Source organism: Rhinolophus ferrumequinum, chromosome 15 (assembly GCF_004115265.2).
Source record: "Rhinolophus ferrumequinum isolate MPI-CBG mRhiFer1 chromosome 15, mRhiFer1_v1.p, whole genome shotgun sequence".
Taxonomy (NCBI): Eukaryota; Metazoa; Chordata; class Mammalia; order Chiroptera; family Rhinolophidae; genus Rhinolophus; species Rhinolophus ferrumequinum.
Window position 1 is genome coordinate 41061763 of NC_046298.1, and position 132601 is coordinate 41194363.

General features: G+C 42.3%; 4 protein-coding genes and 1 non-coding gene across 7 annotated transcripts; all 5 read right to left on the reverse strand.

Moving 5' to 3' along the window:
• Positions 1–316: 316 nt before the first annotated feature.
• Positions 317–32619, reverse strand: ZNF112 (zinc finger protein 112). The gene is made up of 5 exons (XM_033129437.1): positions 32529–32619; positions 18418–18462; positions 15683–15809; positions 13519–13626; positions 317–3649 (listed from the first exon to the last, which is right to left on the reverse strand). The coding sequence occupies exons 2-5, from the start codon at positions 18430–18432 to the stop codon at positions 1173–1175; spliced, it is 2727 nt and encodes a 908-aa protein (XP_032985328.1). The 5' UTR covers positions 18433–18462; positions 32529–32619; the 3' UTR covers positions 317–1172.
• A 13321-nt stretch (positions 32620–45940) lies between these two features.
• On the reverse strand, positions 45941–57288 carry ZNF285 (zinc finger protein 285). The gene is given in 4 exon segments (XM_033129256.1): positions 45941–46873; positions 46875–47610; positions 49823–49941; positions 57100–57288. Coding segments are annotated over 4 exon segments (1977 nt in total).
• An 18418-nt stretch (positions 57289–75706) lies between these two features.
• Positions 75707–97815, reverse strand: ZNF180 (zinc finger protein 180). The gene is made up of 5 exons (XM_033129101.1): positions 97578–97815; positions 94571–94660; positions 83880–83954; positions 80034–80160; positions 75707–78925 (listed from the first exon to the last, which is right to left on the reverse strand). Exons 2-5 carry the CDS (start codon positions 94619–94621, stop codon positions 77187–77189), a joined length of 1992 nt encoding a protein of 663 aa, XP_032984992.1. The 5' UTR covers positions 94622–94660; positions 97578–97815; the 3' UTR covers positions 75707–77186.
• Positions 86497–86601, reverse strand: LOC117035659 (U6 spliceosomal RNA). Its single transcript, XR_004425231.1, has one exon. It is a non-coding gene; the product is annotated as a U6 spliceosomal RNA (small nuclear RNA).
• A 1500-nt stretch (positions 97816–99315) lies between the features above and the next one.
• CEACAM20 (CEA cell adhesion molecule 20) lies at positions 99316–111919 on the reverse strand. Of its 3 annotated transcripts, XM_033128317.1 has the most exons (9): positions 111428–111919; positions 110679–110960; positions 109125–109403; positions 106065–106343; positions 104009–104123; positions 103712–103797; positions 102872–102933; positions 102464–102499; positions 99316–99872 (listed from the first exon to the last, which is right to left on the reverse strand). In XM_033128317.1, the coding sequence occupies exons 1-9, from the start codon at positions 111828–111830 to the stop codon at positions 99819–99821; spliced, it is 1596 nt and encodes a 531-aa protein (XP_032984208.1). In that variant the 5' UTR covers positions 111831–111919; the 3' UTR covers positions 99316–99818. The 3 variants fall into 3 exon arrangements, with proteins under 3 accessions (XP_032984208.1, XP_032984209.1, XP_032984207.1); XM_033128318.1 differs by lacking the exon at positions 102464–102499; XM_033128316.1 differs by lacking the exons at positions 102464–102499; positions 102872–102933.
• Positions 111920–132601: the final 20682 nt, after the last annotated feature.

Genomic DNA, 132601 nt, shown 5'->3' on the forward strand with positions numbered 1-132601 from the left:
ATGTTTCATAAAATATTTAAAAAAAATTCACTATTTTTCCTTTCCTCGTGTGAGTGGGAGAAGTATGGGGACAGAGAACTTGACAAAATTAAAGTCCTCCAAACTCGTCACAGGTCCTGCCTAAGGAGGTTTGAAGTGGACAAAGGTTATAACTCTTAGAAATCAGTCAGAGTAAAAGGACTTTGATGGAAACAGAGAGACTAAAAACCAAGTATTTTAATTTTGACATTTATTAAGAAAGTATTTTTCATTAGTAACCATTTCTGACACTTTCCAAATATTACAGTAAAACTCTGCCTTAACACACAGGGCAGGAGTAAAAATTCAACTATGTAATGTAAAATGCAGTGTTCCATTTTTGCAAAGGTTAACCAGAAACATTGCTTATCAGTTTGCACTGTCATTTCAAGTGCACACACACACACACACACACACACACACACACACCTAAACTTAAACTGTATACAGAAAGAGACCAAATAATAAGAAATTCAGTTCATCCCTGCTTAAGATGAGACAAAGGATAGAAACCAATCCCAACAAGGTTACAACCAAATTCATGTAATTTCAGATTGCAATATTGCTTGATGTTCTATATTTCAAATATTTATCTACTTGAAATGATTATATTAACGGTTACTTGTAGGATTCCTCTTCCAAATACATTTTTAATGGTATTTTTTTTTGGGGGGGGTGAGCTCAACACAAATTTCAAACATGATACCTTTACACACTTACAGTCACTTAGCAAAAAGTACTGAGCACCGACATTGAGTTATGCAATGTCATAGATTTATAAACTTAGCAATGAATGAAGCGCCTTCTCTCATTAAGCTTACATTCTAGAGGACATGGATTTAGGCAAGCCCATCACTGTACTTTTGTTAAATTTCTGACCATACTCTTTATTTTTTTATAAGCCTTAGTCCAATTAGTTCAAGTCATGTGCAATGACTGATGTTACAGTTCTGACAAAAATCCCTTATGGAATGCCTCTCGTTAAGATGTCTCTGCTGTGTGGTCTCCTGACTACTGTAATGTTGAGGTTGGGTAGAAATGTTACATTTTCATTGAGGAAATTCTTTTTCTACTATAAGAATTCCAGTGAATGGAAAAATTCAGCTCCCATTTGAGGACTTCAAAACAAAACAAAAACAAAAGAGAACACTATATTACAGAACTTCATTTCTGTATGGACTCTCTGATGAAAGATAGTCCTTACCATACTCATTTTTATAGAATTTATCACCACTGTGGACTCTTTGATGAATCAGAAGACCTGAGCTCCAACGGAAACCCTTACCACATGCATCACATTTGTATGGTTTCTCTCCTGTGTGGACTCTCTGATGAGCCTGAAGGTTTGATCTCTGACTGAAGCCCTTTCCACAAACCTCACATTTATATGGTTTTTCCCCAGTATGGACTCTGTGATGGGCCTGGAGACTTGAAAACCCACTGAAGCCCTTACCACATTGTTCGCATTTATAGGGCCTCCCTTCTGTGTGGACCCGCTGATGTGCTTGAAGGCGTGAACTCTCACTGAAGCCCTTTGTGCACACCTCACATTTGTACGGTTTCCCTCCTGTGTGGACCCTCCGATGTGCTTCAAGGCGTGAACTCTGACTAAAGCCCTTCCCACACATCTCACATTGATATGGTTTCACTCTAGTGTGGACCCTCTGATGACCTTGAAGATATGCTCTCTGACTGAAGCCCTTCCCACATACCTCACAGATGTATGGTCTCTCTCCAGTGTGGACACTCTGATGGCTTTGAAGGTACGATCTCTGACTGAAGCTCTTACCGCATTCATCACATTGGTATGGCTTCTCTCCCGTGTGAACTCTCTGATGGGCCAGAAGAGTTGATGCCTTACTGAAGCCCTTCCCACATTCTCCACATTTATAGGGTTTCTCTCCTGTGTGAACCCTCTGATGAATTTGAAGGTTAAAGCTCCAACTGAATCCCTTCCCACACGCCTCACATTTGAATGGTTTCTCTCCCGTGTGGACTCTCTGATGGCCTTGAAGGTGTGAACTCCGACTGAAGCCCTTCCCACACTCCTCACACTTGTATGGTTTCTCTCCAGTGTGAACTCTCTGATGGCCCTGGAGGTATGAATTGCGACTGAATCCCTTCCCACACTCCTCACATTTGTACGGTTTTTCTCCAGTGTGGACTCTCTGGTGGGCTTGAAGGTATGAGCTCCGACTGAATCCTTTATCACACTCCTCACATTTGTAAGGCTTCTCTCCTGTGTGCACTCTCTGATGGACATTAAGAACTGACCTATGACTGAAGCCTTTACCACAAGCATTGCATTTGTACCGCTTCTCTTCTGTGTGGACTCTCTGATGATCTTTAAGTTTTGAACTCCAATTGAAGCCATTCCCACACTCCTTATAAGGTTTCTCTCCCATGCGCATTTTCTGATGGCCTTGAAGGTATGAATTTTGGTTGAAGCTGTCACCACATACATGTTTATATGGTTGTTCCCTAGTGTGGACTATCGGAAGGTTCTGAAAGTGTGAGGCCAGACGGAAGCCATTACCACCGTCCTCAGAATTATAGGGAATCTCTCCCATGTGAACTCTATGCTGACCGTTAAGATTTGAGCTGCAGCTGAAACCCTTCTCACACTCCACATCTGTGTATAGTTTCTCTTTTGTGTGGATTTTCTGATGGACTTGAAGACAAGAACTCGGGTTAAAGACATTCCTATTCTCCTCATATTCATGGGGTTCCTCCCCAGGACAAACCCTAAAAATACTATTAAGATCTAAGGCTTTCTCATATATGCTGCATCTATAGGGCATCTCTCCTGTGTGAATAAGTTCGTAAGTGTGGCGAGAGGAGCACCGATGAAAGTTCTCACCGTGCTCACATTTACATGGCTCCTCCTCTGTACGTCCTCTCTGATGAGACTGCAGATGTGAACTCTCCAAAACACAATCCTCTCCCCCATGAGCACTTTGATGAATTTGAACTGAATTGTAACTACAGTCCTTTCCAAGCGGACTGTATGTACGGGGCTCCGCTTCTAAGTGCAACTGCTGATAAACTTCAGAGCTAAAGTCATCACTGAAGGCTTTTCTGAACTTATTACAGGGGTAGGGCTTTTGCCCTCTTTGCATTAAGTCTTCATTAAGCAATGAAATCTTTATGATGTCTTCTCCACAGTCATGGCAGCTGTAGTTTTTTTCTGTTTTGTGTATTCCCAGATTATGATTGTGATGTAAGCTCCAACTGACACTGTCGCACTTACAGAAATTATTTTTCATGGAAATTTGCTGACATCTACACTGATGATTATGTGACTCTATCAGATACATTTTCCTCCAAGAATTCTGGGCTCGCCAAGGTGAAAATTCTTGATTTTTTGTGTAACTGGAACCATCCCTCATGTGAGTCAATATATAGTTCCCATCTTCAGAAATCTGAATTGGTATTCCTGTCCAAACCTGGCTTGGGGAATCACCTTGTTTTTGCAACTTAGAAATAGTATTCCCTTGAAAATTTTTCATGGAATCTTGACACCTGGTTAACGTGCCTTGTTGACAGGTCTGCCAGGAGGAAAGCTCTTCGGGGGAAGGGTAGTTCAATCCCACTTCTTGAGTCCTCTCCGTATTATGTTGATTCTTGGTTCCTATAAGGATAGAGATCATTTAGACATGTGCACAAGTGAATGCTTTTATTTAGCGATTTCAAGATGTTGCACTTAGGTCATGACATGAAACGTCAATGAACTAAAGGAAAATTCATGTTACTACCTCTAAGAATACTTAGAAATAGCTCTTCTTTGGCTACATCAGGAATATAAGTGGAATTCATACAGTTGAGGTTATCTATATGCTTCAAAATCAGGGCTTTGCAAAAATGTGGACAGCAAACATGGTGGTCCCATTCAAACAGCCTAGTAAAACCACACACATATTATCATGGGTTTATGGCGAGTTGCCTGGAGATCCCAAAGAGAAAATAGAAGGGGACAGTCTCAAATTGGAAAGAACATATTTTCAAGTGAACAAATGCTTTTTGTTCTGATAAGTTTTTCTTTTTTATCTGGCATATGGGCATCGTAATGTTTTTGTTTGTTTGTAAAGAGATTGTGTGTTAAATGCTGGGCAGATGAAGGTAAACATAGACTTTTAATTGATGCTTAAGGCATCATATGGTCTATCTCTAATGAGCTATTTATCTTCATGAGACTAATAAGCTCTTCTAAGTCACTGGAAGCTGTTATCAATTTTAACTCTTTTCACAATTACCAAGGGCCTTGGACAGGTCAGAATGTGAAACACTGTGACAGAACTCAATTCCAAAGACATCAGAAAGAAATGGAGGCTGAGGGAGGGAAGCAGCGCCAAGTTTCACGGCAGCTGTAGGTGTCCTTTGAGGCAACTCATCAAAGATACAAAACTCAATGAACACAGACTTTGGCTTGAATTATTTTACATAAAAATTACTTTAATGTTTATGGAATTTGAGTCACCAGAAGAGTTGAAGACACACGTTTGGGTGGAAATGGCTTGTCATTTGGTTATTAAAGCTCACATTATAAGCAGACAGCAGATCTCCATAACCTGGTGAGAAGCATCCTTCCTGAGGACAACTGGTTCAACAGGGTTGAAGTAATGTGTGCTCTTCTAACACTTGGCAGTACATTAATTCTCTGTAGCATCCAGAAAGGAAAGCAGTACCAGAGGATTTTTTTCCATAACATATTATCTTCAAACATAATAATTCTTCCTTATCTGTGTGTGTCTGTCTCTCCACATTGGAACGCACTCTCCATAAGGACAAGCACTTTGTTTTGTGCACTGCCTTACCCTCACAGCCTACAACCCTCATAGCGAATAGTAGTTGCTCAATAAGCATAGATCACAGTCATTCTCACTCACAGAACTAAACAGGCATGTTTATGTAAGTTATTTTTCATGGGAAAGGAACTGGTGATGGCAATTTTGTTGCAAAGTTCAAAGGCTGCATGAAGGGTCGGGATACACTCAGGGTATCTATCACCTGCTGATGACAACAGCAAAGGTCCCAGGAATCTCTTGTGGATTGAATCTTTTTAATTTTTAAAATAACCTTTAAATTGGTGTGTTTTTTCTTGTACAAAATCTTACCTGTAGTCCCACCCTATCCCCAATTTAAAAAAAAAATAATAAAAAAATAGGAGACTTGGCTCTATAAGCCCATGGGAATGGGTCTCTGAAACCCTTTTCACGAACATGGTGCTGAAAGCAAAGAAAGCCCTTGCCCCTCCCAAAGCCAAAGCCAAGGCTTTGAAGGTAAAGAAAGCAGTGCTGAAAGGCATCCATGGCCACAAAAAAAAAAAAAAAAAAAAAAAACATCTGCATGTCACCTACCTTCCAAAGGGCCAAGACACTGTGGCTCAAGGCAGCCCCAATACCCTTGGAAGAGCACCCCCAGGAGAAACAAGCTTGACCACTGTGCCATCATCACACGGCACATGACTGTAGCAAGTCAGCCATGAAGAAGACGGAAGACAACAATACACTTGTGTTCACTGTGGACGTCAAAGCCAACACCAGATCAGAAAGGCCGTGCAGAAGCTCAATGACACTGACGTGGTGAAGGTCAACACCCTGATCGGGCCTGATGGAGACAGGAAGGCATATGTTTGACTGGCTCCTGACTATGATGCTTTGGATGTTGCCAACAAGATTGGGATCCTCTAAACTGAGTCCAGCTGGCTAATTCTAAATAGAAAAAAATTTTCACTGTGAAAAAAAAAGTAAAAACTAAAAAGTCACACTGATGATTGTGTGACACTGTACTGTGGGGCAGTGCACTGGCCGCAGGGAAATCCACAAGTACTCGTCTCAGTACCTTGAAGAAATACTTAATGATGTCTCTGGCTTCTCAAAAGCAAATCTTTCAGTTATTACATTAACATTTTATCACCTAAAGATGGAATAAAGGGACATACTATAGAAGTCATGTCAGATACAGTAAATAGCTTATATGTGAGAAGTTTTGAGCTTTCAGCTAGAGTTAATCATAATGCTTATAGTTTTGTTTTGATATCATCAAAAACACTCATAAAGATATGGTGGCTTGAGAACATGAAAGGAGCTTACTGGTCAAGCCCAATTTCTTACAAAACAATTGTTTCAATGCAAATTTGTACCAAATTTATAACATAAGAATCTCTCAAATATGTAAAAGAGATTAAAGTTTCTTTCTGACCAGTGGTTTTAATATTAAAGGGATAGAGAAGAAAAAAAGGTCCTTTCACTTAGTTTTAGCCTCTTATGGAAAAGATCACACATTTAAAAAACATTAACTTTAATTTCCTTTAGTCAATGGTGCATAATGAAACACCTGTCATTTCCTTTCCATAGCTCAACATTTAAGTTCTGTTTTAATATCCGTGGTAGTGCTGATGAGAAATTGTGTCAAGTCAAATTTATAAATTGTGTCAAGTCAAATTTATAAACTTATTTGATGGAGAAAATATGCACTGCAAAAAAGCACTGAAAGACCTCACTTGAAGTAACAAGGAGAACTTACTTTATCTTCTTAGTAATCCTGCTTTAGCGTTTGAAAAAGTCAATCATTCCAGCAGCCTATATCAATTCATTCAGTAACAAAGATTTTATATTTATCATAAATCCTAAATCATTCCTTTAAATTTAATAGTTAGCCATCATGAATTAAGAGAAAAAAATCATATTTTCCCTTTTTCCTTCTCCTTTAATAGACAATAGTCAAGAATATCAACTCAAGCAACTCAGGCTGATAGTACCCTGTGTTCTTACTGTGTTTTTAGATAGTAAGAGAAACCAAAACATTTTCTGGACAGTAGAAGATACAGTAACAACATTTTGATTACAGACTAATACTTAAGCTGTTGTGTCGGCTACTCTCTTACTCTCTTAAACATACCTGAGTCTTACTTCTCTTTACCAGAGTATAGTTAGTCTGTTTCTACTTCTTTTCCTCACAATGGAATATGTTCTGTCTTTCTGTTTTGGAAGGTTATAAATTATTGATTCAATTTCTTTAATAGATATAGGCCTATTCACATTGTCCATTTCTTCTTGCGTGACTTTTGGCATACTATGTTTTACGTGGAATTGGTCCATTTCATCTAGGTTATCAAATTTGTGGCCAGAGTTTGTTCATAGTATTTCTTTATTATCCTTTTAATGCCCATAGGTTCTGTAGTAGTGTCCACTCTTTCATTTCTGATATTGTAATTTGTGTCCATTATCGTTCTCTCTCTCTCTCTCTCTCTCTCTCTCTCTCTCTCTCTCTCTCTCTCTCATTAGCCTGGCAGAAGCTGATCAATTTTATTTATCTTTTCAAAGAACCACCTTTTGGTTTCATTGATTATTGATTTCCTATTTTCAATGTCATTGATTTCTGCTCCAATTCTTATTCTTTTCTTCTCCTTACTTTGGATTTAATTTGATATTCATTTTCTAGTTTTCTACGGAAGAAGCTTAGATGACTGATTTTAGATCTTTCTTCTTTTCTAATATATGCATTGAATGCTATGAATTTTCCTCTAAGAACTGCTTTTGCTGCATCCCACAAATTTTGATACGTTGTATTTTCATTTTCACCTGTTCAAATTATTACTTTTTCAAAACTTTTATTTATTTTAAGTGTGTTTTTCCAGGACCGATAGCTCCAAATCAAGTAGTTGTTTCAATCTAGTTGTTGAGGGCACAGCTCACAGTGGCCCATGTGGGGATTGAACCGGCAACCTTGGTGTTATGAGCACTATGCTCTAACCAACTGAGGTAACCAGCCACCCCGAAATTATTTTTTAATTTCTCTGGAGATTTCTTCTTTGACCCATGTGTTATTTAGAAGATGCTGTTTAATCTCCAAGTATTTTGGGATTTTTCCGGTTATTTAATTTATTGATTTCTAGTTTAATTTCATTGTGGTCTAAGAGCAGATGTTTATGATTTTTATTTTCTTAAATGTGTTAAGGTGTATTTTATGGCCAGAATGTGGTCTATCTTGGTGACAATTTCATGTGAGCTTGAGAAAGAGAGCTCTATCTTTCAAATCATCTACAGTAACAATGGCTCCAACATCTAACTCCATGTCACAAAGCTATCATTTTAAAATTAGTTTTAACTCAGTCCACAGGAAAAATATATAATGTTACAAGAACAAGGTTATGTGGGGTGGGGGCAGGAGTGAAATGTAGAAAACAAAGACTAATCTTTGTATTACAACATAAAATTGGCCAGCCTATCACACCCTGAGATCCGATGTCAGAACCACTATTAATGATTAAAAAATCATTTAAACATTATAAGAAAAAAGTGATTAAAAATATAAGTAATTTAAAAAACAGATTTGTTATATTTTTTTATGAGCAACATGACATTTTAGCCATGTGTTCTTAATGTCTGCAGTTATTTAACATAAATATAGTTAAGTCTATTGAAAAGGAAGTTTTGGCAAGGAATTGTAATTCTAAATCAACATCTGATTTGTACATATAAGATATCAACATCACAAAATATCCATGAAAGTTTGTGTTAAAACTTAAGGTTTACGAAGTGTGAAAAAAAAAATATGGCGAATATTTAAATTAAAAAAAAATTTATTACAGTAAAAGACACATTGCCATTAATTCCCTTTAAAATACTCCCCCTCACTTCGAACATACTTATTTCATCTTGCCACGTTCTGAAGCAGTTCTGGAAGTCCTCTTTCTGAGTGTCTTTAGTTGTGCTGTCGTGGCTACTTCGATATCCTGAATCGATTCAAAATATTTACATGTCATGGTCATTTTGACTTTGGGGGAAGAGCCAGAAGTTGCATGGTGCCAGATCCGGTGAATAAGGTAGGTGAGGACACACCATAATGTTTTTATTTGACAGAAATTGCTGTACCAGAAGTGATGTGTGGCAGAGCATTGTCATGATGGAGGATGAAGTAAAGACACTCATGAAAGAAGACTTCCAGAACTGCTTCAGAAAGTGGCAAAAATGTTGGGATAAGTGTGTTCAAAGAGAGGGGGAGTATTTTGAGGGGGATTAATGGGAAGGTGTCTTTTACTGTAATACATTTTTTAAAATTTAAACATTCACCATATTTTTTTTATCATACCGCGTAGTTAAGGTTAACATATAAAGTTAAGTTATAATTGCAGCAACTATTAACACTGTGATGTTTGATATTCTAATTAAGCCACAAAGAAATTAAAATTATCAAAGGAAATAGTTGAGAACAGCTGTCTTAGACCTATTGATAGGGATGGTTAAGATTTTTTGTTTAGTGCCAGATAATTTTACCCTAAAGGAAGCAGAATTAGAGAGGAGAAATGTTTAGGGACTGTCTTGGAAAACATCTATCTCAGCAACTCCTCCTTTTCACTGTGGGGAGTGACATTCAACTTGGGATGGAGGAAGAGACCAGAGTAATAGAAACAGTATCTGTGAGAGACTGTTTAAAGATAATGTTGGAGAAATCTAACTCACCAGTAGACTCATAGCATTAAAAAAACTAGATTAGTGCTATGAAGCTAGGGAATCCTCAATACTGAAAGAGCTTAATACATGTTCTGGAAATACTTTGGTCTTAATTGAGGGAACGTTCCTTTTGAGTTTTCCTAGAGGTGCCCAAATAGTGCTACCACTCTCAGGGGCCCTCAGGACAGTCATTAGCATCAGATGAACAGTGCCACTTTAGGAGGTGTGTGTACGCGTATACGTGTGCGCACACACTCATGCCCAAGTTGCTCCTGGTAATAAGCGTGCGGATGTTTCTCTCCAGTCGTTAAGAAATGTAAAATTCTTACAACAAGCCTCCTGTTGGATCTGATGACTTTGCCGTCTGCGTTGGAGTTTGTCATTCTGTCCCCAGACTTTCTAAGAGCCTAGACAGTGGATAGGAATACAAACTGGGGAGGATTGGGATCTGTTTGGCCATAAGGATTTGCTAACTAGAACATGAAAGTATACCTCTGGTGAGAAGGAGCACCCCTCTTTGTGGATTTGGTGTGCCATACTGCCAAAGCTCATATTGTGTGCTCAATGAGGCAGAGAGTTACTGCTTTCTAGTCTCTTTCCATGGAGGAAATAACAATTGCCAAATACTTTCCTGAAAAATTTCATGAATTCAGATCTAGCTGGAACCAGCACATTACCAAAGGGACATACAAGAAAGACCAAAATAATTGGTATATTATTACTTGAAAGCTGGTGATTACTACAAGTAAGGATCTCCTAGCTAAAGAAGTGGATGGTTTTGGTATAATTAGAGATACCTTTGGAAAATAAAAACAGAAACAGTTTGTTATGGGAAAAAAGAAAAGCCCAGAAGCCCTTGGTCTGTAGACCAATGATGTTTTCACTAGTGTAGAGATGCCTACCTGGCCCTACAGACCAGAAACTTCTTCCACCCCTATTGAGTCTGTGATTGCATCAGCACTGACCACCAGTGTTAAGGTGCAGTGCTGGTAAAGGACCATCTTTCAGGCCCCTGGAGACCGTGATGCCTCATCTCAGCAACAGCTGCAGGCGGTTCTGTCACCTGCTGACTCTGCACCTCTGACAGAACTAACAAGGCAATGCCACGAAAACAGATTTTGTTTGCTTATGCCGATTGACAAGTTGACTTTATGTAGACGTGGATGACAAATCATCTGTTTTACTATAAGTAAAATTATTTTTCTCATCACTTTCCAAGTAGAAGACAAAATTTAATGGCTGCCAGGGAAGGGTGCACTTTTGAAAATAGATTATGGGATATTATTGGATATAGAAATTTGGAACATGTGGCCTCTAACAGCATGGAAACATGAATGACAGGAAACTCTTAGTGAAGCTTGCAATCAATATAGTATATTGTGACACACAATTTTTAAAAAAGGACGGAAAATATCAGAGGTACACAGCATGTGAGGGTTATCACTGCATGAAATGTTTGTTTCAGATGTGCAGATGTGTACCTTACATAGGTCTGTACTGGGTTACATTACATAGTGAGGGTCATGACCATAAAGTATGAAAACCACTGGTATAAATAGTTAAGGAAAGTATCAGGATGGCCAGGTGGCTCAGTTGAGCTCTGAACAGCAGGGTTGCTGGTTCGATTCCCACATGGGCCAGTGAGCTGTGCCCTCCACAACTAGATTAAAGACAACAAGCTGCTGCTGAGCTTCCAGAGGGGTGGCCAGATGGCTCAGTTGGTGAGTGCAAGCTCTTAACAACAAGGTTGCTGGTTCAATTCCCACATGGGATGGTGGGCTGTGCCCTCTGCAACTAAGATTGAAAACGGCAACTGGACTTGGAGCTGAGCTGCGCCCTCCCCAACGAGATTGAAGGACGACGACTTGGAGCTGATGGGCCCTGGAGAAACACACTGTTCCCCAATATTCCTCAATAAAATTTTTAAAAAAAATAGTTAAGGAAAGTATAAAACTCATAATTAAACAATTACAAGGCTTAAATGCAAAGTTCAAATGTGGAAACTTAGAAACATTTCAATAGGTAGGTTTGTACCTCTTAGTTTCATGCCTACATGAACTGAAGTTTCAAAATATAAGAAACAAATTAGCACTTGAAAGAAAGAGTGCTACTGTTTACAATTCATGTTTCTTTCACATTGAATCTTCCTTGCCTAACACAGGAAAAGGGAACCTAGGGAATCTAATGTGGATGCTGACTCCCAAAGAGATGGATGGGCTGCAACTAGGAAATCTTTGCAAGGAAATAAAAATAGAAGTTATTATTTGTTGACATCTTTTTCTTTCCTAGTGTGAATGGAAACGGAGGTGTTTCTTCTATAGGGGACCAGCCAAGAGAGTAGTTATAAGAATCCTCATTAAAAAAAAATTTTTTTTCCCCACTAAGTCAACTAAGTTGGCTCCCATAAGCTGCAGAAAAGCCAATGGGAGATAATTATGTGTCTTTTGGTCTCCAAAGATAAAGCTCAGCAAGGAATGGTTTTTTCCTATGAATCTCTGACTCACCAGGTAATTTATTCCATAGAAATAAAATCATTAATAGCCCAGGATGTTAGGATTGAGGATTTTGTCGCTGTATTTTCTGTATTAGTTTTTTTTAAAAAGGAAAAGAAATAAGCTAATGTTCATCAATTGCAAATGGAAAATGGCTGAAGGATGCATGTTAGAGCCACATATTGGACTATTATGCAGCCATGACAAAAATAAATAAAAGAGTTACAATCTTAGACGGGGATGGACTTCTCCAAGGTATCATGAAAGAGAAAAATTAGTATCTTAAAAATAAGAATGTATATTATCAAATTTCTGCATTACTATAAGCTATAGAAATGTTAGTATACGTAAAAAATTAAATAAGAGATTTTAAAATGACATTATGTTTCTACGGATGTGACATTATGTTCCTTCAGGCAGGCGGGCGTGGCACACTACGTCCCTAGGTCTGTTTTTATATAGCCCAGGAGTTAAGAATAATTTTTATAGTTTTTTAAATGATGTAAGGAAAAAACAAAGAAAAATATGCGACAGATACCCTCTGTGGCTGGTAAAGCCTCAAATATTTACTATCTGGACCTTTAGAGAGAAAGTTTGCTGACCCCTGCTCTCGAGAGTGCACTGCCTCATGTCTGACCCTGAATCTTAACTGAGATGGCAACAAAAAATTATAGAAGTGAAGCAATTTCTTTAGAAATAGTCTATTGAGTCTTTTTCTACCAGGAGCATCCTAAGCTACGGTTGTGACAGTGGCTTTTGATGTTGGAGTCTTGAGAACTGAAGAAACATTACTAGAACTGGGTTCACATAAATGTCCACTTGAAGATTCTACTTGGAAACTGTAGCTAGGTCAAGAGACTATTTAGGTGTCAGAGGATGGGAGGATGAGAGGAGAGGGCAGAAAGGATAAAGAGCTGGGCATATGAATAAGGAAGTTACCAGCAATGCAAAAGTGTCTCACTTGAAATGGCTGCATGGAGAGGGTCAATTATAATGTTGGCACTGATAATTTTTGATACCTATTCTAGCTGATTAGCGATTCTCAATCTTTTAGAAATAGTGGCGACCTGTCTATGACTCCTCAAGGACACCTCAACAATTAGAATGAGGACAGGCATGCACCGGATGACAAACAACGTTCTGGAGTATCCTCTGATGACACTGATTTATTCTAGGCCTACTAGCTATGTCAGGGAGGACAGGTGACAGTGAAGACCATGCATCTATTCACCAATTCATTCGTTCAAGGCTGAGAGAAAAGCAAGTCAAGGAACTTGAAGCAGAAGCATAATTGCAGGTCTGGTGGGCAGCACTGGGGCAGTGTGGCTGGGACAGAGCGAGTGAGCAAACATAAACAACAGGAGGGGAATATGGAAAGCGAGGGGGGTTGGAAGGACGGACACCGTAGGATCTAACAGGCCACTTTGTGTACTTTAGATTTGACTCTGTGTGAAATGGGAAGCCACTGGAGATTGTCAACAGAGAAGTGACGTGTTCGGACTGGAGTTTGAGGTGGGGCTCTGTGGCTGCTGGGTTTGCTGGACAGTTCTCACCTGAACACCCATCTCTCTGGGTTTCTGTCTCCGTCGTCAAAAGTCTTTTCTCCGTCTTTTCTTCTCTCTCTAGCTGGGATATAAGGTCTGGTTTGAAGGGCTGATTCCCTGTATAAAGGCAAGGAGAGCAAACATCTTAAATATTTGAGTAAGTCCAATTTATCATTCTTTTTTTCTTTTCTGAATCATGCTTCTGGTGTCCTATCTAAGAACTCTTTGCCTAACCCAAGTTCGTGAAGATTTTCTCCTACGTTTCCTTCTAGAAGTTGCATACTTTTAGATTTATAGTAGGTCTCTTATCCATTTGGAGTTAATTTTTTTGTGAGGTGTGAGGCACGCATAGAAATGTATGCAGATGTTCACCAAAGGTTTCCACACCATCTGCTGAAAAGACTATCCCTTCTCCATTGAATTGCCTTGGCACCTGCAATACATCTAAAATAGTCTCAGAATTGCTTCTTCTATATATCACTACAATAAACGAACCCACTGGAAAGTGTTCAGGATATTGCAATTCATTCTCGCTTCCCCGCCCACTGTACCTAAAACTAAGGGTCTATAGTCATATATTATATTCCTGAGCTACTTTCGTGAGTTCTTTCTTTTCTCTCTTCAGTGTGGTTATGGTATGGATTTCAAATACAACTGAGTTCATTTGTTTCATTTTTCTTTTAGATTATTATCGCTTTGCATTCTGATTTAATTTTTATAATATGCTGAACTATTAATAACGTATTTTCAAAAGTCCAAACTAGACAAAAAGGTATAGACAGGTGTGGCTCTCTCCCACATTCCTTCCACACTGTTACCTCCACCTACTGTAAGAAAAACTAACTTGGTGATTTTTAATCCTTCTTGTGTTTCTTCTTACACAGATAAGCAGAGATGTATATACTTACTTATTTCTCCTTTCTTACAGAAATTGTAGTATGCTATTAATGCTCTTTCACACTTTGGTATCTTTAGGGAAAATTCCTAGAACTGAATTGCTGGGAAAGGATAAATATATAATCTTGTTGGCTATGTCAAATTCCTCTCCTTAAGGGTTGTATCATTTTGCATTCCTACTATTAATGTATGAAAGTGCTTCATTTCCCACAGCTTTGCCCAAAAAAGGATTGTGTTAAGTTTAAAAATTTTTGCCAATCTCATGGGTGAGAAATGGTATTTCAGTGTAATTTTAATTGACATTTTTCTTATTTTAAATGAAACTGAATGTCTACTCATATGTATATATTTACATGTCTTTGTATATGTGTATGTATATGAATACATGTATGTGTGTCACACACACACACACACACACACACACACACACACCCCTACCTCCTAGTTCTAACCCCTGAGACCAAGAAACAAAAACACTGGCAATGACAATACCTAACATCTAGACTTTGGTGTTAAATACCATTGTCCAATAAATAAAAGAAATGGATGGTTCCAGAACTGGGGCAAAGTAAAAGATGAGCATAAAGGAAGAGTTAAAAAAAAAATGTTGGGGCATATCAGAAGGGCCAAATTTGGGACAATTTTAGCACCCAAATAGTTACAGCAATAAATTATAAGCCATTTTAAAAAGAATTCATAAGCCCCTACAAATAACAAACAAACAAATAACAAACAAACAAACTGGCTGAAAGGCGGGGGGGTATATTTATATATATATAAATTATATGGAGAGAGAAAGAACACGAGCATAAATGATAAAGCAAAGGGGTAAAATGATATCACAGGTGAATCTAGGTAAAAGCTATATGGGTGTGCTTGTTCTATATTTTTACTTTTGTAAATGTTAACTTTGAAGTTACTTACAGATACATTGTTAAAGCAAAAAACCAAAATACCTCTGGAAAAAAATCAAGTGAATAAACAGTTATGGGCACCCTGAGAAAAGCTAGAGCAACTCACTAAGCTGATTTCATGACAAACCAATGGGGCAGGACCACAATATATATATAATTCAAGGACATTTATAGTTCAAAGGACAGACTTTTGCCAGCACAATAACATCAGAAACATCATGTCTTTGTTACACAGGGATTATTCGGACTCTCAGGTGCCCAAGCTCAGAGAATGATTTCAGGAATCCCAGAGCTTCAAACAACTGAGCACACAAACGCACCCCAGAAGGCTGACATTGAGTTGAGAGGACACCCATCCTCACCCACTGACAACAGGTTCCTGAAGTTCTCCAGCATCACGTCTCGGTACAGCTTCCTCTGGGTGGAGTCCAGCAGCCCCAGCTCCTCCTCCGTGAAGACCACAGCCACGTCCCTGAACGTCACCGCCTCCTACAACACGAAACACAGAGACTGTGTTTATGGAAGAGGAGCAACACTGAGAAAGTGTAAAGGATGGGAAACTGTTCTGCCTTCTGAGGAGCCTGAGTCACATTTAAGTAGCTGCCTTCTGCTTGCCTCCCACACTGCTAATTCCATCCCGCAAAAGGGCTGCAAGGCATCCTTGCACTTTACATTGCCACCTTTTGGTAGCACGCTTATAGGTAAGTCCCTGGAACTCTGTTGCATCATTGGCTGCTAATATTTTAAATTTTATTAATAATGCCACTTGCTACAGAAAAGGTTTAGTTGTGACTGTGTGTGAGGGAGTCTGTTTTCCCTCTTTTACACACACACACCACTTATTTAATCTGCCAAACTCACAGTCAGTCACCCTTACTGTGCAAGTGAGGAGCCCGCCCTCTGAGGCCCACCTGGAGTGTCTGCATGAATGGGACTGTGGTACCGGCCCAGCGCTGGAGCCTGACTGCCTGTGTTTCCGTTGCAATGCTACGTGACCTTGGAGAAGTTCCTCATCCGCTCCTGATTTGCATACTGCTACCTACACCTTAGGGTGCTGGTAATAAAATGAGTGACTCTCAGTAAAACACTTAGGAGCTGTCCTTGGCACGTAGTAAACACCCAATAAATATTAGCTATTATTGTGATTATTATCATCAGTCATCCCATTTCGGGGCTGCACAGCAATTCAAGGAGTTGATGATCTAGAAGATAATAAAACTGATCCAAATAATGCTGCTCACTTAGTTTTAGATTATCTATTATAAACAATGCGGCAAAAAAATCCTTTCACAGAGAACTTAGTGCCTGGAATTCTGTTGCTTAACTCCTTAAAGTAAATTCCAAAAAGTAGAAATAGTAACACTGAAGAAGAACCTTTGAAGTTTTGAAATCATAATGGTAGGTGTTTCCTCCAAAAATATCAAAAATATGTTTCCAACTTATTCTTCATCCAGGAAAGTGTAAATCCCTAAACCTCTATACCGTGGTCAACACTGGACATGAATACTTAAAAAAAAAAAAAAATCTTTGATAATATCAGAAGTAAATTTGGAAATTAAAAACCAGTAATTTTGAAATTTTTTCACAAAGTTGATTAGTAATGAAGAACATTCTCATTTTATATATTTGGTCAGCTCTAGTTCTTGTTTTGTAGTAATATTCATTTTGGGGACAGTAAGTCCTTTTCTTCCATATATGTTGTGAATATTTTTTATACTACTTTGCTATTTGTCTTGTAACTTTTTGCTGTAGGGAAATTAAAATTTTTCACAGAAAGACCTGTTCAACATATGCTGTTCAACATAGCATTTGTTCTGGCTGGAACTCCAAACATCACAATCTCAACTCTTGGTCTCTGAATGAGAACTCTGGTTTGGTTTTAGGATTTTCTGCTTCTCTTTCCACCCAATCGGTAGGCCTGATACTCTTGACCCAGACGGCAAAGGCTTTGGAGTTGGTCGGACACTTGTCTTCTGGAGGAATGTGAACAGAACTTGACCTTACATGAACCTCTAATCTTCACGTTTATAGTGCAGAAGATTCTAAGTCCCCCTCAGAGCAGTGAACAAAGTGACAGATGGAAAGTGCCTGCACATCCTATAGTCTGATTAAAAATTTTAAACCAAGTACCTTGATTACTCTAATAAAATAATACACGAATGGTGAAACACACAAAGGCACACAAACATACACAGACACACACATAGAAAGCTTCAGGTTCTGGGAAGAAAGAATTTAACTCTTTTTGTATGAAAACACCTTTTTCTGATTTCAGCTTCAGTCTGCTCATGTTACACAAAACCATCTTCTAGGTATTCTTTTCACAAGTACCTGAGACACCACTTAGGGAAAACAAAACTTTTTTAGTTTTGAGCCCCTGAAACATTAAGGATAAATTATATTAGAATTCTCTCAGAATTGCGTTTTTAGTAAAGATTATACGTCAGAAAACTGATACTGTTGTGTAAAACTATAAGAATCCTTGAGAACTTAAAAGTTTGTAAATGGGGAATAGTTAAAATGTGGGGGGAGGTAGGGTGGCCGGTTAGCTCACTTGGTTAGAGGGTGGTGCTAATAACACCAAGCTTGCCAGTTCAATCCCCGCATGGGCCACTGTGAGCTGCGCCCTCCTTAAATAAATAATAAATAATAAAATGGTTACTTAAAAAAAAAAAGTGTGTGTGTGTGTGTGTGTGTGTAGGTTACCACAGTTCACTGAAATATTAGATGACAAAAATTAAGTGCTATTATTTCAAGTGAAAATAAAAACTGAAAAGTGTATCAATTATTGCAAGGATGGTTAGGAGTACACATAAAAAAGGACCATTGGAAAAGATAGGGGATTTGTGAGCAGGTAATAGCATGTGGGTTTTTTCATTTTTTAAATTGCTATTCTCTTTTACACTTATTATTTGTGAAATACGATAAAAAAATAAAAACTAAAAGGAAATGTTAAAAATGAAACAAAAAACATCTCATATAAATGGTATTAAATGTCTGCTGTCATTCTTTATACTTGCCAAGGAAGAGAAAAAATGGTCCACTTGCTGAGAAATGACATTGTATGTTGAGGGACAGAAAAAAAAATCCAACTCACCTGGAACTTGGTCATTTTCTCCTTTTCCTAGGGAAAGGCAGGGACCTGAGAAGGCAGAACAAGGTAATAAGAAAGAAGCTATGAGAGAAAGGGAATATCTTTGTGCAAACTGGAAAAAGTTGTCCCTTCCCCCATGCAGACATCTTAGCAGGTAAGAGTGTGGGCTGGGTTCCAGCTACCACTAGGCTATGCAAGAAGGATGCCCACGTGCATGGGCCAGCCTCCACGCTGTACCCAGCAATCCTCCCACTCCTCGTGGCTCCTAAGGTGTTCATTTGCATCCTGGGAAAGGAGAGGCAGTGAATGTGCTGGTTAAAAGTGGACTCTGGTGACACTTTGCTTCAAAACCTGACATTGCTACGTATTTCCTATACATTTGCTATATATTGGCACTGCTATTATATATGTTTAACCATGGTGACGTTAATTAACCCCTCTAGGCTTCATTTCCGTGATCCACTATTAGGATAATAGTACCAACATTGTAAGATTGTTGCTAGGATTATATGAGTAGTGGAAAACTGCTGTAGCTACAGGAATGTCTTCTATTATATTGTATCTTGCAAATGCTTCTTACAAGACATCTCGGTGGGGTGGCGGGGACTCTTGCTACTTACTTATAATTTGTGCCTGGGTCATGACATGTTTAGACATTGAGACCACTCTTCTGAAAGGTTTAATGATTGGTGAATATTCTTCCTGAAGCCAGAGGAGTCTCAAATGGTACATCCCTCTTCCCACATGGACGTAATAATGAAAGGTTAAAGAAGCCCGTGATGCTACTGTATTTCTCATCTGTGTCAAGCCCTGGCTAGCACACTACCTTTGACAGGATTTGGAGACCAGGAGTTCAATTTCTTAGGTTCTTCCTCAAGGTTGTTCACTGTTCTCAACATTTACCATTATTTATTTACTGTTCCCAAGCAACTTCAAAGTCACCTGTGGAAGAGAAAGAACTCAAGAAAGGGCTAATCCTGGGCTATGCATGAGGCAGAGTCTTTTAGCACCATGGTAGGGAGGTTTTCTGCTTCTCCAGTAGCGTACCCACCCCTTCCCACGTCCCTGCACACAAGGCCACCACTGTGGAGTCCGCAGAATGTATCATAACCACGGAGAACAAGTAGTAACTTGGCTGCATAATTAAAAGTGAGTTTTCTTTCACTTACCCAACATTAATGGAACACCTCTAAAAGGGATTAAAAAAATATGGTGAATGTTTACAATTTTTTAATGTATTACAGAAAAACACATATTGCCATTAATCCTCCTCGCTTCAAACACACTTATCCCATCGCTCTTGCCACTTTCTGAAGCAGTTCCGGAAGTCCTCTTTCGTGAGTGTCTCTAGTTGCACTGTCGTGGCCGCCTCAATGTCCTGAATCATTCTGACTTTGGGGAAGAGCCAGAAGTCACATGGTGCCAGATATGGTGAATAAGGTGGAGGAGGGCACACCGTAATGTTTTTATTTGACAGAAATTGCTGTACCAGAAGCGATGTGTGACATAGAGCCTTTCTGTTGTGATCAAAACATATGGTGAATGCTGCTGCCGAGTGCCATCCAATGGAAAGGCAGGGATCTTCAATATGGGAAGTGGCATGTTGAACCTTAGTAACAGTGTGTGTGTGACAAGTTTCAACTTGTTTGATACAGTCAGTCAGATGCGAGCTATGATTGAGAAAAGATGTGTTGTAAAGTGTGCCGTAAACCACCCTCCATCATAACGCCCCGTGTCACACATCGCTTCTGGTAAGACAATTTCAATCAAATAAAAATATTATGATGTGTCCTCATCCACCTTATTCACCAGATCTGGCACCGAGCGACTTCTGGCTCTTCCCCAAAGTCAAAACGATTCAGGTCATTGAGGCAGCCACAACAGCGCAACTAAAGACACTCATGAAAGAGGACTTCCAGAACTGCTTCAGAAAGTGACAAGAACGATGGGATAAGTGTTTTCAAAGTGAGGGGGAGTATTTTGAGGAGGATTAATGGCCAGGTATCTTTTATTGTAATACATATTTTTTAATTAAACATTCACTGTATTGTTTGATTACACCTCATACTTCCCAGATCTCTGTCTGCTCAGAGCCCCGTGTGGGAGGTCAATTAGGGAATCAGCAATTATACTAAACACTAATTGAAGCCAGAGTAGAGTGTAAGCAGGGTCTTTTGGGAGAACATGGAAGGGAGCCCCCAAATAAGGGAGGCAGCTGGATGGGCTCAGTGGAGAAAATGAGGCCTGCTCTTAGCTCTGGAGGTTGACAGAGCTGTACTGGCCACTCCGAGCTAATCAGGGTGCTCCAACAGAATGACAGTCAGAGGGAACCTGGGGCAAATAAGAAACAGAAAGGTGGTGAGAAGTCATGTGCCAAATCCCATAATTTAGAGGAACTGCCCCATTTAATCCTCACAACAACCTGAGAGGTCGGGACAAATTTTATAGCTGAGAATATTCAAGCATCGAGATTGTAAGTGTTTGTTCATGATTATCCATTTAGTCCAGAGCAGCCAAGGTTATTCGCCCAGAGTCCGGGTTCTTCATTACTAGGACAGTGGCTTTCCATCTGCTCGCTCCCTGGTATCATTGGGGGGTTTAAAAAAAATAATGCTATGATTGGATAAAGAAGATGTGGTACATCTATACAATGGAATACTATTCCACCATGAAAAAGATGAATACTGTTATTTGCAGTAACATGGCTGGATCTTGAGATTATTGCAATAAGTGAAATAAGAAAGATGGAAAAGGACAGGAACCATATGATTTCACTCACACATAGGATATAAAACAGAAAGCAACAAATGAACAAACAAAACAAACTCACAGATGCACACACAACAGAAGGTGGTACCAGACGGTGGGAGGAGGATGAAGAGGGTAAAGGGGGTCAAATACAAGGTGGCAGAAGAAGCCAGACTTCGTGTGGTGAGCACACAGTGGAGTATACAGATGTCGTATTATAAAGCTGTACACCTGAAATTTATAGAATATTATTAACAAATGTTACCCCAATAAACTAAAACAATAGTAATACCAACACCCAGGCCCCAGTCCAGGGTCTATAAATGAGGATCAGTGGAGGAAGAGTTTTTATGGAAACTCTCCCAGATGACTATAGCGTACAGAGAAGGTCGCAAACCACAGACTGTAAGATGAATAGAGGCAGTTTGCAAAGCTGAGTCCATGCGATTAATCACTAGGCCATTCAGCCTCTCAGTGAGTAAAGGAAATGACTGGAGAACATACAAGCCAGGAGCAGAGCAGGGCCTGGGGCTCAGGCCTTCTTGGGCAGCCATGCACGTTTTCTTGCAAAAACATGTGCATGGCTGCCCAATGCCTTGAGGATTGATGTATTTAGGCCCTTAGACGTATTTAGGTCCCACTGCTCCCCGCTACATGGTGGCACTGTGAGCTGTGGATCTTTGTAGACTCAGCATGAAGACAGGTTTCCAGTTTAAACCTGCCTGATCAGCTTTATCAAGCAATAGGGGTCGCTAATCATCCAAGGGATTTTGAGAATTCAGAATATAAGGCAATTCATATTAAACAGGCATTTAAAACAGTGGTCATCCTACAGAGTGTTGTTTCTTCATATGTTTGATAAAGTCTGACTACGTTCCTTTCTTGGTCAAAAACATGTGCACGGCTGCCCAATGCCTTGAGGATAAAATCTAGATTCTTAGCAAGCCATACATAGAGGAATCTTCCTGTCTGTTTGCTCATTTTCTTCCCCCCAAACCCTCTCTTCCCTGTAATCTCCAGCTGTGTAAGTCACTTGATCTCACCAAGAAGTTTGCATGTGCTGGTTCTCTATCCTCCTTCCCTATTCACCGAGATCAGGGGTTAGCAAACTTTTTCTTAAAGGGACAGAGTAAATATTTTAAGCTTCGCCTGCCACAGACTGCCTCTGTTGAATATTGTTCTTTTATTTTTCTTTCTACAACCCTTTAAATGTAAAAACCATTCTTGGCTGGGGAGGAAGAGGGGATTTACAAAAACAAGCCATAGGCAGTAGTCTGCTTACCTGCATCCCAGATCCTCTTAGCTTTTAACACTTGGCTTATAAAACAAACAAAAAGCCACTCAGTTTATACGTGCCCTGCTCCAGGATACCTCTTAACAGGTTTTGCTGCAGTCTCATTAACTCCTAAAACCCACGTTGCCAGTCTAATGAAAGCAAAGTGTTTTGGCCAAGAGCCCAGGCTACAGAATCGGGCTGCCAAGCTTCAATCCTGATTCTGCCACTTACTGGCAGGGTAAACTTACGCAAGTTAATTAACCTTTTGATACCTCTGTGTCCTCATCTGTAAACTGGAGATGAAAGTGGGGTTATTGTGAGGAATAGATGAGTTAACGCATCAAAGGATTGGAAAGTCAGTGTGGTGCGTAATGAGCACCCAATAAAGGTTAACTATTATTAGTATAATAGTTGTCATCATTAAATAAATATGCCACACAGTAGCCCGGTTTTGTTTCTAAGTATATTTAGTTTAGGTAGTAACTAGCAAAAGGTGTATACCATCCTTTGAGTATTCTGAAAAAGCTGGTGGCTTCAGCATCATCAAAACTGATTGGAGTAAAGGACAGGGAATATTTATATTGTTTATTTCTCCCACCTGCATTTCCGGAAAATCTGAATACAATCTCACTGAACTGAAGGTCCCTATTCCCTGCTGCCTGTGGGAAAACACCACCAACCACAAACAGGTACTGAATATCTCTTCTCTGCCTATTCCTATACGTGGCGATAAGCACAGGAAAACTTGACATGACCCCTAATGCATAGACACCTCCAACTGAGTGGGAGAGACAGATCAGCAACAAGGAGGAGAAACACCAGTGAACTCAGAGACAGATCAAAAGAAATGATCAAACCTGAAGCTCATGAAAATAATATGCATTCTGTTGGTTTTTGACGGCATGTTCCAGAACTGTCAGTGAGGGGGAGTGGGTTAATTGTATCGTTCAGGTCTTTTTTTCAGGCTGTCTGTTCTGATTCCTAAGAGTGTTGAAATCTCCATATACTGTATAATTGTGGATTTCTGTATTTCTCCTTCCAGTTCAGGTTTTCTTCGTGTCGTTTGAAGGTCTGTTGTTTCCGAAATACACACTTAGGATTGTTACGTCGACTTGGTAAACTGACCCTTGGTGTGGCGATCCTCAGGCCTGGTAATAGCCGCTGGTCTGAAGTTTACTTTGTCTGGTATTAATATAGCCAGTCCAGCTTTCTTTTGATTGGTGTTTGCATGGTACATTTTTTTATTCTTTTAATTTATCTATATCCTTACCGAAAGTGGGGTTCTTTTAGATAGCATATACTCGGTTCTTATTCTTTATCCAATCTTATAATCTCTTATGATTGATGTATTTAGGCCCTTAGAGTTTCATGTAATTTTTAATATGGTTGGATTTTAGTGTAACATTTTATTATTTTTTTTTCCTGTTTTTCCTCCCTGGTTTTCCTTCCTCTCTCACCCCTTTTTTTGCCTTCTTTTGGGTCATTTGAATTTTTTTATTTTTTATTTTTTTAGTATTTTAATTTATCCATTAGCTTCATTTTAATTTATCTATTAGCTTTTGGCTACATCTCCTGGTTTTTTTTTTTCCCTTCTAGGGTTGCAATATACATATCTAACCTTTCACAGTGTACTTAGTGATATTGTTTTACCACTTCCAGTAAAACGCAGAAAAGAAGCCTTACCATAAAGTTTCCTTAACCACCTCCTTTATGCATTAGTTGTACATATTATTCTATATACAATACTTTAGCCAAAAAAGTTATAATTTTTACTTTAAACAGTTTAAAATATGTTTACTTTAAATATTTTTACTAGGAGAAAAAAGGATATTTATATTTACCAAAAACCTTACTATTTCTGTTGCTCTTTCATTTCTGAAGTTCCTGGTTTCCATTTGGTACGATTTCTATTCAGCCTAAAGAACTTCCTTTAGAACTCCTTTATAGCACAGGAATGACATTTTTCCTTCTTCATTCCTGAAGGAAATTTTCACTAGATATATAATTTTGAATTCATAATTCCTTTAAGCACCTTAAAGATGTTGTTCCAATGTTTTCTGGCCTCCATGGTTTCCAATGAGAAATCTGCTGATTTCTGAATCATGTTCTACAACATACAATGTATCATTTTCTTCAGGTATATTCAAGAATTTTTATGTTTAGTTTTCAGAAATTCGATTATGATGTATCCAGAAGTGATTTTCTTTGAGCTTATTGTTTTTGGTATTCACCAAGCTTCTTGAATTTGTAAATGTATGTCTCCCACCAAATTTGGGGAGTTTTCAGCTAGTACTTCCACACAAATATTCCTCTCCTCCTGAGACTCCAATGACATGAATGCTACACTGTTGTCACACCACAGCCTAGCAGACTGCCCCCTCTCCCCCCCCCCATGTCTTTTCTTAAGGAAAGAATATTCTGTGAGACTGTGCATCTCTGGGACTGTATATTTCTCTCTGTTTAGTCTCCAAAAGAGGGTTTGCGGCCAATGACGAGTAAGATTCCCCACGGGGGGGCGGGGGGAGAGAGGGGGACAACTCAAGCCAGGCGGAACCCCATGGAGACCCCCATGAGCTGTCTTAAAAAGATCTGGGAAGGGGCCTTGTCTCCCCTTCCCCCTGCCTGGGAAAAGCGGCTGCTGGCTCTGACTTTTCCCTCTCACCTAATTGAGAAAAAAGTCTTGAGAGTGGTAAGATTAAGCTCTCTGCTCAGCTCTGTGAAACAATTTCAACGTACGATATATGTCCCTTAAAAGAGTTGTATACCTCACCTCAAGGACTTTTTGTTTCGGCTGTTTGAAGAGCAACATAATTGGATTGGGTTGTTTCTATAACGTGATAAGTGAGTCTCACAGACCGTGCCAGAAAAACACTGCTACTCCCTTGTATACTTATCAATAAAAACCTCCAGCCGGCTTTATTCTGGGCTCCAATTTTTCATGATTGTGAGACCCCTGGCCTTCTGAGATTTAACTGCATTAAGTCTCTGTATGTTTCTTTCTTAAAACTTAACCCAAAGCCGCCCCTTCTCGTACCCTTACTGCCCGTGTTGTGCTGGACGCAACACTAGACTTCTGAAATTGTCCCACAAATTCCTAAGGGTCTGCTCATTTTTTCATTGTGTTTTTCTCTCTTGCGCAGATTGCAGTAGTTATACATCTGTCTTCAGGTTCACTGATTCCTTCCTTTGTCACCTCCAGTCTGTTATTGAGCCCATCAAATAAATTCATTTCAGATATTACATTTTCATAAAACATTAATTTTATAAGAATTTCAAATCCTATAAAGTGTTTTCTCTAACAACAATAGAAGTACACGAGAAATAAACAAAAAGGTATCTGGACAATCTCCAAACATTTAGAAATTAAACAGCAACCAATGGACCAAAGTTACAAAAAAAATTATAGCATATTCTGAATGGAATCAAAACGAAGATGTAACATATCAAAATGTATATGATGCAGGTAAAGCAGATATTATGGAGAAATGTACTCAGTGATACATACATTAGCAAAGGAGGGTCTTAAGTCAATTATCTAAGGTAAGAACAAGGAAAGAAAGGGCAAATAAATTAAACCTAAAGTAAACAGATAGAAAGGAAATAAGAAACATAAGACAGAAATCAATAAATCCAAAATAAATATAAAACATAAATCAGTGCAGTTGAAAACACGAAGACACTACACAAAATCAGAGGCTGGCAAAATACGGCCATTACAGGCCCACTGCTTGTTTTGGTATAGGCTGCGAGCTAACACTGGTTTTTACCATTCTTAATAATGGACTAACACTAATTTTTTTTAATGGTGAGAAAATTTTTTTTTAAAGATTAATACTTTATGACACATGAAAGTTATGTGAAATTCAAATTTCAGCGTCCATGGAGTTTTACTGGCACATCACCTTGCTCATTTGCTTATGTATTGCCTATGGTTGCTTACCTACACAGCAACAGAGTTGTGTAGTTGCAACACAGACCGTATGTGCCACTTTCATTTCTTTGTACTGCGGCTCAGCACAATACGAGTCACAGTGACCAGTCATAACTCAATAGCAATTCAAGTACCACAAGTATTGCTGCACCAAAACACTTTAATTTTTTTATTACGAGTTACATAGTCATCATGTCAAAACAAGAAGGGAAACAGACTTTAAATGTCACACTTGTAAGGCACATTGGAATTGAAATATTTGTAACTGAATTAGATGGCAAAGTCTTTTGCTTGGTATGCGGTGACAACATAGCTATGCTAAAAGAATACAATATGTGTCAACATTAGCAGACTATCCACTTGTCACAAACATCCTCAATTCACAGTAAAGCAATGGTCAGAAAAATTAGAAAAATTGAAAGGAAATGTCTCATTAGAGCAGAATGTCTTAACAAAACTAAATGATGAAAATGAGGTTGGAACCAAAGTAAGTTTTGAATATCCAGATAGTCAGCTTCTATCTCTGACCCAAGCAAACAATTTACCAATGATGAGTTAATTAAATCATGCTTGATTATAGCAGCCAAAGAAAGGTGTCCACAGAAAATAAACTGTTTAAGATTATTAGATTTTGGGCAAGAACAGCTACTCAAAGAGTTGAACACAATGAGAACAACGTTATAGTCAATTAAAATATAAGGGAAATGATTCTGATCATTTCTGAAGTTTTATTCGGCTCTTGATAATTCAGCATGTCACTGATATAGCTCAGTAGTTGTTAAGGAATCAATGCCAAGTTTAAAGTGACTAATTAACCTCTAGCAGTAGTCTTCAGGGAACAACTACAGGCGAAAGTATTGTCAAAGCAGCTGAAAAGATACTAATTCAGTATCATCTGAAGTGCAATCTGCTAGGATGTGTTCAAACTGATTACAAATTTATAAAGCTTGAAAAAATGTGTTTAAAGCCTAGGGTTGGTTATTCGTTGTATTATTCATCAGCAGACAAACTGCAGAAAATATGTGAATATGTCATGTGCTATTGAACCGGTAGTCTCAACAGTGTGCTTCATTTCCTCTTGGGGGCTTAACCATCACCCGTTTCATGAATTTTGTCAGACACAGAAGCTGAATATCCTGACTTGCCTTACCACACAACAGTTCAATGGCGGAGCAGCAGTAAAGTTTTATTGTGATTTTTTCAAATTAATTAATTAATTTTTTTTTTTTAAGGAGGGCGCAGCTCACAGTGGCCCATGTGGGGATTGAACTGACAGCCTTGGTGTTATTAGCACCACCCTCTAACCAACTGTGCTAACCGGCTGCCCCCTGTGGTTTTTTTGTTTTTGTTTTTTAATCTCACGGTTTCTGAACGAGAAAAACTACCCTTGCCCACTATTATCGAATACTGAATGACTCTGGAAATTTGTTTTAGCTGCAGACTCCATGTTTCTTAATGAATTTAACCTAAAAGTAGTAGGCAAAACAGCACTTATACTGCAGTAACGTCATTTCAAAGACAACCAATTTTCTTACATCACAAGTAATGCCAAAAAAAGAGTCAAAAAAACAAACAAACAAACAAATAATGCTAGGCTACTTTATAAATGTCCAATGCTGACAACAGTTAAAATAAGATCTCCATTCCCACACACTTTGTAGTGTGACGCAATTGTCAAAACTTGTAGAATTGTACACCAAAACACAGCCTACTGCATGGAGGTTAAGCAATAAATGTTTGAAAATCAATGAGGCTGCTTACTAGGCACCTGCCAAACCTTAAAGTGTGTAATAATCACCTAAGGTCCCTGTGAAAATAAAGATCCTTGGTCCTACCCCCTTAAAATTCTAAAAAAAAATTGGTTCGGGACAGGAACCAAAGATCTGCCTTTATAGAGAGCTCCCAGGTGATAAGGCAGCCAGAGAAAAACAATGCATCACCTAGAGGGATACAATGACTTCTCACCAGAAACCATGGGGGCCAGGAGAAAGGGATACAATACTTTTAAAGTAGTGAAAGAAAGGAAGTGTCAGTCAGAATTATATACTCTGGATGTAGTTTAGAAAAATATTCAGGAATGAAAGTGAAATAAAGATATTCTAAGGCAAGCTAAGAGAATTCATAGTGAGCAGACTTGCTCTAAAAGAATTGGCACAGGAATTTCTTCAGAGGAAAAGAAAGGAAGAAATTTGGATCATCAAGAAGGAAGGAAGAGCAACAGAATGGTAACTATCTCAGAAAGTAATAATAGATTATTCTTCTCCTGAGTTCTTTAAAATATGGTTTAATGTTGGAAACAAAAATTATAACATTGATGGGGGTTTCAAAGTATATAATGCACTATATGACAACTAGAGCATAAAGGTAATGCATTATTTTTCTCTGGCTACTTTTAAGTTTCATTCTTTGTGGTTTTCAGCAATTTGATTATGACATGTCTGGGCTTGGACTGCTCTGCATTTATCCTTTTTGGGATTTGCTCAACTTCCTTTTCTTTTTTCGTCTTTTAAAATAATTTTTTAATTAAATTTATTGGCTTGATATTGGTTAGTAAAATTATATAGGTTTCAAGTGTACATATCTATAAAACATCATCTATATTTGGCATCGTGTGTTCACCTTCTTAAAACAAACATGTAATACACTTAAGCTACTAGAAAAAAGAAGCAAAATAAACCCAAAGCAAGCAAAAGAAAGGAAATAATAAACGTAAAAATAGAAACAAACAAAATTTAAAATGGATATGTAATAGCTAAAAATCAATAAGACCAAAAGCAGTTTTTATAATTAAAAACTCTAGCAAGAATGGCTAAGAATAAAAGAGAGATGACAAAAATTACCAATATCAGGAATGAAAGAACAGACATCACTGTAGACCTGGCAGACATTAAAAGAATAAGGGAATACTAAGAACAACTCTACACGCATAAATTTGAAAACTTAGATGAAATGGATCAATTCCTTGAAAATTACAAACTACCAAAATATACCAAGATTAAATAGGTAACATGAATTGTTCTGAAATTGAATTTGCAGTTTAAAACCTTCCCAACATATAATCTCCAAGCCAAATGATTTCACTGGTTAATTCTACCAAACATTTAACAAAGAAATAACATTAATTCTACACAATCTTTTTCTGAAAATAAAAGAAACTGGAACACTTCCCAAATCATTTTATAAGGCTAAAATTACTGATACTAGACCAAAACAGTAAAAAACCCTACAGACCAATAACCCTTATGAACACGACTGCAAAAATCCTCAACAAAACTCCAGCAAACCAAATCTAACAATTTAGAAAAAAAATAGTACACCGCTTACAAGTGAGATTTATCATGGGAATGAAAGTCTGCTTTAATGTTTGCAAATTCTTTCTGTCTGGTCTGGGAAATGACCAAATATCCTTCAACAGGAAAATGGATAAACTATGGTATATCCATAAATATAATATTAACCAGCAATAAAAAACAAATGAAGTATTGATACAACAGCTTAGATGAATGTCAAAGGCATTAAGCTGAAAGAACCCAGCCTCACAAGGTTGTATTTGGTATGAGTCCATCTGTATAACATTCTCAGAAAGATAAAACTATAGGGTTACAACAGTTGCTGGTGGTTATAGGTGCAGTGAGGGGTGATTGTAAAGGGAAAATAGGGAGTTTTTAGGGGTGATGGAACTGTTCTGTTATCTGATGAAAGTGCTGATTATACAAATCTATACCTATTTTAAAATTAATACCCCTAAAAAGAAAATAAGGAGTCAATTTTACTATATGATACTTGTTTTGAAGAAACCGGTTTCCTCATCTGTAAAATGAAGGTAATAACAGGTTTTTTTTTTGAGAAATAAGTTAATATCTATTAACCATTGGAAACACTGCCTCAGTCATCAGACACAATCTATTACTGTTAGCTGTTATCATTTCTACCCGTGTGGTTATTAGGAAATTTGTTTTAGATTATCAGAAAAATTGCTCAACTTTTCAATACTCTGGAATAGGTGGATTCTATAGTTCACCAATATAATGGGAGATTAAGGAATATCTCTATGGGTTATTTCTATTCCATTTTGCCACCTAATTCCAATTTCAGGAATTCTACACTGTAAGCCCTTGCTGCTGGTTGGCTCTTGAGTACCTGCTTTAACTACAAACTCTTGCCAACCTTGTACTGCGTGATGACACACAGAGGAAAATATGATGTGGTCCAAGCAACAGAAGAACTTTCAGTGTTTAGAAAGAGATAAGAAACAAAGAGCTCCAAGACATAGGTAAGTCAAACTGTATAGGAGAAAACAAAATCCATCACCATTCCTCTCCAAAGTGCAAAAACCTTGTGTCTCAGCTTTCTCAAGTAAGTACCATTCTCTAAGCTGTGAAGAATGAACACCTTAGAGTAACGGCTAACATCTTGGTCTTGGATATAAACAATGTATGATAATCCATTTTTGGCAATTATGACAATAAATCAATCACTGTCATACTGACTCAATGTTAAGGATTTGCTTTAAAATAATGAAACAGAAATTTGGAGGGCGGGGTTAATACAAGACTGACAGATGGTAACAAGGGTTGAATTTGGGTGATGGTTCCACAGTAGTTCATTATTTTATTCTTATTACATTTGGCTATGTTTATAAATTTCCATAGGAAAAAGTTAAGGGGAAAATAAAACTTTTGATACCTATTTTGTAGAACTTAAGTAAAAATCCCAACATAAACCTATGGAACAGGAAAATATTAAAATATTACTATTACCTCTGTATCCTGTGGTTATGGGTGATTAAATCTTTTTCTTTGTATATTTTCTTAGTTCTTTACAATATGCACCCAGTACTTTTATAATCAAAATTGGAACTATAAATACTATTTCAAATAAAATACAATTAAATTGCAGATGACTAAAAAAATCTTATCAAAAACCCAGAGCGCACTGACATAGTTTTCACGGCCCTCTACAAAAATCCAAAACATGCCTTTGCAACCTGACACTAAACACGTTAAGAACTAAGGCAACAGACTGAAACTACATAAATTCAAACCCCAGCTCAGCCTCTTACTAGCTATATGACCTAGGATAAACAACTTACGCTCTGTCTCAGTTTCCTCATCTTTAACATGGGAATAACAATACACCTGACCCCCACAGGGCTCTTGTGAGGATTAAATATTTTAATTCATATAAAACTCCTAGAATAACATTTAGCATTCAATGTTTAAACATTGTCGTTATTACTCATGCCCAAGGACTCCCCCATCCCTTTCTGCATTTATTCAACAAATATCAGGGCATCTGCGTAGAAGAATTTGCCGATGAGTGAAGGAAACTGCTTATCCCCTTAGACGATAAGATATAAGAGGAAGAAAATGCTAAGTCCTCCTCAGGTGAGGCTTTGCTGCTAGGAGCCAAAGGGTCATTCCCTGTTCCTTGCAGCCTTTTTCAAGTAGTCAAGGCTGGGAAGGAAAGGAGGCTGAGAGAAATCCGAACTTCATCAGAACTCCCGCACAAACTACAGTGGACATTCCAGACAAAAGTCACGAGTGACTCTCCAGAAATTAAAACTAAAAACATTATTAGCAATCCACGTAGAGCTCCGTCTCCCTCCAGGATTAGAGAAGGGCCAGGGACTGCAGCAAGAGTTCTGACCTTATCCCGCGTTCACAGAAGCTTTCAGGGAACTGAGCGCTTCTCTGGAAATTACCGAGTACGGGTAACAAGAGACGTACTCTGCACCACAAGCCAGGCTCCGTCTTCGACTTCTACATTTTCATTTAACTCTCAAAATACCTCTATTAGGTAGGCACTAACACCAACTTAAAGAGGAAACAGAAGCAGAGACTGGAAGATACTCGCCGAACATTATGTTACATTGCTAAGGAAGCGGCAGCGCGGGCTGGTGGTCGGGGAAAGGGCTGGGAAAGTACAGAACCCAGGAGACCCTCACTCCCCGGGCTGTACGAGCGGCCGGGCCCTAAGCCGGGGACGCACCCACCGCCCGCACAGCCGCAGGCTCATTCAAAGAGAACACAAGCCCCGCCCTTCGCCGCAGGCGGACTCCTTCCCGGAGGTCAAAGGCCACGCGCTACCGGCGCACAGCAGAGCGAAGGAAGGTCAGTGCGGACGCGGGGAGGGGGCCCCGGGGAGGGGAGGGCTCACCTTTCCGAGAGGAATGCAGGCCGCGGCTTCGAGTACCTGGGGCGGAAGTGACTCTGCCTACAGAGACCTCCTGGACTACGCTTCCCAGAAATCCCGACGGGAGCAGGGACACAGCCTAAGACGCCTGTAACGGAAGTTATCCCACTAGTGTCCCCGGACTACACGTACCAGCATTCCGAGGCCACCTGATCGCCTTCCTAGGGCGGAAGTGGCAGCTGCTACACGGAGAGTGTGGATGATATTTCCCCGCGTGCGGGTCCGGAACGAATTCCATAACCCCGCCTTCCTGGAGCCGAAATGCTACCAAACATAGAGAGCGCTATTGTATATTTGTACTATATTCTCTCCAGCCAACCATGTATGAGAGGCGGCTTTTCGGGAGTGTAATTCTCTCACCCTGTGGATTTTCGGGACAACTTCCGAATTTCCTGCGGTGCAGCCCTTTCCGCATGGCTACCCTTTCTTTCTCTTTTGGGTAATTTGGATAGTCGTATTCTCTGTAGGAATAGTCAGTTTGAATTCTATACTGTTAGGAGAGATTGGCCCCCCTCTCCCTTTTTAAGTTTTTTTTTTCTTTCAAACCTGACCAAAACAAAGCAAAAAAAAAAAAAAAAGGTAGGGAGATAAGATGCAACAAGATTAGCAAATTTTGACAGGTTAAAGGTTGGTGATGGTTCTATGGGGATACATTATCCTATTAACGTGTTTCCCCGAAAATAAGACCTAGCTGGATAATCGGCTCTAATGCGTCTTTTGGAGCAAAAGTAATGACCCAGTCTTATTTTAAAATAATACTGGGTCTTATATTAATTTTTGCTCCAAGAGATGCATTAGAGCTGAATGTCCGGCTACGTCTTATTTTGGGGGAAACATGGTAGTGCATTTGGCCATTGTAAATACCCAAAGGAAAAAGAGACCTATGACACCTTTTTTGTAAATGTAGGTAAATAAACAAGAAATCTACTGAAAAGAAAAACTTTAAAATGTTATCTGTACATCTTGGGAATATGAATTCAAAATTTTCTTTATGCTTTAGTCAAAGTAACTGTTACTTGAAATAAAATACAATTAAATAGTTGAAGATGCCTAAAAAGCTTATTAAAAACACAAAACTCATTAATATAGCTTTCATATTCTGTTGTAATCCTTTCCAAATCCGACAACAGATTGAGAAATGAGGTGGGCAACTGAGAATAGCTTGGTTCAATTCCCAGCTCAGTTTAACTAGCTGGATAATCTCAGCTCCCTAACTTCTGTCCTGTCTCAATTTCCTCCTCTTTTAAATGAATAAAGAGCCCACCTCATTAGGCTGTTGTGTGAATTAAATGTGCTGATTTGTATAAAGCCCTTAAAATAGTACTACTTGGCACTAAATGTTTAACTATCACTATTAATCATGCCCAAATATTCCTCCCACCCACTCCTATATTTATTCAAAAAAAACATTTGAACATGTAGCACAATGTGATAATTATTAAAATCTCTTTTCCTCTGATAAGAGCGATGACACAGCTGTAAGTCCTATTCAGGCGAAGTTCTGATGTTAGCAGCCATTCCCTCCTCCTTCCCGCAGCCCTCATCCAGAAGTCAGCTGCTGGGAAAGGAAAGGAGGCTGTGAGAACTCAACTGTGTCTCCCTTCAGCATGAATCACAGAGGACATCCTCATACACTACCCTCCTCAGGTGAGGCTTTGCTGCCAGGAGCCGAAGGGTCATTCCCTCCTCCTTGCAGATACACCCAGTCACGCACACCCATACCCAACTTCTTAAAGAGAAGGATGGAGGAAGAGAGAGAGAGAAAAAATAGAAGAGATAGCAGGAGCGCAGAAGGAAATCAAGAATAGCCTGGATTCCTCCAGGTATTAGACAAAAGGGCCAGAACACTGCAAGTGGAATTGATTCATTCCTGGGCTAATACAAGCTGTGAAGTAACTGGGGGCTTCTCGAGAAATTAAAATAAGTTAATTAAAAGAAAACCATCTTGCCCTATCTCACATCCCCTCGTAAGTGGCAGAGCTATCGAATCAGTCCGGGAGTAGGAACAAAAAGCACAGAACACAGGAGACTCTCAACCCGTGGAACAATTAAGCCCAACCCCAGCCTCTGCCGTTGGCTACAGATTCTTTTCCAGAAGGCCAAGGACGTGTTACAGCTGGCCCCACGCCGAACGAATTAGCATTGCTGCTCCGTGCCTGTCTCATCTTCCCCAGAGCAATGACTGACTGCTACGACCTCACCTCCCTGGAGCGGAAGTGACTCTACCAACAGTTCTTGGATTACACTCCCAGAGTTCCCCAGGAGATATTTGTCACAGCCACACCCCCTTGCAGCGGAAGTTCGCGGAGTACAGAGCTCTTCGACTACACTTCCCAGAACCCTCACGAAGAACTGACAACGTCATTGCCTTCCTAGGGCGGAAATTCAGCTACTGCCCTTAGAATTTGGATTATATTTCACACGATACCAGAGTGGAGCACAAACTTCTTAGCCCCATCCTGTTTGAAAGAAAATGCCTCCAAAAGCACAAGAGTCTAATTTATGCTTAGTTATTTTCCCCAGCAAGACAGTTTCCAGAATCCTCTTTAGCCTTTCCCTTTTTCCTTTTCGATTGCTAGATTCACTCTGAGTCAATTCAATTTCGTTGGTCGAGTTCCTTTTTCTCATTTTTTTTCTTTCATCACGACAAAACAAATACGAACGTCTAAAATAAATCCCTTTAATAGAGAAGAATGGAGCTTGAAAAGCGAAAGGAAACAGTTATAGGTTATAGGTTACAGATATAGGTTATAAAGGGGAAAATATGTGTTGAGTTAAAAATGCAGACATCATTGAAGCTGGGCATCAATGAGCACATTATCTCAACCCTACTATTGCAGAATCCAAGACCGGAAAGAACCCAAGCAGCACTCAGAGTTAGGAGAGTCAGCTTTATTAGGCAGGAGGGCTCAGCGGGATCCTTCCCAAAAGACTGAGCCCCTAGCAAGGTTTTGAGCAGGTTTTTATGGGTTGGGGACTTTCTTGAGTCGGGGAAGGGGTAGGTGTCATCTGGTCATTGGCTCGAGGTGTGGCTTGGAGGGGGTTATGCGGAAGTGGGCTGGGGCTTAGGCTGGGGACCTCTCTCTCCACTCGGGCCACCATTTTAGGTCGGTTCTGCGTGGCAGGGAACCATTTTAAGGTCAGTTTCCCCATCACTACTTTGACTGGATTTTTCTACTTTATTCCATATGTGTTGGATGCATATAGAACTCAGAGTGTTATCTGGTATTAGCTTTGCATTCCAAGACACAAGAACCCACAAGAAAGTGATGCAAGTTTTATTAAGGTACAAAGCAGAAGCAGCAAAAACTTTTGGCTTTTCCTTGACATTTACTGCTCATTATGAAAGGAGCAGCATTGGTGTGGAGATATTATTACAATATGAAGAGATAAATATTATATAAAAATTTGAAATATATTTTTGTTCAGATTCAAGCATCACATAACCTACTTCCATCCTAATGTTGACATTATAAATACAATAAAGAGTGTTAGGAATACGGAAACCAGTGAGACCATGATTTTTCATTAAGGTGACATGGTGACGGTTGGACTCAAATCCAGAAAATCCAACAACAAAAAAATTAAGGTTCATCTTTTCTGGGAGGAATACTTCATAGGTAAGTTAATTTTGCCCTTGTTCAGTAGCACCACTTTTCTTCAGTGAAGACCACAGCACATCTTTGAATTTTATTGCTTCCTACATCAGACACTATACCTCAATCACGCATACAAATGTCCATCAGAAGAAGAGCAAAGTTGAATGAGTTTGAAAGGAAGAGAGGATTTTGAATCAGTTTTTCTCTCTCTTCCAATTACCAATCTTATCCTATTGAGAACTCATCAGTGACTACACAGAGCTTTTAGACTGCACTTCCCAGAACCCTCACAAAGAACTGACCAATGTCTTTGCCTTCTTACGGAGGAAACATTTGAAAAGATGCTCCACATAAGTCACAGGGAAATGCAAATTAAAAGATGAGTTTCTCATATTTTCTAATCAAAATCCCACCAATGAGTAAACAAATTGTGGTACATTACACAATGGAAATACTAGTCCGCAGTGAAAAGAAACAAACTAGTTGTCACATGCAACAAGATGGATGACTCTCACAAGTTATTATGTTAAGTGGGAGAAGCCAGATCAAAAACACTGTACACTTCACAACTCCATGGATACGGCATTCTGCAAAAGAAGAAATTATAGGCACAGAAATTAGAGTCATGGTCACCAAGGGAGTAGTTTGAGGGGACTATGTAGTGGCACTGGGGACCTGTGGGTTGGGCAAAGCTTTGGTTCTAGGCAGGACAACTAGCTCGTTAAAGATTAGTTTCTAAATGATAAAAATGTAACTGAGAAAGCATTGGATGGAATAGTTGGCAGAAGATAAGGACTTAGATTCCATGTTGTGGAAAACAACTTAAGAATGTTCACTTATTTGATAATTAATCATCATATTTCCATGTATTTACTTGCTATACCTATTGCTTCTTCCTTAACTTCATGTCCTTTGCTGTGCTCATATCCGTCTTTCTATTTTTCTTTATCTTATGAATCTCTAAGATTCCTATTAACAATTTTACGCCATTTTCTAACATATATGTTGTCAGTATTTTCAGCCCAGTTTACTGTATATTTTCTACACCTTTATGCATGGTGCCTTTTTAACATCGGGAAATTTCAATTTTTCGTTGACTTACTCCTGGCATATTTACTTCTGGCTGGAGCCTGGTGCACCTATAACAAACAACCATTTCTACCTACCATCACTGTTCTAAGGGTTTTAAAAGTTTTAACTCCATTTAACTCTCACAACCCCATTGGGTAAATATTATAATTATACCCTGGCAATTGATTCACAGAGATTAAGTAACTCAGCCAACATTATACCGCTCTAAAGTGGCAAAGGTGATTGGCGAATCACAGAGAGGGCTGGCGTAGCACAGAACCCAGGAGACCATAAAATCGCCATGCACGACCCTTGCCCGCCTCCAACCTGGGACGTGTGAACCGCCCCAAATGCTAGGAAGCTCTGCTTAGAGGGAAACGAGAACGCCTTATCTTCTGTCCGCCGTCAGTTTTCCTCCTCAAAGCAGAGGGGCTGGGCCACCGTTGGTCCCTAGCCTGGGCTGCGGAGGCCTGGAGTCGCCGCTGGAACTCAAGTTTCACCTCCACGTGGGGAATGATGGCCGAAAACTCCCCTGGAGAGGAAGTTCCCGAGACTCACTTCTCAAAACCGCAGGCCACACAAGAGTGCCACATCCAGCATTCCTGAAGAGGAAGTGTCGACTGCACAAACTTCTGGACTACAGTTCCCAGCATCCGAAAGCGTGTAGAACTATAGCCACCCCTGCCTGGGATGAAAGTACTTCCGACTATACTTCCCAGAATGTTCTTCGTGGTAGTGCTTCCGCCTTCCCGCCACTCTTTCTTTTAAATTCAACTTGAGTTATTTCTCCAGTGCAATTAGCGTTTGGCCTTTTTCTTTCTGTATTTTTTTTTCTCTCAAGAAAAAACTAGCACTTGGGAATTTAAATAAAATATGGATACTTGGGGGAAAAGCGAAGTGTTTCATGTCAACACAAAATAAACCCATTTTAGCAGAAAAGTGCTGTGTATGACAAGACAAGATTCAAAAAGGGACTTGTTCTGTGCTGCACTGGACATTGACCTTAAGGAATATGGGCTCTCAGACTTAGTTAGATGCGATTTCCTCTTTCTACGTGCCTGTCTTCATCTACCTCTGACCATGCTATCTGGCATGAACTATTTATTCCAAGATGCCAAGAATCCACAAGAAGTTCAGAACAGAGATCAGGCCATAAAACAGAAACAGCAATGTTGTTTCTCACCAATGAAAGGAGCTGCACTGGCAAGGAACTGGAGAAAATATTGTAATAGGGAAAAGGACTCTTTCCTTGAAACTTTTTTTAGTTCAAACTCAGGTTTCCCTTGACTACTCCTGTGTTGCTCTTTGACATCATATATTTGCTATGAATATTTCTTCCCTACAAACCAGTTTAAACAAGGTGAGGTCATGATTACTCAGAAGGGGTCACAGGTTGAGTTGGGAGATGGAGTCCAGGTAACTAATGCAAGTGAAACTACAGAAAGTACGTACTTACCACTTTCCTTCTGGGTAGAAAATAATTTTTGAAATGTAACTTGTAAAAAATCATACAAAAGTATTGAGAATAATAACATAAAACACCAAGTGCATATACAGTAGTCCCCTCTTATCAGCAAGGGATATGTTCCAAGACCCCCAGTGGATGCCTGAAACCACGGATAGTCCCAAACCCTATATATACTACATTTTTTCTTTTCTTTTCTTTTTTTTTTACTACATTTTTTCTTAAACATACACATCTATGATAAAGTTTAATTTATAAATTAAGCACAGTAAGAGATTAACAATAATAACTAATAAAAATACAATTATAACAATATACTATAGTAAAAGTTATGTGGATGTGACATTATTAAGTAAAATAAAGGGTAATTGAACTGCAATACCACAATAGGTGATCTGATAACTGACTCCTACTAAGTGACTAGCATGTAGATAGCATATACAGTGTGGAGATGCTGAACAAAGTGATGATTCATGTCCTGGGTGGGACGGAGCAGGACAGTACAAGATTTCATCATACTACTCAGAATGGCACACGATTTAAAACGTAGGAAGTTTACTTCTGTAGTTTTCCATTTAATATTTTCAGATAACAGTTGACCATAGGTAACTGAAACTGTGAAAAGTGAAACCTCAAATAAGGGAAAACTCAAATAAGGTTTGGGGGCGGGGGGGAACAGCTATACCTTAAATTCAACCCTTATTGACATTTTTCCACACTGGCTTCACTTCCCACTTTTTAACTTTGTTATTGAATTTTTTTTTTTTTTTAAAGATTTCATTGGGGAAGGAGAACAGGACTTTATTAGGGGAACAGTGTGTACTTCCAGGATTTTTTCCAAGTCAAGTTGCTGTCCAAATCGTAGTTGTGGAGGGCGCAGTTCAGCTCCAGGTCCAGTTGCCGTTGTTAGTTGCAGGGGGCGCAGCCCACCATTCCTTGAGGGAGTCAAGGAGTCCAACCGGCAACTTTGTGGTTGAGAGGATGCGCTCCAACCAAGTGAGCCATCCAGGAGCTCAGCGTCAGCTCAGCTCAAGATGCCGTGTTCAATCTTAGTTGCAGGGGGCAGAGCCCACCATGTCTTGTGGGAGTTGAGGAATCGAACCGGCAACCTTGTGGTTGAGAGCCCACTGGCCCATGTGGGAATCGAACTGGCAGCCTTTGGCATTAGAAGCACAGAGTTCCAACCACCTGAGCCACTGGGCCAGCCCCTGAAGTATTTTTAAAGTTTTTTTTTCTTATATTGGGGAACAGTGTGTTTCTCCAGGGCCCATCTGCTCCAAGTCGTTATCCTTCAATCTAGTTATGGAGGGCGCAGCTCAGCTCCAAGGCTAGTTGCAGTTTTCAATCTTAGTTGCAGGGGGCACAGCCCACCATCCCATGTGGGAATTGAACTGGCAACCTTGTTGAGAGCTCACGCTCTAACCAACTGAGCCATCCAGCCGCCCATGTTACTAAAGTATTTTAAAGAAACTCCTTGACATTGTCATTTTCCTTCCAAATACTATATATATATCACTTAAAATAACAAAACTTTCTTGCATCACCATAAAACAATTACCTTATGAAACAAAATTTACAATTCTTAGTATTATCTAATCTGTATCCCAATTTGAATTCCTGTTTATTGAAAAAAATGCTCTTTGCAGCTGGCTTATTACAATCAATATTCAAACAGATCAATTCATTGTATTTGATTGTTATCTCATCTGAAGCTCATTTATTCTAGAACTATATCTCACACCACCACCACCACCACCACCACCACCACCATTTTTCATGTCCTTGAACTCTTCAGAAATCAGGATTTCAAATTAGGTGTCCAAATTCTGCATTTGCTTAATGGCTTCCTCACACATTCTCCCCAAATTTTCTAAATTTCCTGTAAACTAGAATTTTTATTTAAAGGTGGGTTAGATACAGGCTTGTTTTGGGGACAAGTATTTCATAGAAGGGACTCGAAATATTTGAACAAGAAACCATATTCCTTCAACTAAAGCCAATCCAAATCCTGGGCAAATTTACTTCTGAACAGAAAAAAAGAAATAACAGCAAATATATAGAAAGAGACAGGGCTTAAAACAAGGAAACCATTATCACAAAGCAGACTATGTGATCTCCTATGTAACACATTCTATCTCTATGAAAGGAAAAAATATTTGATAACCATGGTTTTGAAGATTCACATATGTTAGGATAAGATAAAAGCAAAGATTTTCCAGATGAAAAGAATTTTTAAATGCAATGGGAAGCAGTAAAGAGTTTATTGTAGCCATCCAACCCAGTGTTCACCTAATAAGTAATTTCAAGCCATCTCTTGATGAAAAAATGCACATCTTTCTAAAGGTATAAGAGAATTTAAAATGTAATGAAGACTTGGTGGGAAGACCTAGAATGTGAAGGAAATTCATCAAGGTAATTTAGGCATTTGAGACCACTTTTATCTTCGGGTAATTTGCCAGTTCCTTAAGGTAGAAGCCTGAGAAGCTAATAGTTAGAATACAGAGGGACGGCCGGCCGGGTGGCTCAGGCGGTTAGAGCTCCATGCTCCTAACTCCGAAGGCTGCCGGTTCGATTCCCACATGGGTCAGTGGGCTCTCAACCACAATGTTGCCAGTTTAATTCCTCGAGTCCTGCAAGGGATGGTGGGCAGCGCCCCCTGCAACTAAGATTGAACACAGCACCTTGAGCTGAGCTGCAGCTGAGCTCCCAGATGGCTCAGTTGGTTGGAGCGCGGGCACTTAACCACAAGGTTGCTGGTTCGACTCCTGCAAGGGATGGTGGGCTGCGCCCCCTGCAACTAGCAACGGCAACTGGACCTGGAGCTGAGCTGTGCCCTCCACAACTAAGACTGAAAGGACAGCAACTTGAAGCTGAACGGCACCCTCCACAACTAAGATTGAAAAAAAAAAGACAAACAACTTGACACAACTTGACTTGGAAAAAGAAAGCCCTGGTACACACTGTTCCCCAATAAAATCCTGTTCCCCTTCCCCAATTAAAAAAAAAAAATCTTAAAAAAAAAAAAAGAAAGGTGGGATGACAAAGGTGGGATGGGATGATTCTAGTTAAAAAAAAAAAAAAAAGAGGTGCACTCCTGGGATAAGGGTGAATGGGCAATAGACCTGATCAGGCAGGTCCAAGTCAGCTCAATCCCTGGTTCTGATCTGCTTATAAACGGCAAAAATAAAGAAAATCCTCTATAGAAATTTGAAGCATCAAATTATCCTTTTAAATCTTAAACTTTTTATTTTGAAATAAGAAAATAATAATAATAACAAAGCTGCCAAGATAGTAAAAAGAGGTCCCATGGACCCTGTGCCCTGTTTCCCTCAATGGTTACGTTGTCCATAATTACAGTACATGAAAACCAGGAAATGCCATTGATGCAATGAGTATCTGTGGTTGTATGTTATATTATTACATATGTAGATTTGTGGTATAACTATGTGGTATGTTATACCATTGCACATGTTGATTTGTGGAACCATCACAATCAAGATACAGACCTATTCCATTACCATCATCGTACTGACCTCTCTTTCTACCCCTTTATAGTCCCAACTGTTCCCCGTCTTTACACCACCTTGCATGCCTGACAATCACTAATCTGTTTTCCATCTCTATAATTTGGTCATTTCAAGAATGTTATACAATTGGAATCATACAGTAGATTGGCTTTTCTCACTCAGAATAATAATCTCCAGATCTATCCAAGTTGTTGCTTACATCAGTAGTTTTATTGCTGAGTGGTATTTCATGGTATGGATGTACCAGAGTTTGTTAGGCCATTTACTTACTGAGGAACATTTCGGTTGTTTCCAGTTTTTCGCTATTACGAATAAATCTTCTATCATCATTTGTGTACAGGTTTTTCTGTGTGTGTCTGTGCATTTAAGTTTTCATTTCTTTGTGGGAAATGTCTAGGAGTGAAGTGGCTGGGCAGTATGGTAAATATATGTTTAAGTTTTTTAAGGAACTGCCAAACTATTTTCCAGAGTGGCTGTACCATTTTCTATCTCCAACAGAAATGTGTGAGAGTTCCAATTTCTCTGCATCCTTGCCAGCTTTTGACATTGTCACTACTTTTTTTTCTTTAGAGTGGAATGTTCTGTTATGACAAAAGCTCCTGTGTGAAGAAACGACATTTATTACTAATGTGTAGGTGGAAGTGACACTCTCGGGCTATAAGATGGATAGAAGGAGAAGGGGTGCAGGTGGCATCCCTCATCTGGGGAACAGATGAGCCACAGCCAGTGACCAGGTACAAGGATGTGCAGAGGGAATGGGTGTGTGTATGTGCGTACAAAGCCGGTAGCGTGCAGGGCCCATGTCCAGAGGCCCATGGGAATGTGACCAACAGATTAGGCTGCAAGATCACCAAAGGATCTTTGTGCATTCTAGGGGTGTGGCTAGTGCCACCCATGAGCAGATATCCTTATACCCACACCATGCAGCTGCTACAAACGGCAGGATACCCTTTCCTCCTGCAATCTCCCTCCAGTACCCTCTGCCAAGAAAGCTGAGTATTGTGTTTACCACGAAGAAGAAAAATACTCAACAGGATTTCTTTCCTTATCACAGAGTATGTATTGAAGGGTGAATTTAGAGCTGAAAGGCAGTTAACTGGTAACTGGCACATTACCCCTAGATTTAACTGCTGCAATCATTGGCACCCCCAAAGTCCCAGCTACTGGTCTGCACTTCAGTAAATATTGGGTTACATAGGAAGACATACAGGATAAGGTTAAGCAAGGCAAGGGCTGGTCCAAAATATAGCATGATAGGCACAGAGAACACAAGGAAGGCATCCATTAGAGGAGAGCTGGCTCTCCTACTGGTCCACTTGCAGTAATTACCCATGCAAGGACCTATACCATAGCAGCCACCGAGTGATAGGCCAAGCCCATTGCCTTCCATTTCTGGCAGCCTCTTTCTAAAGCGGAACCTCACAATCTCCCACCATTACTTGCTTTCTCCAAACAACCCACCTTCTCCACCATGAGCTCGACTCACAGCCCATTGTGGAGAAATGTTGTATAAGACTTGATGAGTGCCTGGTGACAAAATTGTTACCTCAAGCATCAGAATATAGAGAAGGGAAAATAATTTTGGGAAAGCATTTCCTACTTCTCATGTGGGTCAAATACTCCAAACAACACTTGAAACAACACTGAGAAGTGAAGTGTAGAGTGGTGGAGGGGGACGGTCCCCAGTGCTGCTCTGCACTCTAAGATTCTTGTACCGTAATGATCTTTTATGACTTGATTTTTCTCTCCAAACAATATGTGGAAATGTTTGTAGGTCTAGATCATTTTTAATGATGCTATTTTATTACATTATAATATAATTTACTCAGTCTCTTATTCATGGATCTTTAGGTTGTTTGCAATTTTTATTATTATAAATATTCTTGGAATGTGATCCCTGCTAAAACCATCTTTTTTCCCCCATTAGTGCAATTAAACTCTAAAGAAAAATTCTGAGAAGTGAGATTATTTGTTCAAAGACAATGCACATTATATGCTTTGATTCATAGAAACAAAATTTTCTCCAGAAATGTTGTACCTGTTGTTTTTTTCTTCACCAACTTATATAAGAATGCTAATTTTTCCACTCCCTAACTGACACTGAGTTTTGTTAGTTTTTTACTATTGCCCACCTGGATCAGTAAGAACGTGACACTTCAGGGATAGTTTTATCTGCAGCTGAATGGCTGTTCTGTATACAACCATAACTACCGTGTTTTCCCGAAAATAAGACCTAGCCAGACAATCAGCTTTAATGAGGCTTTTGGAGCAAAAATTAATATAAGACCCAATCTTATACTATATTATGTCACATAAGACCCAGTATTATATTATATTATATTTATTATATTATATTATATTATATTATATTATATTATATTATACCAGGTTTTATATTAATCTTTGCTCCAAAAGATGCATTAGAACTGATTGTCCAGCTAGGTCTTATTTTCGGGGAAACACGGTAGTAGGAAAATGTAATGTGAGATAAACTAGGAATAAAACATGATCCAAATGAAGAAACCTATAAATTAAATAAGGTACAAAAGAGATATTGTTACTGAAGATGAAGAAAGATATTGTGAAGATATCTCCTCCTCCCAAATCCATCTATATGTTACATAATTCCAAACTAAATCACAATTTTGGAAAGAACTTGACAAAATGAGCATTCTGTAAAAATCTATTATTAAACAAGACTAAAAAAGTCATATGCACACCATTTTAGCTGGCTGTGGCTGCCACAGAAAGCCTTAAAGATTTAAAAGTTTTGAACTCTGAATCATAATATTGCACTCTTAGATGGATTCCAATGACTATGAAATATGGTACTATTAAATCCCTCTGAACTAGTTAGGATAGCCATCTCAGTAGCATAATCAATGTTTATTTCTTACTAAAAAAAAGTCCAATACAGTCAAATAGCCACTTTCCATCAATCCAGTCTGGAACAAACAGCCTTCAAGGTCACCTGTGACAGGAAAGAGAAGCCTGCAGGACATCACAAGATGTGTGTAAGGGCGGGGACTGGAAGTAGCTTGGGTATATAACTTTTAGTCACGCTCCATTGGTTGGAACTCAATCACATGGACCCACTCTTAACTGCAAGGGTTGCTGGGAAATGGAGTCCTCCTATGTGCCCAGGAAACGGAACCAGTGTGATGAGCACACAGCAATGTCTTTGCCACACCCTTAAATTACCACTTCTATAGAGTTTCTCTCCTTGCAGAGAATCTAATAGATTTGAAAACCTGATTATGGATGAATATTCTTACCACACTAATAACATAGGTTTCATTTCTGAGCGCTATCTTGAATGTTCTTTACAGAGAATGTCTTTCTAGTAGGGACACTCTAAAAAATATTTGGTTGGACCGAAGTCCTTATTGTATTCATTCCAATTGGAATTTCCTTCCTGGGCACAGCCATTAATGGAAATTTGACTTCTACCTATCAGCATTGCCACAAACCACCCATTTGTGAAGAATCATTTACGTTGCCACTGCAGCATACAACAGGTGATGGGAGCTTCACAGGCCTTGAGATCCACAGCAGTTTCCTGGAACTTTCTTAAGGACCAACTGCTTCAGTGCTACAGGCTCACATCATAGGTCCTTTGCTCCCCCCAGCCCTCCAATGGCTGAGGAGGCCTCTTTTCTCTGGAATACATAGAGTGGCTTCTGTTTTCCTGGTTGAACCCTGACTTACTACATTTTATAATGCTTCCGTCCTCTTGTGCAGTCTTTGATGAGGAAGCAGGTCTGAGCTATAACTAAAATCTTTGCCATGCTCGTGCCATGGATAGTGCATCTCATCTGTATGTACTCTCTGATGAGAAAGAAGATATGAGTTACGACTGAAGCCCTTACCACATTCTTTGCACTTATAGGGCCTCTCTCTTGTGTGGACTCTGAGATGAAGATCTGAATTCCGACTGAAGCCCTTCCCACACTCACCACATTTATATGGTTTCTCTTTGGTGTGATCTCTTTGATGTAAGTGAAAATATGAGCTGTAACTGAAGCCCTTACTGCACACTTTGCACTTATAAGGGTTTTCTCCTGTGTGAACTCTCTGATGGGTGTGAAGGACAGAACTGTATGCAAACGCCTTTCCACACACCTTGCATTTGTAGGGTTTCTCCCCGGTGTGAACTCTCTGGTGAATGTGAAGGTGAGTGCTTTGGCTGAAGCCCTTTCCACACTCACCACACCTGTAAGGCTTCTCCCCTGTGTGCAAACTCCGGTGGACTTGCAGTACGGAGCTTGAACTGAAGCATCTGCCACACTCCCTGCATTTGTAGGGTTTCTCTCCAGTGTGGACTCTCTGATGGACAAGCAGATTGGAGCTCTGATCAAAGCCCTTCCCACACTCTTCACATTTATAGGACTTTTTCCCTGTGTGTATTCCCTGATGAATACAAAGAAAGGACCTGAACCCGAACCCCTTTCCACACACATCACATTTGTAGGGCATCTTCCCCGTGTGGACTCTATGATGGTTGTGAAGAGAGGAGTTGCGCCTGAAGCCCTTGCCACATTCGAGACATTTGTAGGATTTGTCTCCTGAGGGGCCTTTTTGGTATCTGGGAGGGTCTGAGCTCTGTTTGCAGCCCTGAGCCCACTTTTCACAGTCATAAGGTCTCTCAAGCTGAGTGGGTTTTATAATGAACAATAAGATCTGAGCTCTGACCAAAGTCCTTTCCGCACTGGTCACATTTACAGGATTCTTCTGTGATGTGAACGCTGTGATAAGCATGAAAATCTGCATCCTCTGTGACGTCCATTCCATAGTTACTGCATCTGGAAGGTTGCGGAACTGCATGGGCCATGTTATGTTGTTTAACTGTTGATTTCATAACCAAGCTTTCCACACAGTCCGTGTATCTACAAGGTTCCTCTCCTTTACATTCTTGGGGACCATCCCACTCCCATGAGGTCCGACTGAAGCTGTCATCACACCAAACACATCCATATAGTTTCTCTTCTGTATGACTTTTCTTCCATCTTCCCTGAGAATTCTGGGGTGCAGTCATTCTGTTGGCTTTCCTCCAAGATTCTGGGGTAAGGATATGCGTCAGGCCTTTCCAAGCTGTGCCAGCTGGATTTGCTAAGTTAATGGCACCTATTGCATTGTTTTCATTTTCAGAAATCTGAAGAGACACTCCTGCCCACTCTTCACAGAGAGAAACGTCTTCTAAATATTGGAAACAGTCTCCCTGAAGATTCATGGCACAATCGTGACTCACCGTTGATTCACTGAGCTTTTGTCTCCAAATCTGCCAACAGTAGAGCACTTCTTGTGAGAGGCAACTCAACCCTTTTTCTTGAAGATTTGAAATATTGTTTTTGATCCCATCCCTTATGAGGAGAAAGAGAATTTGGCTAAGGGAACAAATAAATCATCTATCCAAAGGTTTTGAGAAAATGAAGTAGGATGGGGTGGGAACTTGTTACTGGCTTCCATTCATATGTAAAACAAACAGGACCACAAAAATTCTAATTTGTGAGGGGCTGATTAAAAATCAGGTATTGCAGGGAAATCAAAAGAAATCTTGGGAAAAATTTAAATAGGAAGAAATTTACCTCCCTGCTATAAGAATAGTCAATAAAAATAAAAACTTTTAATCATTTTGCTACAAAATATATGGGGAAGCCTCCCATTTCATTCCATATACTGAGGGAGCCAAAAAATTGTATACACATTTTAAGAGATGTTATCTCTGCTCAAGCAGTAGTTCGCCATAATCAAAAGTGTCTGGACGCTGATGGTAACCACTTTGAGCACCTCTTGTAACTGCAAAGTCAAACATAACTTGTATTCATATTTTGTTATCGGTATATATTGAGTATTACAATTAATACAGTTTTTTTCTTTTTTAAAATGTGTATACATTTTTTTGGCACCCTCTGTATATATCACATAATAATGGAATGCTGGACGTGGTGAGAGACACAAAGGATCAAAGGACCTTGCAGAAGCTAGGAGTAAGTCCTGTCTCCTGAAAATGCCCCTTCTTTCACATCACTGCTATATGGGGTAGGACTACATGTATGTTTGTGTGCAACCTGCACAACTGTACAAAGTGGGCCTAAAGCAGCAAGGGAAGTTGAAATGGGGATAATATTGTGAAGTATGGTCCTGGGGTTGGTGGGGGAGGCACAGGTACCTTTGAGACAGGCTTAAAGAGACATCCTTTTTATTTTTCTGGACGTTCTCTGGCCTCCATGAAGAGATAAAGTCCACCCAAACCCTATAATCCATTTTCTTAACTTCTCCTCTTTTAAGTTATTGCAGAATCTCAAACAGCCATGACTGTGAGAAGGGTAATGTGGCACTGTCACCCAGGGAAGCAAGATTGTTCCAAAAGGCCATAACAAAGAGGGGGCTGAGGAAAAAGAGGGTGGTCCTATCTCTGGCAACCTAAAATGGGCTTTTAAATGGCATGAATACCATGGTCAAGACCATGTGGATACTGCTTATGATTCAAGGTAGTTTCTGAGTTATTTTGAGAGTGACTTTGGTTCGTAAGGTGGTGTCAGAGAAAGGGGGACTTTGAAAGACCCAGAACAGGCTTAAAGCAGTGGGTTTCCGATTGTTTTGACTGTACTCATAGCAACAAAAGCATTTACACTGTGACGCAGTATGCACGAGGAGACACAGACTGTTAACCAAAACAGTTTATTCGCTGATACGTACCTTACTAGGTGCCATGTACTCTGGTACATTCTTCTGTGTTCTAGTCCATTGATCTATTTTGCTTTTTAAAAACTGTTGGTTATGACACGGTAACTTGTCATAAGATTCCAGGACTCACCAATGGGGTTGCATCCTGCAGCTTTAGGCCAAGGAGCCCTGTCTATAAGGTATAGACATAGTGGTACTTAGTTTCACTTGATTATTAAAAACACAGGGTCCAGAGCCAGATTGGGAGGGTTCAAATCCTAGTTCTTAAAACCTGTGTGGTCATGGACAGGTTACTTATCCACTCTGTGCCTCAGTTGTTTCCTTTGTAAAAGAAGGGAACAATAGCAACTATCTCATAAACGAAGCTGAGGTAATGCATACCTGTATATGGGCCGCTGAGAAATTGAAATCAGGTTAGATGTTTATCAGCAAGTGAGCAAATAAGCTGACACTTATATTTCACTTACTACATAGCGGATCTTGGTTGGTTCCTTTAACACTAATTTGTCTAAAATGTTTGTGTTTCACCCAGACCCAGGCCCTTGGTAGTGAGTGAACTTTATCAATCTCACTCTGAAAAATAAGAGGAGAGAATGAAAGCTAAACAAGTGAGGGAGTCGGGGTAGGCTCCCTAACTGCATCCCATGCCCACAGGCCAGGGGGTGCAGGAGAGAGGAGAGCTCCCTCAGCAAACCTTCCCAGGCCACCGGCTCACATTTATCTGTTAAAACTCATTAACTGCAGGGTTCTCATGTACATATACATCTCTTAGGAGTTTTCTCCCCAGTGGCCAAAGTTTCCCTTTGTGCTCCAGCTGGAATATTCTATCTGGTTTGAAGCTGATCATTTGAGGAAAAAGGACCAGTGGGCTGATGCTTAGCCATGGGGTCACTGTCCTCACCCAGGGACAGCAGGTTCCTGAAGTTCTCCAGCATCACGTCTCGGTACAGGCTTATCTGGGCGGAGTCCAGTAGCGCCAGCTCTTCCTCAGTGAAGACCACAGCCACGTCCTTGAAGGTCGCAGTTTCCTAACACACCAAGCACACGCCACATCGATCTATCCACACAAATGACCGCTGGAAGAAGAGCAAAGTTAGAAGTTGTGCCAGTCAGTAAGTTCCTGTCTTTCTGCTCCAAACCCTCACTTTGAAACCTCACGTTGTAATGCTGGAGCTGGGACGCTGCAAATCACACGTCTCATTTGACAACTGGCTCTATCTTAGGCTCAGACACTGGGGGGCGCGAGAGGGATTCTGGGGAGGAAACAGGGGTGGAGCTAGTGAGCTGGGAAATGCAAATACCCTCCCGCCCACTTGGCCCCAGACACTGTAGGGACTGGGGTTAGGAGTGGAGGCTCGCCCAGCCTACGCCCTTTCTCCCTTCTTGGCCTCAACATAAAGTCCGGGGAAAACAAAACACCCATTTCGCCGCCCCCCCTTGCAGCTGGGTGGATCCCTCAAAGGGAACAAGGACAGTCCAAAAATATTAACAAACCAAATGTATACGCCAATAGACATGAATACAAAATTTTTAAATCTTTTCCTAAGCACAAGGCACCGTCTCTGAGTAAGAGCTTGAATCTGAACCTAATCAAGCATCTAGTGCTTCCACTAACAGGAAATACTGTGAAAGGAGGACACATTGAATGACACCAAAGAGAAGCTTTTTTTTTTTTTTTGAGATAATCATGGAAATTTGATTTTTGTCTGGGTATTAGATGATACCAAAAAATTATTGATAATCTCATTAGTCCATGTCTTTTTTTTTTTTTAAGAAATACATACTGGACTATATAGGAGTGTGTGGTAAGTTCGCAATCTAAATAGATTGCTACTTAGAGACATTCTCTCATGAGACCCAAGGACCAGAGTGAATTTCCTTACCCCTTGACTTGGGATTTGGCTACATACCTGGTCCCAGTTCTCAGCTTAGGCCTTATGAGGTCTTGCATGTCGCCGCTTGCTCTCTTGCCCTTCTGCCATCAGGGTAACAACACACCTGAGCTAACCAATATAAAAACCGTTACCACAAGCATAGTGCTGCCTATGGCACTGGCTATAATAGTTTCCTTCACTACTAGTTATAATTGAGGAAACTATTACAGGAGCCTGAAGAAACGGTAACCAGGGTGATGTAGTAGTGAAACATTTGGTGAAACTGTTGCTGGCAGTAACTTAGAAGATGGAAAACGTACCTAATGAATTTGTGGACTTGGGCAAGATGGTTTCCAGGTAGAAGGGCGAAAACCATGAGCTCATTTAGCTGCAGATAGTAAAGTACTATCATAAAGCGATAAGATCAGTACAGTATAAAATAACATGCTAGCTACATTATTCTTAAAATTCTTTCAAAATGCTTTGGGAAAGAAAAAAGAAAAGTGAAAAAGAGATAGATGAAGCAAATGTGGCAAAATGTTAATTGTTGAAACTGCATGTCAGGTATTATGCATGGAGAATCATAGTACCATTTTCTCTTTTTATGTATTTTCATAATTAAAACATTTTTCATGACTTAAAAAAATCCTTGCTCCACTCTATGATGGTCTTTTCTTTCTTTTTTTTTTTAAACTTCTATTTACTTTGTGTTTTTCCAGAACCCATCAGCTCCAAGTCAAGTAGTTGCTTCAATCTAGTTGTGGAGGGCGCAGCTCACAGTGCTGGGGGCCTGTTTGGCTAGGACCTATGGCCTGAAGAACTTTCAGTTAGCTAAGATCTGAATTCTTGGCTTCTAAAATTATCTCTTTCCAACACTCATTCTACCCTCTGGAGCCCCATTACTTTTGCAAATATTGATGATATACCTATGCTATATAAGGCACATTTTGTGCTCTGGAAATGCTCACAGTATACTGAGCTAGGAGCTCTCTAGAACTGCAGGTAGACCAAAGCAGGTAGACAGAAACACGGTCAAGTTGCCTCTCCATACACATTCAACTCCCGTCTCTGTCCTGCTGTGACAGTGGATTCCCTTGCCCTCTAGCTTCTGGTTGGGTTTAGTCAATGGGGAAAGCCAGCAGGAGATCCAGAGAAGGGACAAAAGTGAAGTCAGAGCATTTATTGCCCCAGCTCTTTCCCTGGGTGTTCCATTGGACTGGCTATGTTCCGTGTCCCTTGAACAAAGGTCACACACAGCACCTGTCAGTGGTCCTCTTCTTATAGCTCTTTCTCCAGCTTCCGGCAACTGCTCCCTGCCTTAGCCCTTCAGTCGAGGGGCAGTAAGTTACCTTGCTATTACTAGCTCTGGAACATGGCAATACCCTTTGTGGATGCCCACACCCTGCCTACACCTTTGTAAATTGCCCCTTTATTAAGTTCTTTTCAAGTTACCCAGTTTGACAGTGTTGTTTATGTCCTGTTGGGATTCTGTCTGACAAGCCTTGTAAACACAGTGGCCTCTGGCCTTTGAGGAGAAACTTACTGTATAAACTTGATGCTTCGGGCACTGTGGAAACCCCAAAGATTAAAACCATGTCTCTATCCTCTCGGATAGTGCTTCAAACTACCAGTGCTGAAGGCTCAGTTTCATATTATTTGCACTGTTATTTTCAATCTGTCACAGACTGATGTTTTGGTAAAAATACAATAATAAAGGAATTCTAGAAAAAGAAAATAAGAAGGCATACAAATTATGAGTCCAATTTTTTATTATTAGAGCAATCCATCATACAATTGCTAAAATTGCTACATAAATTTTTAAACATTTACACTCAAGTTCTGAAATTATCTGGTCACAGGCCAATAACATTTATTTCTCTACTGTCACCAGTCCACCAGCCACCCTTTGAGTTGCATGCCGAGTAGCTCACAAGGTTATAGATTAAGATTAATAGGATATGAAATGTCTTTTTGAAAAATCATTAGATTCTTTTCCCTCCTTTCATGCCTTTAAGAGAAAGCATGAATCACCTGTGTCCTAGGCTCCAACAAAGGTCTGTTACAAGTTCTTAGTACAGTGCTAACTACAGTTTTACAATACTTAAAACCTGCCGGAAACATTCCTTCTAATCCTGTCAAAAAACTATAAATCCTGAAGAAATAACCGAGCTGTAGTCTTTCATCTGCTGTACCTGGTAGAAAGCCTGCCATTTATCAAGCATTCAATCTTGACATTAAGAAAGGCAGAAACAGAATCAGCTCTGATACATGAGACGCACATGCAAAGACACGGACATGCTAGACTCTCCTGTCCCAGACTCTGTTTTCTCCCAAGAGCAAACAATGGGACAGGCTGAATTACATGCAACATGTATACACACACATATACAGGGGGAGATTGGTTTCCTAGATTTCAGGCCCTCCCTGCCTTTATCAAGTCCAGGGCCCTGGCAGGAACCAGATGGCACATTCATATTTGAGGGGAGTTCAATAAACAAAACTGCTTCCAACGGTGTAGGCTGGATGTGAGGAAACTACAGGGAAGTGACAGCGAGGTGCCATTACTACTCCTGGGCCCAAGGTGCGAGGGGAGGGAACAATTACTGGAGTCTGGGAAAGAGAGGGCTATGTGGAGAGGGCCACCTGACAGGAATTGGAACTTTCTATTGAGGACTGCAGGCAACCTGTGTGTGTGACAACTATGCAGAGAGAGAATGGGAGGATGAGCTACTCCAATTCACTCTTCTCCCTCTCTCCAAACTCTCCTGTTGTGACTTCCCTTTGTCCAAACAAAACCAGGCCAGAGGGCAATGGCGGCCTCCCAAGGCAGATAGCAGGGTTGAAAGATGCAGAGCAGATTTGGGGGTGGGGAAGCAAAGGAATGTGGCACGTGATCCCTGAAGACCTTGTTTGTTCCTCACCTGCCAAAGTCCACACAGCTTTCGTCCACAAATGCCTCTCTCACTCACTCAATCTTATCATCATTCCGATCTGAGTCACTGAAGCAGGGAAGGAGACCAGGTGCCCAAATCAACCTCTTGAGGTGACGAGGACCTAGAGGGAAAGCTGCAGCAGAATTTGGAACTGCAGTTGCTCAGAAATATAAGCCCCACGTTCTCCCCAACCCTGCTTCCACATTCCTGGATCTTTTCCTCAGAGGATCTAAAGGCTGCAGAACTGAGGAGAGAGATTGGCCTGAACTCTCCCAGATATACCTAGCCACCACGTGTAACCTGGAACTAGGATAAAAACCATTTCTTCTGTGTGAATGTCATGTGATCGTGTCGAAGTTGTATGTCTGTGATCCACGAGTATCTGAACCAAAGGACTCTACGAGATCAACTGCAGCCCTAAAGGCCTGTGGCAGAACCACAGACAGAACTGTCCCTAGTCCATGTAATGCCTTTCTACACATTAGAAAAATACATCCCTTCCTCAAGATACTTTTCTTCCACCTGTTGGAAAGTTATAATATTCTGATTTTGTTAGGATAAGGCACTTTTACTACTATCTGCCAAAAAATTGTGTGCATCTCATAATGCACATGGCGCACTTCAGATGTGCTCCTCTTGTGTACAATTGTGCACTGCAGCCCTGCTCTCAGAAAGCCGTTCAAAGCCTAAGATGAGTGAAACATGGTTGTGTGCACATGACAAAGCCTAATAATATTCACCAGTTCAAGTGACTCCAACTATGGGAGGGACTTTCTAATGACTTTCCCACATATCCCACTCATGGGGACCATTCCATCATCAGACCACTGGATCTTGTACCAATATCCGTTGTAACACTTTTCACATTGCACTGCAATTTTTCAGTAGGTGTTGGCTACTATGTACTGGGTGGTATGCTAACTGTTCCAGATAGGAAAGTCAGATTCTGTCCTTGATCTAAAGGGTAAGCAAACTAGGGGATAGAGAGGCGAACAAATTAATTCACTGGAACAGGGAAAGTGCTGCAGCAGATATTCCACAAAACCACACAAAGACACAGGGAACAGGAAGCCAACACACTCCAAAAAGGGTCCAGGAGTTAAGGGAAGGCTCTAGGGAGAGGATGACAATTGAGCTGTAGCTGGTGCCTGAAGAAATAATAGGCATTTGCCAAAAGGAGAAGGGAGGATAAGTTAACATGCAACAATAGCAGCACGAGCAAAAAACAGATGTGGGAAATACTGTGGGCCAATGAAAGGAGAGGAAGCCCTTGCGTATGGACCAGAACACAGAGAATCACAGGGCACAGGGGCTAAGATGATGCTGGAAACATTATCGGAGGCCAAAAACTGAAGACTCTTGTGTGCCACGCTAAAGAGTTTTAACACTGTGTTGCTATTGTTGTTGTTGTTGTTGTTATTTTTTTATTAAAGTTTATTGGGGTGACAATTGTTAGTAAAGTTACATAGATTTCAGGTGTACAATTCTGTAATACATCATCAATAAATCCCATTGTGTGCTCACCACCCAGAGTCAGTTCTCCTTCCATCATCATATATGTGTGTTGTTATTATTATTGTTATTGTCCTTCAGATCTTGGCTCAGATGTTACTTCCTCGATATAGTACATTAAGTACTGTTTTAGTCCGTTCAGGAGGCTGTGACAAAATATCACAGACGAGGTGGCTTATAAACGACAGACATTTATTTTCCACAGTTCTGAAGGCTGAAGTGCAAGATCAGGGTGCCACCATGGTTGGGTGAGGGCCTTCCTCCAGGCCCCAGACTTCTCATTGTATCCTCACGTGGTGGAAGTGGCAAGGGAGCTCTCTTGGGTCCCTTTTATAAGGGCATTAATCTCATTCATGAGGTGTCAGCCTCTTGACCTAATCATCTCCCAAAGCCCTACCTCCGAATACAACCACATTGGGCATGAAGACATCAATATATGAATTTTGGTGGGACACAAACTCTCAGACTTAGCAGGTACCCACTGTGGCTGGCACTTCTACAGCACTATACTGTGTCTGCTTAATTATCTTCCACCTTTGGCTGTAAGCGCAGAGAGGGGACTTTGGCTGTCACTCTCATTAGATGTGAGCAACAAAGGATTTTAAACAGAGGACTGACTTGATCTAACTTAGGTATTAACGGGATTACTCTGGCTACTCTGGCTGCTTTTGAGAATGGACTAACAGTGGCAAGAAGGGGAGCAGGGAGACCAGTCAGGAAGTTATCACAATCATCCCAGCAAGGGATGACGGCGCGGGGTGGATCAGGGCGGTAGAGGTGGGCATAGTGAGAAGTGGTGGGTTCTGCATCTATATATTGAAGAGCGTCACAGGGTCTGCTGATCATTTGCTTGTGGGGTGGGAAAGAAAGAGAGCAGTGGAGGCGTTGGCCTCAGTGACTGGAGAAATGGAGTTGCCACTTATGGAGACAGGGAAGACCATAGCAGGTTTTGTAAAGGAGGATCAGCGGCTCAGTTTGGGACATATTAGGCTTGCGGTGTTAAAAACAGAAGAAGAAATTATCCCATTGACAAGAGACAAAAGCTATGAAATACCTATGAATCAATTTATTAAAGAAGAAAACCACAGAATTTTATTGAAAGGCCTGAAGCTCTGACTGCACCTCTAAGCTCACAGTGACTCCCAGGACCTAGCGACCAAGTGTGAGGGGGGATTCCCAAGGTTTGGCCCCCACATACCAAGTGCAACTAAAAGTGGAATCCAACCTTTCTATGCCTCAGGCACCTCCAAGTTTCAACAGTTAAAATGTGTGTATACTGGCAAACGGCTTCGAAAATACTTTATTATGAAAATTTGAAACATACGGAGAAAGCATAGTGTAATGAACCCCCACCTACCAACCGCGTGGCTTAAACAATTACCAACACGTGATCACTCTTGTTTCCACCACACCTGTACCCATTCCCACGACCTCACGTAAGGTACTATTTTGAAGCAAATCCTCGACATATTATTTCATCCATAAACACTTCATTACAGAGTTCTAAAAGATACAAATACTTTTTAAGACGCTAATATTACACCTAAAATAATTGACGCCAACTCTCTAATTTTATCTAATGTAGAGTCAGTGTTCAAATTTCCAATTTGTTGACTTCAGTCTAGCAATGTCCAGTTCGCCACGTGTGCGTTCCCTGACCCGCAATACGCAAGGTAAGGGCGTGGTGGATAAAGTTGAGCAGTTCTTTTCCAAATGTATTCAGAGACATAACTCCATGGTTGTTACGGCCGAGACGCCCCCCGATTTCCAGAGGCCACAACCTCCGCCCTACAGTTAAGAGTGCCCCGCTGGAGTTAGAGCTATTGAATCCCAAATACGGCGTTCAGAATCCAAGACTCCCAAGAACCTGGGGGTGCTGAGCCAGAATCGATCGCTTCGGCCACACCGAGGAACGAACAGCGCAAGCCGTCTCCCCAGACTCGGAGATGGACTGCTTGAGCCAACCTGTCTCCCTAGTCAGGGGAGCACAGACCAAACCATTATCCCCCGAACCTGAGCCAACGCCCCCTGCCTCCGCCTGCGTCCAGAGATGCATGTCCCGAAACTGACACCAACCCCCAACCACCGGATGCACAGGCAAGCCCGAAACCTGCAGACGCACTGCCTGAGTCAATCCGCCACAAACCCGGGGCTGCCTCCTAAACCGAGCCCAAGCTCTCCCACCCCCTCCCAGTGGGACCGGGCCGGTACCCCTCACCACCTCAACCCGCCGAGGAGGACCCTTCATCGGTCCCTTCATCGGTCAGCAGTCCCTTCTTCCAACTCCTCGTACTCTATTGATAGGACAGAGTTAAGACTGCAAACCCTCCATCCCCATCCCCGGCGACGCCTTCGAAGGGGGCGCGGTCCGGGCTGGACTCACCTCAGCGCCGCCAACATAGTCGCCCCCAAAGCGCTCCCGGGGCCAAGGCGCACGCGCAAGGAAGCCTGTGGACTACAATCCCCAGAACCCCCTGCGGCCGCGCGCAAGGCTGTCGGGCGGTCAGTTGTGCCGCTATGGCCACTCGGACTCCATCCACTTAACTAAAATAATAACTACCACAATAGCGATAATATTAATAATAATTAAAATAAATTACTCTTCACCTGTGATTAAAAGGAGGGAGAATACTAACACCTTACCACCTGGAAATGAGCACTCGTTACCACTTTAGTGAAAATCCTTTTAGGTTCTTACATATTTGAGTTATTGCCTACCTCCCTCTACTAGGATTTAAACTCTACGAAAACAGGAATTTTTGTCCATTGTGCTCATTGTTTTATTTGTTCTTGAGCACTTACTATGTGCTTCGTACCATTCTAAGCATTGGGGATATAGCAGTGAACAAATCAAAATCCCTGCCCTTTTGGAGTTTAATTTGTTGAATGTTTACGGTTTTTTGTTGCTGCTGTTATGAATGGTATCATTTCTCATTTTGTTTCCTAACTCATTATTGTTGGTGTAAGGAAGTTTTTTTTTTCTTTTTTCTTTTTTTATTAGTTTCAGGTGTACAAAACAATGTAATAGTTAGACACTCGCCTCGTGAAGTGATAACCCCCTTCCCCCAATCTACTACCCCTCTGACATGGTACATAGCTGTTGCAAGGAAATCATTGATAATTATATTGTATAGGTCCACTTACTAATCTCCCATATTGTTCTGCACTGTATTTCGTTTGGACAGCTCTGTCCTAGAGTAACACAGTTCATATTGCCAGTTTCTATGTGGTCTGTAGCCTCCCTCAGATGCATGCAGCCCAATTAGCCTTTTTGGAGTCGCTAGCACTTTTGTGAGGAGAAAATGTAGTTACCTCTCGCAAAAGTGTTGTCACAGTGCTGTCACCATCTGGGACCATTGTGTATTTTCCCTGATCCCAGACATTTTAGAATCAGTGTAAAACGTCTACTGATCTTCTGGACTTAGGTTTCTAGAAAAACCAGTCCCACAGAGTACTCAGGTTTGCCAGCATCTGGGAAGCGAATATGTTTAAGATTGTCTTCCAGATATCTTGTTTGGTACAAGTTCTTTGTGAGGCCATTTGACTGTCATCATGTCCTGACGTTTGGCAGTTGAACTTGGCATGCACCGGCTGGATGGAATCCTGAGGTATGTACTTCCCTCGTCTGACAGCCCACGATGCCTCGATCCCAGAAGATCTCAGCTGCCTTTTGTGACATTGCTGGGTCAACCCTGACGGTTGCACATTTTGAGCATGGAAATGAATTTTTAGGTAGTTTCTTTTAAATATGTGAGATTCTTTTTCCAACTGCACAATTAAAAATTTCTGTAGTTACAAATGTGTGTACACAATGAAAAATAGGTCTCCTTTCCATGCCAAGTCCCCAAGTCTACTCTATGTATTTGTGTGTATATAGAGATATGTCTCGACACCTATTTATTCCCCCACACAAATGAGACTATGTTAAATTGTACATCTTGATTCTTTTTAACAACCAGTTAAGGAGATTTGAACTATGTCTTGGGCCCTCGAATCTTTTGATCTGCATGAGACACTCACAGCTCAGGAGCTGAAGCTGGGTGTGTCAAGAAGAAATCTCACTTCTTTGTCCCCTCCTCTCCTAGCCACTGTCAAAGACATGTATTGAGTCCTGGGGTTCACAAGGTGGTATCATCAGTTCACCACTACGGACCTAATGACTTCCTGAGGAATAGCATCTGTCCAGCCAGCAGAGACCACTGTGGCACAACTGGTTAACCCTGCCCCAACCCTGTCACACCCACGTTTAGTTCAGCCTCTAAGATCTTCTTAGACTCCTTTTGGTCAGTGGGTACCTGTAGTCACACAGCAGCCTAGCCAACTGTCCCCCCGTGTCTTTTCCTTAAGGAAAGAAGAGTCTGTGAGACTGTGCCTTTCTGGGACTTTGTTCCATCCTTGTGTTTATACCTTATGTCTCTCTGTCTGGTCCCCAAAAGATGGTTTGCAGCCAAAGACGGGTAAGATATCTCACCGGAGATACAACCTAAGCCAGGCGGAACCGAGTGGGGACCCCTAATGAGCTGCCTTAAAGAAATATGGAAAGGGGCCTTGCCTCCCCCTCCTCCTACCTGGGAAAAGCCATTGCTGGCTCTGGCTTTTCCCTTGCACCTGTTTGTGAGAGAAATCATGAAGACAATAAAGATCAGTTCTCTCCACTTATCTCAACGGAGCTGTTACAATATGAGAGACTTGACCCTGAAAAGGTACATACCTTAGGTAAGACATCATGGGAACTTGTGCTTCGGCTGTTTATAGACAAAGGGTGATTGGAATAAACATTTTTCTGCTATGATGTATGAGTCTCACAGACCTTGTAAGAAATGTTACTTTCTTGTATTTGTATACCTATCAATAAAAACCTTCAGTCGGCCTTATTCTGGGCTCCAGTCCTCTGAGACTGAGAGACCCCTGGCCTTCTGAGAGATTTAACTGCATTAAGTCTCTGTTTGTTTCTTTCTTAAAAACTTAACCCAAACCGCCCCTTCTCGCACCCTCACTGCCCTTGTTGCGCTGGACGCGACAGAATAGGATTAATTTTGTGATCTATTCACTTGCTAAATTCACTTGTAAATTCTAATTTTTTGTAGATTCTTTTACTTTACCTAAGCAAACAACCACGTTTTCTGTGGATAATGACAATTTTTTTCCTCCTTCCAATAATCATGCCTTTCATTTTTATTACATATGAATAGTTGCTTCATAGAAAGAAACTGGAGGTTTTTTCCTTCATTTTAATTGGAACACACAATGGAGTCTGAGTCTATGGGAGGAGCCTTGGGGTCCATGATGGGCAAAAGGACAGGCACAGAGAAAACGAGTGGGCACACCCTGGACATGTTAAACTTGTTAACCCCTCAACCAGACTGAGCCAAAGAAGGAAGAATTGGGAGGGACGTTTGTCCCATGACTACTGAGGAAAGGACCACCAGAGCTTCCAGAAATCCTCCTTTATGCACTTGATATGCAAACACAATAGGCCCATTTGAATCTGAGGTTGTGCTGACTCTGGAGGAGACCATACTCTCAGCAGGAGCTTGTGACAGTCCCATAGGGTTCAGCATGAGAGGGATTCCCAGAGGTCTCTGGACTCACTCTCTGACTCAGCACAAGATCAGTGGACATGAACACAGGCAGGGGCACTCACAAAAGGTATGAAATGAAATGGGGAGCCAGCTTTAGTTCCCCAAATGGCCCACCTGTGATATCATTTACTGATGAGTCCTCCTCTTATAAACCCTACCTCAATTAAAACACTATCTTCATCACACAACACCTTCTTACATTGGGTTGGGTGAATATTTTGAGTTCTTTAGAGTCGCTGAATTTTCCATCTCTTATTCTCCTAGTTGCAAACTATGATAACTAACAAACTTTTGCAATACAGTTAAATACCCAGTCCCATTCCTTTTTTCTCCTCAAATGCTTTATATATTTTTTGGCAAGATTTTTTTTTTCACCCCAAGAATTTTAGAACCTAGGTTTAGTTAAAAACAATTATCTTGGAAATTTTAGTAGGACCCTACCGCACTTATGGATTAATTTTGTGAAAACCAGCTGCTGTGGAAAACTGAGATATGTTATACAAGAACAGAAGTGTATTCAAGTCTTCTTTATACCCCTCAATTGTTTCAAGTTTTATTCACATAAATCAAGTTTATTTCTAGGTATTTTGCCTTTCGTTGCAATTGTAAATTTGGTCTTTACTACCATTATATTCCTAACTGCCTAGTTGTTTTGTCAGAACAAAAGTTTATTTATTTTTTTAATTAGGGAAAATTCTTTAAATTTCATATAATTAAGTTTATGAAAAACTTACTACTAGTTGTTTTTTTCTTGTTTGTTTTAATAGTTGACATACAATGTTATGTTTCTGGTGTACAACATAGTGATTAGACATTTATATACCTTACTAAGTGATCACCAGCATAAGTCTAGCACCCATCAGGTACTATACATAGTTATTACAATATTATTAACTATGTTCCCATGCTGTACTTTACATCCCCATAACTTTTTTATAACTGGCAATTTGTACTCCTTAATCCTTACACCTTTTTCACGCATCCCTCCCCTACCCAATCTGTTTGTTCTCTGTATCTCTGAATTTGTTTCTGTTTTGTCTAACTGCATAGTTTTTCAAGATGAACTTTTATATCAAATTTTAATAAAATTCTTTTAGGCATACTAGTTAACATCAATAAGAGAACTTAGTGTAAAGATTAAGATCACAACCTCTAGAGCAGACTATGTAGCTAGAAATCTGACTTCCCCACTCAGTAGCTGTGTGACACTGGGCAAGTTGATTATCCTCTCTGAACTATTTCCTCATCTGTACACAGGTACACCTCAGAGATATTGAGGGTTCGATTCCACATCACCACAATAAAGTGAATATTGCAATAAAGTGAGTCATGCAAATTTTTTGGTTTTCCAGTGCACATAAAAATTATGATGACACTATACTGTAGTCTATTAAATATACAATGGCATTATGTCTAAAAAATATACATACCTTAATTCAAAAATACTTTGTTGCTAAAAAAAAATACCCTGTTAACCATCATGTGAGCCTTCAGCAAGTCAGAATCTTTTTGCTAGTGGAGGGTCTTTCCTTGATGTTGATGGCTGCTGACTGATCAAGGTGATGGTTGTCGAAGGCTGGGGTGGCTGTGGTGATTTCTTGTAATAAGACAATGAAGTCTACTGCATAAATTGACCTTTCCTTTCACAAATGATTTCTCAAAGATCACTGATCACAGATCACCACAACAAATAAAAAGTTTGAAATGTTGCAATAATTACCAAAATGTGACCAGAGACACAAAGTGACCAAATGCTGTTGACTTGCTCCATGCAGGGTTGCCACATACCTTCAGTTTGTAAAAAATTTAATTATTTGCAAAGTGTAATAAAGCAAAGCACAATAAAATGAGGTATTTTTAAAACATCTTATTTATGCATTCAACCATTGATGAACACTTAGGTTGTTTCCATATCTTGGCTATTGTGAATAATGCTGTAATGAACATAATGTGCATATATTGTTTTGAATTAGTGTTTTCATATTCTTTGGATAAATACCCAGAAGGAAAATTGCTGGGTATTAAATAGGTCTAGTCTTAACTTTTTGAGGAAGCTCCATACTGTTTTCCATAATGGCTGCACCAATTTACAAACTCACCAACCATCTCTTTTCTCCACATCCTCTTCAACACTTGTTATTTCTTGTCTTTTTGATGATAGCCATTCTAACAGGTACGAGGTGATAGCTCATTGGGGTTTTGATTTGCATTCCCTGACAATTAGTGACGTTGAACATCCTTCCATATGCCTGTTGGCCATCTGTATGTCTTCCTTGGAAAAACATCAGTTAAGATCCTCTGCCCATTTTTTAGTCAAGTTTTTGTTTTTGTTTTAGTTGTATGAGTTTTTAAATATATTTTGGATATTAACCCCTTATTAGAAGAAATATCATTTGCAAATATCTTCTCCCATTTAATTGGTTGCCTTTATTTTTGGTCAATGGTTTCCTTTGCTGTGCAGAAGCTTTTTTTTTTTTTTTTTTTTTTAAAGATTTTATTGGGGAAGGGGAACAGGACTTTATTGGAGAACAGTGTGCACTTCCAGGACTTATTCCAAGTCAAGTTGTTGTCCTTTCAATCTTAGTTATGGAGGGCGCAGCTCAGCTCCAGGTCCAGTTGCCGTTGTTATTTGCAGGGGGCGCAGCCCACCAGCCCTTGCAGGAGTCGAACCGGCAACCTTGTGATTGAGAGCCCGCACTCAAACCAACTGAGCCATCCAGGAGTTCAGCAACAGCTCAGCTCAAGGTGCTGTGTTCAATCTTAGTTGCAGGGGGCGGAGCCCACCATCCCTTGCAGGAGTCAAGGAATCGAACTGGCAACCTTGTGGTTGAGAGCCCACTGGCCCATGTGGGAATTGAACCAGCAGCCTTTGGCATTAGGAGCACAGAGCTCCAACCGCCTGAGCCACCGGGCGAGCCCCCCAAAAGCTTTTTAGTGTGATGTAGTCCTGTTTATTTTTTGTTTTCATTTCTTTGTCTTTGGAGTCAAATCCATAAAAACATCACTAAAACTGATGTCCAGAAGCTTAATGCCTATGTTTTCTATGTATTTTATTGTTTCAGATCTTACATGCAAGTCTTAATCCGTTTTGAGTTGATTTTTGCGTATGGTATAGGTTAGTGCAAAAGTAATTGCGGTTTAAAAGGTTAAAAATAATTGCAAAAACCTCAATTACCTTTGCACCAACCGAATAGCTTCATCCTTTTGCATGCGGCTGTGCAGTTTTCCCAGCACCATTTAATGAAGAGACTTTCCTTTCTCCATTATACATTCTAGGTTCCTTTGTTGTAAATTAGTTGTCCGTGTATGTGTGGGTTTTAGATGTAAACACATCTAGGCTCTGAATTCTGTTCCATTGATCTGTGTGTCTTTTTCTGCTAATGCCATATTGTTTTGTTTACTATGGCTTTGTAGTATAGTTTGAAATCAAGGTGTATGATACTTTGATTCTTTTTGTTCTTTTTTCTCAGGATGGTTTTGGTTATTTGGGGTCCTTTTGATTCCATACAAATTTTAGGAATTTTTTTGTTTTATTTCTGTGAAAAATGCCATGGGGATTTTGATAGGGATTGCACTAAATCTGTAGATTGCTTTAGGTAATATGGACATTTTAACAATGTTAATTCCTCCAATCCATGAGCATGGAATATCTTTCCATTTCTTTGTGTCTTCTTCAGTTTCTTTCAATAATGTCGTGTAGTTTTCAATATACAGGTCTTTTACCTCCTTTGTTAAGTTTATTCCTAGGTACTTTATTCCTTTTGTAGCCATTGTAAGCGGGATTATTTTCTTCATTTCTCTTTCCGATAGTTCATTGCTAGTGTATAGAGACACAACAGAGTTTTGTATATTGATTTTGTATCCTGCAACTTTACTGTATTTCTTTATTATTTCTAATTTTTTTTTGGTGGAGTCTTTATAGTGTGTTCTCTATACTCATAAAATCATGTCATCCACAAATAGTGACCATTTTACTTCTTTCTTTCCACTTTGGATACCTTCATTTCTTTCTCTTGTTAATTGCTCTGGCTAGGACTTCCAGAACTATGTTGAATAAAAGTGGTGAAAGTGAGCATCCTTGTCTTGTTCCTGATCTTAGATGAAAAGCTTTCAGTTTTTCACCATTGACTATGCTATGAACTGAGGATTTGTCATATATACCTTTTATTATGTTGAGGTACTTCCCTCCTATAACCATTTGACTGAGGTTTTTTTTTGAAATCATAAATGGATGTTGTATCTTGTCACATACTTTTTCTGCATCTATTGAGATGATCATATGATTTTTACCCATCATTTTGTTAATGTGGTGTATCACGTTGATTGGTTTGATGACGTTAAACCATCATGCATCGCTGGAGAAAAAAACCCATTTGATCATAGTGTGTGATCTTTTCAATGTACTGTTGTATTCGATTTGCTAATATTTTGTTGAGGATTTTTGCATCTATATTCATTGGAGATGTTGGCCTGTAATTTTGTTGTGTGAGTGTTGTCCTTGCCTGGTTTTGGTATCAGGGTAATGTTGACCTCATAAAATGAGTTAGGAAGCATTCCTTTCTCTTCAATTTTTTTGGAAGAGTTTGAGAAGGACACATATTAAATCTTCTTTGAATATTTGGTAGAATTCACCAGAGAAGCCATCTGATCCTGGACTTCTGTTTTTTGAGAAGTTTTTGATTACTGTTTCAATTTTCTTACTAGTGATCAGTCTATTCAGATTTTCTATCTTTTTCATGATTCAGTCTAGGAAGGTTGTATGATTTGAAGAATGTATCCATTTCTGCTAGGTTGTCCAATTTTGTGGTGTTATAGCCTTTTACAGTATGCTCTTATGATCCCCTGTATTTCTGTGATATCCACTGTAACTTCTCTTTCATTCTGATTTTTTTTTGAGTCTTCTTTTTCCCTTAGTGAGCTAGTGAAGGTTTGTTGATATTGTTTATCTTTTCAAAGAACGAGCTTTTAGTTTCACTATTCTATTGTCTCTTTAGTCTCTATTTCATTTATTTTTGCTGTAATTTTTATTATTTCCTCCCTTCTACTGACTTTAGGTTTTACTTGTTCTTCTTCTCCTAGTTCCTTAAAGTGTAAGGTTACATTGTTTATTTGAGATTTTTCTTGTTTCTTAAAGTAGGCCTGTATTGCCATAAACTTCCCTCTTCATACTGCTTTGATGCACCCCAAAGATCTCGGTATGTTGTATTTTCATTTGTTTCTATGTATCTTTTGATTTTTTCTTTTATTTATTCATTGATCCAATAGTTGCTCAGTAGCTCTTCCTTATTCTACTAGCTAGCGTCTCTTATGAAATGTTAAATAGAAGTAGTGAAAGTAGACATCCTTGTCTTGTTCCTAATATTAGGGAGAAAGCATGCAGTATTTATCCATTAAGTATGATTATGGCTGCAAGTGTTTTGTAGAATCCTTTTATCAGGAAGTTTACTTTTATTCCTAGTTTATTAATTTTTTAAAGTTTATTTTTTTGGTGTCAATGATTAGTAAAGTTACATAGGTTTCAGGTGTACAATTCTGTAATACATCATCTATATATCACATTGTGTGTTCACCACCCAGAGTCAGTTTCAAGTGTGTTTTTTGCAACTTTTTAGAAGAGCATGTGTATTTTTTTTAGTTTGCTAATACAGTGAATTACATTAATTATTAAATGTTAAGCCAACCTTGTTATTCCTAGTGTACACACCAGTTGATCTTGACATGTTATCCTTTTTATAAACTGCTGAATTTGATTCACTACAAATAATTTACTTACTACTAAAAATGTACTACAAAGAATTCTTGAATTTTTGTTGATCAGGTGTATTAGTATGTGTATTTAATGTCTTGTTGGATTTTGATGTCAGGTTTAAACTAATAGCATATAAAGTGAGTTGGGATATGTTCTCTTCTATTTACTGGGAAAGTATGTGTAGGATTGGTATTAATTTTCTCTGAATTGTTTGAAAGAATTAATCAGTGAAATTATCTGGACCTGGAGTTTCCTTTGTAAAAACTTCAATTTATTTCATGAATTTAAAGGGCTATTAATGTTATGTATTTCTTCTTCAGTGAGTTTTAGTAGTTTGTATTTTTCAAAGAATTTGTCCATTTCATCTAAATTGTTGAATTTATTGGCATAATATTATTTTTAATTTATGTGAAGTCTATTATGCTGTCTCCTCTTTCATTTCTAACATTGGTAATTTGTACCTTCTTTTTATTCTGGCTAGAGGTTTATCAATTTTATTGAGCTTAAGAACACAGCTTGTGGTTTCATTAATTATCATTTTTGTTTTTTATTTCATTGACTTCTGCTCATTATTGCCTTCTTTGGGCATAATTTGTTCTAGTTTCTTGAAATGGAAGATTTATTTGGGACTTTTCTTCTTTTTGATTGCCAGAATTTAATGCTATGAAATTTTCTTTGTTTATTGCATAAGCTGCATCCCACACATATTGGTATGATGTGTTTTCAGTTTTGTTCAGTCTAAAGTACTTTCTAATTTCTCTTGTGATTTCTTCTTTGACCAATAGGTTATTCCTACATGTGTTGTTGAATTTCTAAATATTTGGATCCATCCTCAAAGACCTGAGAGGACTCTTCTGAGTATCTCTGAAGTCATCTCCTTGGTCTCTCTGCACTGATATCATTCTCAACTGAGGCTGTTGGGCTCTCTTTGGGCACCGCCTGGTCTGTGGTCTGGAAACTGCCTCCACATAGTCAACTGCAGAAATCACAGGGCTCGCCTCATTTGTTTCCTTTCTCATAAGGTTCAGAGGCTCTACCTATTATCTAATGTTTGAAAACTACTGTTCCATATATGTGGTCTGGTTTTATGGTTTAAGATAGGCAGGTAAATCTAGGCCCTGTTACTCCATCATGGGCAAATTTAGAAGGGAGAGTTTGTTTTTATCTGAAAAAAAAGGGGGGGATAAAAATTGCTCCCTGTGTTGTACCACCTCAGTTGAACTTGTTCTAGAATTTGCTAAAATTACATCGCTGCCACCCCTCTAGATAGGACTGGAAATGTTTGGCCACTAAGGCAGAGGCCTGTTGATAGGCTTCACCCACTCTGGTTCTGTCAAGTACAAGGAAGCCCAATGTGTGAATATTACCTTCCCTGCTGAATCCAGCTCCCACTGAAGGTGAATTGCCAATAATCCCAATACAGTAGTACCTCGGTGTTCAAACGCCTCCATTGACGAACATTTTGGTTTACGAACGCCGTAAACCTGGAAGTAAATGCTTCGGTTTTCAAACACGCCTCAGAAATCGAACATGTCATGCGGCTTCCGCTGAGTGCAAGATTCTGAGGCCTACCTGTCGGCTGTTTTCCAACGTTTCAGAACTTGAACAGTCTTTTGTAATGGATTACAGTCAATAACCGAGGTACAATTGTAATTGTGAATTCTAGAGCTGGCCCCGATCATTCAGCGACTGTGTGCCTGTGGGTTTCAAAACAGAGGGGTTTTACACACTCTGTGTAAATGGAGGGATGTGCTAACCACCCTCTCCTTTTTATTAACTCTTTCTGTGAGCAAAGACCTAGAACTCATAGTGAAAGTTACTGAAAATCTTTGCCTTGACAGTAATCTCAAAAGACCTCCCATGACAAATCGCATCTCACTTTTGTTTATTTAAGAAACAATGGGATATATTTCTCCATGAACAGATTGGGAAGAAATATACATAAAAATGAAGCAAATAGGTTTCCTCAAACAGAAAAGACACACAGGGGAGAGCACAGGGCCATTTTTTGGTACCTTTTGGTTAAGAACAATGGCTGTACTTATCTGATGCTTTGAGAAGTAAATTGACTACAGCAGCCATTTTCCTATCTTGTGCATTAGAATTGCTTACTCTCCATAATCAGAGCTGAAAATGTGAGATGTTCACTTTCCCATCCCCCCTTGTGGGTAGGGGTGGCTAAATTACCTAGTTAGCTCAAGTCTTCTGGTGGGATTAAGGAAAAGATCTTTCTCCCCATTGAAAAGAAAGCCCCTCCCTTCCTTCCTGCTTAGATGTTCATTGTATGAAGATGTGATGTTGGAGGTATGGCAACTATCTTGTGACCATGAAGAACAGGCAAGAACAGCAGAAAAGTAAATCTATTTGCTCACTGCCATCCTGAAAAAATCCTGGAAACACCTACATGTAGAATTCTTGTAAGACAAACCCCTGTAATAGTTGGGAATTCTATTAGCTGGAGCTGACGATGTCCCACTTGATGAACAAGGATCAGATGGGACTTTCCCTAAGGATCCTCCATAACACTCACTCCTTGAGTCTTCCTATAAAATCAAAATAGAAAGCATCATCTTTCAGGCAGAGAATATATATGCAGTTGGCCTTTCCTCAAGCTAAAGTTAATGGAGAGTCCAGTTGGCCATCTCCCCTGAAAACCTTGTAAGAATAGATTGGTGACATCCAGCACAGTGATTACAAAAATAAGTTTTATCACAGTGGTGTGGAGGCCCCCCTCATAAGTCATCACTGTCACTAAATTAGGAATCTATTTGCCTTGTTCTTGGTTGTTTGATTTCCAATTCTCATGCCTCTCACCATGTGTCAGTGTTTGATTTAGCTCAGAATAATGCTGTTCAACTTAGTTTGATACAGATTAACATTTGCACTGATTATTATCTCAGTTTACCCCAGCCCAATGGGCCTAAAAATGGTATTTGTGGCTTGTATGCATTCCATTCCTAATGTAATGTACTTTTCTTTCTATAAGGCCTTTATTTTAAATAATGAAAATCATATTTAGACCTTGAATGTAATTTATTTTGAAAAGGTGAAAACAATAGCACTTAAACTATAATTTTTAAGACTTTTTTCGAAAATAATATTCCATAAAAACTGTATGTTTTGAAAAAAACATTAAAACATAGACTTGTTATTTAACTTTGGTAGTATTACAGTATTATTGCTGTGTTATTCAATTAAACTTTTGTTCAATATTCTACATTATTTTACCCTCGGTGAAGAGATCTAATTTTTTTTAAATAAAATTTTCAGAAAAATCTTAGCATTAAAAAATATATTGTCCATATAGTTATTTCAAGAATTTTATGCAACTGACTGATCCCATCCCAATATATTTGTGAAAAGCTGTGAACCAATCTCCTTTTGACCAGGTTCTGTAATATACTACTTAAATACATCAAGACCCCTTCGATAAGTTTTCTTGTAAGTTTTAGCATAATTACAGTGGCCCTTGAGGCATGGAGAATAGCACTATTAATTTACTTAGATCAACACATACAATTTTTTAAAAATTTTATTGGGGAATATCGGGGAACAGTATGTTTCTCAGGTCCCATCAGCTCCAAGTTGTTGTCCTTGAATCTAGTTATGGAGGGTGCAGCTCAGCTCCAATCTTTAGTTGCAGGGGGCGCAGCCCACCATCCCATGAGAGAATGGAACCGACAACCTGGCTGCCTAGAGCTTGCGCTCTAACCAACTGAGCCATCTGGCCACCCAACACATACAATTCTTTATAAAAATGTCCATTCTTTTTCCTCTCCAGTAACAACATCCAGGATCAAATTTTAGGGTAAAGGTAGATGTCTTTTTGAGTGCTATGAAAACCTTGATTCAAGGGGTCTACATTTAACCAGCAAAATTGCACCCACTGAGGTCCAGCTGTATTGGAAAGAGATGCTAACAAATAGGATGGTTACATGGTGCTCCCCACATATACTCCACCCCAGGGTGGGGTAGCACAAAACCAATTATAGCCTAGTTTGTTCCAGACGTGTGGTAGATGGAGTAGTTTTCCACAAGAGGAAGTAAGCCCATATTTCAATCAGGTTCTAGCACATCTGGCTGAGTCATGTGAGGTCCTCCAACCGTGAACAATGGGAGAACTGTTAGAAGAAAAAAGATCAAGGAAACTAAACTGAAAAAATACCAACTGGAATCCTATTTAGATATAGGATTCCTTGGTTCCTAAGCCTCCCTCAGCCATAAGTGTAACGTTGTTTTAGAGTTAGTAGTTGCATTTTTCTCCTTTATGGTTTGTTCCCTGGATAATTAATTTACATTTTGCCTGCGCCACCCCACCCCCATGTGATGAGATGGACCATATTCACATTTTTTTCATTTCCTTTCTGTTTTAACAAAGAGCAAATGAGAGCTCTCGCTGAAGGTGAATTGTCAATAATCCCAATCATTTTTATTTAAAAACCTGCTCCCTTCAATGATAAACATGACCAAATACACCTGGGGTTGGGTCCCTTCATTAATGGCATCTTTGTGTATCCTTCCACAGCCCATGGCCTATCCACCAGAAAAGTATAATAAAGAGGTAAACCTCTGCGCATCAGTGAGGAGCCCGAGCTGGAATTTTAGCTGCCCTTTCAGGATGAGATAAGCAGATCATCACTACTGTCCAGATCCTTAGTCTAGTGAAGGTTCCGTTTCCTGTACGAGTATGAACCTACATATGAGCCTATTTTAATCATTTGTCACAACCTTGCTTGCAGGACAATTTGGACTAATCAATATAAGCACCTTTTGTGAAGACGATTACAAGTTGAGTTTGTGCCTATTAGAAACTAAATGTTTGTGTACCTCCAAATTCATGTTGAAATCCTGTCTCCCAGTGCGACGGTATTAGGAGGTGGGGGCTTTTGGGGGCTGATTGTCATGAGGGTGGAGTCCTCATGAATGGGATCTGCGCCCTTATAAAAGGCCCCAGAGATCTCGTGACTTGCCATGTGAGGACACAGCAAGATGGCCATCTAATAACCAGGAAGTGGGTCCTCACCAGACACCAAATCTGCTGGTGCGTTGATGTTGTTTAAGCCCCCCAGTCTATGGTACTTTTGTTATAGCAGCCTGAACAGACTAAGGCAGTGCCTTCTTTAGCACCCGTGATACTGCCTCTCATGATGAACCCAAGGCTTTGTAGAGACCTACCTTTGTCCAGGTGTCCATGACTAATGTTTTCTCAATGCTCTAAGTGTTCCTTCCTGGTTGGTAGGAATCCCACTTAGTTGAGTAGCCCCCGTGATCTGTTTAACAACACCCAAAAAAAGTGTCTCTGAAACTATTTTATCTCTTATCCACAAGATATTACAAGCCCATTTCTATTTTTCTGCCTTCAGATAAGCTAACTCACCAAACAGCCTTGGTTCCACATTGTTGCTGCATAACTGATGGATCCCCAGAATGATCTGTGACCCAAGAGCCTGCTCAGCCTTTAAGAGTATGAACGAATGATGCTGTTTTCAATTTGACTCTTTCTTTTAACCTAATCTGCATCTTTTACTTAAATTTTTTTCTCATTCAATGTTGTCTGACGAATTTGAGTATTTCATAAACACAACCCTCTCCACACACACACACACACACACACACACACACACACAATTTTAGCTTCTTTTAAAGCTAGAAACTTTAGTTTCTCTTTTATAAAAGAAATACAACAGGACTTCACCCAGTGATACCACAACAATACCCCAAACACAGTAGTCATCCATCTTCCCATTTGGACATAGGAGCCATAATCAGAAACTCATACGCAAGTAGAGGCTACAACCCCCAAGGATGGGTGTAGCCTGTGGTGACTGGGCGCCCAACTTCTTGGGGACGCATCTTGGAATTGGCTGTATTGTATACAGGTCTAGATGATCAACACTATCAGCAATATCTAATTAAAGCACCAGATTATGGAAAGACATTTCAACTCCCATTACCCCAGATCAACATAAAGAAATACTAAAGCAGAGAGTACACCAGTATCAATGATGGAATCCCCAAACAATTAGTAGAAAATAGTAATATCAGCGAACACAGATAAATGGCTTTGCGATTTCATCAGAAAAAATCTTCTCTGGCTTTTCCATAGGTTTGGTTCTTTTATAACCTAATCACCATTCCAAAAATTCAGGACATTCCACTTATGATTGCTTTCTACATATTATTATTTTTTAAAAAAATAACGAACACAGGTTAATGGCATATGCTTGAAGTTTTTCAAAAGTACAGAAAGATCAGGAACTTACATCCACAGCAAGTTCCAGCCTGCCACAAAATTTCCTGTGAGGGCCAGACAGTCGTTGTCCTTTCAGAAAGCGAGTTACGGTGGAGAAAATGTGGAGAAACCAGATATGGAACAAGAGCAAGAGCTTACGATCAGAAGGGTCACCAACCTGTAGATCTGTGGTGCAGTCAAGCAAAGGCATAGATGTCAACCATCCAGACCTGAACAAACGCTGCCAGAGAATGAACTAGAACCTGGGCAAGAGAGAATAATATCCAAGAGGAATATCCACGGTTCAAGAACTTGACCCAACAAATAAATTGCAGGAATCCTCCATGAAGAAGAGAGGAAATGATCATGAAGATTGTCATGACCTCAGAAAGAACACTCGATAGAACACAGAAGATGTTAAAGAATCCAGACGGGTGAGGTAAGTATACGGAAAGGTTTATCATCCTATTTATCAACCTGTGTCCACTGAATGCCACCCGCAGTGGATTACAAATCAATACCACATTTGTCATAGACAGAAAAATACAACATGATCGTTCCAACATGAAGATCCACTTGGCAAATGCCAGAAGTGATATTTTTAAATGTAACAATACTATTTTTACTACAAAGTATAGCAAAGTCATTGATTTAATTAGACCCCAAATGAATCCAGATAAGGATGAAATTCTCCACAGCAGTAAAAACTATCTGTCACCAACTTATTTGTGGTTTCACAAAAGCAGTTTTAGAAAGCTCCTGAATATCAATGGACAACAACCAAAGTTACTAAATATTAGTTTGGTAATTTGACCGGGTTTTACGCTTTTTTTTTTTTTAACGCCCAGCATCTGAACCATCTTTTTATATGAGGAATTTTTCACAAGGAGTGGACACCACGCAGAGATCCCACTTGAAACTGGATGCAGTGATGTGCGGCTCTGGGCTATCCCTTCATGGGGACGGCAGTACCCAAGTGTTTGGTTGTAGACAGACAGCTGTATTATGTTAAGGAGGATACACATTTATTTAAATAAGTGAAAGTGTAGGAAGTGAAAAACAAGGTTGACATATAGGCCAGGCAAAAGTGGGCTATACTGAAGCCTTTTTTCCCTTTGCTGCTGCTTAGCCAATGAGCACCAATGCTATGAATGACAAACTGCCCATATAATTAGTATGAGCGTAAAGTAGAGCCCACTTACCACTATGGACTCTCCAGGAAACACTAGGCACTCAAGGCCCTGGCTGCCTAACCTTCCCCAAAGCTTCCAGACCAAGGCACTTGCCCCAGACCTGGCATAAGAAGAAATCAATGCAGAGACGTATTAAGGAATTTAATATACCTTAGGGAACTTTGGGAACATTACGGAACTCTCAAAGGCTCTGCAGCACGATTCTGGCAATTGCTTCTGTCTATAAAGCCCAAACTCGGTCTCGCTTGCCAGTTCCTGGAGCCACCAAATATCCTTTCAGTGAACTCCTTTTTCTGAATCAGTTTGTTAGAGCTGGCTCATGTGCTTTCCAACTAAGAACCCGGGCTGCTACAATTTGTAAAGAGTGACATGCTATTTACTGATATGACCCATCAAGTCTTCTAAAGGGAAACCGAGTCCATGTGCAGCCTCTATCAACAAACTGGAACAATACTGATTTTTCAAGATAAAGTTCAAAGGCCTAAGTAAGATTAACTGGTCGCATTGAGTATGTTAACTAAGATATATAGAATAGGTGAAATTGAGTACAAAGGCCAGGAGAAATTAACAAATATAAAACGTATATTTAAAAAACCATCATTACAAAGTCTGGATTTCCCCCTCCTCCTCGCTGAAATCTCTCATAAACATCAATAAAAGCATATTGCTCTTTGGCGAGCCTAGGAATACGCTGAAACAACAAACCACAAAATAAGGTGGAAACAGTACAGAAGCCGTAAAGACTGAGCAACAGTGTGGGAGAAAACATGACAGCTGTAGTTACACTGCTGTGTGGTATACTGAAAGTTGCTAACAGTAAATCCTAGGAGTTCTGATCACAAGGCAAAAAACTTCCCTTCAGAAGTTTCATTACATATTTGTAGCATGTTGTCACTTTAACTTCTCTTCCTTGTTATTTGACTATTTTTTTAATTAAAAGAGTATCTTTCCTACAATAGGAAATTATTGAGCAAATGATAGAAATTAACTTTTTTGTTTATTTATTGAATCTATCTTATTCAAAACGCTTGGCAACCATAAATCACCACCTAGGAACTGATATAATACTTTTGAGTATACACAGAAGACTCATACATTCAGCCTGCCTAGGAACACACACACACACACACACACACACACACACACACATTTTCAAATTTGTTTTGCAGTTTTATCAATTTTACATTTTCAGTGAAATATTTTTAACATTTACTGAAGAAACTACTTTGCAATAAACCACTTCCAAAACTTGAAATCTTCAGAGCTCTCCTTCTTAGCCCACCTGGCTTTACACTTATTTGTGAGATCATGGCTCCTTGTCTTCAAAGTAAGATTCAACATACCCAGTGAAAATCACATACCTGTACCTAGCACAGGCATTGATTTTATCTGTAATTGTGGGGAAAAGAAGCCTAATCGGGTCCTATTGCTAAATTAGAGTTTTCACAATTTTATGTCCTCCCCAAAGAGCAATGCATAGAGAACCCCTGCTGTACCCCTATCTGTGCATTCATGGGCTGACTGAAGATTCTCTTGGGGGGGGGCAAGCCAGTTTTGCTGCCATCAACTATTGTTCTTCTAGAACTTGTCACTGCCAGCGTGCTGCACTCTCTGACTTACCCATCACAGAGATGGATCCACTTAGGGTCATCTCTTGGGGACAGAATTTTACTAAGGATATTCCCTCTATCACTTTAGCCTGTTTGTTTTTTTTTCTCCTCCTGGGAATTTACCTTTATTCTCTGATCTCTCACTTCAAATCTCAGATTATTTTTTATTAACTCTCTGGGATCAGAGGTTTCAGGTCCATAATCCACAGGATTAGAATTCATGATTTAGAGGAAAAGGCCAGAAAAACATGTGAACCAAATCTAATAAAATAAAATAAAATAAATCAATGAGAAGCTACAAATCTTACCTCACTAAAAGCTTTCTTGCAAACTTAATTTAGATGACAAGCATTTGGCCAGGGCAGTGCCTTCCCACTCAAAGGACTCTCACATTAGGGAATATATCCCACAGAAAAAAAGACAATCTATTGAGGGGAGGAAAAAAAAAAAACCTTAAAAATAAAACTCCTTTACACTGCTTTGGATATATGAAGAAAAAAAAAAAAAAGCCCACTTGCCCTTATACTGCCTAACACATTCTCAGTTCCTCATATAAAAGCCTTTCTGGCCTAAATTTCCAGTTCCACATTCCCATGGAAATATTTCATTTTCAATGAAGAATATTCCTAAATTCTAGAGTGACCCAATCATACTAATCCAAATGGAAATCTCAAAACCCTGGGGATCTTTGCTATGTGGCTGTCCAGTCTTTCCTAAATGGTCAAAGGAGATGGAAATCTTTGTATTTTTCTTTTGGCTTTTGACTAATTTTTACTCATATCATTTAGAATATCAAAACAGTATACATTCCCCCCAAAAGAAGAAAACCAGGCATAAACCTAAAAGTCAAAACACACCTAGAACCCCTTTCAATTCTCATCCATACACAAGTATCTTATCACAATGGTTTTAGAAATGAATGTTTTATATTCTTGTCCTGCATTTTTTACTTTATGTCAACTTTATGTCAACTTTTCCTAAGTTTTACAAAATAAGTTTTACAAAATCTTCACATAAACAGAAAGTGCTGATGAAACAGGATGTAAAACAGACGGTAGAGAAATCATGTTGTAAGGTGATAAACTGAATTAAAGTAGCTGGTGGGGAAATCACGTTGTAAGATGATAAACTGAATTACTGTTTTCCAGCTTAATTTCTATTAACTAGAGCAATCTTCCAACCTTCTCAATAACAAGCCCACCAGTGTCAGCATTCTCATTTACTCTTTATCGGAAAAGAGGTCTACCTCACTGGCAATAACTCCACAACATATTCTCCATTTTATGGTAATTCTCTCAGAATCAGGTCTGGGTGATTTCAGCAAGAAAAGTGCCAATATTTATTATTTTTTGTTGGGAATGTGTCATAAGGGCTAAGTTTAATTTTGTACCTGGAATTTCTAAGGAAAATAGGTGATCCATAGTTCCCCTTTTCTCCAGAACAAATTTCCAGCTACACAACAACAAAGGGTTACTGAAAGCTTTTCCACAGTTTTTATACTAGTTCTTTCCAATACAAGTGCTCCCTTATAAAAGAAACAGAGGGAGGGAGGAAGGAAGGAATGTACTCTGGCTAAAATATTTCCAAACTAGTTACATTCATAGGATTTATCTTCAGTGTGAGTTGCTTGATGTCTAATAAGTTTAGAGCTATTAATGAAAGCTTTCCCACACTGATTACACGTAAAGGGTTTCTCTCCAGTATGTGTTCTTTGATGTACAATAAGTCGAGCACTCAAGCTGAACGTTTTTCCACACTGATTGCATTCATAGGGTTTCTCTCCAGTATGAGTTCTCTGATGTTGAGTAAGGCATGAACTCTGCCTGAAGGATTTCCCACACTGATTGCATTCATAGGGCTTTTCTCCAGTGTGAGTTCTCTGATGTACAACAAGAACGTAACTCTGGCTGAAAGACTTCCCACACTGATTACATTCGTAGGGTTTTTCTCCTGTATGAGTTCTCTGATGCATAACAAGGTGAGAACTGCGGTTGAAAGATTTCCCACACTCATTACATTCATAGGGTTTCTCACCAGTATGAGTTCTTTGATGTGCAACAAGCTGAGAGCTCCAGCTGAAGGATTTCCCACACTGATTACATTCAAACGGTTTTTCTCCTGTGTGAGTTCTCTGATGGGCAACAAGTTTATAACTCTGACTAAAGGATTTTCCACATTGATTGCACTCATAGGGTTTTTCTCCAGTATGAATTCTTTGATGTGCAATAAGCTTATAGCTCTGGATAAATGATTTCCCACACTGATTACATTCATAGGGCTTCTCTCCAGTATGAGTCCTTTGATGTGCAATAAGTTTGTAGCTCTGCCGAAATGACTTTCCACATTGACTGCATTCATAAGGCTTCTCTCCAGTATGAGTTCTCTGATGCACAACAAGGACATAGCTCTGGCTAAAGGACTTTCCACACTGATTACATCTGTAAGGTTTCTCTCCAGTATGAGTCCTCTGATGGGAAACAAGGTGAGAGCTCCGGCTGAAGGATTTCCCACACTCATTACATTCGTAAGGTTTCTCCCCTGTATGAGTTCTCTGATGTGCAACAAGATGAGAGCTCCAGCTAAAGGATTTCCCACATTGGTTACATTCAAAGGGTTTCTCTTCCGAATTTTTCATGTTTTGAACAAGAGATGAACTCTGGGAGATTTTACTACATTTATGTTGATTCTTTTCAACAGGGATCCTCTGTTGTTCATTATGGGATATGCTATGGTTCAAAACTTGCCCGCATTCCTTAAAATCAAAGGATTTTCCTCTTGCATTTATTTTCTCATGTATATTTAGGGGTACATCATGGCTGAAAGATTGACTATTGTTGCTAAATCCATAGGATTTATCTTCTGTTTGAGTTTTTGTAAACTGAATAAGATGAATGCTCTGGGAGGGTTTCCCACATTCATTATTTTCACATAGTTTCTCTCTGTCATTAATTATCTGATGATTGTTCACGATAGAATTACAATGTAATTTTTTAACACGTGTGGCATGTTTGTGAAAATGGTTTCTTATGGGTATCATATGAGGTGAAAGAAGACTGGAATTCAGACCACTCTTCTCAAGTTCATCACTTTTGCAGACTCTCTCATGAGTAATAGTGGTCTTTTGAGTCACTGCCAATTTCTTCAAAAGTCTCTCTTCTTTTTCCTGTCGCTTCTCCAACTCGTCCTTACAAACCCAAACTTCTTCACATGAAGATAACCAAGGATCATCTCTTGTCAACCTTTCTATCTTCACTCCATGGGATGGTTCATCATCAAAAATGCTCTGCTTTGATGACGATTCTCTTCTTCCAAGTGCAGCTGCCGAATCTGAAAGAAAGCAAAATAAAACGTTCTAGCCAAAATATGTTAGCTCTGGAAGAGTGGAAAAAAGCTGACAAGAAAGCATGCAAAATATATGTGGATTTATATTTTATTATAAACTGTATTGAGAAAGTAAAAGGGTGGGTAAAGCAGTAAGGAGAAAACTACCACAGCTAACAGTAAAACAAAGCATTAAAAATGGAACAATTTAATCTTAGTTTTACTAAATATGTAAGTCTTTAGATGACAAATCTAAATCTCCACATTCCAAAATAAGACAACCTATGCAGAACTACAGAATCTCAGAACAATTTTGCAACCTTTAGCAAAGAAATAAAGGATCCTTTCCACCCTCTTTAGTGCTAAACCCACGTTCACTGAAACAGAGATTAGTGCCTATATTTCTAGGAATTTCTAAAGGCATGAAACTTGCTAGCATAGTTTGCCATGAAACATGAGCAAACTATAATTGTGAACCAGGAAAAAGAATGGGGACACTGTTATCCCAGAGTTCCCTAAATGCCTTGGAGGCTAATATGGCCCCATGATTCCTGTGATTCTGAGTGAGAGAGAATGCAGGCTAGCTCAGAAGCAGGAAGCTGGCTGGCTACTAAGTCAAGCAATAGAGAGAGTACCTGGGAATGTAGTGATATATACAGTTACCTAGGAGGTGGGAAATGGAGGAAAATGTGGCGTGCCCTAATAGGGATTTTTCAATCAAACCTTCTATACCTATGCTTATACATATGTTGGGAAATTCTATTTATACTCATCCACTTGCTCCAACTAGGAGATTGTGTCTGGTTTGAAAAGCTGATAGGAAAAGATATAGGACTTTGGGTGTCTAGGCTGGAGAAAAAAGAAAATTACGGCCGAATTTGGCCCAGTCTTTAGCCTTTAGGAACCATGTAGACTAAACAAGCTCAAATCTAAGAAGCTGTACCTTATCTACCCTACAAAATACAATTAAGTCTTCACTGGGGAATACAAACCATAAACACAGTCTATGTGTGGCCAAAGTCAATCTTACCTCTGAATTCCATAACTCTTAATCAATGGAAACGAGAAATAATTGCAATATACAGACTTCATTCAATGGGGGCCGTATTCTTACCCCAAGAGACCAAGTCCCTGTGGTTCTCCAGGATCATATCTGTGTCCAGGGTCCTCTGGGCAGGGTTCAAAATGCCCTCTTCCTCCTGAGTGAAGTCCACAGTCACAATTTTGAAGTTCACTTCTTCCTAAAACAGGACAAACATTCCTGCTCAGCTGGGCATCATTTCCTTCCAATGTTCACAAAGGAAGAAAAGTTTGACAGATGCAAGAAAGAAATGGCCTGGGAGTTGTCCTGAGGTAGTCAGTATTCAAAGGATTCTAGTCAAGGTGTACAGGTGTCTTCTAGGTGAGCCCCTTTGGATTTTGGAGGCTGGACCTTTTTCTACAACTCCAAAGAGGAACACCAGATAAGAACTAACAGCAATTTTCCCTCTGGATCACCTTAAAGAAAATGCTTATTCTTATTCTGATTTTTGCACTGGTGAATATGGAATTCCCTCCAAATTCCCAAGAAACTAACAAATCAAGGGTCAGCAAACTTTTTCTGTCACAAGCCAAAGTGTAAACATTTTAGGCTTTGAAACCATACAGCCTATCATAACTACTCAACTCTGCTGCTGTAGCAAGATAGCAGCCACAGAAAATACATAAACAAATGGGTGTGGCTTCATTACAATAAAATTTTATTTACAGAGACAGGTGGCAGGCCAGATTTGAGCCACAGGTTTTACTTTGCTGATGCCTGAGATAGAAGATGAAATGTGGGCTTAAATAAAGTACAGGTTAAGTGCACTGGATTTGGAAGGAAAGAGACCTGGGTTTTCTCACCTATAAAAAACATAAATCTGAATTTCGAAAAAAAAAATCTAATTGGACCATCTGTGTTTTAATGATGAGTTTATTCCATTTCTATTTATTCAGCTTAATCATACCCAACTCATTGGGTTGCTGAGTGAATTAATTATGATGATATAGGAAAAGCCATTAGCAGACTTTATGGAACAAAAAAATAAAGGCTGGCAATTATTACCGGGATTATTAGGTGTGAAAACCCTGAAAAATTCAGTGACAGTCAATGTGACCTTTATCCTGAACCCTTAGTCTTCAGACGTCAGTTCTATTTTGTCCACACTCAGAGCTGCTGTAGCTCCGGTAGGAGACATTCACTGTCATTACTGCCATAGGAAGGGGACCACCTCCTGTAAGCAGGAAAGGACCTATTCCCAGGACTGTTGGGTAAGAATTATGATCCCAAATGGAAGTGCTGAGGGTAAGTTGTCCTTGCACACAGGCAACAAAAGCCAGGGCAGTCAAATGCCATTTGCCACTAATGGCTTTTTAAACAGACCGGTGTTAATAAGCCGTGTTCATGACCCAGGCTCGGGGTCCATGAATCCCATGAGGCTCCATGCAAAGGGCTGCTGCACCTGCCTTGTTCAAAGTGGGCCCATACATGTCAGCCAAATCTCAAAGGTTTTCATGATGAGGCCAAAATGGGATTGAGAATGTCATTTGCAAACTGCAGCCTGTGTCGAACGTGGATTTGTAGGTACTGGTTTTCAACCTCTAATCCATGCCTTTTAATAAATACTCCTCTCTGCTTTTTGAGGTAGGTACCTTTAATATCAAGCTTGTTCAAATATCAAATAAATAATACCAGACTACATTAGCGTCCCCACTCCACCCCTGGCTATTTGTTCTCAAAGTTCCGTGGACTTGTATTGTAAGACTCACCACGCTTTCTTATCACTTGCATAATGGTCATCTTTGTCATTAGGTTATAATCCATGATGGCAGGTACAAGATATGTATGGTTTGCAACTGTAACCCCAGTGCTTAGCATACTTTTGGTGTACAGTAGATACTAAATTTATATTTGGTAATTTATCTCAATATATGAATCAATAGTATCAATAGCCTTGTAATATATCAAAATAACCCTGGTCCAAATTCTGATTTAAGTCGTCTCCTCACCTGAATCTCACAGGTCCTATCAAATGCCTATTTGAAACAGTCCTTCAACATGTGGATACTGGCTTTTCTGAGCTTCTATCCCCACGTATCCTATTCTTCCTCTCACCTGTCCCAACTCCCCACTCCTCCAAATTCCTTCCCAAACTCTTCAGCGGTGCCCTTGGGAACTCATCTTCGATAATGAAATCCTACAGCTCCAAGATCTTCACCCAGTATTCCCTGTGTTAATGGAAACTGCTCCCTCCCGCTGGGGACCCCCTCCTCTGCAGTCCTCACAGGTTCAGGGTGGTCATGCTTTCCCATCCCAGGGGTCTCAGCCTCAAAGAGGGAGGGTGTGAGTCCTGCCAGTTACACTGAGACTCATGCCATTTACCTCACTTCTCAGACCTTTGTCCTCTCGGACACCCCCACCCCCACCCACTGATGATGGAATACCTAGGATTTATTCTTCAATTTGAGAACTTGTCTTGTTTCGTCTTCCACTGTCTATAGCATCCACTTGTAGAGTTCTCTGATATTAATAGAAAAACAACTGACTTTAATGAAGCAGTGTGGGGTCAGGCAGTGTGCTACCCATGTCACCACTTATCATTCATTTAATTCTCACAAAGTCCCTGTGATAAACATCTATCAGCAGCACTGTTTTTCTGATGAAGAACTAGAAGGTTGGAGAAATTAACACACACGTCTAATGTCAGATGCAACCTCAAGGTTGCCTGACATCAGAGGCTGTGTTCTCAGTCATCAATTCATATGACTAACTGAACCCCCAGACCCTCGAATTGCTCTTCAGCACCCCACTCTTCGGGTGAGACCCCATAGTTAATCAACACAAAGTACTCCACCTCTCAACTCATACACACACAACTGCCCACTCTTGGATTACATCAGATTATAATTATTTTTTACTACAACATCAGATTATTATTTTTTTATTATTACACCACCAGATTACTCTACTTGCTTAATTACTTCCTTTACTCTTCTCGTCCTTTGATGGTTTGCGGCCATTGCTCTATTGAAATGTCTTCTATTACTATCTACTAGCCTGTATTCTTTTCCTTTCCAGTTAGTGTCTTCTTTATCTTTTCCATCTTAATTATTCAGTTTGGAGTCCATGGATCATTCATTTTAATTTTTCTATTTGATATATTTAAAAATTCTCTTTCAAATATTACCTTGACCTTTGGGACTTCCACGGAATGTACCTGACTGCAACAACTAACTGAATCTGGATGTCAATCTGCCATCTACAGAGAGTAGGTCACAGAATGCTCCCGGCATGTGTGTGGGGGTGCGGAACCAAAAAAGCATCTGGATAGAGTGTTATCAATTAATGATCACTGTCTTGGAATGATCCTTTCAGACCCACCAGCAACTCTGATATACCTCCTGCTAAAGTTCTCCCATAGTCCAAAATCACGATGTTAAGCCTTCCCCACCCTTGTCAAACCTCTCCACCCCAATCCCCCCACTCATGTCCAACAGATAACTTCATCTGATTACTCAGAGATAAACCCAAGCCTTCACGTAACTCCCTCAACCTCAATCTTCCTGTGTCCTTCTTCCTTTATAGGGCCAGTTTATTCACACATGCTCCGAGTAAGAATTCCCCTGGCACTAATCAAGGACTCCACTTTAGAATTTTATCACCTCTCTCTCCAGATTGTTAACTTCTTTTTCTCTACTCCTTCCTGTAACCACTTAAACAGTCAAATCTTTCCAATCCTTTAAGAAAAAAAAGGCCCTCAACCTCAAATTTCTTGATAACAATCTCTTTGATCTTCACATGATAATCAAATTTCTTATGAAAGTCGTCCACTCTTATCTCCATTTCCTCAGTTATCAGTTACTTCCCAGCTCACTTCAGTCTGCATATGCCGACAACCAGCCACGCGCATCCTCAGTGTAAAGAGCCACGTCCACTCACCTGGGATGGGCTGCCCAGGGACCCAGCATCTTCTCTCTCGACCTTGATGAGAATCTCTTGAGGAAAGAGAGAGTCCTGAGAGGGCAAAACAGAAGAAAAAAAGGAAAATAAAGGGTGCTAAGTCACAGCTCAAAAGTCTCATTGTGAGGAGGCTAGGATTTGACATACCACCTGTTTTAACACATCCCACCAACTAAACTTCTGCTCCCACCTACTAGTAAGCTCAAGCAAGCCATGTGGAGGGAGGACACACATCTGGAGGGGCACTGAAGCATCAGACATGGGCATGAGGTCTTTGTGGGTCTTCCAGGCCAGCAGCTACCAGCTGAACAGACCCGAGTGAGTGACCCCAGGCATCTTTGTAGAAGAAAAGAACTGTGCAGCTGGGCCCGGCCTGAATTCCTGGATCTCGGAATTGCAAGCAAATAAGATGGACTACAACATGACCAAAGAATGATAAAGGGAAAAAATAAACAAATGAACTTCATACAACATTTGGCAAAAACCACCACCAATAAAGAAAGGCACCAGCAATAAAAATCTAAGACTTCTTCCAAATCAGTAAGAAAAAGGGAGCCTCAACAGAAAAATGGACAAAGGAAAAAGCAATGCAACTCAACTATGAAGAAATAAAATGGCCAGTGCATATACAAAAAGATGCTCAACTCTTTACATCAGATAAAATCTCTTTGTATAATTATCTAGCTATCTATATACCAGAGACCATAAATTCACACTGATAGCTCCAACTACAATTCAACACATTTTATTCTACCCTTCCTATTTTCCATATTTGTACCTTCTTCTGTGGCTCCCATTATCCACTTTATATTTACTGATTTGCTCAAATATCTTATGTAACCGAAATCCCAACCACATGGAGGGTGTCTTTTGCCTGAGGCTAACAACTCCTCCCCAAGTGGCCCACTGGTCAAGAGCTTCATATATTCTTTCTTAGTGGAGGAAGGTTAAGTTGATACAACCTTCCTGGATTGGCAATGTCATTTTTTAATAACATTTTATTTTGAAATAGTTTAAGACTCACAAAAAGTTGCAAAAAATAGAAGAGAATTCCTGTGTACCCTTCCCCCAGCTTCCCCCAAAGATAGACAGTATCATACACAATCACAGTACACCATCAAAACTAGAAAATTGATATTGGTACAATATTTTTAACTTAGGTACAGACTTTACTCAGATTTTGTGGGTTTTTATAAAATAAAAGGCAATCTGCTTTTATTTTTGTCTTTTTAATGAAAATATTTTTAAAAATGTAATATCCAATAAGTCTACTTGTAAGTATTTCCTTAGGAAATAATAGAAAGTACTTAGATATATGTATAAGAAATCTCATTAAAGGGTTATCATAGCAAAAATGGGAGGCGGATTAAATGTTCATTAGTAAGTGCCTGGTTAAACAAATTATGCTTCATCCAGGTAACTGAATACTATTTAACAGCCAAGAGAAGAGACAGATTTGCATGACCTGATACATACAAATGACAGAAAGATGCCTATAATACGTTGTTGAATGAAAAACACTAAGAACAGTCTACAAAACATGAATAGATTTTTATAGAATATAAACATACACAGAAAAGTCGGAAAGGACAGTCTCAAAAGCATTAAAAGCAGTTATTTTTTGGAAGGGTAGAATGAAGGAGCAGGTTCACCTGTCTATATTCTAATACTATATCCATTTTTTTAAATGATACTTATTTTCCTTAATCAGAAAACAGCAAAAATGTTTCCCTCTTGTAAAAGCACTTTGAAACAAGACAACTCCTTTGTAGTTTCCGGAAGTCTTTTTCTACATAGTACAATAACTCAACTTGTCAAATGACAGTCCATTCAAGTATAATTTGTTCCTTAAACCTTCAAACTCTGAAAATCCAAGTACTGTTGATTCTTGATTATCACTCAGTTATTTACAGTCTCTGAATCCTACACTTTCAGAAGGAAGCAAATTATTGTCCTTTTCATAGCTGTGCCAATCCCCTCCCCTTATCAACCCAGAGAGAAGTTCACTAGTGCTTGGGAAGGATTATTACAAATGGCTAGCATCAATGTATTTAAAGTCAGAAAAGGATTTCTCCAAACCTTAAAATACCTCTATGTATTTCCGGGCAGGTACTGAGGGTGGTAACATCGAGTATTTAAAGAGCTGAAGCTGCCTCAATGTAAAGAAAGCCCAGTGGGAAAGCTTATGCCAAGTGGCCCGCGTTATTGCCAAGCACAAACACCAGGATGGTTAAACTGCCTTCGAATGTCTGCGTGGGCGTTACAAAATAGCTCCAAACACCAAACAAAAACGAACAAGCCAAACTCACAATGCTAAAATAACAACAACCAAACTACAGATGGCTCAAGGGAGCTACAAGATTTTTTTTCTTTTTTTTTTTTTTGTAAAACCAAAGCACTACTTTATTAAATGACTTATTTTACGGAATATGAACATCAGTGTAATTACAATTGTAAAAAAAAAAAAAAATTATAACAAGGATGGGCTGATTTTCAGATTTCCAAATCACAGTCAGTTGTACATTTTCACAGAATTGTCTTTGCATAAAACCCAAAAGGGAACAGCATAAAAATGAGTGTTTTTGTAGCCCCTTTAAAAACTATGGAACACTATGAATTTGCATGTCATCCTTGTCCAGGGGCCATGCTAATCTTCTCTGTATCATTCCAACGTTAGTATATGTGCTGTTGAAGCGAGCGTGGGTGCTACAAGTGTTTACCTCTTCAATATTGTGATTTATACACATATTTGGTCATTCAGATGACCAAAATATATTTCTCACATATATTTGGTTTTATCCACAGTTCCTTGCTCACAGCTCCTTGGGATTTCCTCTCCTTATGTTAATGAGGTAACTGCTGGACCCCACCCAAGGGGGGGGGGGGCTGGTGTCCAGTAGACCAACCATGTCGATTGGAACTTTCAGTCCCACCCCCTGATTTCTGGGGAGGGGCTTGAGGTTGAACCAATGACCAATGGCCAATGACTACCTAACGAAGCCTCCATGAAACCCCCAAAAAACCACTCCTCAGTCCTTTTCTTCGCCAGGATCTTCCACACTGGGGGATGAGAACGCTTCCACATGCCCCCTGCCAGGCCAAGCTCTGTAAGGACATCACCTTATGTATCGCTTAATCTGGGTGCTGACTGGTATCCTTTCATATCCTTTGTAATAAATCAGTTATCTAGTGAGCAAATGGGTTTTCCTGATTTCTGTGAGCTGTTCTAGGAAATTAATCGAACCCAAGCAGGGGGTTGTGGGAACCTCTGGTTTATAGACAGTTGGCAGAGGCACAGGTGACAAGCTGGATTTATGACTGGTATTTGAAGCAGAGAGCAGTCTTGTAGGATTGAGCTCTTTACCTGTGGGATCTAATTCTATCTCTGGATAGATAGTGTCAGAGGTGAGTTAAATTCTTGGATGCCATATTGGTGCCAGAGAACTGCTTGTTGGTGTAGGGAAGGACTCCCCCCACCCCACCACACACACACACACACACACACACACACACACACAGGAATTGGGTTCAGGAACCCTTTTCAACCTCAAACTGCTAATGGACTCAACCACATCATGGAAACTAGCTGCAGTGAGAAATCAGATTCCTAATGAATGACAATACCAGATGTCTTTTCTCACCACAGAAGTGGCTGATGTCAAATTCTAATAATTTAAGGGCCAGAAGTTAACTCATCCAATAATAATAATAATAATAATAATAATAATAATAATAATAATAATAATAAAAAATACCTGGGAAATGAGAAGTTTCTTAGGAAAGGAAAACTTACAAACACTAGACTGTAGTTGATATTGTGACGCACTCTTTCAGTTTTTTTGTTTGTTTTGAAACAGCTAAGATCAGTTAAGAAACGATGCCCAGGACTAAGTTAGAAACAAAACATAACGTTTCTAACACAGCAGGTACTCAGTAGAAAGAAAACTCCCAAGGTTTTCCCTATCCGCCACAACTGCTAAAATAGTTTTACTTGGGGAAATACGGGTGCACCTTCTCTTTAATCAAAACCACAGTCAATGCCTTTTAGTTTAAAAGTTTTCACAGGGAAAATGACTGGGAGAAGAGTTCTACCCATGATCAACTCTGCATCAAAAGTCCTTCCCTGCCCCCACCCAAGCAGTCGATTCTACCACTTTATTGTATCATTTCTTCGCATCACACATATACCTTTGTTTTTTTATTCAACTCCCACTAGTGTGTGTTCCATAAAAGCTGGGCTTCCATCTCTCCTATTCACCATGGTTTCACTGGGCTTCAATCAGTACTGACACATGGTAGGCACTTCATAAATGTGTGTTGACAATATAACCACCTCTGAGATAAAGGACATAGAATGTGCTACCTGAACCTCCCTGTGGTCGCCAAAGGCACCAAATCATTGCTGAGCTCAAGTTCCTCCTCTGGCTAGAAGAAAGACCTCTTTGGGCGCCCTTTCTTCTCAGAAAATTTAAAGTATCAGCTGCCAGAACCTACTCCCAACTTACTCTCTCAAACAAAATGCTCGAAAACCGTCATGTCTGGGCGGCCGGATGGCTCAGTTGGTTAGAGCATGAGCTCTCAACAACAGAGTTGCCAGTTCAATTCCTACATCGCCCAGTGAGCTGCGCCCTCCACAACTAGTAGATTGAAGACAACGAGCAGCTGCGGAGCTACCAGAGAGGCGGCCGAATGGCTCAGTTGGTTAGAGCGTGAGCTCTCAACAACAAGGTTACCGGTTCAATTCCCTCATGGGATGGCAGGCTGCACCCCCTAAAACTAAAAGATTGAAAACGGTGACTGGACTTGGAGCTGAGCTGCGCCCTCCACAACTAGATTGAAGGACAATGACTTGGAGCTGATGGGCCCTGGAGAAACACACTGTTCCCCAACATTCCCCAATAACATTTATAAAAAACATAAATCAAAAAAACCCATCATGTTACAAAAGTGCATGAACACACATACGACTACACCAACCCACTCTTTCTAGCCACTCTGGATTACTATTTTAGGAACGTCTCCTGTATTTATACCTTAGCTCCCACTGTTTCCTTCAGATAATGTCATCTATCAATTGTCTAGTATGTTTAATAATAGAGTACTTCAACACAAACCATCTCACACAATTATCTAAACTTCTTTGAAGAAAGGAGTGACATGTCCATTTCACTAACATAGAAATTAATGGTAATAAAGTTTGGTAAACTCATTGGAGTTCACCAGAAATGGTCCACACTGATGCCTGACCCAAACTCCTCTCCTTCTCACTGCCCCACTGTGGTCACGCAGCAGCCTACCTGGCTGTCCCCTCGTGCCTCTCCCTAAAGAAAGAAGAGTCTGTGAGACGGATCCTTTCAGGGACTTTGCTTCACCTTTGTGCTTGCACCTTATGGCTCCCTGTTTGGCCCCAAAGGATGCCTGGTTAGTCAATGACGGGTAAGATTCCCCACGGGGGGAACAACCCAAGCCAGGAGCAGCCGCATGGTGCCCATCAGGAGAACTCACGGGGTCTATAGAGGTGGGCACAGCCCCCCACCTTCCCCCGGCTGAGGAGAGCTTCTGCCTCTGTGGCTATATTCCTTCCCACAACCTGCTTGGGAAGTGAATCAGTGATGTGATAACATCAGTTCTCCTTCCATTCTTATCAATAAGTTTCAGCATAAAGGTTTTTTCCCTGGGGAGGCACATACCATAATTGTTAAGACATCATGGGACTTTTGATTCCGGCTGTTTGCAGGCAAGGCTGATTGGTTTGAATGAGTTTTCTGGTATGGTGTATGAGACTCACAGACCGTGGAGGAAACAATGCTACTTCCTTGTGTAACATCAATAAAAGCCACAAGGTGGCCCGATTTGGGGCTCTCAGTCCTTTGAGGCTGTGAGACCCTTGGCCCTGTTTCATAACTTTCTTGATTTCTGTTTCTTTCTTAACCCTTCGCCACCCGTTCTCATTCGCTCACTGCCTGTGTTGTGCTGGACACGACACCCCACGGTTCAAGGTCTGACTGATCATTCAAGCCCCAGAGCAAATGCCACCTCTTCCATGAAGCGTTCCCAGACTGCAATCTCGTCTCTTCTGCCCTTAGGATTTCTTAGTTGCTTTTGTTGGCCCCTTACTGTTCCAGTAAAATCATTCTCCCCAAAATACTTCCATCTCTAGATGGAAGTATGAATTCCTTCTCTGGGCCATGAATTCCATACTTTGTATTCTCCTCAGTACTGAGTAGGAGTACAATGTGGGTTATCTGAATTTAACAGGAGTAGAGAGATGCGCAGGGTTGGGATATGTGAGTGGAATTAAAAGCCTTTGCCCCACTTCTATGTGCTCTGGAGCATTTTTTCCCTCTATCAACACTTGACTTATTTATTTACAGCTTTATGGAGGTATACTTGACAAATAAAAATTGTATACAGAGGGTGCCAAAAAATGCATACACATTTTAAGAAAAGAAAATACCGTATTAATATATACCGACAACAAAAGATGAACACAAGTCACGTTTGACTTCTGCAATGACAAGAGGTGCTACCAGTGGCTACCATCAGCGTCCAGACACTTCTGATGACATCGAGCTACTGCTTGAGCAATGTTGACCAAAGCGTTAACCTCTCTTAAAATGTGTATCCATTTTTTTGGTACCCCCGGTATATTTAAGGTGCATAATGTGATGTTTTGATATACGGATACACTGTGCAATGATCACTACAATCAAGCTGACTGACACATCCCTCACCTCCCATAGCAGTGATTCTGTGTGGTGAGAACACAAGACCAACTCTCTTAGCACCTTCCAAGGACACGGCACAGTACTGCTGACTTCACGCGCCATGCTGGGCATTATTAGATCCCCAGGGCTTACCCATCCCGCATAACTGAACCTGTGCACCCTCTGACCAACATCGCCCCTTGTCCCCCAGCCCCCAGCCCCTGGCAGCCACCACTCTACTCTGTTTTTACAAGTTGAACTGTTTCAGATCCCACATGTGAGTGAGGTCATGCAGTATCTGCCTTTCTGTGTCTGGCTGGTTTCACTGGGCATCTGTCTTTCTGGAGCATTTAAAAATGATCCTTTTTGTTCGATGGTCACCTCTCCGTGTAATGAAGGAAAATTCTCCTTTTTCTTTGCATACTTTACGGAATGGGAACAGGAATCAGACTGTCAATGTCCACAGAGAAGAGTTATAGGCAGAAGGTAATAACTGTTCTCTCTGTGACATGGGTAGAGCCACGTGTGACCCAGAGCAGGGGAACAGAGACAAGCAGAGCTGTCACGGAGTGACCTGTCCACTCCACAGTGAGCCCGTGGTCAAGTCAGACCCAGGACCCTTCGCTATTTGCTCACCTGTAAATAGAATCGACCAAACGTACCCTCCCCACCTTGGGGGGTTCCTGGGACAAAACAAAGCTTCCAGTCAAATCACACAATTATTACTGAACTCAGTTTCCGGAGCTTTGCATGTGGGGTACGCCGGCTGGAAACCCTCTATATCTGAGGGGGTTCAGAATATCAACGTAATAGGCAACACACTAGGAGACTTTCCCCTCTTTGGTGTTTGTTTCTCTTATTGCCCAGGGGAGACGGAGGGCAGGGCTCACATTTCAGCTCAAGGGATGTGACATACACGGCTCTGAAGTTTCTTAATTTGAGAGGGAGTAAAACCAACTCCCCTGCCTGATTTTCTGAGATCCTCCTGATCAGAGGGTCTCTCTAGTTCTCACGCACGAGAAAATTCTCTCTCCTATCCCACACCATCATCTATGAATAATTCTCACTTTCCTCAAATATACAGAACAGACGTTCTACCATGGGGTCACCAACAACCTGCCCGGCTCTGAATGTTGAGACTGACGCAACAGGTGAGGCTCTAGCACCCCCTGGGCAGGACTTTTGGTCTCAGTACCTGAGACCAAAGGCTCAAGGCTCTTCCTGGCCCCGCCACTTCCAGGTGTGTAAGTCATTGAAATCTCTCAGGTGATGTCCCAGTACAGTTTCTTCCTAAGCTGGTTCACTGGATGTACCTCATTCAAAGACTTTGGTTCCCTTAGTTCGCTCCCTGCCAGGGTTCTAAGTAATATCCATCAGGCCCAAACAATGTACCTGTGCATCTTCCGATAACAATTAATATTAGAGGACATTCAGATTTGAGAAATATGTAGCCAGCTTCCAAGATGGCCCCAATAACCCCACCTCCTGGTAGTCACGCCCTTATGTAGCCCTTGTCCACACGGTACAGAGCGGGTCTGTGTGACCAAAGGATTACAGAGAAGTGATGGTCTATCTTCTGAGATCCAATGAGAAAAGACACCATGGCTTCCATCTTGGTTGTGTGCAATTAAGCACACAGTCTCTCTCTCTCTCTCTCTCTCTCTCTCTCTCTCTCTCTCTCTCTCTCTCTCCCTTCTCTCTCTCTCTCTCTCTCCCTTCTCTCTCTCTCCCCCCCTTTCCAGCCCTGCCCCCACCCCAGATCATTTATTTGCTCTGGGAGAAGCCAGCTGCTGTGTTGTGCATCCCTGGAGAGAGGGCTACGTGGTATGGAATTGAGGTCTCTCGCCAACAGCCAAGTAAGTGAGTGATCTTGCAAGCGGGTCCTCCTGCCCTGGCAGCGGCCCAGCCAACAACTTATTGTACCCTCATCAGAGACCCTCACCTCCAGAAACTTCCAGACAAGCTGCTCCCCGATTCCTGACCCTCTGAAATTGTATGAGATGACACATGTTGGTTGTTTTAAGCTGCTAAGTTTTGGGGTATGTAACCACAGGAAACTCATATAAGAAGGAAGCTGTTTTTGCTTTTCCTACATAGCCTTAGAATAGATAAGGCGTGCATTTCCGCCTGTGAGAACTAAGTCATCTTTCTCCCCAGCACCTCACACAGGGCCTTATAATGGTCAGGCAGTCAAAACATATGTGATGAAAGTAAAAATTATAATGAACAGATTGCTGATTTAGTTGTATGGCATACAAGAAAAGGGCAAAAGGACCGTTAAGATTTCCAGGGAACACCCAAAGTCACTCGCTTAAAGTAGAAATCCAAGGGTCACATCAAAACGCACTGCACCTGTAGTTCTGATAAAGATGTGAATATAAATTAATGCTCGCATAACTCCCTTGAAAACTCTTGCACATGTGTACAAGGAACCATATACCAAAACATTTCCAGCAGTGCTATTTGTAACAGCAAAACACTTGAACAGCAAATATCCATGAACAGTAAACCCATAAAACCTGTGGCATGCATTTAGAAGTTGAAATTTGGGCACCAGGTATGTACATTGGTATCAGAATGTCACTGCGCCCAGTCCTTCAGAGTGGACAGAGATGAGGAGTGGATGGGTGTGTGCCTGTACACACACACACACATGCTCACACACACACACCTCTATCTGTTCCTACACACACATAGGCTGCAAACCATGAGCCATCCCTCGTGCCCACTGAACACCACAGTTCATCCCAGTGTTCTTTCCACGTCTGATGGCGACAGCCCTGGCTCCCATGACCTGTTGTGTCCACTTACCTGATCAAGCCTCCCGTAAGTAACTCATCTCCCATCTCCACTACCATCCCTTCTCCCACACAGATTCTCCGCGGCTCACCTGGACTCGGAAGCCCTACGGGAGGCCACCCTCTGCCAAGGGACCCTCCTCACCCTGCTTGGGCTCTGACTCTGCAGGCCAGGTGGCTTCTTCTCATGGAATCACTCTCATGCCACTTGGACTTGGATTCCTTGTGATGCCCTCGACATCCTGCTTGGGCTCTGATACCCCATACCATGCCCTCCGGCGTGGATGCCCTCAACCTGCTCAGGCTAGGACACGCCACACCAGGATGTGCCCCCACGGCCAACATGGTGCACGTATCACCTGCGCTGGCTCCGAAAGCCCATGCTGGACCAGCCTTTGCATGGACATCCTCTCTGCACTTGAGGATGCCCGTACAGGGGCATCCCCTCTGTGGATGCCCTTCTCACCTGCTCTGGCCTTGTCACCCCAAGCCAGATCCCCTCCCCTGTATGGACACTTACCTCACCCCACTTGGGCTCTGACTTCCGATGCCACCTTCCACACCCCACTTGATCATTCATGCCCCCACACCTGGACGCCCTCTTCACCCTGATCAGGCCATGACACCCCACACCTGGGAGCCCTCCCTCAAATGCAGACGCCTACCTAGCTCTGCCCCACCTCATGGCTTCAGGATGGAATTGTTCAGGAAGGAGAAGGCGAAAATCCAATTTCACATTTTTAAGAAATTAAATGTCTTCAGAAAATACTTCTAGGAAATTTGTGGTCTCGCCAAATTTCATGGTCTTACTAGATAACTCAGTGGACTCTCCTCTTGCATTGCACATTCACCAACATCCTTTCCAAGCACTCTTTCTCAAGCAACGCCGTGAGTGGCTGGCCAGAGGGGAATCCAAACTCTACGGGCTTTTGATACAGGATGCCAAATTCCTCCCAGAAAGACATACCTGCGTTACACGGGTGAGGAAAGGCAGGGAGCCTCATTAAATGTACAGTGTGTATTAGAAGCCTACCGATCAGGAGGGATCAAAAGCCCCCCGAACATTGCAAAGAGCACCCGAAAAGCCTCCCAAGCCTAGGGGTCAGCTGTGGGGCCTGGGTGGGAGTAAGCGCTGGGTCTCTCGGGGGAAGGGGAGCTCACTCACCTGCGCACAGGCCTTCAGGGGCTCTGGGGGCTTCTCATCCCGCTCTTCCATGCTCTCCTCCAGGCACAGGCAGGGGCCTGAGGTCCTGAGCTGCAAGGGGAGAAGCCCTGAGTACAGCATCCTCATGCAGCTCCCCTGTGGCCTCCTCTCCCGGATGAGTCTCCGCTTCTGGGATGCACTCCCCATGACAAGTGTGCTTCTAGCGCTTCCTGCCCAGGTTCTGGCCCAAATAGCTGTGCATGCTCCTGGAGTCCCTTGGTCCCTTCCCAGGCCAAGACTGTGCATCACCACCTGGTTCCTCCACAGCCTCGGGCCTCCGAACCCCTACCCAAAGGCAGCCTTCACCCACCACCACAGTCTGCAGCACAAATCAGTTCCTCCCTACCCCACTGGGTCCTGGGATCCCCACCCCAGCACACCCAGGACCCCCTCGTGTGCACCCCTTCCTCCCCAACCTGAAATCTACAGTCTTTTCCTCCGGCAAGCAGCAGGGGTCTGGGGTTCATGGCCCCGAATTACACTCCCTGGCTAAATGCAGGAAGCTTGTGATACAGCTCCCAGGATCCTACCCTTCCATTAGCCAGGCCTGACTCTCCAGCAACCTGTCACCGATCGTCTCCCACTTCCTGCTCAAATAGCCAACCCTATGCACAGAGTTCAGCTGCACCCAAAGCCCTCCTGGGCCCTGAATTTGTAGCTGTGACCTGGTCCCTCCACCCACCTGGTGTCCTCTGGCCTGAACTGGCATCAGCATGGCACTGGGAGGCTTCGGACAAACTCCAGCACATGCCAGCCCCTCCCAGGCCCAGAATGTGTACCTCAGTTATCTTTGTACCAACTACTGTGTTTCCCTGAAAATACGACCTAGCCGGATCATCAGCTCTAATACGTCTTTTGGAGCAAAAATTCATATAAGACCCGATCTTATATTAATATAATATTAGACCGCGTATAATATAATATAATACAATATAATATTAATACCGGGTCTTACATTATATTTTTGCTCCAAAAAACACATTAGAGCTGATGGTCCGGCTAGGTCTTATTTTCAAGGAAACACGGTAGCTGTTTCTGAGTTGGAGACTAGAACAACCCCTGGTAAATCCCACCCTACGCACCCCCTCACTCCCACTGGATTCTCACTCAAACAGTACAGTGTGGGTCACAATGCAGCTGTACCTTGAACCCCCACTCAAACCAACCTCCATGGCTCCTACTTGAGCCATTCCTGCCCAGATTCCAGCCCAAACACCTTCCTGGGCACATGCAGCACAGGAGATCCTGGCTTTCCACCGGCCTGGGCATCATCACGCTGTGATTGGGGCGCCATCTGCACAAAGACCTCAGCACCCTCTGTCTAATACCCACCTCCGCCTCTTGTTTCTCACCCAAACACCTGTGCGTGTGCACAGAGAAACCTGGTGCAGCCCTACCCCTCTGCAGCCCAGAGTCTGCAGCTGCCTCCTCCACCCACCTGGGTGTTCTCAGGCAGTACCAGGGTCCCAGGGCTGCCCATGCCGCCCCATCTGCCCAAATGCCAGCGCATATGCAGAGTGCAGATGGAGAAGCCCAGCACCCACCAGCACCAGAACCTGCAGCTCCAAAGCTGCAAACTCTACTCCAGCAGCCAATGCACAGGGGCCACCCGCCCCGGTTCCCCCCTCTTGCTGGCATACACAGAGTAGGCTCATGCCAAGAACCTGCATCCAGCCTGTGGGTCTTGTGTAGTCCCTGCTCTTGAGATGAGAATCTGTGTCTCCTACTCTGTGCCTCAACCTACCTGAGACCCACAAGGCACCCACAAGCCTCCGTGGGGTCCCTTGCATCCACTGCCTGCTTGCCACCAAAACATCGGAACACCCAAACAGTAGCTTGAACACAGAGCTCCAGAATCAGCCCCAGGACTTGGGCACTCGCTTAGGGGTTGTCAAGCCCATGATAGACCAGTTCCCATGGGAACCGGGACCTTCCACTTCCTCCTGCCCAAACGTGAGCACCTGGATGCCTTCCAGGTCCAAACCTGCAGCCCAGACTGTGTTCCTCTACCAACCTGGGCTTGTTAATGTCTGCACAGTAGGCCCTGAGCAAAAGTCCTGGGAACACGTACTTCATAATCATGCTGGCAGCATCCTGCTTCCTCCCCGAACAGCTGTCCATTTGATGGCAGCTGTTGCAGCTGTCCTTCCTGGGCTCAGATTCTGTACCTCCAACTCACCATCTGCAGCAAACCTGAATGCCCTAGGGCTCCGCACTCTCCTACATGGGTCCCAGAATTACCAGTCCAAGTTCTGCTTCCCATTCAGACACCCTCAGCAAGTACAGGAAGCGCTCTGCTTAGAACCTGCCCCTCGGCGCTGGTCTCCCTCCTTCAACTTGGGAGCCTGCAGTCCATCACCCATTCCCACCGAGAGCTCGCTGAAGCAGCACTGCCTCTCCCGGCCAAAACTCTGCAACTCCTACCTGGTGTCTCCACTACCCAGGGAGTCCCCAGGCCTGCGAGGAGAGCAGTGTCTGCTACAAAGTCCCAGAGCCAATTTCCCAGAATCTCACCTCCCACCTTCTGCTTCCTACTCAAACACCTGCTCAAGGGTACAGGGACAAGGGCACAGACTCTCTCCTCCAGGAACCCGAATCTGCAACCGAGTAGTCCATCAACCAAGTGTTCCTCAGGTCCAACACTAAACAGGGCCAGCCTTGGATGCGGAGGGGCGAGGTTCTCAGGTCCTCCTGCAAACCTGTGCATATGGCCCACTGTCTCCCACCAACCTGGGCATCCTCAGCACCGGAACAAGAGCGCCACCTGACCAAGCACCCGCGCATGCGCGCAGAGCCCAGTCCCGGACTCTGCAGCTGCACCAATATCTCCACCAACTTCGATGACCCGAGGTTGAAGCGCCGCCCGCGCAGGTCCCGGATCGCCCACCCACACTCCCAACCCAGCTTCCTGCCTAGACCTTGCGCATGCGTGCAGGGGACACCCAGCGCTGCCCCGCCCCTCACCAACCTGGGTGTCCACGGGCTCGCCACCCAGGCCAGGCCTGTCCCAGCCCGTGTCCGGCCCGGCTCTGCGGCAGGACGAGCTCGGTGAAGCAACCCTCTGTCCCGACTCTACACGAGACAGATTCGGGTTAAGTTAGTTCGGCCCCCTTCTGGACTCAGCATCCGCAAGCCCAGTGGGGTTAACCGTTAACCGCCGAAGGGCCGAGGTACGCGGCGACAGCAAGCGTCCGCTCGCGGGGGACAATGGCTGCGCTAGTGGCCGAACCCGGAAGTGCGTTTGGACTCGGGAATTCGAAACTACAATTCCCAGAAGCCTCGGCTGCGCGAGTGGCGATTGGGAGGGGTTTCAGCGCCTCAGGGGAGGTCGGAGAGGGGACACGGTTATACTAGAAGGGGGCCGCGACTGTGTGTGTCCGAATTTGTGCGGGCCGCCAAGACGAATAGCGGGACCGGGAGGCCAAGGCCAAGGACCGTTGCGTAGGGAGTGGCTGACTTGGGAAAGGATGGCCATGGGCCCGAATTGAGTCCCAGGAGTGGCGGTGGAAATGGGATCCAATGGAAACAGCGAGGACCCCTCCCGGGCATCTGCTGCCTTGTCAGAAGCTTGGCGCGCACTGTCTCCTTGGGTCCTCAAGGGCAAATATAGTTGCTACAAGCCCGTCATACAGTCCAGGGAGCTCCTATCAAGCCCTTTAAAAAGTTTTGTACCCCTTCCCTTTGCCTTTATCTCCTGAACGTTTTCCTGGCTCAGCTCCAGCAATGCTAGCCTTTCCATCTTCTCCAATAACTCAAGCTTGCTCCCACCTCAGGACCTTTGCATGTGCTGTTTGTGCTGCCTAGCAGGCTCTCCTCTGAGGATTCCCACATCCCTCTGATCTTTGAGCGGATGTCTTTTTCATGAGGCATTCCCTCGCCATCCTTGTACTGTACAGTGTTTCCCCGAAAATAAGACCTAGCCGGACAATCAGCTCCAATGTGTCTTTTGGAGCAAATATTAATACAAGACCCGGTCTTATATAAGAACTGGTATATATGTTATATTGTGTTATACCCAGTCTTGTTTTACTATATTAAAATAAGACCGGGTCTTATATTAATTTTTGCTCCAAAAGACGCATTAGAGCTGATTGTCCAGCTAGGTCGTATTTTCAGGGAAACACGGTAAACTTGCAAACAAACCCTTCACTCCCCACATAATTCCTGCCTCTCACCTCATCTTTATTTTTTCTCCGGAGAACTTTATCTAATACACTATATATTTTAGGTATTTATTTGGTCTATTCTCCATCTGCCTTCACCACTGGACTGTGAACTCCATAAGGGAAAGGATTTGTATCTATTTTGATTACTGCTGTATCCCCAGCACCAAAAGGACCTGGCACATAATAGATGCTTAATAAATATTTGTTTTTGAATACATAAATGTCCCTGACTCTGTGTTAAACACTTTAACATCCAACATCTCATTAACCAGCCCAATCACTCTGAGGAAATTGTGATATTTATTTCCACCACCAGCGATGAAGCAGAAAATTGGGGCACTGCTGTATGAAAATACGGTATTTTAAAGCTTTTAAAATATGCTGTCAAAGCACTCCTCTTGTTTTTCTCACATTAATTCTGACCTTGAACAATGACAAAAAGTTATTGTGATTGGAAATGTAATCTCTCATCCCAAAGTTTCTTATAACTGGTTATTTGTGGTTGATTTTTAAAAATATATTTATTGGGTATCTGTTTAACCTACTGAAAGGTTATGAATTCTTAATTTGATTCTCTTGGTTTTTCTAGTGAGATAATTATCTACAGGTAATAATTTCATCTCTTCTTATCAGTATTTTAAGCCAGATAGTCCCTTTCATGTTGGATTGCATTGGCTACCATTTTCAAGACAATATTAAAAGCCTAAGATCTCTGGCTGGCTCACACTATGGCTGCTGTGTCCATCAACAGTGTTTGTCCATCTTGTGATGTGTCTATGGCACCCGCAGCTGCTGGGTCTCGAACCTTGGCCCTCTAATTCTTGGTTGCTTTCTCCCTGTTTCTATTGATTTTAAAGAAATATAACTCAAAAGCCTAAAGTTTGGTGAGATCTAGGGTCCAGAGCCTGAACAACACATTGAAACGGAATGTCACAAGGTCTACAAAGAGTGGCAAGAATATAATATGCACCAAATAAATGTCATTGGATATGTGATTAAGCATGGTTTCTCTAGGACTTCTGGAGAAAAGATCGCTGCTTCCATTAGATGGAGGGCTTCATTTCGCAGTAAATGTTGCATACTGGGTTCACAAGCACCTGTGACAGAAGGAGAAAAGGTGAGTTGCATTTTCTGGTTGGGCCCTCCTGCTATCTTTGCTGTAGTTCAGGGCCCAAGCACTCTAGCACTCTCCTTCCCCACCCTCGGAAATTCCAGAGAGCTTCCTCCTTTTTCACTGCACGTCAGTCAGGCTGGCACCTCTCTGTTTCATACATATCCCCCCTGTGGAGGGTAGGCTCTACGGTGGCCTCCATAATCCCTACCTCCTGGTACTCATGCCCTTATGTTATGCCCCTCCTCTTGAGGGCAAGACCTGTGACTTGCCTCTAACATGATTGTATGTACGTGATTCTGCTGTTAAGACCGTGACTTCTGTCTTGGCTTAAAGAAGCAAGATGTAGTGTGGTGAGCTGTCTCTGGAGAGGCCCACATGGCACAGGGATGAGGGTGGCCTCCAGCCGACAACCATTAAGAAACTGAGGCCCTCATTATGACAGCCTGCAGAGAACTGAATGCTGAGCTTGGGAGTGGATCCTTCCCCAGTCGAGCCTCAGATGAGACCCGAGCCTTGGCTAACACCTCGATTACAGCCTTGCAGAAGACCCCTCTAAGCAGTGCCTGGACTCCTGACCCACAGAAACTGTGTGAGGTAATAAATGTATATTGCTTTAATCTGTTAAGTTTGTGGAAATTCATTATGCAGCAACAGATCACTAACACACCCACCTCAGGGCCTTTTGACTTGATGCCCCTCCACTCGGAATGTCCCACTCCAGACCCTTTGCATGGTTTGCTCCTTGTCATCCCTCCAGAATACAGCAGACACTGAATTGGCAGTCCTGACACGTTTCCCCTTATCTTCTCCCCCTTGCCTGCTTCTATTGAAGAGACTGGGAAGGATAGCGCCTCACTTTCTCAGCCTTCCTTGTAACAAGGAATACCATGGGACAGCTTTCTGCCCAAAGATATATAAGAGGAAGTTTGGTGAGTGAGATTTCTAAGAAGAGCTTGCTCTACTGATAAAGGGAAACAAATATGGCTCCCCTCACAAGACCTTAATAAAAAGAGGGACCTAGGAGGCTAAGTTTGTACCAGTTCATAGCCGATTGGAGAGCTGACAAACCTAAACACAACCCGTACAATGGCCTGAGCCAGTCTGACTCTCCTCTGGGGAATCTGAACCTAGAAACCCTTAAATAGTAGTAGAGGATGTTGTTATATATAATCTGAAGTTATAGAGGAGTAAAAACCAGGCAACTTACATAGGAATTCAATCTGGACTGAGAAGAATGGAACAAATTCATAGATCAGAAAAAATGAGCAACCACATAAGAGAGAACATCTTCCTGATAACTTTCTAGTCCCCATGAGACTCACAAGTAATTTCTAAAATTGAGTTATCTGAGATTCCCCAGTGTTCCCCCAATCAATCCTTGTTTTACGTGAACTACTTTCAGAGGGTGTGTCTTTCTTATTAAAAATCCCTGACTAAGATGCGTAGGACATTCACATCTTTCGAGACTGGTTCATGTTGATTGGGCTACAGTATGCCACCCTCTAATTTATCCTCCATGGTAATTGATCTGCCCCCTGGAATAACAGGGACTGGGACAATGAAGGGAAAAGAAAGAAGGAAATGGAGAGAAAAGGAAGCGAATGGAAAAGAAATCTATAGAATGAGAAGAGGAATGCAGTGGTATGAAATGAAAGCCAATCAAACGGAAATAAATATAAATAGGGACATTGAATAGAGAAACACTGAGTGAGTAGGAAATAGAGTAAATGGACTGGGCTAAATATATAGATGAAAAGAACAGGAATGAAATGGGATGGGAAGGAAAAGACTGGAAATGAAATAAAGTGGTGGGATGGAAATGGGTGACATGGAATTGAAAAGTTTTTTAAAGGGAAATTCTCTCGATAGCTTAACAGGTTCTTCAGCAAGCAGAAAAAAAGCAGATTGGTGACAGCTCTCAACCTCTCCAATGACTCTGTGTGACATATAAATACTTCATAGTTTGACTCCATGTTTCCTTTTGGTAGCGTGGGGACTGATGGATGCAATGTAAGTTTGGGCAACGGCTTGGTGGGGCTCTGAGAACAGCCCCCATAGGTTTCTGAGGGCAGCTCCTTCTGCAAGTGAACAGAGAGGTAGGTCAGGGTCCACAGGCACAGGTTGCTTTAGGATCACAGCATCTGGAAAATGCCAACTTGTATTCTTCAGAGACCCAGAGAGGAAAAGATTCACCCAGGTTCTCACAAAGAATCAGAAGCAGAAGTAGGGTGAGGACCCAGGTCCCTGCCCCTGGCTCAGAACTCTTTCCTTTCACCTGGCTACCTCTGAAACTTCTCCAAAACTTCCTTTGCACCCCACACATGCTAGGCCAGTGCCAACTCATTTGCATTCCACTTCCAAGCCCTGGAGGTGGAAGGAACACATAATAGGAGCCAGAGTCCTAGAATATGACGCAGGTTCTTGTGAAGCCATGGGCCACTTCCTCCCCCTCCTTGCCCCGCAATGCACAATAACAATTTAGACAAGACGGTTTCTCATACTTGTCAAATATAAAATTCTAGGATGGTATTCCCTCTGCAGCTTCTATAATCAAATCCAGCAGAGGCAACATACCTCATAAAACTGCTCAGGGGGGTCTGGTGGCAGCATCTGGAGGCAAAGAAAGAAGTGAAGAGGGCTTGGGGCTCGGAATGGGGGGCACTCCCAGAAATTCTTAGAAATAGCATTGGCCTCAGAAAGACTTACAGCCCTTCTAATTCCCAGAGGGGCTCAAGGTTAGGTATTGTCACATTGAAGAATAAGAAGACAAAGAGAAGAGATGGAAAAGCCAGGGAGGGTCTTGGGATCCCCAAAGAAGGCAGAAGGCGAAATGCAGAAAGACCTGACTGGCACTGGGTATGCTCAAGAGAACATGCCTGACTCCCCTCACCCCCAAGAAATAGGACTGGAACAGCCCTGTTGGTCTGGGGAAGGGCCAGATAGTCGGGATAGCAGGGAGGGTCCCTCTGGAGCATGACCCACCTTTTTGACTCTGACCTGTCCCTGAGGTTCAGGTATATTGGCATACACAAGCCTCGGCCAGTCTAGAGAAAGTGAAAGCCGGTCCCACGATGGGGTTAGGAGCAATATGCGGGAAGGGTTGTTTTTCCAGATCACTCTTACCCAGGAAGGAGATGGCAGAAACCTTCCTTCCTGTCTCCCCAGGACTCCCAATCACATCTCTAACAAGTTATGGGTAGAATAAGGCTATTTGATGACCTGGATGAAGACAGAAATCTAAAACCTAGCCCCCACTGTACCAGTGGGTCCCCGTAGTGTGGGGTTATCCTTTATCCTTCCTGGCCTTGGTTTTCCTTTCTGTAATATTGAGCTGGATTGGACAATCTCTAGAGGACTTCCATCTCGTGAGGCTCATCCTTCCAGAATCCTAGGCCAGAGATGGCAAAGACGTTTCACTTCACTTTTGGTCAACTCTTTTGCATCAGTAGAGGGTGCCTGGGGCACTGTGTTGAGATGGATTACAAGGTTGATTTTGGATTCAGTAGGGAGGAGTATTGTGATTGATTCTCTCTGTCTATAGCCATCAATTAACAAAGTTTTCTGAGAGTAAAGGAGGAAAGAATGGCAGCTCAATGCCCTATTTTTGTTATGGATGTGGGAACAGGCAGAACTCCTCAGAGTTCTTTTCTCCTATCTCATCCATTTTCCAAATAGGGACACTGAGGCTCGGAGAAAGCAGGGTTTACCCATGATAACATGGGACCTGGTGGCAAAGCTGGGACTAGAGGCCTGGGCTCACAGGACCCGCCTTTTCCCCACCCCCTTACCTCTTTACTGGGCACCAGCTACGAGGTCACTTACCAGAACTGAGCTCTCCATCGGGTTCCTTCTCAGAGGTGGGTGTCGTGGCCTCATGGATGGGGTCCTCTGCTGTTTCCTTTGAGGGCCTGAAACACCAAAGCCCTCATACTTCTGTGTATCTAGTCTTCCCCATCTCCACACACTCTGCCCATGTCCCATGTCTATTCTTGGGCAATGCCCCAAACGCTCTGAATTCTCTATGTGCCACGGACACAGCTCAGCACCACGGTCAGCAACACTCAAACAGGGCGGGACCCCTGCAAGCCACACACACCCCTACCCCATTCCCAGCGTTACCATCCGACATTTATGATGTAGAGGAAACAGCCCAGCCCTGTGGACAGGACAATGACCGTCAGGATCCCAATGGTAATGCCGGCGATGGCCCCTGCAGACCAGGACGACTGGGAACCTGGGTAAGGAGAGAGAGAGAATCAGGACCCAGGCCTGACACACCCTCATCCCTGTCCCCAGCCCCATTCCCAAGCTTGTGGCTTTATCTCCAATGTATTTGATGAGTGCTGGTTTTCCAGTCACTGGGAGGCAGCATTTGGTAATAGCATGATAGCTGGAGTCAAACGGCCTAGGTTCACATCTCAGCTGTGTGACCTTGACCATGCTACTTAACCTCTCTGTGCTTCAGTTGTCTCTGTGATGATAAGGCCTATTTCCTATGCTTGTATTGGTGTAATGATGATATTGCTTAGGATGATGGATCAAATATGGCTTTCAGAGGAAAGGGCTTTGACAACCAGAAACCTGGCTTTATTCCAAGTGACTCTCTGGGGCCCTATGACCATGGACAAGGAACTTCCCTTTCTGAGTCTCCTCCTCAATGGCAAAGTGAAGGAAACTGTACCCACTGCACAGGGCTGTTGTGAAGACGACACGAGGTCATGAATGTTAACGCTGGGCACACAGGAGGTGATTGATTAATAAATGGCAGTTGTTGTCATGACATTTGGCCTGCTGTTTGCCCATCCTGCTTCTGCCCAGAGCCGTTCTCAACAGGGTGAAGTCCAGCCACCAGGACTGAGAAGGCAGCCACGAGGGTCAGGGGTATGAGGAACAGGTTCTTCTTAGGGAGGGCAGAGGGGGCTTTCTGGATGCCTCAGGGATTCTTAGTTTCATTCTCTGAGCCTCCATGTCTTTCTATGTCAAACAAGCATAATGATTCATAACCCTGTAGGCGTTTGAGTGGATTAAATGAGAGCACATGTGAAAGTACCAGCACAGTGCCTGACACATAGTAGGGCCTCGATAAAAGGCGATGGTGGTGGTGGTGGTGATAGAAGCTGCCATCCCCCTGGCTCTAAGCTCCAAGAGCCCTTCATACACAATCTCATTCCAATTCTACAACACCCCACGTGCATCAACTGAACTCACTGCTACCGCCTCTGAGCCTCTGTTTCTCCATCCATCAGATGGACTTCACAAGACCAGGGGGTTGTTCAGAAGACTAAATGAGGTCATTTGGGAAGCCACATGGGGTCTCTGCTTAATGGACAACTGAGAACATTACTCTCGAGGCGGCCAGCCTGGTTTCAAACCCTAGAGACAGGACTCGAGTCTCTAGGTCTCAGTCTCTCCTGTACGATGGAGATACCAACAGGCCTCATAGCTGGCAGGCAGAGAGCACCCAAGAAATGTTTGCTGGTATTATATATAGAAAGACTTGCTTCAGGCACGTGGCATAGGCTCAGTAAAGAATAATTTTATTTGTTTAACAAGCACAATATACCAGGAACTGCCATAGAACTTTACAAATGTTGGTTAATCTTCAACAAACCTGTTTTATATATATGCATAATTACTATGTTTGTTTAACAGACAAGGAATTGGAGGCCCAGAGAGGTTAAGTAGCATGCCTAAGGTCACACAGCTAATAAGCATTGGAGCCAGGATGTGAACCCTGGCGAATAGTGACACTGTGTTGCCCTCTCAAGAACTTAAGACAGAAATACAGGAGCTCGCTGCCAGTCACACCCAATTGCTATTAATATAATTAAGTCCTGAATCCCCCTACCAGCTCATTCCTTCTCTCACTGGCTAGCTTCCTGACTCACTGTGCTTCTAAACAACAAAGGTGGGCATCACAAACCCCATTTACAGGTGGGAAAGTGGAGGCTCAGGGCAGTCTGGAGAGTTTTCCAGGGCACGCAGCTAGGACGTAGAAGTTCTAGGGCCTGAGCGTTAGGGATTGGGATTGAACGACTTCGGACTGGCAACCTGCCCATGCAGTACACTCATTTCCACACTGTAGCCCATGGTAAGGGAAGACTAGATCACCGGGACCCGCATTGGGGAAAGCCACTTGGACCCCAGGGGAAGGTGGTACACCTGAAGGACTCACCTACCACTCTGACCAGGACCAAGGTGGAGCGGGCCAGGCGGGTCAGAGGGTTGAGGGCTGTGCAGTTGTAGATCCCCTGGTGTTCCCAGGACAGGGCTGCAATGGTCAGCGTTCCCCCCATATACACAGTGGTGGAATGCTCAAAGGTCCAGCGGTACTCGGCGCCGGGCTGGGACTCAGCCCGACACTGCAGGGTCAAGCTGGAGTTGAGCTCCGCTGTGACGTCGCTGACCACCCCAGACCCCGGCCCCATGGTGATGTCCACTCGGTCAGGGCCATCTGTGTGCAAAGCCAAACATTATGCACCTGTCCTCCACTGGCAAGTTTCCTATTCTGCCCTGTTCGCTTCCACATTGGAAGTTTTGCCTTTTTTTCCTTTCTCAGTTCTAACTCAGATAATTTCAGGTTATACCCTGGAAAACAAAGGCTCTTCTAACTGCTGGACTCTCAGCTAGATAAGAAATTGAAAATGCCCCCTTTCCTCCTTAGCTGCCTAGCATGGGTTGATAGATTGCAACATGAAGTGGGGGGAAAAATCAAAATAAAAACCCCTGCCCTCGGAAAAGCAAATTCTAACAAAGGAGCCTCGTAAGACATCCAGGCTTCAGAAATTGTTGCTCTGTTCTATGAACGTAGCCCCTAACTTCCAAAAAGTTGATAATTCAGATGGAATTTCTTATTTAACAACACATGGGTCTGTAACAATATTTAATTTTCCACCTGTGTATTCTCAACACTTGTGGATTTTCTTTGTAAAGAAAGAGCACTTGGCTCCCCTCCCACACGCGAAGGAAACTAATGAAAAAGCTGTAGGGTTTCTCAAACAAGCTAAGAGTTTGAGTCTTGTCTTATTTAAATTAACAAGAACAACTGGAAAGAAGGATGAAAAGGGTTTCTAGTTGGCACATTCCAGAAGAGGAGGAAAATTCTGCCCTTTCCCGCTCCTAAATATCCTTTGAATCTGTTCGTTTCTCCTCGTCCTAACCCCAGGGCCACCAGGGCGCCTCATCTGTCCGCACCGTGGTGTCCCCATCCCAGTCTCAAATCCTCCACACAGCAGCCAGAGGGATCTTCCCAAGTACAACCTTGACACTCTCCCTCCCTTGTTCAGAACTCTGCATGGCTGCCCGGTGTCCTTGGGACAACGCCCATAGGGGACAAGCTCATTCACAGTCTGGCCCTTGCAGACCCCTGCAGCCCCTCCACTCACCTCTCCACACCTACTCTGCTCGATCCAGGAATAAGCTCCTGCTGTGATAGTCCATCCTTCTCATGGTCCCTCTTACCTCAAAGCCACCCAATACTCTCTTCCTTCTTTGGCATGCTCTTCCCTGAGTCTGCTCCACCTCCCTAACTTACTGGTCCTTTCAGATCTCATGACAGACACCACCTCTCACGATAAGCCTTCCTACAGCCCTCAGACTTCAGAAATTGTTGCTGTGTTCTGTGGGGGTTCCCCAAGTCCTCTTGTCCCGTGGCAGCACTGATCACACTGTATTTTTTTTGCCGGCTGATTGGTCTCCCCGGCCCGAGTAGGCTGTGAGGTCGGAAAGCTATGGCCATTATCAAGTGCCCAACGTGCTGCTCAACAGGGAGAGAGAACGAAATAGATATTTTTGGTTTAATGGCTGAAGTAGGAAAGAAAGCGGAGAGAGCAACAGAGGAGGAGGAAAAAGGAGAAAAGCAATATATTTAACCCGTCTCTATCTCCCCGGCTATGTAACATGTATAAAAGTAGACCCCTGTTTTAGCAGAAACCTCTTCTCCCCCAATCTTCTCCACCTCAGCTCATGGCTTTTACATCCTTTGAGTAGCTCCGACAAAAAACCTTGGACTCCTCTCTCTTTCCCCTCATGTCAATCAGCAGCAAATCCTGTGAGTTCGATATTCAAAATACATCCATAGTCGGATCACTTCTCATCACCCACAGCTGCCACCCTGGCCCTGCCCCATCATCTCTGGATGGATTATGGTGGTCGGTCACCACTAGAGGGCGCCTTGCAGACCGCCTACAGCAGGAGATTAATTGACCAACGGTCCAGCGGCTGCGCCCCGAAATCCACGCCCAGCCCTCCCACGGGTTGCACCCTGCCAATACTGAATGTGTTTGGGGAAACTGAGGCAGACGCCTTCCCGGGAGACATGGGTCTCCTGACAGAGTTGACAAAGTTCCTTAGACTACATGGCATTCTATACGCTTCCACCCAGCTCTCTCTCCCTTTCTCCCTCACTCCGGGTAAGACTTGCGTCTCTGTCCGATGGCTCCCCGAGACTTTCTGCGTTTCCCCTACTTTTTCATACAAGAGCACTCCCCTAATAAAATCCTGTGAGGATTTTAATCCCACCTTGAGGTCTGTCTCTCAAAGGACCCGGATAAACACAACTCTTTCCATAACCTCCTCCCTCTCTCCTGCTTCCACCCCGTAGACAAAGAACAGAGAGACCCGTGAACGCTCTCCCTCCTCTGCCCAGAGCCTCTGTGGCTCCCAGCGCCCTCACCCTGGCCCATAAATAAGGCCCTGCGCGACCTGCCCCCACCCCATCACCTCCAGGCCTCTTCTGTTCCGCTCTCCCCCTAATCCACTTCTCCCTTACCTTGGCCTCCTTGGGGCCCTCTGATATGCCAAGCGCAGTCCCACCTCACGCAGTTCCCTCCCCATGGAACTCTCTTCCCTTAGCTGCTTGCAAGGCTTACTCCCTGCCCCCTTCTGTCTCTGCACAAACACCACCTCCTCAGGGAGGCCTCCCCTGACCACCCAGCTAAGACTGCGACACCGTCCCCCCTCCTAGCCCTCCCTGTCCTGCTCTCCCTGCTGCACGGTTCTCTTAGCCTTAGCCCCATCTGACACACCGTGTATCCCCCTTGCTTAGCTGTTTATGGTCTGTCTCACCCACTAGAACATGAACTCTGCGAGAGCAGGGGCTTTGTCTTGTCCACCACCATCACCCAGACATCCCTGGCACAGAGGAGGTATTCAATAATTCTGGAATGAATGGCTAGAAGGAAGAACTTAAAGCCAGGAAGGGAGGAAAGGAAGGTCCAGTCTTGGGGTGACTCACAGCTGATGGTCAGCCAGAAGGGCTCGCTTCGGGCCCAGCTGCCCCAGTTCCAGACCTCACACTCATAGGGCCCCGTGTCATTCCTCCCAAGGCCGTGGATGACCAGGGTCTTGTTGTCAGCTGACAGCACCAGGTGCTTGCTGGGAAGGAGGAGCTGGTCCTTCAGGAGCCACTGGACTCGAACCCTCTCATGGGTGGTCTGACAGGTCAGGGCCACGGAGCTGGCATTCTCCTGGAGATTCAGGCTTGGGGACACAATGCAAGGCTTGGCCAGTCTTTCTGGAAAGAGGGAGAGATAGAGGATAGGGTTCAGGGACCCTTCCCCAGGTGTTTTCTCCATCAGAGTTTTCCAAGGATGGAGGTGTATGTGTCGTGAGTGGTGTGTGTGAGTGTATGTGCTGTGTGTATGACTGTATTATGTGGGTGATACATGTAAGGCTTTTGTGTACGAGTGTATGCTGTGTGACAATTCTATGAATATGTTATGGGTTTTATGTGTATGTGGTGTGTGGTGTTTTTTGTATGTGAGTTTGTGTCTGTTGTATATGTGTGTGTTGTATGTGTATGTCTATGTTTTGTGACTGTGAGGTATGGGTGTTGTACATGTGCACTTTGTGTGTGAGTGTGTATTGTCTATATATTTTTTCTGTGAGTGTGTGTTGTGTGTCTGTGGTATTGTATATGTTGTGTGTATGTGTTGTATGGTGTACGTATATACTTTGTATGCGACTGTGTTGTGTAGTATGTGTATACAATGAGTGTGTATATTGTGTGTCAGTTGTGTGCATGTGTTGAGGGTGTTGAATAAGTGGTATTTTTTGTGTTGTATATGAAAATGTTATGTGTTGTATATGAAAATGAGTGTCTGTGATGTGTATGTTGTGTGTATATGTTGTGCATATGTATTTTATGTGAGTGTGTCATGTTTGTGATTTTGTTTGTTGTAGATGTGCTGTATGTGAGATATGTGTGTCTGTGTTTAATGTGTAGTATGTCATGTGTATTGTATATGTGTTATGCAAATGTGTATTACTGTATATACTCGTATGTGTTGTGGGTTTGTGTGTATGGTGTGTATATGTGTTGTGTGTCTGAGATGTGTTATGTACTGTGAACTGTGTGTTGCCTATATCTGTTGTATGCATGTTATATGTGTTTTGTGTGCGTGTGTGTGGCATGTTGTATTGTATGTTGTGTGTATGAGTTGTAGTATCTCTTGTGTGTATTGTGCACACATGTGAGTGTGCAGTGCATATGTGATTATAATTTGTGTGTGTGACTCGATGTGTGTATGGGATGTGTGAGCGTTGTGTTAATGTTTGTATGACTAGAGAATCAACCCTCCAACTTCCAGACAATCAAATAATGGACAGCCCATAGAGAGCCAACATGGTCTTGTGGAGGACATGCCACGCCAAGAGCCAGGTCCTTCCACGTGGCCGGAGCCCTGCTCTGCCACCAGCTACTGCTCCGGGTCCTCCTCAAACTCTGACATATGGGTTTAGCTCTGATTCTCAGAGGACCAAAGCAGAGGGACAGGGAAAAGAGACTCACCAAGGACTCGGACTTTAAGAGCAGCCAAGAGGGACAGGTGGGTGGCACTATTGGACACCAAGCACCTGTACGTGCCCTCGTGTTCCCTGGACACGGCATGGATGGTGAAAGTCCTCGTGGTGAGAGATCGGAGGGAGTCATTGTGGAAAAACCAGGAAAAGGCAGGAGAGGGGTGAGACTGCACTTCCACTGCGAAGGTCACGTTGGAGCCCTCCGTCACCCCAACCACCTCTCCGCTGAGTACACCAGACTCCAGCTTGATTTCAGTGGGGTCAGGACCATCTGAGAGGACAAGCGCAATAGTAACCATAACAGGAACAGCAGCACCCGCTCTCTCTGACGGGCACTTCAGGGGCCAATAAATATTAATATTTCTCTTCTCCCCACCCAAGCTCTGGAACAATTACAAAGGAGATGCAGGAGTTTAACGGAGATTAAATGTCAGCCTTATCCCTGGATAAAGCAGGATGGGAAGATAGACATATCTAAACATGTCCGCAAATGCTCTTTCCTTGCCCAGACCCAGGCAAGATTGTGGATCAAATATCCAAAGTTTAAGAAGCTCAGTTTTAGATATATTAAGTTGGGTGTTTCCAGTAGAATCCAAGTAGAGACATCAAACAGTTGTATATCTGGAGTTCAAGGGTAGACCAGTGCATGTTTGGATGGTATTTAAAGCTGGGAGACTGAATGAGATCCCAGGGAAGTGGGTGTCGGTGAAGGACTGGGGAGAATGGAAAGGGACTCACAGTTCACCATCAGGAAGGTGGGATCACTGCTCTGGACCTGGCGGGCACCCCAGGCTTCACATTGGTAATTCCCGGCGTCCTCTCGCTGGACCGTGAGGATGGTGAGGGTCTTGCCATCCGGGGACAGCTGCAGGCGCTCATGGAACACCAGGGGGCGATTGTTGGCGACCCAGTGGATGGTAATGTTGACGTCCTTGGTGTCACAGTAGAAGGTCACCTTTTCTCTGTGCTCTATGGCAGTGCCCTGGCTGACTGAAATGGTGGGCTTGGCCAGCGATTCTGCACAGGGAGAAAGAGAAGGAGGGAGAAAGAGGCGAGACACAGACAGAGGAAGACCAAGCAAGACATAGTCACAGAGGGATCCAGAGAGACAGGGATGGATTGGAATTACCAGAAGACACATGAGCTCAATGCCCAGCCGGGCTCAAATGCTAGATCTACTGCTCATTCTAGGTGTGACCTTGGGTAACTTACTTCCCCTCTCTGAACCTCATTACAAAAAGGATTGTACAAATAAAGTAGAGGGTCTGGGACGTGACAGCGGTCAGTTGATATCAGCTGCCAAGAGAATCAAGCTTGTAACAGCAGTGCCAGCCAGGTCTTACTACCTACTTCTTAGCCAACCTTTCCCACCCCCGGCCAAGACAACCATAGTCCATCCTTTTATCCCTGCCCCCAGTACAATCAACCCCACCAGTTGTTGCCAGACCCTGGCTGGGCCCATCAGATTCATCCTGTTGGGACTTTGTTCATGGAACCTCAATAGGTGCTTAAGAATGAGCCTTGTTTTCTGTGTCCACATCTCTGCATCTTCCATGAGTCTGGGGCATCCAGGGGGTCCCAAACATAGACAGAATAACATCCTTCTCACTTCCGATGGTGTTAATCAGATGGGCATCAGGGATGAGATGGACTGCAGTTGGCAGACTCCACACTGTGAAAAGTGAGGCTGGTGGGGGAGAGAGGAGGCATTCAGGAAGGGAGAGGTAGGTTGGGGGGTGTCCCGTTACAGTCTTCATAAGTAGAGGGAGGTCTGAGGTCACAGACATGGCACTCCGTCCTTAGGGGCTTGACTCCTACTCGCTATTTACTGGCTGTGGGACTTGTGGCATGTTTGTAATCTTCTCTGAGCCTCATTTTTCCCAGCTGTAAAATGGGTATAATCCTGGGGTTGTTGTGGGGTGATAATGAATACTGGCGTGCTGTAACTGGGCCCCTGGAGAGTCACTGTGCTCTCTCCAGTGAGGCTCACTCTGGGGGAGATGCATGATCAGCCTCCCCACTCCACACAGGGAAACAGATGGTCAGAGAAAGAAGCTCTCTTTCCAAGACCATATGGTAAGTGGCAGAAGCCAAACTTGAACTTGACTTTCCAGTCCCTAAAGGCTGTGCTCTCAACACTGCGTAATTCCTCCCATCAGCCAGGGATGGGCACAGAACTTACCCCTGATAAAGGGGAACTTGTTCTATTATACCTGGTGGGAGAAATTTACCTTTGGTACTTCCTCAGACCCGCCCTCAGGTAGACATTTCCCTTGCATAGGGGAGGAAAGGGGAACAAGATACCAGGAGTGTCCAGTTTCCACTTGGCCATTCTGTGCAGTTTTATTCAGGCTCAAAGAAACTGGGGGCATGGGTGGGAACCCCCAACCCCAACTGCCATGCTCCTGTGCAGCTACCAAGACACACCCCTCACCCTTCCCATCAGCCCAATTACCAGAGGCTGGCAGCCACGCTTCTCTCCACCCCTCAGAAGACCCCAATTTGGCCCAAGCACCACTCCATTCCCTGTTCAGTCAGAAGGGCATGTGCTGTTAGGATATTCGGAAGCAAATACGGACTCTGACACCTACTGGCTCTATTATCACGGGCCAGGGACTTTCTCTCTGTGAGTCTAATTTCTTCAACTGCAAAATGGGGATAATAATAGAACTTAGTTCATCGAGTTCTTGTGAAGTCTGCTGAGTTTTCAGATGTGACACGCTTAAAACAGTTCATAGTAAGTGTTCAGTCATTATTATTATTATTATTTCCTATGTCTGTATTTTCTGCCTCCAGTGGTGATTTAGAGGTGAAGCCCACAGGCTCAGAGCCTGACTGCCTGGGTTTGAACCTCACCTTTGCCAACTTACTGGGCAAGTGACATCCTCTGTCTGAGTCTCAGTTTCCCCACTTGTAAAATGGGGTAATAATACTTCCTGCCTCATGTGAGGATAAATGAAAACTGTGAGTAAAAGCATCAATGGTGGGCTCATCATACTTGTTAGAGGTAAATCTTGATAAAGATGAACTGGGACTTGAAGGAAACTAATCAGTCTGGGAGGTCTATGGGAAGAGCTGGGCTCCTTGAACTCTACCGTCCTAACTTTTCATAAAACTCTATGGTTATGACCTCCTGTTTTCCTGATATGTATGTATGTATCTATCTATCTATCCATCTATCCATCTATCTATCTATCTCTCTATGTATCTCTTCCATCTTGGCATACAGCCAGACTTGCATGCGACTCATCGGGTCCGCACGTTCTCACGCTGCTGCAGTACTAGTTCCTTTTCCCGAATAAATTACTTTGGTGACGGACTACCTAGTCGATGTTATTGTTCAGTCAACAATCTCCATTTGCGAAAAGCATTCATCCGGCCCCTTCCCCACTCCCCCACCCCCACCTCCTCCCCAGAGGGTCCTGTCTTCTGTGCACCAGGAGGAAGCAAACCTGGCAGAGAACACACAGGCCCTCTCTTTCTCCTCTCTCTCTCTCTCTCTGCCCCCCAGGAAGACCCCAGAGCCCCTTCAGCCTACCAGGGTCAGCCAGGAAGCTCCTCCCAGAGGGAAGAGCTGGTCTCAGGGCCACACAGCAAAGCCAGGCTGAGTCCTCCCCTCTGCACGCCACACTTTGCAAAATCATTTCTTTGCCTCAGATACTTTAAGCATTGGTTTCACATCCATCCCCATCCTGATGTGGGACCTGGCCACTCAGAGCTGGCACGACCTCCCCGTCTCTCACTCCTGTCTGCCTGTTATGTGCCAGCTCTCCTCTACCTATCTCTCTCTGGGTCTCTCTCTGGGTCACACACACACAACCCCTCCACCCTCCACCCCCATCCCCATCTGAGGGGAGCAGGGCACTCACCGGAGAACAGGATTCCTGCCCAGGGGTGGCCCCATGAGTCAGCGGGCCCCATGGCCCCTGGCACCTGGCTTCAGTGTGCCCTGGCTTGCACACACACACCGTCCTCACTCCAGCTCCTGTCTCTTTCCCTCTGCAAACTCACGGGCACTTTGATGACAGCAGCTCCCAGGACAGACTGCAGATGGTGGCAGGGGAGGAACTTTGGCCCCGCCTTCACTCTCCACCCAAAGGGCTCACTTTCCTTCCTCTGCCCAGCCCAGAGAGCAGGAGCCCCAGGAACCCTGCTAGTTCAGCCACCATCTTCTTGCTAGCCCCCATTTGCTGCTAGTGTAGTCACAGCAGTTATATTAGTGGCCAATGGCTCACAGGTTACAGCTGATGGCCAACTAGCCACAGCTGACGGCCATCCAATCACAGTTGAGAAGCACACAGGCCCTTTACTAGCTGAGCCAGCACCTTTCCACGTGAGGGCGAGAGCCTGAAAACTGCACTCTTGGCTGTTTCCCCACACTCCCTTCCCCGTCCTACCCTCTGCCCCACCCAAGAGGACCAAGAGTCACTGGAGTGGACTTCCCAAATCTGCCCCTTCCTACAGGAGCAGGGTTCTCTCTCCCTAAACTTCCACCCACTCACCCTCCCTCCCCACAGCAGGTTCCATCTTTTTTTTTCTGTGAGCCAGCAAGAAAGAGGGACTTTCTGGGACCCTCCCTGTAGCACAACTTCTACTTTGTTTCTAACAGATGAAAATAAACCCAGATCCTTCCCGCTTTCCCATCTCACCTCACCTAACAGTCTCAGCCATGCAGTCTCAGCCGTGTCTTCCCACGCATGACCTTGACTGACCTCCGAATCCACCTGCCTCCTTCTGGCTGCCCTCCCCGCCATTCACTCAGCAAAAATTTATGTGGCCCTAGTATGTGTTGGGCATTGTTTTGGGTGCTTAGGACACACCAGCAAACGAAACAAATACAGATCTCTGCCCTAAAAGCAATGACCTTTCATGCAGGGAAGGGAGAGATGGAGGAAGACAGACAATGAGCAAGTGGCCACTTTCCTCAGCTGTAAGATGGAGATGATGATGGCCTTGCCTCTTGGAAGGTATCGTGTCTTCCAAGATACATGATCAATAACTGAATTTTCTATGATGTTACAATGTGATGAGTGTCATGGAGGGTCAGGCCCAGGGCATCAGGGTGGACATGCGGTATGCAGGACTGAAGTGGGTGGTCTGGGTAGACCTCACAGAATTTTGAGCAAGAACAACTTGAAGGAGGCGAGAGAGTGAAACAGACGTCTGGAGGTTCCTGGAAATTAATCCACTGCTGAAAAAAAAAAAATGGAGGCCGGGCCCCAAGTAGCTATCCCCTGCTTCCCGCATTTAAATAACTATATGAGTTATTTATTTCCTATAAAATGTATCTGTAATAAATGACCACATACCTGGTGGCTTAAAACAACACGTATTCCTTATCTCACAGTTCTGCAGGCCAGAAGTCCAGGTTAGCTCAGCTGGTTTCTCTACTGAAATCGATGTGTCGCCAGCTGGCCTCTTCTGAAGGGGCTGTGGGAAGAATCTGCTCCCACACTCATTCGGGTTGTTGGCAGAATCCAATCCGCTGGAGTTGTGAGACTAGGGTCCCCATTTCCTTGCTGGTTGTCAGTTGTGGGCCGCCCTTAGCTCCTGAGGTCTCTCCCCTTGCACGTGAGCTTTGTATCTCAGAGCCAGCAACACGCGACAAACCTCTCTCACACTTGGAATCTCTCTGGCTTTCCTTTCTGCCCCATCTCTCTACTGCTTCTAGCTGGAGAAAATTCTCTGCTTTGAAGGGCTTGTGTCTTTCGCCTGGGCCCACCTGGATAATCCAGGCGACTCCCTATCTGAAGTCTGTAACCTGAGTTACATCGGCAAAGTCCCTCTTGCGGTGTGACGTGACATGCTCACAGGTTAACAACATAATCACAGATTGGGGCCGGGGCATCTATTCTGCTTACCATGATGACATGATGTGAGGGCAGGATGTCTGGAGTTGAGGCAGCCATCTTGAGACCATGAGGTAGGAAGCTGGAGAGCATATTCAACAAACTGAGGATGAATGGAAGGATTTTACTGAGCCATGAAATAAGCCTGGGGCACCTTGTAACGCAACAATTATGGTTTTGGTCACTGTAAGCCAGGTGATCGTTTGTTTGTAGCTGAATGCATCCTACCGGGTACGCTGTCCAGTCACCACTGGAACTGTTTAGAAGCCTACAGTTTATGGGGCTTGTGTCCTTTGTCTTAGACAGTAGTAAAATTACTTAGAGAAGGATCCTATGCAAAATTACTGCTCTGTTTAAAAAGATTCCTGTCTAGCTGCTTTCTACCGTGTTTCCCCGAAAATAAGATCTAGCTGGACAATCAGCTCTAATGTGTCTTTTGGAGCAAAAATTAATATAAACCTAGTCTTATTTTACTATAAGACCCAGTCTTATATTACATTTTATATTATATTATATTATATTAACCAGGTCTTATATTAATTTTTGCTCCAAAAGACACATTAGAGCTGATTGTCCAGCTAGGTCTTATTTTTGGGGAAACACAGTATTTGATATGGGGAAACTGAGGTCCAGAGGGGAGAGTAAAGATTTTCTCCAGGGTCATAGAGCACCTGGGAAACTCAATTCCATACCATTGAGTTTTTGTGCCTACCGTGTGGGAAAAGCAGGATCAGTATGAATGACAGCAGGAAGGATGCCGTATGAAACGACCCACGTGATACAATCACAACATCGCAAAGACCTGACTGCAAGAATCTATAACCAAGAAGCCCTGCACACACATCAGCAGGGACCCCTGAAGCCACTGCACCATACGTGTTGCCATCACTCATAGGATAACACAGAAGACAGATGAAAGATTAGTCCACAGATAAACAGCCAGGTTCTTGAGCCCAGTGGCGTTACAGTAATAGGCACGTCATCTCTCAGTCATGGTTCAACGGAGTAAACTTTCCTAGAAGCTTCTCTAGCTGAGATATTCTCCCCTGGCCGCTATAATAACTTCACCAACACTCTCCGAATTCTACTCCCTCCGTCAATCACCACAGCGACACACACACACACACACACACACACACACACACACACACCTCACCACACCCAGTCTGAGCCAAGAGTTCTAGAACTTGGGGCACCACTAATTACCATATTTTGCCGTGTATAACGTGCACTTTTTGGCCCAAATTTGTGAGGGAAAAATAAGGATGCACATGATACTTGGGTAGGGGTAGTACTAATTCTGTACCTATATAAATGTTTTTAATTCTTGTATTTATGCTTATGAATTAAAAGTGTAACTCTAGAAATCGATAACGGTATCTGTATGCAAAATAATACCCTGGAATACGATAATCAGTTTTGTTAAATTTACGACTAACTTGCAATGATGAAGAGTTCTTGGCTTCTATGATGTGTAAATATCCTAAATTTGTTACCAATACATACAATTTTTTGTACCTTGTATCTGTTCTTGTGTTTTGTAATTATTTGTTACATAAAATTTCTTGTATCATAATATGTTAAAAAATAAATTCTAAAATTCCTTTATAATACAAAAAAACAAGTACCTAAATGTAAACAAATAAAAATTTGAATTAAAAAATTAAAACGAAAGATTTTTCCCCCTGAAAGTTTGGGCCAAAAACATGGGTGCGCATTATACACGGCAAAATACGGTAGACAGTAAAATGTATCAGATCTTCCAGGTAGCCTGTTGCCTACAGGATGTTTTAAGTTTACCTTAAGATTATGTGTCAACAATTTTGTAAGTTATTGCTGCTAGCTGTCATCCAGCAGCAAGGAAGAAAAGAGTTTCCAATCCTCCATAATTGAGCCAGCCATGAAACCTCCATTTTAAGGGAGATGGTAGGGACAGGAAAGCATGCATGAGGGAGAGGGAGAGGTCTGTGGTGAGAGGGTAAGAGGTTCCCAAGAACTGAAGGCTGTTAGAGACAAACTGATGACATGAGGACATTAGCTAAAGTTGCCAAGGACCTGTACATACCCCTCCCTGTATGTCCTTTGAGAAAGGTGAGGGAAGGTTGGGATTCCTATTTGAACCGTGAATTTTTTAATGGAGTTCTACTCTGGGACTAAGTCATATAAGCCATGGTTTCTCTAGGGTTATCCATGGTATGTAATAATAATAATAATAATAATAATAATAATAATAATAATGCAGCATGAAAGAGAGTGTTCTCCATCCTAACACTTCTTAATTGGTGGGATACAGGTTGTGGAGGTGGCCTGTTAACCCACATGGTACGTCTTACCCATTATGCAAACCTCTGACTAAAGTTTGTTTCTTTTTAAAGGAAAGGGAGTGATTAGTATCCTCTACCTTATATGCCAGTAACCTCAAATCTGTTAAAATAGCTGGCCTCTGCAACAAGCCCGTTTCTCCTTATTGGCTTTGGAAGGAGTTGGCATCTTTGGGCAAGGTGCTGAAGGTTAGTCACAGTGGGTTGACCTCTCCATCTCTCTGAAAAAAAGCATGAAACCTTGATCAACTCTATCCAAGGAAGGAGCTTTCTGTCCTCGTCCCCACAGCCCAGAAATGCCTCAGCCTCCCCAGCGGTGGGACACCTGATTCCTAACTCAGGGTTAGCTGCCCTCATGCTCCCTTCAATTCCTTTTTGCCCTAAAATTCGAAACACTGGGGCATCCTCCCGGATGCCCTCCTTTCCCTAACTCACCTCCAATATCGGATCAGTCACCAAATCCAGTGGGATCCATCTTTTAATTAACCCTGTTATCTGTCCCCTTCTCTCCATCCCCATTACCTCCTCACCTTAGGCAACACAGCCATCTTCTCTCACCTGTGCCCCAGCCTCCCCCCAACCCGGCCCCCTGTCTCTAGACTCAGCTCCTCCAATCTGTCCAGTGCTGGCCACCTTCCCAAATCTCAGCTCTGAATTAGGATCCCTCCCTTCTAAAGAGAGGGGCTCCAAGACCCCCCAGCTGACCCTACAGGAAGTCTGGGATGCCCCGTCTCTTCCCTGATCAGTCCATAGGGTGAGCATAACTCCTAATTCTGGCATCAGACACTTCATCGCCTGGGCCTCCCTCCTTAGTCTCTAGTGTCAGCAAATTCCCTTCGCTCACAGTGGGAGAGTCCTGAGAGCCATTTACCTGCCCTGTTTCCCCCAAAAATAAGACCTAGCCGGACCATCAGCTCTAATGCGTCTTTTGGAGCAAAAATTAATATAAGACCCGATAGTATAGTATATTATATTATACCCAGTATTATATTATATTATATTATATTATATTATATTATATTATATCTGGTCTTATAGTAAAATAAGTAAATAAGTATATTATATTATATTATATTTATTATATTAAGTAAATAAGTATATTGTATTATATTATATTTATTATATTATATTATACCGGGTCTTATATTAATTTTTGCTCCAAAAGACACATTAGAGCTGATTGTCCGGTTAGGTCTTATTTTCGGAGAAACACAGTAGATGCATTTTGGAGACTGTTTTTTCTCTAAAAGAACATTGCATCCTTACCTTGATGAACTGAACTTCATAGGATTCCTGGGCTAGAGAGAAGGTATAAATCTCAAGACGAGGGTGGGAAAGGTGCCGGCCTCTGTGGGTAAGTAAAACCCACCCTCCTTCAAAACGAAGGGAAAGTTTTCTAATTTAAGGATGACCCCGAGGTCCCTGAGAACCTTGAAGTTAGATCAAGCCTCATGATATCGTGGTTGGTAACGATGGGGTCCATCCCAGCAAGCGGAGCTTATTTGGTGTCTATCCACATGCGCGCAGACGTGATGTAGTCACGTGGCATCTTAGTCCCAGCTCCCCAGCACCCGCCTCCAGTCTCCACGTGTTTGAGGGAGCCCTACAGCAGAGGGGACAAGGGGCCAGGCTCTGAGGTGAGACAGAAATGGGTTCAAAGCCCAACTCCTCCATTTGCTAGCTGTGTGACCTTGAGCAAGAGACGGAACCTCTTTAAGTCTCAGTTTCTTCTTCTGCATAATGGATGTAACCATGGTACCATTCTCTCAATGAAATAATGAGAGAGGCTACACCTGACAGCTCAGCAGAGGGCAAAATTAATTTTTAAATTAACTGAAAGATAGTCAATTGATTCATTAAATTGATTATTTTTTTCCATTTGTATTTTCCCTGACACAAGGACAAGAATCAACTCTAACTCCTTCTAATAAACCCACTGATGGAGGCCCTGTTATCAGCCTCAACCTACAGATGAGGAAACCAGGACCAGGAACTTAAAGACCTTACCCAAGGTGACAAAAGCCCAGAAGTGGTGAAGCAGGGACTTGAACCCAGGTCTCTGAGTGTAAGGCAGCATGCATATGAGGTCAAGTGCAGGTCCTGTGAGACCCTGGCCAAGCCTCTCTGATTCCCTGAGCCTCAGTTTTCCTTTCCTCTCAAGTGGAAAGATTAAGACACACAGCATCTTCCTGAAGCAGATGGGAGAATTTCATGACTAAACCCGGAATGGTGCCTAAGGAACAGTTAGTTCTTTGTAGTTTAGCGAGTCATTTTTATGATTAACAACGATGCAGATATAATATTATAATAGCTGGAATTTGGTGGGTGCTATGTAACATTAGTTATAATTAATTATGTTTATTTTAACAATATTATTACTAGTAGATAGATTTAGCGACCATTCACCATTTGCAGACATTGGCTAATGACCAACAGCGTAAGACAGAAGTGATGCCAGTGAATTGTCACAACTACAGGTAATAAATAGTAGCACTGACAAGGGTGACACTTAGAAGAGAGAAATACTTAAAATCCCTAATATATAAAGACCACCTGAACAGCAATAGAAAAAAAGACAAACAATAGCATTTTTAAGTGGGTAAAATATGCGAACAGGCAATTCAAATGTGAGTAGAGGTGGGTGGGTGGCCCCCTCGCTCCTCACTGCTGCTTCCAGACCACGTTAGGTCTCATGGAAGGTTCTCTGACCTGACATTGCAGCTCACCTATTCATCCGTCAGCTGGCGGAAATGTATGAAGCCCATGTATCGGGCTTTTTATTTCCGCTGTTCGATTTTTCATAACAAATGCTTTGGTTGGATCGTCTTTATGGTGTGTTCCTCCAGCCTCATGCTTCCTATAATCTTCTTTCATCTCCTTGAGGATATCAAGCTTATTTTACTTCTGGTTTTGTCTGCTCCAGGTATTCTGCTGTCGGGAATAGGTGATTCATCCTCTCTTTACAATAGGCCGTTAGCTCTCTTAGGCCTTTATTCTGTAGTGTTAGTTCTCCTAAAATGCACTTGGAATTGAGGTTGGTCTATCTGATCTGACACCTGAATCATGTGTGATCAGCACCTGGCCAGACCCAGCTAGGAGGGAAGGAATAAAGGAAGCAATAGACGTCAACAGCCTGGCTTCCAGAAACGAGGGCTCTGAACACATTGGTTCAAAGAGCAAATTGGAAATGTTTCGAAGTGTGAACTCTGGGTTTGAATCTTGATTCAGCCACTTTCTAGCTGAGTGACCTTGGGCAAATTACTAGATCTCTCTGAGCCTCCATTCCTCATCTGATAAAGGGACATTATAATATGCGTTTATCATGAGGTTGTTAGGATATTAAAATGACCGCAAATTCTTTGTCACTCCTTCCATGGAGAGATGGGGTTTATGACCCCTCCCCTGGAAACTAGACTGATTTGGGACTGAATTTGACCAACCGCATAAGACAGAAGTAATGCTACATGACTTCCCTGGTGAAATCATAAAGGGCCGTGCATCTTCCGTCCGGTTCTCTTGGTGTGTTAATCTCCTATGGCTGCTGTAACAAATTGCAACAAACAGTGGCTGAAGAGAGCATAAACGTATTATCGCACAGAAGTCAGAAATGGCTTGGGATTCCTTCTGGGTTCTAGAGCAGAATCCATTTCCAGCTTCTAGAGGCCGTTTGCCTGCCTTAGATCAGCTTGTGGCTCCTTCTTCACATCACTCTGACCTCTACTTCCATCATTGTGTCTCCTCTGATGGATCTTTCTGATTCCTTCTTAGAAGTACACTTGTGACTACCTTGGGTCCATCTAGATAATCCAGGATGACCTCCCCATTTCAAGATCATTAACTTGCTGGGAGAATTGGAAAGCCACGTGCAAAAGAATGAAACTGGATTGCTATCTGTCACCATGTACCAAAATTAATTCAAAATGGATCAAAGACTTAAGCATAAGACCTGACACAATAAACTGTATAGAAGAAAACATAGGTATTAAACGTATGGACCTTGGGTTCAAAGAGCATTTTATGAATTTGACTCCAAAGGCAAGGGAAGTAAAAGCTAGAATAAATGAATGGGACTATATCAAGCTTAAAAGCTTCTGCACAGCAAAAGAAACCATCGACAAACTAAAGAGGCAACCAACTGAATGGGAGAAGTTTTTTGCAAACAGTGCCTCCGATAAGGGGCTAATATCCAAAATATACAAGGAACTCATACAACTCAACAAGAAAAAAACAAATAACCCAATTGAAAAATGGGCAGACGACCTGAAGAGATATTTCTCCAAAGAGGACATATAAATGGCAAATAGACATATGAAAAACTGCTCAACATCACTAATCATCAGAGAAATGCAAATAAAAACCACAATGAGATATCACCTCACCCCAGTAAGAATGGCTATCATCAACAAGACAAATAGTAACAAGTGTTGGAGAGGCTGTGGAGAAAAAGGAACCCTCATACACTGTTGGTGGGAATGCAGATTGGTGCAGCCGTTATGGAAGGCAGTGTGGAGGTTCCTCAAAAAATTACTAATAGAATTACCATATGACCCAGCAATCCCTCTCCTGGGTATCTACCCAAAAAATCTGAAAACATTTATACATAAAGACACGTGTGCTCCAATATTCATTGCAGCTTTGTTTACGGTGGCCAAGACATGGAAACAACCAAAATGTCCTTCGATAGATGAATGGATAAAGAAGGTGGTATATATACACAATGGAATACTATTTGGCGGTAAAAAAAAGGATGAAATAGGACCATTTGTGACAACATGGATGGATCTTGAGAATATGCTAAGTGAAATAAGTCAGACAGAAAAAGCAGAGAACCATATGATTTCACTGATATGTGGTATATAAACCAAAAACAAAAGAACAAGACAAACAAATGAGAAACAAAAACTCATAGACACAGACAATAGTTTAGTGGTTGCCAGAGGGTAAGTGGTGAGGGGGGTGAGAGATGAGGGTAAGGGGGATCAAATATATGGTGATGGAAGGAGAACTGACTCTGGGGGGTGAGCACACAATGGGATTTATAGCTGATGTATTACAGAATTGTACATCTGAAATTCTATGTAACTTTACTAACAATTGTCACCCCAATAAACTTTAATTAAAAAAAAGATCATTAACTTAATCACATCTGCAAAGTCCCTTTTGCCATGTGAGGTAATGTGAACGAAAAAAGGGGTTCTATGGAAAGTAACCTCAGAGGATGATCTGATCACAAATTCCTAACTGGGCAGGTCATGGTGGGTGGTCACGCCCCAGGCACATAACTTCTTAACTAAAAGGCTTATTTTTACCTTAAGCAAGCCCTGTCCATTGTTTCTGTGCATCTAGGTTAACACACCTTTGAAATGCCCCCTTTCAGACCCCTCCTTCTAATACCTGACCCCACCTTGCTTTCTCCCCACCCTCATGTAATCTTCCATATAGTCCCTCCTCAATTTCAAATGCATAAAAGAAACTGTAAACTGTTATTCTCCAGAGAATTTGAGATCTTGCTCCCCACCGTATGTCATCAGTTTGGCTCAAATAAGCTCTTATAAAAATTCTCTATATGTTCAAACATTCTTACATCAACAGTAACGTATTCACAGGTTCAAGGGATGCCAATGTGGACATCTTTAGGGCCATTACTCATCCTACCACATTCAGAGAGATGTTGCCTTTCTGTGCCTCAGTTTTCTCATCCATAAAATGGGTAAGAGTAGTACCCACCTCTGAGGTTGTTGTGAAGATTAAATAAAATCATATGTGCTTGGAACCAGGCCTGGCATTGTCATCTCTCCCAGAAAATGATTCTGAGACTCCCAAGTTAATTTGGGAAGTACAGGAACATGGTAGGGAAGGTAAATAATAAAGGATGGCCACTGTGCCAGCTGCCACTGCAGGTAACCTGAACTCAAGCCGACAGGGACTTTGGGAAGCAGGACAGAGTACACACCTGAGAGGCAAGGGCACTGGGCTGTTTTTGCTCCAATTTCCTTTGGTCATTGCCTAAGGGCTGCTCCCACAGGGCATTTATCCCCTGGCACTCCCAGCCAAGCCCACACAGGCAGATCAGCCTTCTGTGGTTCCAGAAAATAGCCCACAGGTACTGAGAGGCAGACTGAAAGTCCACTAGAGAAGTACGGAATGATGTCCGGGGGCTGTGAGCAGAGCTCTGAGAGCACCTTGTGCAGCTGTTTTTATTATTATACCCAGCTAAACAGGATAAGAAGTCATGTGACCTGTGTGAAGTGATCCTCAGGTCCTGGAGGAGAATGGGCACACCCAGTGGGCTTGCTAAAGTCACAGCCCCTCAACTCTTAGTGCCACTTGAGCCTTCTGAGGTAACAGAGCCCCAAAGAAAGTTGCCAGCTTTTGTGCTGTGCATCACCCCCACTGTACTTCCTTGGCCATAAGGCATGAACTAAATGTGGCTTTGTGTTGGTTGCTACATATATGGTATAATATTATGTATGGGCACAATATATAATTATATATTATATATCATGTTTATTATTGTTGTTGTTATTCTTATTACCGTCTCCCTGACAAGCTGTCTCCAACAAGGTGGTGAAAACAGCCGCCATGGGTCCCTGGCTTCTTGTATCTCAAAGTGAGCCACCAGAGGGCGCCTGACTCTCTGGTTTTAAATCCCAGAAACCTGAAGCCTGCTGATGCCAGTCTTGGACACTCAGAGGCCTCTTTTCTAGAAAGTTCATGAATATGGAATCGGACTATTCCACTGACTCTATTCCCTATGCTGTACTGCACATCCTGTGACTATATATATATATTAAATTATCGTTGACATTCAGTATTATTCAGCTGCAGGTGTACAGTGCAGTGGTCAGGCATCTACACCGTCCATGAAGTGGTTTCCCTAATAAGACAAGTGTCCATCAGACACCCTACCAAATCTTTACAACCTTATTAATTATAGTCTCCAAACTGTGTTTCGTATCCCCGTGGCCATCTTGTGGCTACCAACTTGTGCTTTCTAATCCCCTCACCTTCTCCCTCATCCCCACCCCCCTCCCGTCTAGCAATTGGGGGAGGGGGATTATCACTTTGTGAGGGGTGTAAATGTCTATTACATTGTTTTGTACACCTGAAACTAATTTAAAAAAAAGAAACGGAATCAGACATTATGCAGTCTTTCACGTTTAGCTTCTTTTGCTCAGCATCACGCATTTGAGGTTCACGTGCGTTGCTGCATGTACCAACAGTACATTCCGTTTTACTGCTGAGTGGTGTTCCACTGTGTGGATGTCCCACAGTTGTTTCTCCGTGCACCTGTCGAGGGACATTTTAATTGCTTCCAGTTCGGGCTGTTATGAATAATACTACGAATATACAATTCATGCTCGGAACATTCATTCCTAAGTCTTTGTGTGAAGGCTCTAGCTCAGCTTTGAATTGCAATTATGCTATTCAGGGGACAGTCCCCCATCAATGATTGAGCTACCATGACAGGGCTACTGGACATTTCTGCCCAATGCAGGATGTCTCTAAGGAGCCTTCTTGGCTCTGGAGCTCCTTATTGGGTGGCTGGGACTTTGTCAGGTCTGCACGTGGTCTTCTGCCCCCCCTTACCTGTCACAGGCGTGTCTCCCTACCAAACTTCTTACACAGCTACTTGGTCTTGGCGTCTGCTTTGCAGAGAACCCAGCCTGAGACACATGAGTGAAGTTCTCAGAGCACCTGGCACACAGTAAGTGCTGAAAGCACCAGCTGTTATCATTGTGATTATTACACAGAGGTGGCACAAGGATTCTGGTGCTGGGTGCCTGGGTTGGGGTCTGGCCCATAAAAGCCCCTGCTGAGGGGAGAGCAGCAGTGCCAGGGCCTGCCCCACCTGCGCTCACCCACTGAGAGCTTTCCAGCTGCCTCCCACGGCCCTAAAGAGAGCAGCAGGGGGGTGTCACATGCCTAAGCTGGTGAAACAGGTGAGCGTTCCCCTCCCCACTCTCTTTGTTCTGTCCCTGGCCCAAAACAGGGAGGGAGTAAGAGCCCACCCTCGGTGAAGGGGACATCCACGCATGGGGCAGGTACCAGGCATGCGAGAGTGTGACACATAGCATGCAAGAGGGTTGACCAAGGGAGCAAATGAATTAAGGACAATGGGAGCTGGGTTTCTCACTGTTAGAGCAGGAGGAAGGGAGAAGGCCAGCCTGACACAGCGGTGGGGGGTTGGAACTGGAGGCAGCAGTGTGAACTGGAGGTTTTCAACAAGTTGTCAGAGATGCAGAAATAAAGGTAGACATAAATGTGTGTGTACTGAGCACACCGATCTTGGCTTCTAAGTGCCATTAGTCACGAAAAGAAACCAGAGCTCTTTGAAGACATGCCAAGGACAGGGCAGCAAAAGTTCAGATGAGCCTGGAACATCTTGTGATAGAAAGTAAAGACATGCACAAGCGAGGACGGGGCCATGCCGACAGGATGCAGAAGCCACCTGAACTCTTCTGGCCAAATAAGGGATAACTTGAGCATCAAAATAAATAATGATAAACTATTATTTCCATTTTAAAGATGGGAACACTGTGGTTAGAAAGATCAATAGTTTGCCTGATGTCTCACTGCTGGCTAATGGTGATGGCAGGACTTGAGCCCAGTCAGGCTTGGTCCTGCAGCCATGCCCTTGACCTCCAGGCTATGCCACTCACAAGCCACAGAACCACCTTCCCACCCCAGCTCACAGGCTCCAGCCTCTGCTGAGCTCATGGTTTCAGGGATAAACGGTTTTACCGTGCTTTTATTTTAGTCCATATAATGCCACCCACGTTTCCTGACATTGTTCAACTTGTCTAGGAGCCCAGATTTAATGGCTGAGTGATTGTTCCAGTTGGGAGAATCAGGACAAGGGACACTGGTAAAGCGAATAGAGGGGTGGGGAGATAGATACTGGAGGTCGCGGTAGATGTAGCTCAGGAGGTCATAAGCCTGGAAAGTTAGGACCCTCCCAGTGGCCAGAACCTTCGGGGCAGGACCCCTCCAGCACCCCACTGTCCCCTGCTGAAATGAGGGACAGCATCTGTGATCACACAGGATTCAGTCAGGGGAGCCTGAGGGACTCTGTCTCTCTCTGAGCGGCCCAAACTGTGAGAGGAGAGCTTGGGGCTATGAGCAGCCATGTTCTGGCCTCTGTGAAAAAAAGCCAGTATGGAAGAAGAGAGAAGAATGAATCCAAGGCACAGAGAGCGGCAGATATGAAAAAGAGAGGTTAAAAACAAAAGCCCTGTGGGGTCTGGAGCCTCTGGTTCTGTGTGTCCCAGAAGTACCACCCCACTCCTATCTTTGAATTCCCTTATAACAAATTTCCTTTTTCCCTTAACTGCTTCAAGTTGGGGGGTCCTGCCATTTGGAGCCAAAAGAACCTTAAAAGATACACCTGCCTTGACAGGACGACGCTGCATTTCTCCTCCTTGAGAGAGCATTTTGTCAAGCCTAGGTTCAGCTGCAAGTAAGAGAAAAATGGCCAATACAAGAGAGAAGTTTAACTTGCTTTTACGTAAGTGGAGTCTGGAGTTAGGGCAGCCTCCTTTCCTGTTATTGCTCTCCAGGGCATAATTTGTGATCCAATATCACTGCTGAAGCTCCAGCCATTCTGTCCACATTCCAGTTAATAGTGAAAAGGAAGATGGGGTTAGAAAAACTCTTTAAGGCCAATTCCTAGACATCCCATACAACACTGCTACCATGTTTCCCCGATAATAAGACTTAGCCGGACAATCAGCTCTAATGCATCTTTTGGAGCAAAAATTAATATAAGACACGGTCTTATTTTACTATAATATAAGACCGGGTATAATATAATATAATATAATATAATATAATATAATATAATATAATAGCGGGTTTTATATTAATTTTTGCTCTAAAAGACGCATTAGAGCTGATGGTCCGGCTAGGTCTTATTTTCAGGGAAACAGGGTAATTCTGTCGTGTCCAGCGCAACAAGGGCAGTGAGGGTGCGAGAAGGGGCGGTTTGGGTTAAGTTTTTAAGAAAGAAACAAACAGAGACTTAATGCAGTTAAATCTCTCAGAAGGCCAGGGGTCTCTCAGTCTCAGAGGACTGGAGCCCAGAATAAGGCCGACTGAAGGTTTTTATTGATAGGTATACAAATATAAGAAAGTAACATTGTTTCTTATAAGGTCTATGAGACTCATAAATCATAGCAGAAAAATATTTATCCCAATCACCCTTTATCTACAAACAGCCGAAGCACAAGTTCCCATGATGTCTAACCTAAGGTATGTACCTTTTCAGGGTCAAGTCTCTCATATCATAACAGCTCTGTTGAGATAAGTGGAGAGAACTGATCTTTATTGTCTTCATGATTTCTCTCACAAACAGGTGCAAGGGAAAAGCCAGAGCCGGCAACAGACTTTCCCAGGCAGGGGGAAGGGGAGGCAAGGCCCCTTTCCATATTTCTCTAAGGCAGCTCATTAGGGGTCCCCACTCGGTTCCGCCTGGCTTAGGTTGTATCTCCCGTGAGATATCTTACCCGTCTTTGGCTGCAAACCATCTTTTGGGGACCAGAAAGAGACATAAGGTGTAAACACAAGGATGGAACAGAGTCCCAGAAAGACACAGTCTTACAGACTCTTCTTTCCTTAAGGAAAGACATGGGGGGACAGTCGGCTAAGCTGCTGTGTGACTACGTCTCCCCCTTTTTTGTTTTTGAAGTATGAGAGACATAGACCGTGCAGTTTCTTCATTTACAGCCCGTTGGAGGGCTATTTGTCCACATCTGAGGACTAAATAAAATGAACAAAGAATAATAAGCAGAATAGCAATAGCCCCAGCAAACCCTCCACTCAGAGTTTTTGTCTATTTAATAGGGTTTAAATTGGAAAGTCCTTCTGCAGCCGCAGAAAGTGTCTCTTCTCCAGGGAGGAGCCGAAGCTTGGCGCTGGACATCTGATCAACTTCTTGTTGTAATTGTATAATGTCCACAGTGAGATTAGGCATATGTCGCAGGAGATGGGCTCGCACCTTAGACCAAGGGGTACGAGTTTGATTATAAGAAAATGGGGTTACACAGTAAGTGGATACATTCCAATCACACTTTAAGGTAATCATAGTGCGAAGATTTTTTTACTTGATCACCAAGAAATGCAACAGTGGTTTCTAAATCTGTTAATCTAACATTAACTTCTTGATCTATTTTGATTTGTTCATTCCAAGATTTACTAGCATTTTTATGCCATTTTTGTACAAATTCTGTAGTTTGAACAGTTTGATGTAGAGCAACACCAGAAACAGCAGCGACAGTGGTTATAGCAATTATACCCATAATAGCAGTAATCAGCAATCCTACAAATCTTTTAGTTCTATGTAAAATCTTATGAAGCAATTGAAGGACAATATGAACAGTGGGAGAGCCCTCCCACACTCGAGGGGCTTGGATGGGTATTTATAGATGTCTTTTCTTCTGTGGGCTGTCGCTCATGGTATAGTTCGACACACCGACCAGGAATCTACAAAGGTTTTTCTTCAGGACCTGGAGAAATACAAGCAAAGCCTCTTTCCCATGTTAATAAAGTTTGTAGATGTCATTGATTAGTCTGAATGTCCTTCTACCAAGTGGGCACATCCTCCAAAGCCTTAGGGCTATGGAGATTGTTAAAATGTCTTTCTGCAGCTGTGCGCCCAAGGTGTGGCTCTGTATTACTGCTAGAGCCAGAAGAATTCAAAAAATTTAAAGTAAACATGGCTTTGGCCAGTTGTACTTGTGGAGGATTGTCTCCCCCCTGTTGTTTTTGAAGTTGTTTTTTGAGAGTGCAATTAGCACGTTCTACAATAGCTTGTCCTTGGGGATTATAAGGGATCCCTGTGGTATGATTAATTTTCCACTGTTTACAAAATTTTTTGAACTTGTTACTAGTGTAAGCTGGGCCATTGTCCGTTTTAATGGCTTGAGGGAAGCCCATAATGGAGAAGCAGATAAGTAAATGTCTGCAAAAGTGGCTAGCATTTTCTCCGCTTTGAGCGGTGGCCGAGATGAAACCAGAGGAGGTATGGACAGTGACATGAACAAAAGATAAACGTCCAAACGAAGGGACATGAGTTACATCCATTTGTCAAATAGCATTAGGAACTAGTCCTCGGGGATTAACCCCTTTAGGGCACTCTTGAGAAGCATTAAGAATTTGGCAGGTTGGGCAAGTTTGAACTATATGTCTGGCCTGTTTGTAAGTAATAGGAAAACGAGCCCGAAGGCCAGCAGCATTTGTATGGGTTAAAGAATGAAATTGGGTTGCCTCAATAACTAGAATATTAGCAATTAATGAATCAGCAACAGCATTGTCACGCGTCAGTGGTCCCGGTAGCGAGGTGTGGGCGCGTATATGAGTAATGAAAAATGGATGTTGTCGGTTTCTGACAACCTGTTGAAGCTGATTAAAAAGAAACTGGAGAGACGGGTTTGAGTTATTAGACAGTAACGCCGTCTCAATATTTTTTACTGTGTGAACTACATAAGACGAATCAGAGACAATATTTAACGGTTCAGTATAATCTTGTAAGGCAGTTAGCACAGTAACTAACTCTGCTCTCTGTGCAGAGGTACAATTAGTTTGAATGACTTGTTGATTTATTTTACTCACAATCGCTGCCCTGTCGTTACTAGACCCATCAGTAAAAACTGTTACAGCTTTTGAAATTGGATCTGGACTTAATCTCTTAGGGAGAATCCAACTGGTTTTTTTTTAGAAGGAATTGGTCCAATTATTCCTGTGGGCACACGAAGGGGAGTTTCTCCTGGAAGTAGAAGTATATCTTGAGCTGTACAAACATCAACTGCAGCACTTCCCTCAGTGGCAGGGGTTAATTGTTGAACGGATAATTTGGAGGAGGTGCGGCACCGGCTGGTAATTTTGAGGTGCTGCCTGACTCACAAATGCCCCAGTTATTGTCTGGGCCTGGGGCTGGCCCCGCTTCTCATTTTCCTGAAGCGGAGTTCCATCTTTATGATATTTAGATTGGCATTTAGAGGCCCAATGGTTTCTTTTTTTACACCGAGGACAAACCCCGGGTTGTTTAGGACCCTGGGGAGGAGAAGGACTTTGCAGCCGGGAGCCGCTTTTTTTCTTAACTCTGCAATTCTTTTTAGTATGTCCTGGCTTGCCACAATTATGGCAGGTGCCAGAAAACGTGTCTCTTCCCTGAATTGCCCCTGTAATGGCATTAGCTAACATAGCAGCTTTATGGTCTTCTGTCCCCACTTCTTGACACAGTCTAAGATATCCCATAGCCTCAGTTTTTCCTTTTTGTGTGCCAATGGCACGTTTACAATCTTTGTTTGCATTCTCAAAAGCCACAATTTGTAAAATGATATCTGCGGCAGCAGAATTAGTTGTTTGTTTATTAATGGCTTCTTGCAAACGGGCGAGGAAATCTGAATAAGGTTCCTGTGGACCTTGTAAAATCGTTTGAAAAGAGGAGGGAGTTTTGTCCTCTATCTCAATCTTTTCCCATGCTGTTAGACAAATTTGTTTTAATTGTCCGACAGCCAATTCTTCCATATCTAGCTGATCACGGATCTCAGTCCAAAGTCTCTTCCCTAATAACTGGAGCAGAAATATCTATATTACGAACCTGATTTTGTCTCTCCTGTGTTTCTGCACCATCAATCCACCAAGTTTTAAATTGGAGGTATTGAGAAGGAGTTGGACAAGTTTTTGCTAAAGCATGCCAATCAGCGGGAATCATCCGATTGCCATCAGCAATACTTTTAACA

Excerpts from the sequence above, each read along its gene's own strand:
- ZNF112 (XM_033129437.1), bottom strand. Across the intron at positions 13,627-15,682 it reads CAGGAACCTGTTGTCAGTGG|GGAATCAGCCCTTCAAACCA; the intron begins GTGAGGATGGGT and ends GCCTTTATACAG. Across the intron at positions 3,650-13,518 it reads CCAGAGAGATGGGTGTTCAG|GAACCAAGAATCAACATAAT; the intron begins GTGAGAACTGTC and ends CTATCCTTATAG.
- ZNF180 (XM_033129101.1), bottom strand. The coding sequence starts at position 94,621 with ATGGAAGAGCGGGATGAGAAGCCCCCAGAGCCCCTGAAGGCCTGTGCG. Across the intron at positions 83,955-94,570 it reads CCCTGAAGGCCTGTGCGCAG|GACTCTCTCTTTCCTCAAGA; the intron begins GTGAGTGAGCTC and ends TTGCCCTCTCAG. Across the intron at positions 78,926-80,033 it reads CAGGGACTTGGTCTCTTGGG|ATTCGGCAGCTGCACTTGGA; the intron begins GTAAGAATACGG and ends GCTTTCTTTCAG.
- CEACAM20 (XM_033128316.1), bottom strand. The coding sequence starts at position 111,830 with ATGTGTCTTCTGGTAATTCCAATCCATCCCTGTCTCTCTGGATCCCTC. Across the intron at positions 109,404-110,678 it reads TCTTAAAGTCCGAGTCCTTG|AAAGACTGGCCAAGCCTTGC; the intron begins GTGAGTCTCTTT and ends CCCTCTTTCCAG. Across the intron at positions 103,798-104,008 it reads TACATCATAAATGTCGGATG|GCCCTCAAAGGAAACAGCAG; the intron begins GTAACGCTGGGA and ends TTGGTGTTTCAG.